The 112,949-nt window shown below is 39.6% G+C and overlaps 7 protein-coding genes across 11 annotated transcripts in view; 6 read left to right on the plus strand and 1 right to left on the minus strand.

Annotated features, from left to right (window-relative positions):
- ifnlr1 (interferon lambda receptor 1) overlaps positions 1 to 2,274 on the plus strand; it is a 9,035-nt gene extending 6,761 nt beyond the window's left edge. The window contains exon 7 of the mRNA XM_023269033.3: positions 1 to 2,274. This exon is cut by the window's left edge and continues 472 nt beyond it. Within this exon, the coding sequence (XP_023124801.2) occupies positions 1 to 536 (536 nt within the window). The 3' untranslated portion in view covers positions 537 to 2,274.
- An 8,498-nt stretch (positions 2,275 to 10,772) lies between these two features.
- Positions 10,773 to 73,812, plus strand: myom3 (myomesin 3). 3 transcript variants are annotated; one of them, XM_023269031.3, is made up of 37 exons: positions 10,775 to 10,987; positions 13,523 to 13,672; positions 19,304 to 19,408; positions 24,633 to 24,786; positions 25,289 to 25,446; positions 26,592 to 26,684; positions 27,166 to 27,254; positions 34,188 to 34,232; positions 37,704 to 37,841; positions 37,950 to 38,111; positions 41,411 to 41,552; positions 42,933 to 43,132; positions 46,099 to 46,152; positions 49,620 to 49,747; positions 52,855 to 53,038; positions 54,559 to 54,733; positions 54,962 to 55,083; positions 55,945 to 56,132; positions 59,131 to 59,257; positions 61,292 to 61,473; positions 61,677 to 61,791; positions 62,388 to 62,544; positions 63,074 to 63,180; positions 63,564 to 63,608; positions 63,827 to 63,963; positions 66,314 to 66,458; positions 67,870 to 67,929; positions 68,664 to 68,731; positions 69,228 to 69,338; positions 69,659 to 69,746; positions 69,934 to 69,972; positions 70,235 to 70,340; positions 71,942 to 72,105; positions 72,237 to 72,273; positions 72,496 to 72,518; positions 72,636 to 72,691; positions 72,797 to 73,812. In XM_023269031.3, exons 2-37 carry the CDS (start codon positions 13,542 to 13,544, stop codon positions 73,064 to 73,066), a joined length of 4,305 nt encoding a protein of 1,434 aa, XP_023124799.3. In that variant the 5' UTR covers positions 10,775 to 10,987; positions 13,523 to 13,541; the 3' UTR covers positions 73,067 to 73,812. The 3 variants fall into 3 exon arrangements, 2 of the variants coding, with proteins under 2 accessions (XP_023124799.3, XP_035803475.2); XM_035947582.2 differs by having other exon boundaries at positions 10,776 to 10,987; positions 13,523 to 13,648; XR_004847228.2 differs by lacking the exons at positions 69,934 to 69,972; positions 70,235 to 70,340; positions 71,942 to 72,105; ... (2 more) ...; positions 72,636 to 72,691; positions 72,797 to 73,812 and having other exon boundaries at positions 10,773 to 10,987; positions 69,203 to 69,338.
- A 608-nt stretch (positions 73,813 to 74,420) lies between these two features.
- Positions 74,421 to 75,663, plus strand: fabp10a (fatty acid binding protein 10a, liver basic). Its single transcript, XM_023269030.3, has 4 exons — positions 74,421 to 74,634; positions 74,801 to 74,973; positions 75,333 to 75,422; positions 75,555 to 75,663. The coding sequence occupies exons 1-4, from the start codon at positions 74,436 to 74,438 to the stop codon at positions 75,603 to 75,605; spliced, it is 513 nt and encodes a 170-aa protein (XP_023124798.2). The 5' UTR covers positions 74,421 to 74,435; the 3' UTR covers positions 75,606 to 75,663.
- A 452-nt stretch (positions 75,664 to 76,115) lies between these two features.
- srsf10a (serine and arginine rich splicing factor 10a) lies at positions 76,116 to 81,702 on the plus strand. Of its 2 annotated transcripts, none has more exons than XM_023269023.3 (6): positions 76,116 to 76,348; positions 77,821 to 77,925; positions 78,849 to 78,952; positions 79,069 to 79,237; positions 80,627 to 80,677; positions 80,771 to 81,702. In XM_023269023.3, the coding sequence occupies exons 1-6, from the start codon at positions 76,284 to 76,286 to the stop codon at positions 81,042 to 81,044; spliced, it is 768 nt and encodes a 255-aa protein (XP_023124791.1). In that variant the 5' UTR covers positions 76,116 to 76,283; the 3' UTR covers positions 81,045 to 81,702. The 2 variants fall into 2 exon arrangements, with proteins under 2 accessions (XP_023124791.1, XP_054869380.1); XM_055013405.1 differs by lacking the exon at positions 77,821 to 77,925 and adding an exon at positions 78,173 to 78,487 and having other exon boundaries at positions 76,189 to 76,348; positions 78,857 to 78,952.
- Positions 81,703 to 81,851: 149 nt separating this feature from the next.
- pnrc2 (proline-rich nuclear receptor coactivator 2) lies at positions 81,852 to 85,838 on the minus strand. Its single transcript, XM_023269024.2, has 3 exons — positions 85,650 to 85,838; positions 84,929 to 85,147; positions 81,852 to 84,686 (listed from the first exon to the last, which is right to left on the minus strand). The coding sequence occupies exon 3, from the start codon at positions 84,661 to 84,663 to the stop codon at positions 84,193 to 84,195; it is 471 nt and encodes a 156-aa protein (XP_023124792.1). The 5' UTR covers positions 84,664 to 84,686; positions 84,929 to 85,147; positions 85,650 to 85,838; the 3' UTR covers positions 81,852 to 84,192.
- A 5,431-nt stretch (positions 85,839 to 91,269) lies between these two features.
- cnr2 (cannabinoid receptor 2) lies at positions 91,270 to 95,719 on the plus strand. 2 transcript variants are annotated; one of them, XM_023269026.3, is made up of 4 exons: positions 91,270 to 91,379; positions 93,145 to 93,191; positions 93,355 to 93,450; positions 93,573 to 95,719. In XM_023269026.3, exons 3-4 carry the CDS (start codon positions 93,381 to 93,383, stop codon positions 94,661 to 94,663), a joined length of 1,161 nt encoding a protein of 386 aa, XP_023124794.1. In that variant the 5' UTR covers positions 91,270 to 91,379; positions 93,145 to 93,191; positions 93,355 to 93,380; the 3' UTR covers positions 94,664 to 95,719. The 2 variants fall into 2 exon arrangements, with proteins under 2 accessions (XP_023124794.1, XP_035803478.1); XM_035947585.2 differs by having other exon boundaries at positions 91,276 to 91,379; positions 93,145 to 93,185.
- Positions 95,720 to 97,091: 1,372 nt separating this feature from the next.
- On the plus strand, positions 97,092 to 107,197 carry akirin1 (akirin 1). Its single transcript, XM_023269028.3, has 5 exons — positions 97,092 to 97,454; positions 103,813 to 103,959; positions 105,469 to 105,597; positions 106,487 to 106,558; positions 106,673 to 107,197. Exons 1-5 carry the CDS (start codon positions 97,250 to 97,252, stop codon positions 106,681 to 106,683), a joined length of 564 nt encoding a protein of 187 aa, XP_023124796.1. The 5' UTR covers positions 97,092 to 97,249; the 3' UTR covers positions 106,684 to 107,197.
- The last annotated feature ends 5,752 nt before the right edge of the window (positions 107,198 to 112,949 follow it).

Consider the following 112,949-nt stretch of genomic DNA (forward strand, 5'->3'; position numbering starts at 1 on the left):
TGCTACTCCACACAGTTCGGGATTCCAATGGAAAACTCATGTTGCCTTTGCTCAGTTGTCAGTTACAGAGCAACACTAGTGACACAATATCACCAGTGAACCTGGAGAGAAAACCCCTTTTATCAGACCTCATAGACTCCACGGATGGGCCATCATTAGCATCCTTGCAGTGCTTAGACAGCTCAGAATGGTCCGACTCTGGGTGTGATGATAGCTCTGTAAACACACCAACCCACCCATACTGCAACAGCCATTACTCCCCATCTCAAGCAGTTGTTCCTTATTTTCACCAGGGATGTCAGGGCACGCCATGTAGTGATGCCATATTTGAATCAGGTTACAAACAAAACTGGATGCCTACAGTCCCTGGTGGACCTACAGCCACAGAGCATTGTGATTATAAAAGGACAAACTATGCTCAGAACTGGACTGGTATCAAAATGAATGGGGAAGGTGAGGAGAATGAAGGGGGAGGAGGAGTGGCGATATCAAGACAAATTCTCCTGGGAAATTGGAAGATACAAATTCAAGAATAATTCTTCATGAACTTTTGGGACTTACTTTTCCCCTGTACTGAATAACGATACAGATGACTCATCTCAGTACCCTTGTTTTGTTTGTTTTCTAAAGGACAAAATGGGGAAGAGGACTGGCAGGTTCTCTAGGTAACAATGCAGAACTCATGCAAATTAGTTGTGTTATTGTGATACCAGAAACAGATTCAAACTCTCCTGTTTCTCTTTTTTGAGAGGAAACAGTCAAGATTTGTCCAGAACTAGGATTTAACAATCACCTCTGGATCTTAAAGTACATTTCATTCCTAGATAATATATATATATTATGCTTGGATATATTTGATTTATTTATCAATCGTAAACTATTCAAAAATGAATAGCCTTAAGTGGTGGGCTTAAAGTTTGTATATATGTAATTTATAGAGTCCTTGTTTACTTTTTCAAGCCAATGTTTCACAGCATAAACACATTTTTACAAACAGATTGTGTATTGTACAAGATGGTGAATTGTTAAAAGCTGAATAGAAAGTTCACTTCATATTTAAATGATACAATCTGTAGCGCACTTAACCTTATTGTGTCGTGTGTGTCATAAGTGGTTGCCCTGTGTGAAACAAATGTGTACTTTTAGTCTCATATCATATTGTATTTTTTAATGTATTTATGCTAACTTTCTAGTGTTTTCATTTTTACAAGACTTAGACAGCAAAAACAACACCAAAAGCAGTTAAGCATACATAATCATCGTGGGTATTTATGTCATCACTATGACAACATATTGTTGCAACTTATTACACACACTAAACACACAAATCCGCGTGTGGTCACTTACATATTACAATGTGGACACTAAGCCTTAAAGATTAGATATGAAAACAAATCTGATTGCATTACAGCTGAAAAGCAGAACAGACAAAGTCCGACGCCTATTGTGATATTTTCAGCCTTTTGAAAAGGAGCAAGATGACTAAATATCTGATAGGACTACAGTCCTAGGTCTGTGCTCACCAGCATATTTCAGTATGATCAGTGATGTATGAAACTCACAGAATGATGTCATCTGTAAATAAAAAAGCAAATATTTTTTCTAATTTTCAAAGTTCATAAACGCACTTTGTTCTCAAAGTTTGCTGTTCTTTCAGAGAAAGAAAATACAGCATGATTTATATATTAAAAGGTGGGTTTGTGGTGCAACCTTAGTCACGCTGATAACAGCTAGGTTTTTATTAGCCTGAACACGTCTATGTACAGCTGTAAAGTAAATAATGTCAGGTGTGTTTTATAAGTGTGGTGTGAGTCACTTAGAGACATTTTGTACACCAAAATACAGATGTAGGTGTATATCCTCCGTGTGAATGTTATAAAAAGTAGCAGCTTTTCTTTATTCTGTATATACAGCTTGTGCATTTCTACTAAATGTGTTTTTTGTAAAGTTCATATTGGAAAATGTTCAACTGCATTGTGAGATAACATATTAAATCAAAAAATGACACATTGTAAACACTATTTTTTACAGCAACATTTGTGAAAGAGACACACTGTGTCAGTTTTCAGTTGCACAAAATCATAAGAATGTACACTGGAGAACCTCAAATCATTCTCTGCAATTGTAGCACAACCACAGTTTTGTGTTCTTTTATTTTGACTTCTGAAAAATATATTTACTCAATTGACAATTTGCTAAAACTGGCCCCTTGGAGTCCTGGTGAGATGAATAAATGTGGTAGAGTAATAAACCTGCACCTGTGTAACACTTAAAGTACTTGCTACATGCTGTACTCATTTACTGTGTCAGACCATAAAGAAGTGAGGTGGATTGCACAAAGAATCCAAAGTACAAGTTGACAGCCTGTTGCTAAGTAGTGGAAATTAACAGTCAAGGAACAGTTTGTCATTGTGGCTCTGCCTGTTTGGACATAATGTACAAATATGTTTTCTGTTTTTTGGAGGGGGGTATAGCCTTTAATCAACCAGGTCGGTCCTGTTGAGATACAATGACCTCTTTTTAAAGGGAAGCCTGGCCAAGACAGCAGCCTGAGAAACCGAATCAATTAGTATTTGAAATATTTAATGTTGCAACCTAAAATTGGTACTGATGCAGAAATAGGAGTTTAACAACAGACTGCACACCGAGAGTAAAAGAACACCATAAACCATTTTCTGTAAAGTATCCCTTCAGATTATGTTCTATAGAATTTCACTAGAAAGCTGTCTGTGAGACTGTATGACTCCTTTCTGGGCAGCTGGAAGAGGAAGTGATTTTCCCATTAACTGTCAAAAGGAAGAATAGAAAGGTGTTGCTTTCTGCATCCATGGGATACTTTTCAAGGGATTACATAAAACTTGAATGCATCTCAGGTTTAATCTCCATTGTAAGCTTGGTTATTCAATGGCTAAACGATACCCTAATGAGATATTTCCCATTGATATTAAGTCTGACCTATAAACAGGCAACAAGAAAACCAGTGGCAGATACAGTTTGCTTTAAAGGTTCTTAACTTTGAAGGAACTAGATAACATAACAGATTACCAGTCAATTTCAAGATCAGACAATCACTGAATTCAATGAGATTTACACGTTTACGTTGCATATTTATTCAAGACAAAGATCCAACTTTGGTGTCGCAAGTTAATCAATGGCAAAAGCAGAAAATGTAAAAAAAAAAAAACAGTCAACACGACAAAAAGAGCAGCTTCACACACTTCCATAAACTCCGAAGACCAGGCTAAGTACAACTAGAGTACAATTTGCAGGATAGGAGCAAAATACTTAAAACCTACACCATGAAAAATGTCCAAACAATTCAATCAATACATCCTGAAATATAATATCAATACAAAACATTATGAACATGTCAAAGCTTAGATTTATGGTCAGGTTACCTCACAGAAATTACTTCTTTCCAAGGCCACTGCACTTGATAACACAGTGGTGCAATACCTTGAAAGCTACATGAAAACAAACAAGTAATAATGTCTGACTTTTCCTGTTGGTTTTGTAAAAATTGTTATGGCATAAGTGAATGTTGTTGAGGGTTTCTAATGTGTGCAGTCTGTGCAAACTGGTATAAACTAAATGTTTTTAAGTTACATTTCATAACCCTTGGGCATTCTGTGGCCCTTTCTTCATCAAATGTTAAGCATTTCAATAAACCCAACGTGAAATCAAATTAGAGGTGTTGTCCTCAACATATGAGTGGGCTCTGTGCCTGCAGTGACAATAAATTTGATACACAAGTACCTGGTAAAGTAGGGATAATTTTACATGAATGGAGCGCTAGAGCTGAGAAAGCACAGCAAAGGTCACTGTTGCAAAATTTTTTTTAAAAAAGGGAAAAAAAAACACAACAGCTATGACATGAATATGTGAAATGGCTCTTGTAAGTAGAAGTAAGTGGAAATTTGAGAGACTAAGCTACTGGGTAAGATACAGTCAAGAAAAACTACATTCAAGAGAATCACGCATGATGTTGCAAAGAGGACTGAGCAAAAGATGCATGGGAGGATATTAAGTTGTGGCAAATCACTCTGAAATAACACCCTAACATGAAGTTAAGTGTGCACAGAGTGAGGAATTTCTCGTCTCTAGTGCGTTTAGGAAGGACATTGCACAGACCATGTTTTCAAGCTTTTCATCATGCTCTTTCCCTGCTATCTTCCCATTTGGCTCTTCTTTCGACAGATGTACAAAAACCAGTCATTGGTTGGCTAGCAGCACTCAGAGGTTCTATTCTTTTTGTCTGCCAAAAGGCTGTCTGTCTTTTCTTTCAACTCTACAAGTCCCGAGAAGATCGAACGGGAGATTGCACACCTAACCCTTGAATGCTACAACCATGATAGACCTTTGAATGGGGAATAGTACTTCTGCACAAATAGAATTTCAGTCACTGCCGAGAGTATCTGCCTGCCCTGGATCAATGAATATATTGATTGACTGAGAGTCTTTGCCACTTAAGTCGTTTCTACCACTGAAAGCGCATGGGAGGCAACCAGGTTTGACCCTTGCACAGCTAAATTCTTTCAGTAACTCCCCAAGTAGTTAAAGGTTGGCTGGATCTCCAGAAATGCCCATGTTGACTCTCCTTCTCTTCAAATTAAAAAGCTGCAATGTGTCCTTCAAATTCAATTCGTGTCCTTGAATTTTCTAGGTAATAGATTTATAGAGATTCTAATAAAAATTTAATGGCTCCTCTGAGGTATAAATTCCCAACCAGCTTTTCAGAAGGTTGTTTTGAAGTATACATTCATCAGACACTACATTAAAACCACCTGGCTAATCTCAAGTCCCACTAGTGCCGAAACAGCTCTGACCCATCAGGGAATGGACATGAGACCTGTGGTGTCAGACACTGGGACGCTGGCAATGGATCCGTTTGGTCTTGTGGGCTGCAAGTGGGGCCTTAATGGATCGAGCTATTTCTGGTGCATTCTGTGGCTCAGATCTTGGGAGCTTGGTATCTGGGTCAGTGCTCTTTGTGTTCCTGAGCAGTTTTTTGCGCTGTGGTAGGCCACATTGTTCTGCTGGGGGGTGGCCACTGCCATTGGGGAGTGTGCTTGGTCTGCAACAATGTTTAGGTAGGAGGTTTGTGTTAAAATACCATCCACATGAATGGCAGGACCCAAGGTTTTCCAGCCTTGTACTATAAGCTGATGATCAATGTTTATTTAGTTCACTTGTTAGTAGCTTCAATGTTGCGAATCTACAATGTAAACAGTTAGATTTGCTAATCAGTTATATTCTATCAATATTTAAGGCACAGTTCCAGTGTAGGAAGTGTAGCAAAGGAAAACAATACTCTCTGAAGAAATTATGTCTAAAGAGGTTGGAGAAAGTTGCCAGATCTTAGCAATGATATATTCAGTTGTCTTAGGTATAAAACAGTCATTCCCTCCTTTCTCAATTGAAGCTGCTTTTCTTAATGCATCCTTGCTAAAAACGTTAACTGGGTCTGTTGAGAAATCTAAATCTGGCATCTTTCATTGATACAACACTATGAAGTTCCTTTATGAATGCTTCATGTTAACACACATCCTTCAAAATAGCATAACTTGTGTGAGTTGCACACAAGTGATGTCATTAGCTTGAATAATAATAATTAGTTTGTTCAGGTACAGCTATCTAGAGAAAAATGAAAAAGTTTAACTAAAATGAGGCTCAGCATTATTGCTATGCTGCTTTATTACCGTTTTGTTGTCACTGTACGTTATAAATAGCTTGATGATCTGCCTGAACTGCCAGTTTGTGTAATATTGTGTTCATCTTGGCCCATATCTTTCTAGGAGGTGGGTTATTTTGTTTTGTTTTGCCCTGGCGTATATGGGGTAAGTTATGTAATAATCTTGGCCAATGTTATTTTCTATTACTACTGAAGATAACCGTGCAGCTTGTACGGCTTATTTTTCACATTAAATAAAGAAAAATGTCAATTTAAGAATTATTTCTGCACTGTTGACAGCTTCTGCAGCCGGGTCAATCTCTACCACTTTTCAGCAACTTTTTATGTTATTATTCTAGTGGAGTCGATTTTATTTACAAGGCCTGAAGTCAACAATTCGCTTCAAAAGGCTTTACTTCAATCTGTGCAGTATATTAACTAGCAGGTAGTGAGCAAACTACAAAAGGCAAGATTTTTGGCAGACAGCTTCATTTACACAACAAACATTTACTGTTAAAAGTTTAACTGGAAAAGTTGACAACAAAATTGTCCATGACAGATACATTTTCAGTCTTTGTAATAATACTGAAAACCGATAATAAATTATACTAGATATATCCAGTTTTCCACTTAGGTCCTTCATTGTAGTGAGTCTGTTAAACCAAATTCAACAGTTTATTCCTGTAACTTCAAAAAAACCTGATGTATAAACAATGATTTTAGGAGAGAAACAATTCCCTCCTAAATATTTTTCCAAATATGACTAAACACACTTAATTCCTATAAAATATTACTCCCTGTTTGTGCTACCACAGAAAAGAGCGTGTAAACTGCATATTAATAATATCTTTGTCCAAGAAGAAGCGCTAACTTGGATTCCCGTGGCATCAGTCAATGCGACCCAGCTCTTGCAGGTCAAGGGTGTCTGTTGAGAAAATATGCAGGTAAATGTCGTCCAATTATTAACCTAACCCACTAAGATCTTGTTTAGCTGCTTCTCCAATCGAAGTAGTACAATCTCAAAAAAAAAAAAGCTTTCAAAAAAAAGGACTAGTGTTCAGGCTTTAAGGAGCATCTAACAGATACACTTCATTTTGCTTTTTGGCTTTGACATGGCGTGAGTGAATGACAACCAGCAGACTTCTTCCAGCCATCCTGTTTCAAAAGGCACTTTCCTTTCTCCCGGACCAAATCACTTGATGAATTGAAGTCTGCATGTAATTGGAAGCAATCACTTCGCCCCCTCCCTTTCCACTCGTGCATTCTAATGATCTCCTAATGGGCCCTTGATTAGAAAAAGGCATGGAAACAGCTGTCAAGGCTGGCCAGGAAATGATGAATCATCCCGGAGACTTTGGTGTCCATTAAGATCTATTCTGGGCCCAATCACCAGCAGGTAAGAGGATAGGGAAAGAAAGTTTATTAATATTTAGTCTGAACCAAGACAATTCCTAGTGGAAAAATAATAATTTCAGTATTTAAACTGAAGGGTGGATTTTGAAAACTGAGAGGATACACCTCCCAACATTTTGTAAAAACTTACAATTTCTTTTCCTAAACCAAAAATGTTTTTTTACACATTAATATATAATGACAAAGGGCAGCATATGTGAAATTCTCACACTAAGAGCTGCAAAACTACTGTGTAAATTTGTTGAAGGGCACAAAAGGTAAAGACCCTGACACAATAATAAAGGACAGCTGAGAGTAATTCATTTGTCACAGGTTTACTTAATGGAAATTACTTGTATTATTAAACTATTAGTCGTATTTTTAGAATTCATCAAAAAAAAAGTGATATGATGTTATAGTATGTAACAGTGATATGACTTGTCAAAACATGAAGAACACCATATAAAAGTAAGTCATGCCATGTTCAAAATGATAAATGTCTGGTATCCTTTCATGTCCTGGCCTCTGGCTCAGGTCACGCTAGATCGCCTGTAAACATGGTGTTCAAACTGAGGGGGAAAAAACATCAAACTGGCCTCCAAGTTGTTATAAAAATATGGTATGTAGGGACTTTCTCTGATATGAGACTTACTGGCACAATTTGCACTCACAAACCTGAAAACTGAAGCACTGTATTAATCACACATACCTAAAACCATCACCTCTCAGTGTATGCCTTCATCTTTTAAGTTTTCATTCATGTTTGTTGAGACTTATAATACATGAAGATGTAGTAAAGGAGTAAATGGGTGTAGGTTCATTATGGTGAGTCAAAAGAGTCAAATCACTTGCACTTGTTTGCATGTTTGGCCAGTAAAGCTGATTCTGATAGAACACAAAGTTAAAACCATGACAGTAGACAATGTTCAAATATGGAATTTGTGGGGAAAAAAAGCTAAAAATTACAAAACGTGGATACTTCTCACACAAGCACACACCTCTTCAACCAACCTGCATTACCAATTCAGTATCTGACCAAATGTGAAATATGCTCACAAACTCCAAATCAAATCTAATCAGATCATGCTTGAGTGCTAATAAATTCTGTGTCAGATTTGAAGAAGTCCCTTGAGGCATTTCGGAGATTTGGCTTTCATGAGAATGGAAGGGACAGACAGATGGACACGCAACTTGAAAACATAATGGCTCCGGATGCCAGTGCAAAGCAGCTATATTAAAAGCAGTACAGTTAAGTAATTCATTCAACAACACCCCGTACAGTTCCTTTATGGCTGCTTTTTCTAATTCATAATTAAAATATTGTGCATATGAGTGCTCTAACAAGTTACATGTCAACTCCTCCAACATGTTCAGTTATCCTCCACTTCTGTCACTTGTTCGAAGCAAAGTGACCTGAATGTAGCATCTAGTACAGCTGGGACATCACCAAATTCACAGTCTGTTCTCTCCAAAGACATCCATGATATCCTCCGCATCTGTGACGTGCATCTGTGAGGCACAGATTAAATGGCAGAACATCCAACAAGGAATAAACATTTGTCACACAATCCCACTGATTCTAGCTTTTATTCATTATTTATGCAAGAAAAGTACAGAACAAGCATAAATTGTGAATAAGCATTAATGATTAAATATAACGTAAGGCATCTTGAAGGTGTAACAAATATATATTCCTTCTTGGCTTGCCCTACATGTATCACTAAGTGTATATGCAACTCCATTATATATTTTGTGTTTTAGGTGCTTTGGGAATGTGCAAGCAAAATGATTTGCATGAATGGTCTACATAAATAAGGCAATGCACCGAAAGGAGCTGCACAGGAGTTTGTAAGCAGTACTTTCGCAGCTTCTTATTTAAAGTGCTGAATCATTTCAGTGATTCGTGTGAAGAAATAAAAGACAGCACTGATATGATTTGTTCCTGCTGGACTGGGAAGCTGAGGAGTCTTTCAAAGAAAGAGGAACTAATAAAAGTGGCCCTCAACTGCTTTGTCCCAGCAAGTTATTCTTAGTCCGACAGTCACTGCTGATGTATGATGAGAAGAGAAGGTCTGGCAACCCGAGCTTGTATTGTGTGCTGATATTCCAAAGGCAGGTGTGGCTACTAAAAGCTTATAAATAACCCCTCATCCTTCCATACAACGCTGGTGGCCTTGAATGATGCCTTCTTTCCTTGCGGGACCCCCGTGCTTCTAACCTCTGTCAGTCAATTCACCACCAGACACAAATACATACATAAACAAAGAGATGCAACCATGACAACACAAACATTAATAATGCTGGCTTGTTTTACAGTATTTGAAGAGAGATAGAATAAAAATACAGATTTACTTTATATATAAAATCAGACAACCAGATGCAGCTCTAATGAACACTGTTAAAAAGCAAACTGCTCGATGAGACAGAACAGTGGACAAGTCCCAGGAACTATTTAAAAACAACAAGGAGATATGAAGCACCAACAACAAGAACATGCAAATGGGACGGCACAGTTCAAGTGAACTCAAGGATGATTAAATCTGCTACAACAATTAATGATTCTCTTAGTGAGAAACAACATACCAGTGTTTTGTAGTTAAGCTGCAATGCATATTACAGCTGAAAAATCTAAATATAACATACAAAATGCATCTAAACAGGACTGCTGTGTAGTGAGTTAACTGGTAACATCAGCATGATATAATGTACACAATGATATGCTGCATATTTTTATTATGCTCACAAACTTAATTTAGCCCTTTAGCATTCTGCACTACAAAACAAAATACAGGTCAGGCTTATGCTTTTAATTTTGTCATAAAGTATTAGACAAATTACATTTTGATCTGATGATGGTGATTGATAAAAAAAAATTCAGAAGCATTGAAGTTATTACATTTCATTCTTAGCGGGTCATGAATGTTTTGCCAACCAATCAAGCAGTTGTTTATATATCACTGGATATGTGAACATCGTTTGGTAGCGCTAGATATAGAGTCGCAGGAACACCACAATCACTGTGATCCTTCATCTGGGCGCTGTTCATTTCTGACTCAAAGTTCATGGCAATCCTTTCAAAAGCTGTTGGGATATTTTTTCACTGTGGGTAGCAGAAGAATAAGGTGTAAAGTCTCAGGTGTTACCTCCAAACTAAGTCATGGGTCAGATTTTTAATGAGGACGAACAGCATGGTTTGAATCACAGTCTACTTAACAGATGACGTGCTTCTCTCCCTTGGTTTTCCATTCTTCCCCTCTTTCACCTCCCTCCCCTCAGCTCTGCACCACCTCTGTTTTCCAGCTTGTCACTGGCCAAGCTTTAATTTTCAAGCATTTGTACCCAGGTGGAATAGAGGATTAAAATAAATATATATTTCTTTTGGTGGCAGTTTGTAGTTCTACCACTGCCAGTTGTTCTCTTGAGGCCATTCCAGCTGTTGCTTTCAGCTGCTCGGGTCTCATTGAACAGGGAGCTATTGTATCATCTCTTGGCTGCTTGTCCACAGAGATGTCTGTAAATTGATCGGGCTGATGGCAATAATCTGTGTGTGTGTATGTGTGTGTGTGCGTGTGTGTGTGTGTGTGTGTGTGTGTGTAGGTGTGCATGTGTGCGTGCACTGGGGAAGTGTCATTGGTCTATATTTACTACCTTAAGAATGAGAGAGCATTGTGCTGTCCACATACTTGGCACTGAAGGACACTTTGTGTTCAGGGTCACCCTCCTCGCTCCATCAAAAAAGACGTAGAGAGAGGAGACCGTGGTAGATGCAGACAGACAGTCAGAGGTAATAAAAAGAGGTGAGACGCCAAGATTGAACAAGCTCTTCAAGGAGAGAGACAGACAGGCGGACTAAAAAGGAAAAGGGATATATCCGTCCTACAGATCTCTGACACCCAGAGGACATCACCTGTCTTGAAAGAAAGCGTGAGTGGGATATCCGTTGACTCAGTTTTTGACTAGATCCACTACAAATAGCATGCAGAGATTTTTGCCTTTCAGAGTATATGAAACAGTAAGCCTGGGTAAAATGCACTCTGTGTCTTTACAGTACAACTGTGTAATGCTGTTAAGTGTTAGTCTATCTTTGCATTGTCAGAGGCTTCTTTTCTCTTGTTGTTTCTCTTGAGACTGTTTATTGTTTCTCCAGCAAGTTGAAATTCTTAATGGCCTCATCTTTTGATGGCCTTAGTGAATGTAGCTTTTAATTACTCTCTGGGGACAGCATAAAGTAAGCTCCCGCTGCGTTCAGACACTGCTTTCCCCTTCAGTGAGTAGAACAGTAAATCATTTGCCCCCTTTTGCCTCTGTTGATAGTTTTTTCGGTATGAGACCTGGAAACTGAGCCCTCAGTTCACTCCTGAGAATAAAAACTACACTGTGTGTAGAAACAGCACCACTTTGCTTTTTGCTCCTTTCCCTCCAGGGGCCCAGGATCCAGGCCTTCCCATGGAGATTGATCAATTTTAATGTGCCAGAGGTCGGCCTGCCATTAACAGTGCTCAAACAAACCTCTCCCTTTGCACAGCACAAAAGAGCAACGGGGGAATCAGCTGGCCCGCTAGCATATTAGTTGTGTTATCTAACTCAGCACAGTTTTCTACAATGTAATCGAAAGAGACGAGAAGAAATAACACATTATGTTTGTTTATGGTGCGAACACAGGTGGTTGCTTTTGGGAAAAGGTGAATGAAGCTATCACTCAGACGCGACCCGATTCTGTTTGTTGGTTGCGTTCTGCATTCACTTCCCCAGAGAAGCCACATGATTAATGATGGGTAGAGTGCGGGCAGCAGCATGGCGGACCTCAACTGATGAATTATTCGTGGCTCAGTGGTTCACAAAGGGGTGATTCATTTAACATGGGATTGCAACACACCTTTTCAACACACCAACACCTAAAACCTCACTTGACTGGACAATGAATAACAAAAAACATCACATTCCCAGTAGTTTATATTACTGGAACTATTTTACTTTGGGAAAAGCAGGGCTCTATTTTAACCTTTTTTTTTCTGAATGTGCAAGCTGAAATTTTATTTAGCGATTGATGGGAGTGACTTAATCTGGTGTTTGTTGTGAAGTTTAAAAACTGGTGGTGATCCATGAGGCTGTTGCTGTAGTAATAAAAATAATAGTAATAACAATACATAATATTTATATAGCACTTTCCAAGACACTCAAAGTGTTCCAAAAGTGAGCAAAGCAGATCATTTTTCAAAGAAAAATGAGGAGAGAAAGGAGGAGGCTGGTGGGGATTGAGGAAGCTGGTAGCTTTAGCTCCTAGTGGAAAGTTGTCTTGGGACACTGGGAAGAACAAACACCTTCTGTGCATGAAGCTGGCATTAAAGTCAATTACACTGCAGCACTGTTGAGAAATGAATCTGTTTAAAAAATTAGTCTGCAACAATAATTAAATGTCAAAGAAAAAATATTACTGATTGCAGCGTCTAAAATATCATTATTTGCTTCTATGATAGTAAAAAGCTTGGAGTTTGAAAGTGTTGGAACAAACAATACACAACAATGTTGTTAGGGTCTAGGAAAATGGAACTGTATGGTTCACGACTTTCTGTTTTCTATTTCACTCATTTATAGCCCAACTGAATAATTGATTACTTGAGAAGAGCCTCAGCAGAATAAGAAATAACCAGTTGCAGCCCTAGTTTGTATTCACTAAAGGTTTTACATTTATTAGATTTATTTTAGGGACTTAATCAGTTTAAATGTGTTGACTATTGGATTTCAGACACCATTTTTTTCTCTCTAAAGTGCAGAAATGACATTTTGGATCGAAACCACTTATGAGAGATGTATTTGGTGCTCCTTTGCAAAACGGAGGTCGACCTAAGTTTGCTCCACATTTTTACATTTTGTGTTTTATCCAGGATGTAATTACGATAAATACTGACTCAGAAACATTATGTCATGTATTGCCCCCTGCTCTATCTTCACATACACTTTGGTTGCTCGTCTGAAGACATTTTCACACTTTATAAGAGGAGTGGGCTTCTTTTAAATAGTTAGATTCCTATTTTGGATACACTTTACACTTTGGGCCGAGTTATAACTCACCAAGGATGAGGTCGCTGATAGATTTATAATTCTGCACCCCGATTATATAAAACAGTTATTACTCTGCCACCTTAACTTGGCAAAGAACAAATACTGTAACTGTAAGATTTCTTTCGAAAATAAAGCATAATACAAGTACTTGTTTCTATTGTAAAGCTAAAGGGTGCTAAGTATAAAGTGGCCATCAATTTTGCAATGACACTGAACTTCAATTTGAAACACACAGCTTAGGACTGCTGAATATAAAAGTATCTTACTGCGAGTGCTGTTATCCTCCTGGCTGAGACTATAGTGTCTTTACTGTCTGACTGACTCCCATTGATTCTGTATCACACTGCCTCCTACACACCTCTGCATATTCACTCCTAATTTCCCCTCCCCCCACAGGTGCCGGTTAGGGGTTGCCATGGAAACCAGGATGGTGATGCAGCGAGAGCGAGAGGAGCAGTCGTCCCAGATGTCTCACAGCATGCAACTGTCCTCCCAGATCAAGAAGAAGACCTTCACTTCCAGGTGCAAACAGCTTACTGACATACAGTAAGAGACAGGAATTGTAATGTTGTTTTATTTATTTTTTATGAGAATGCATGCTGTTTATGAAAGACTGAATTTAGTGGCGCTCTGTGTTGTTTGTTCCCAAAATGAACTTGTCCTTAATATATTGTCATTGCAGATGCAGACATAGTTTATGCCACTGAGCCAGAAACCGATTAATAATATCAAGTCAACAAGCCACACTGTTGCACTGGGTGACATATTCCTTCATTATGATAAATATGGCACTGAGGTTTATCTCAAATCAATTCCACATAGACTGTTCTGGTATTATAAATACTTTCTACTGCTCCGATTGTGCTGCTAGCCTCTAACGGATGCACTGTTTACTCCTGCTTGAGTAACATTTACTAAAAAACACAGTGTCTAGCTGTTTTTGTAAACTGCACACCCACATATATACATGGAGATTTACATCTTCAGTAGACAAGAAATGACCCTAGGGCTGAGTACCACAGACACACAAGTCAAAGTACTGAAAAATAGTCTAATGCATTACTGGTTTTGGTTTTTCAATAAAATCTGCTGACAAGAAGAAGATATTGTATCTCAGTAGCCATTTCATTTATACACCAGCATCACTTTCATAAAAAAAAAACAAAAACACAAACTGAAATAAGTTTGTAAGCTTTAAACGTATTGTCATCTGTGATCAAGTGTAACCATGAATAACATAAAACATGTTTGTTGAGGGAGGACAAAGCATTTGCTCATTTATTTTTACCACGTATACCCTACAGTACTTGTCTTGATATGGAAATTTAAACTGCACACACTCCTCTCACCTGTTGGACACCGCTGTGTTTCCTGGCTACAGAGACGCTGTATAATCTGTCTTATCCAGTAATAGCTTCAGAGATTCCAACTATAATATTACAACATTAAAAAACATTGTGTTCATCTTGACAGGTCATAAAGTCTCATATTGAGCCCTTAACCCAGATTTTAATTAAAACAAGAGGGAAAACTCTGCCATTGACATGAGATAATTCAGTTTTATATACAGTATCTCTTGTTTCAGGCATTTTCAGAAATTAGCATCTTGAAATTGAGACAAAATAAGGCAAATTCACCACACCATTATCAGGAAAGCAGTACTTGAGGCTTTAAAATTTATGAAACACAAATTCATGAAACGAATGGATTAATATTTGAACCAGGTGAAATTATCTCACGCCAAAGGCAGATTTTCTCATTTGCTTAAAAAAATCTGATATACTGTATAATTAATAGATTAAATTACTCGTTAAGACTAGGATTTAATAAGAGTAGAGAACATTTAAATGCATCAGCCTGTGCAGTGCAACAAATTTAGGCAAACTTGACTTGTATTATGCTGTGCAAAGCTGTCCTGATCAGTTACCTCTGATTTGTTTTTTCAGCTGACAAATGACATTAAGTATTTATCAAAGAGAAACATATGGCAGCCTGGTTATTCTGAGCACAACGAGACATTACATCCACTCAACTATACCCTGTGGGCCAATGGTGGTAGCTGCAAGCACAACACTTTCGCATAGTGTATTCACAAACACATGTCTCTGAGACACACTCCACCACAGAGAAGACTGTGTCTGATATTAAGGTACCTGTAGCTGGGATTAATGTACAAGCCCGGATTTTCATTGCATAGCCTCATGACAAAGAACGTGTCCAATCACTAACTAACCTCAAGCTTGCACACAATGTTAAAAATGTTTAAAACGAACTGACATTGTACTACATGGTTTTCTGGGGGCCGAAGATAAACCTGCTCTTGAACATATAGTATGACAGGTTTAGCGAGTCAATAAAGAAAGACACCTGTGTGGAAAATGACTCCGTTCAGCTACTTTGTGGTTATTAGTGTTATAAGCTTTTTGCAAGTGTGAAATGCAAAGTAATCCAGTCAACCAGCGACTTGCTAGACAACCATGAGCAGCAGCAGCAAATGAGACTTGACTACTGAAAACATTTTAAGCCACAGCAGATCTCAAAATAACCTATAAAACAATGAACAGTCAGATTATAATTAGGAACAGGCGGCAGCATTAGCTTACTGTCTAATGTCAGCATGACACATGAACTGGCTCCATTTATTCCTGAGAGTGAGGAAAGAGATACGATGGCGTGGTCAAACAGAAACAGACCAAACATTCTCAAGGTCAAGAGTTCAACAATAAAAAGAAATCCTTCGATTACTCAGGAAAAAGTCTAAATCTCAACATCTACAATTCCATAGCAACTGATAATCATCATGGGATAACTACTACAAAAAGAACCTTCAGGTGAGACTGTGTCAAATACATGAGCCATGTTTCTAATTCTAAATTAATATATTTTTTTATATTTACTGCAAACTGGCATATAGAAAATGCATATTACAGCATATTTCCATCCACAACTATTTGGTGAATTTTAGGACACCGATCAAATTGCTAAAAACAATGTGTAAAACACCATGAAAATATTGAATCTAGTAATCTGACAAACCTGTTGTTTGGTACACGAAATATGATGTTTTCATCTGTGTTTTATCTCGTTGGTGAAGCTTTGGTAGACAATTATGTTGCATGCTTCGTGCAAGTCATTATTAAGTTTTCTACTTTTTGTTTTCCAACATTTGATTTTCTCACACCACAAACTTAGCAGGTAGATGGAGGCACACACTTCTATTTTTATGGTTTAAAATGTCCCTATAAGTTGTAAGAAGAGCTTCATGACCTGCATACAGACTTTCACATATGGTAGGTCTGGCCACTTATACTGTGGCATAAGATAGGGAATATCATCACACAGCAGGCACACAGTAATCCCAGATGATTCCAGAGAGATCCAAAAGAAATCACTCCTGGCCTGCTTTAATAGTCTCAAGCCAAATTTGCCTTCATTTTCACAACCTACCCCCCCGCTGCAGTGAGTTATTAAATTAGTCTAACCTGTGGGTCCACAATCTCCATTGCAGAATTAAGTGTATTGGACCCATTTTTCTCCTTAGGGATCATGAAAATAAGCAATTATTCTATCAAGCTTAGTACAGGTGAACTTCGAGGTTATGTCTCTCTTTGTTAAAAAAGAAGCATTAGAGGAGGTACATTGTGAAATTCATACTTAGAACATAATCACTGGGAGTACACTCAAATTTATCTTAATGTTAGACTGAACAGAGTGGCCTCTGGGCACTTTTAGCAAACACCTCTAAAGAGGAGAACAGTTTTGTTTTTTTCATTTTCATATCTGAGCAGCACCTTATGTGGATAGTGCTAACTTTTGTACAACTCGTCCATATGTATAAACAACGAAAACAGACCATTCGGTGCAACTCAGCTTTTCCTCTTTTTTCAGTTTCCTCCTGTATATTAACTAGTAACCAGTAGTTTATATACACATGAACACACTGCGTCCATTCTCCTGCACATTGTACAATTATGAGCTCTATGGCTTGTGTGCATGCACATTTGTGTGCATGTTCCTGTTTATTCGCATGACCTGAGTGCTGGTGTCCCTGTGTGTACATATCTGTGGACTGTACTTCAGTCTCTGCAGTACATTATTCAACGGCAAGCCTCACGGCGCACACTCAAAGGGAACCTAAACAAAGGAAAAGAGAAAAATAAGACAGCAAAAGCAGAAGTTATCCTCTGAACACCGTGAAATGAGGAAATTTCCCAGCTTACAAACAAAAGATAAAGAGAAGTCATGCCAATTTGCATTGCCATTTGTAAGATGGCTTGTTGAAAGTAACGCCTGAGGCTAGATGTTAGCAGCAACGGTAGTTGGGGGTTGTGGAATACACACCTGGGTAAATATACAGTTCTGGCACACAAGCGTTAAGGTTTTTAATATTTAGTTCAGTGGAGCTGTGTTGTACTGTAATGCACTTTACTGAGGCAAAAGGATTCTCCATATATGGATCTAATTACAAAAGAAAAACAAGAAAAGCATTCAAACTTAAAATACCCACTCAGTGTAGTTTAATTAGCTTTCTTAAAAGAGAAACGCTCATCTGTGGGTAAGGGCAGAGCTAAAATGTACGCTTCTCCTGTTACAAATAAGCCTTTCAACTGCATTGCCACAAGTGACCTTGTTGCTAACAACAATTGTCCCTCTAGTGCTTATGGCGGTGCACATTGAAAAGGTCAGCTCAGTTTATTGTTGGTGTTTTACATGGAGGGTACATGCAGCAGTGCAGGCTCAAGACATGGTCTATTGTCTAAGTATGTGTGGCTGCATGATTGCACAAGTCATATATTCCCATGATGAAGAGATAATGTAAGGTCTCTCAAGGAACAGACAGTAACTGGCTGTGCTTCTGAGTAGCAATCACTTTACTGTATTTGTCTGGTGCCTGCTGTTGACGTTTGGTTCAAGATATTCATTTTGTGTTACAGCTTATCTGGTCTGGAACACACTAACAGCTCAACCACCAATTACACAAACACTATACAGAAATTGATAGTTGTTGATTAAAAGATACTATAATGCCACAAGCATTATAATTGCCACTGTGCCATAAACAATCTGTTGAACAGATCAACAACCCTTTGGCCCATTGACTGGTACCACTAGTGTTACTCACATCAGCAAACCCTATTCCTCTTCATTATATAAGCTCCCTAAAGACAATAGTATGTGTGAGGAAAACACTGACAGAGCAGGAGCAGCTGATTATCATTAGGATATTTCTCACACTTGAGTAAAAATGGGTCATATTCTGCACTGCTTGAGTCGCTAGATTGGGCTTTTCACACCTCACATGGGATGCAGCTAGTTGATTAATCAGATAACACGCAAGGTTACAGTTCAGCAAAGAGTGCAAAAACATAGCACAGTGCACACCTCATCCAAAACAACCTGAGAAGACTACTGTTTCAGCACTGCCATTGTAACTCATATCTGATTTTTTACTCGAATCTCCTTGCCAAGCAATGCAAGTTAAATAGAGTCACAAAACAGAATGTGTATGTCTTATTTGAATAGGAGCTGAATCTGAGTCAGCAAATTCCATTGTAATATTATAGACAACACTGGGTTTATCCTAAGCAGTGACAAGTCTGCTTTACCACACTTGAGCTTACCCCAGAGCTACAGACTGACAGAGGGTATTAGTGTGACAAACAATACCGACGTTGTATTTCAAAGGGGGTCTGTCTTTCATGGATTCCCATTTCTTTGCTGTCTATCTTTGACTTTTGATAGAAAAGAAGACAGAAAATATACATTACATGTTTTCTCCATTGAGATAGGAGTTTCCCGTTTTAAACCTAATCCCCTGAATAAATGAACCCTCTTGTACATTCCTTTTACCTACATTAACCGGACCTTTCTCTGATGTACGCCCTCCTCTGCTGTTCAGACAGAAAATAGGAGAGCCAGTGCTGCTTTCTAGTGGCAGATGAGAATAATGGTCTGATGAACTAGAGATTGGATAATGCCCCATAATCCATGACAAAATGAATAAGCATGCTAATATGAACACTCAATCCTTCTATAAACAGAGTAAATAACTGTGAAGGATGACAAGGGAAGATATCTATTTTGTAATCTTTCACCTGTGTCATTTGATGATGTGCAAGATATGTGTTAATCAGGCTGTTGTATTTTTTTCTCCCCAACATGCTCTGGGTGTCACAGTGATGAGGAAGCCTCCTACTCTAATTTTTACCCCATCATCCCCGCTGATCTGATGTCTGTTAAAGAGATCCTTGACATGGACATCTTTCCTCGCCACAGGACATGGTGAGACACAATAAAACAATGCTTCTGCACATTTTTGTTGTTGTTGACAATCAGCAAGCCTAAGAAATTAGTGGTATGGATAGAGATATAGACAGGTAGTGTACATAATATTTGATAACACAATACTCATACATATATATTTTGATATCGTACATACATTTTTGGGAAAATTCTTAATGAATAAAATACCAGGCAGACATGTCTATTTTGCATCACAGTAATGCAAACATCATAAATATTCAGCACTGTAAAAAGCAACACCTGCTCATTGAAATGCAACAGTGTCCACGGTGGTTTCACACACCTTATATTCTAGGGACAGCTACAGTGGAATAAATATAAAATGTGTAAAATCTCTCAGTATAATAAAGTCATATTGGCCTCCCCATAAAGAATATCATGCTATAAATGGGGCTAAAATTGAGAAAATTTATGCAATCAAATCCCCAAAATAAACTAAATTGCGGAGGTTTACAACAGCAAATAAATGTCAAGGGCAAATTCAAACTTCAATTGGCAGGTGTTGACCAAAAAGAGATTTTTTTTTGTTTCCCATGCTGAAAGATTTTTTTGTGGAGACAAAATGGCAAAAACTGTGGATGAGTCTCTTCTCATACAGAACTAAAGCAAGCCTCCACTGTTCTCCTAAAGACTTCCTTCCTGGATAATCTGTGCATGTCATAAAACTCTGCCTCTCCATCAGTAGTCACCACCACATCCTCTCTCTCCACTTTAGAGAAAGTAGAGTGGGTCAAGTTCCACTGATGCTTTGCCCTGCAAGCCAATACAGCACCAGAGCTTTCATGCCAATAGAGAATCTCAATAAACAATGGAAATCAGAGCTTTTTCTTCACTCTCGTCTGTCAGTAAAAGGCCAGCTGGGTCCCTTCATTTGCTGTCTTACGGATGTCATGAAGCCAATAAGCCATAACCATTCAACTGAGTCACACAGCGGAAGCTTCACATTTGTATTTCTGTACTGATGCACAAGACGAAGCATCCTCACATCCTACTGGCATCTCATACAGCCCGAAATATTGGTTGATTAGTATAGTAGTCAGTCTACATAAAACTAATACTGTATATGGTAATGTGTGGCTAGAATGTCACATATTTTCTTGCTCTTGGTTCCCACTAATGGCAAGTTTCTGCTAATATGTGGATATGGAAATGGATTTTGGACTGTTAAAAAGGTGTGCTACTGTGGTCTAATTAAATGGAGACTGCCCTAGTAAACACAAAAGCAGCAGTTAAAATATGTTCAAGTAACAATGTAGCAAAACACAGGTGATGCAGCAAAGTACAGGAGAAGGATGAAGAGGATGGAAGGATCAATTAAAAATTATTGAAAAAAACTTTTAACGTGAGATGGATGTGTGTTTAATTTTCAGGTAGTAGTCAAAACTGTAGTTTTAAAGCATGATCATGATTACTCACTCACTAACCTTATCCATGTGTTTTACTGCTGCAACCATGACAAAAAGGTCCTCATAGCACAGTAAGCCATTTTAACCCAAATCACAAGGTTTACCTAACCTTAAAGTAAACTATGGCCTTTTCGGTATTTACACTACGTTGTTTCTACACCTAAACCTAACAAAATCTTAAGGATTGTCACATCAGACCACAGATTTCTTTGATGAAATTTCATTCTGCCAAGAGGGGCGTGAGACCAAAAAACACTGTTATGAGTTGTTGTAGAGGGCCGTGACAAGCCACTGATGGCTTATTGTGATATATAGTTCTTCATTGTTTTCTGAAGTATTACAGACCAATTGATAAACTGATAAACCATAGTTATTTCATGCAAAAAAAAATAACTGATTTCAAAGACAATCAACTCAAACATAGGATTTCCTTAGGGCAGCTATCGCAAACTCATTTGTCATCTTGTTATTTTATTACCCATAGGAATAACTGAAAAATGTAGTGAACAACAACTGTCAGGATGTACATAGCAGCTGGAGTTAATTTGTTGCCAGACCAGAAAGTGTTTAAATTATTAGTCAATCTCAATCTGCAAGGATATTGTTGATGACATGTATGAGCAATCGCTTACTTTCTAAGCGTCTTCTGATCATGTTGCCAGGACAGGATTACTGCTCAGCTGTCATAAAGAGGATGTAAGTATATCTAAAAATAAGTCCCAGAATAGGGAGGTTTAGGTCAGAGAGAACGGACGCTTGGGGATTGTTGCCTCTAGTGACTTAATTTGCTTTACCAAAATCCCTCTTCTGCTAGGGGCACCTTGTCCTGTCAGGGTCACAAAGTGTCTGTGTTAAGATTCAATGGCACTCTCATATTTGGAGGCTTACAATCAGCCTCTGTCCTGTTCTCCAATCCATCCACAATACAATTACATTGTTATGTCAAAAAGGATTTAACAACTCTAGTGTATGCAGACATCCACATCAATGCTAAAAATAATGCATCCATTTTCGTCTTTGGGTCATGAAAGGAAGTACTGGCAGGCATGTGACTGCCAAAAGTAAATATATAGACATGCAAAGGTCACAAAAAGAAGAAGAAATCCAAGACGACAGAATGGCCAAGGATGGAAAATGAAAGGAGGGGAAGTCATTGAGAGTGAAATTGCACCCTCTTGAAAGATAAAAAAAACAACTGACAGTAATGAGCCTCAGCTGCAATGATGTGGCTCTGCCAAGTTAGCATCTTATTAGGTTCCTTTACCCATGCCACCACCCCAACTATCCTTCTCATCAGTGTCCACCAGCATGCTCAGCAGACTCATCAATTTTATCTCAGTCTTGAGATTTTTCCGCCCACTAAAGCCTTCTACCTCTTGAATTAGGAATGTCGATTGCCTTACCACAATGTCTCTACCAAACGTCAATTTTTCACAAGTCTTATAATTTTCACATGTGCTGAGATGAATATGGTCTGGATGGATATTTTAGGAAGAAAAACTGCCAATGCAGAAGCTGACTGACTCCTGTAGGGTAAGAACAAGAGGACTGTAGGGTAAAACTGAAAGCTCTTAAGGATTGGCACACTATTTCTAGACCTGGGCCCAAGCATTGCAAGATGCAGAAGCATGACATTTGTTTTGATTTGTGTGGAAACGAAAGCGCTAGATCTTTATGTGTTCGCAAGTGGGGCTTCAACTGCATGTTAGCATGTGACTCATAATGGTTTATTCACCATCTGCCCAACATGGCTAGGGATAAGATGTAAATTATGCGGCTGACTCATGCAAGCTCGGTTTGTCTTGGCAGGAAGATTTTGCTGTTCTTTGTACCAGCAAGCAATGTTAAAATATCCATTTGGACAAATAAGTAAGCCATAAACCCCCTCATATCCACAGACTTCATGTGATCCAGCTATTCATTCCCTCAAGGCATAAAATCTCAGAGACAAGAGATTTGAAAACACCAACATCACTTTAATAGACAAGCCCTTGGCAGCTCAAGTCAAAATGCTGTTTTGGGGCACGCAGGAGCTTCAGTGTGTGTGTGTGGGTATGCAGTTATCTGGTTATGCATCTATGCACACATATTCATACTGCATATTTATTTATGCTGTTTGTGCATTTCTCTGAATTATCATGACCATTTGTAGGGCCATTCATGCTGTAATGGCCATCAAAGCCTCAAGAAGTGTTTATGGGAATATTTAAGATTCTGTCTCTCCCTGTTGTGGCCCTGTGTGTGTGTGTGTGTGTGTGTGTGTGTGTGTGTGTGCGTGTGTGTGTGTGTGTGCGTGTCTGTGCGTGTGTGCGTGTGTGCGTGCGTGTCAAGCACGTGCACAAATAATTAAGCCCTGGGGACTACCAATCAAAGATGAAGAGAGAGAGAATAAAAATGCCACATTTAAAATATATGTATGTTGATTGTATGTGTTGGAGGCTGTATATGTCCATGCATATGGATGAACTGCATGTACACAGGAGATGTGTGATATTATGTACATAGGGATAGGTTTACAGCTACAGCATGCCATACACATGTGCATGTATTATAGACTGTAAGTGGGATTTACTGATGTCTTTAGGGGCTTCTTGTATTGTTTATACCAGCCTTTACAGGAAGCATAGAGAGCAGGTTTGGTAGCAGTAAAGCTGGCAAGGATTCACTATGCAACTTAACAACCACTACACAAAAAATGCAATCAAAAACAAGTCTTGAATCTCTGTCCCCAACTTACTGTGTCACTTTAGTTGCTCAGACAATGACAAAATTTGCTTCTTCTGAGTGAATGCACTATCACAACTGCCTGCCATCTCCATGACAACCAACTTGATGAAAGAGAAATCAAGGATGTCACACAGCTGGCAACACAGCATCGCTTTGAACTGTCCACACCTGAAGAGGTGCACATCATCATGTGGGAGATTTTAGGGTAACAGCACCGTACCTCTTCACAGTGATGTGAATCAGCAGTGGCAGCCATGCTTGATGTTTCACAGCTTCTCAAAACCTGTCAACGTGCGTGAGAACGGTGCTCATGCGAAATGACACAAAGGTACAAATGGCGCAGCAAAGCGCCGACCCCATCACTGAGCCTTTTAAAGGACAAACTGCCAAATCTCAAAACTAGCACTTGTCTGTAAATGGGCCAGGACAGAATGAACTGTTTGCATGCAAAGCATAAAAAAAAAGGCACAAAACACACACAGTATAAAATTGCTGCTTAGTTTCTGTCAGAGGTTGATCCCTGTTGTTCCAAATCATGTTCAAACCTTTGCCTGAATTGTCTCTTCTCTTGTCACTTTCTCTTATGGCGGTCGGAGATGTTTTGACACCAAACTCACAGTTTTCAAATGAAGATAATTATTATTACACTTTTCTGTTTGCCCCTGATTGAATATTTTGTTTATCTACAAAAACACTTTAACTATGCATGTTAACATAACTACTAAAAATCCCACTGTGTTTCTGAAAAGCTATGTTTTCAACACTGTGTTCCACATCAGTCTTTCTATAGTCCCCATCCTTTTTCAGTAAAACAAATAAACATAATAAATTGAAAGCAACACATTTTTTAAATTACTCATGCTTTATACTAACACTTAATACTTCATGTGCAATTCATTTGCGTATATATTGTTAAATTTGTGTTGTTAGAATCCTTGTGTTCTTCAGTTTTTCTTATTTATATTGCATAGACCTTATGTCTGTAATTCATAGTTGTGTTCACTTTGCTGCTGAGACACTGTAAATTTCTCCTTGTGGGACTAATAAAGGATATTCTATTCTACTAACAGGGAAATCCTGAAGGAAACTATAGCTGCCGATGAAGAGTACCAGAGAGAAAAATGGACCCGATTTGGGAATGAAGCTGAGAAGGTGGAGGTAGATGTGATCAGGAACCAGCATGTTTTACGCACTCGAGTTGACAAAATAGCACTTCGCAAACAGGTACAGTCACTTCAGTACAGTGTCTGGAATTACCTTAAATGTGTATTGACTAACACACACAGCAAAGTTGTGAAGTAGGTTTTTTAAATAAATGTACACTTTTTCATGCAGTATTTAAGAAAAATACTGCATGAAAAAGTGTACAATATATTTATAGTGTATAGTGTCTAGTTTATAGTGTATTTAAGCTAAAAAAAAAAATGTAAGGAATACATTTTTTGAAGTTAGTTGCTACCAACATGAATGTTGCTCAATTGTCTACTAGGATGATCTTCCAGTGAATAGTTATAATCAGATTATTCTGACAATTTTCACCATTTATTTTATATTCTCTGTTTCCTTTTTTGTTATTCTTATTCTTTTTTAATGACTTGCAAAGCACTTGGACACTTATCGTAGTTTCAAAAAAACAGATGAATATTTATCAGCATATTAATTTTCATCTTCTCTGCACAATCTATTATTTAAAAACTTGGCTTTCATCGGTCTGTCTTTGCTTCAGGCGGAGAAGAGGGCGTCTGCCCACTTGAAGTACCTTGAGCAACTTAGTCAGAAAGCCCCAGACTTTCCGATCCCTCTCAGGGCTCACACTGTCTGGGAGGGCATGGTGGTGAAACTTTCCTGCACTGTCCAGGGCTGTCCACCCCCAAAGGTCACATGGTGAGAACTGCTGTCGCTTCAGCACTCCATTCTTTTGGCCTTAACTAACCTACTATGATTATTTTCAAGGAAGTTTCTATTAAATTCTGTTGTCGGAGGCCATATACAGAATTGAGTCATTTTAATTTAGTTTCTCACTTGATTGGATGAGCAAAATTAAGTTTTCAAAGTTGTTACTTCCAGGGAACAACTGCACATGGTGTAAAATGATGCATACACAGATTCATCGATCAGTCAATCAACCATAAAAAATTAATCTGCAATGAGTTTAATACATAACTATCTCTGGCATTTTTCAGGCAAAGATACCAAACATTCTGGTTACAGTTTCATGAGTTTGATCATTTCCTGCTTTCTGTGTCTTATATTAACGTTAATGAAATACCTTTGGGTTCTGACGTGGAAGTGAAACAATCCTAAGACACCACCTCAGGCTAAAACTTTGATGAATATTTTCTGACAGTTACATAAAAAGATGTGACATTCTATCAAAAGACAAATTAAAATAGTTCAGCGTTCTAGCCCAGCATTGCATCGTTAATTAATTCATAACTCATCTATTAAACAAGGTTGTGATATTTGCCATGCAATCAATTAAACAATATATATGTGAGAGGTAAAAATCAGGGTTAGGTTATACGTCAGTATATGTTAACAAACTCATAACAATCGATTAAAAGTCCATGAGTTGCTTGCAAAATACAAGAATCATGACACAAAGGGTCGGAACCCTGTGCTGAATATCGCATGTGCTATTAATATGAAATTACCTGTGCTAATTCAGGCAATGTGCCAGACTGTCGACCTTGATACCTGAGCTGCTGTGAGACTACCAGATGAAAAGACCGTGTGCTCAGTATTCATGAACCTGCATTCAGATAACCTGTGGCTCATGGGTTTCACCATCCCATATGGGACCGATCAAGCCCAATGAGCTGCAAAGGGCAGTCCTCAACAATGCCAAGCACAAGACAGAATGAGAGATCAAAGGCCTCATCTGACTGTTACAGATTCAGTCAAACTAACATTTGATTATGAATGCTGTGCATAAGTAATCAGTAGGTAGGAACGTGGACCACCAAAGTGTAGCCCATTGTTCACTTGCTTTGAAATTCCAAAAGCAATGTTATTTGCTTTTTCCTCAGGTATAAGGATGGTGAGCCACTGATAATGTCTCATCAACCATGGAATTACAGCCTTCAACAAAAATATGGTCTTAACTCGTTGGAGATCAGAAGGTGGGTCACGATCTTAATACCTAATTAACACTTAAACTCTTCTAGCAACAAACTGTATGAATGTAATGCAGGGGTGTGAAATGAGGCAGACGTAGATCGCACGACCTTGTCATTGACAAAGTGAGAAATTTTTTTAAAAAATGAATAAAGCTTGTGAGTAAAGTTAAGAAATTATGTTGTTATAAAACATGGCTGTCAAACTGAGAAATAAATCCTGCTTCTGTTTTGTAAATTATCTCTATTAGCTAGAGTCAAAAATGAACGGTAAATTAAGTTAAATTGTCCAACAGTGAAGCACTACATCCATTTTTTCCCCTTTTATCTTGTATTTTGTGGACAGTCCAAGGAAAACAGCTAAGTGAGCTACAGCCAGACAAATAGGCAATATGGGACACAACCTTGTGCCATCTTTTGTCTCATCAAATACACTCACTTTCAACTTTCACAGACAGATAAATGACATTCTATATCCTCTACAAAGGTGCTCACCTTCTGATGCTGGAGAGTATAAAGTGGTTGCCCAGAGTCCCCTGGGTGAAGCTATGACCTTTGGAACCCTAGTAGTCAACTGTGAGTGGTTCTTCTTTCATATCAGCTTCGCTTTCCAAAAAAACCATTATGAACATTACAAAGACGAATTACAATGCTACTCCTTCCCTAAACTGAAGAGTCCAGTTTCAGGCTGAAGAGACAATGACACACTGAGGTACAGACAGCAGTAAAAGAAATGATCTGAGGAGCTGCAAGATTGGGACAAAATGACCAATCTAAAAAGAATTTTGTCTCTCCTCTCCTTAAAAAACATACACTGCTCAGCCACAACAACTGCTCCACTAAAACCATACACACACACACACACACACACACACACACACTTCTTCAATTACACTGATGACACTGCCTCCTACTGGCTTTGATGTATAAAATGAAAAAGTTCATAATAAACAGAATTTTAGCCCCACATTAATCTATCTTTCCTATTCATAAATTCATAAAATACAGCATGTCTTGCAGACTGGAGTTACTTTAAATGGATAAACTGCAAGAAAAGCATAACTGTTTTTACAGTAATGATTAGGAAGGAACTATAAACAGAATTTTAAAGTCCGCCAGATTCTACCTAATCAAGCTTTCACTTTCAGCTATATGTGATTAAATAGAAAAAACAGGTTTCTTCAGGGAGCTCCACTAAGTTGCATTAGGGTGTACAAGTATTCATTATAGACAAACATCTCTGGGAAATAAACATTTTGGGTTGAGATGTTGTACCTAATTGCATGTCAGATTCAATTAAGTGCACATAACATTATTTATAAAGAGCAATGAAATGCTTTAAAGTATCACACCATCAGCTAAAGGTTCAAATACACATAAAATAACCAAGAAATGCCAAATATTGAACACAAGCATGATAACACATTGCAGCAATGAAAACAAAACAGAAAACCAACAAGCACTGCCAACCACAAGTCAACACAAATAACAGCTACCATGCAGGGAAGACAACAATCCAACAGCAATTGGATGTACTAGTAAAACAGCGTTTTAAAGGGGAAAAAAACAGGACTTACTCACCATTATGATAAGTGTTGGAGGAGATTCTTCGGCCATTTTTTGCTCTTGCAGAGGTAAAGTCTAGACAAAAACAACCAGCAGCTACGGCGTTAGCTAGGACTTTGTGAAGCATGGAAATTCGTGACCAATGTACAACTAATGTGCTGCATCTGTCATGGCAGTATTGTTGTATAATATTGCCCTCATGGCATGAAAAGTGGGTGCTTTTACCTTTTGTTTAGTCAGGGAGACTCTACAAGTGTCCGAGGGCTAAATTAGTGCGCTAACGGACTGCGTCTGTCTTCTTCTGGGGCTGCAGGTCGGCTAACTTTCCTCACTATTTGCACTTTTTTTTGTCCAAATTGTCTCATCGTCTGCTTCAACATCGATTTTACGGACTCTAAGCGACGACAACAAATAGAATAATAGCAGTGACTCTAAAATGACTAAAGTTTTGGAAGCCAGCATAAACTTAAGCGAAGCCCCGCCCCCTTACCTTAGCAGGCGGTTTAGCATATGTTGCTGGCTAACTTAAAAAAAAATACATGCCCTCAAAAATGACGATTTTCTGTTGAACTAAAATGCCTTTCAGAATAAATCCACTTGAACTTGATCCAATTCAATGATGTAGAGACAGCTATCCATAAATTACTACTCTCCGCATCTACTGTACTCCATGATGTAAATGCTTTTTTGTGACTTGTAGGGGTTTTCTCATACATGTTTTTCTCCAGTCTATTCTTAGGACTAGCTATTCAACACTAATTAAATTTCAGCGCATTAATGCATCCAAGCTACTGCACTTTCTTGGCCAAACTTGATAATGTATTGTAGCGTCCGGCTGGACGGAAGAAGGAGGCAGGAGACGCTGTCAACGTTCCGATGCTTTAATAGCCCACCGAACACAGAACACGGTTACTGTCGGCCGTAACCACGCCAAAAACAAAACCAACACCGACAACCACAGGCTAGGCTCGTTCCTACTCTCAGCTCCATGCGCGCTCACGAACACCCGCTCCCTGGCACCACGCACGCTCACCTCGCTCACACGCTCGCTCCGTCCTCTACCTGTACCGTTCACATCCATGCACACACACATACATACACAGTAACAGCCTACTGAACATCCTGCCTAACAGTGATGAAACATAACTGCAGCGTTGCTACACTGCCCCCCCCCTCACCAAGCCCCTCGCCCCGAGGGGTCACATAAAAAGTCCCTGAGGTGGCCCGGAGGCCTTCTCTGTCTCTGCCGTTGCCTTGACGTGAACACCAGCGGGGGCGTTTGCCGAACAGTCTGTTGCTGAGCAGGGGGTGGGGGTGGGAAAGGGGGTGAACGTGGGGTGCTGGCAGGGGAAACAGTCCATGAGTCAGGGGGCGTGGCTGCCCTGTTTCTCCGGGGTGGTTTTGGGTGTTCAGGGCGCTGATGTGGGCGGGTGTTGCCCCTGCATGGGGCCAACCTGTCTCTGTGGAGAACCACACGTCTTCCTCTGGGGGGCAGCTGGACCCTGTACACCACCTCACCCAGCTTCTCCACTACCTCACAAGGCCCCACCCAGTCTTTTGGGGCTATACACCTACACCAAATCCCCAGCCTTGAAGTCCCTGCCCTTAGCTCTCGTGTCGTAGTTGTGTTTCTGTCTCACCCCCGCTTTCTGTAGCTGGTCGCGGGCAAAAGCGTGAGCTGACTCCATCCTGTCCTGGAGCCTGCAAGCGTATTCCGGCCCTGGTGGTACCGCTGGGGCATCTGGGGGTTTGCCAAAGACCATTTCTGCAGGCGTCCGCAGCTCTCGTCCCAACATGAGAAGGGCAGGTGTACACGAGGTGGAATCCTGTACAGCTGACCGGTAGGCCATCAGGACGAGGGGGAGGTGCACGTCCCAGTCACGCTGATGTTCTGCAGTGAGGATGGTGAGTTGCTTTCCCAGGGTTCTGTTGAACCGCTCAACGAGACCATCGCTCTGGGGGTGCAAAGGTGTGGTTCGGGTCTTTCGCATACCCAGTCGCTCACACATCGCTGCAAACACGCCCGACTCAAATTTCCTCCCCTGGTCACTGTGGATGGCCTCGGCGGCCCCAAACCTGGCAAGCATGCCTTCCACCAGAGCATCTGCAACAGTCTCTGCTTCCTGGTCAGGTATGGCGCATGCCTCCGGCCATTTTGTGAAATAGTCCATAGCAGCGAGGACATAACAGTTCCCTTTGTCAGTGCGGGGAAACGGGCCCATTATGTCCACTGCCACTCTTTCCATCGGGGCCCCCACTGCTGTCTGTTGCAGCTGGGCGCGGGATTGATCCAGGGGACCCTTGTGTGCAGCACAAAGATCACAGCGCCGGCAAAAGTCCTCCACGCCTCTCCTGAGCTGGCCCCAGTAGAAACTCTGCCGGAGACGCTCTCTGGAGCACTCCATCCTTCACCCGCAGCGCCTCAAAGTTTGCACACAGTCCTTTAGTGGCAGGGGAGTACCTGGTAACTTCCTCCCACTGGGGCTTCTGTCCTGACTCCACCCACTGCAGCACCGGTTGCAGGTCAGAGTCCTGTTCCTGCTGCGCCCTCCATTCAGGTGTGTCAACAACCTGTGTTTCTCTACAGGTCGGCTCCTCCCCATCGTGCCTGAGGCCTCGCTGCTCCTCCACCTGGAGCTCCTCCTCCCGGGCCTCCCGCCGTTCACAACACTGGCAGCCGTCGGTGGCGCAGGGACGGCGGGACATGGCGTCGGCATTAGCATGGCAAGTTCCAGCTCTGTACTCCACAGTGAAGGTGTACGGCGCTAGTTCTTCTAGCCAGCGTGCAATCTGTCCTTCCGGCTCTTTGAAGGACATCAACCACTGGAGAGCTGAGTGGTCTGTCCTGACAGTGAATGGTAAGCCGCAGAGGTAGTATCTGAAGTGACTCACTGCTCTCACAATCGCCAACAGCTCCCTGCGTGTCACACAGTAGCGTCATTCAGCTTTATTGAAGGTTTTGCCGAAGTATGACACCACTTTCTCCCCCTCCGGTCCCTTCTGGCTCAGCACCGCTCCCATTGCCACGTCGCTGGCGTCGGTGTCCAGAATGAACGGCAAATCGGGGACTGGGGGGGTGAGAACAGTGGACTCCGTCAAGGCCTTCTTCAAAGAGCTGAAGGCCTGCTCACACTCTGCTGTCCAAACGAAATCAGTGTCCTTCTGTTGCAGACGAAAGAGGGGTGCAGCTATACAAGAGAAGCCACGCACAAACCGCCTGTAGTAGGACGCCAGCCCAATGAAGCTCTTGAGCTCTCGCAGGTTGGTGGGGGCTGGCCAGTCTTTCACTACACGCACTGTTTCCTCCAGCGTGCTGATGCCCTCTCCTCCAATCCTGTGCCCCAGAAACTCCAACTCCCTCTTCATGAAGCAGCACTTGTCAGGGTGAAACTTCAGTCCTGCCGCTGCTATCCTCTGCAGAATCCGCCGCAAAGCTTCCAACGCCACTTTGAAGGCACTACCATGGACCAAGATGTCGTCCAGGTAGACCAGACACTCCTGTCTGGAGATGTCAGACAACACCTTTTCCATCAGCCATTCAAAAGTGGCGGGAGCATTGCACAGGCCAAAACAGAGGACCCGAAACTGCCACAATCCTCTGGGATCACATCTGGTCTCATCAGTGTTACAGTGGAACCCGTACCAACTAGGGCTATGCACTGGGTCTGTGGCAGGGTAACGGGGACGTGGCAAAAGTCGCCCGAGTGTGTCCAGCCCACCACTCTCGCAGACTCGGTGGTGTCATCTGCTTCTTGGGGGAGTGGAGCAAGGCTCCCCCGTCTGTGCCGCTGGGCTCTGGCAGCTGGATACGGAGCGGGGTGAGGCACGGGGACAAGGGTTTGCGTTGCCCCCTCTATGCAGACCCCTTGCCGTTTCCCTGGGCACCAGCCTGTTTAGGGCACTGTACGCTGATGTGGCCAGCCTGACCACAAACCCAGCACACTGGAGGACTGCGACAAGGACGGGTGTTGTTGCGTGGTGGTTGCAGCGACGCAGCCCGGACTAGTTCAGTCAACTCAGCAGCCCAAGCCGGCTTCTCTAGGCCGGGATCCACCTCAACTGCAGTTCTCACAGCGGGTCTGCCGTCGATGTTGTCGCCTTCTGCAGGACCTCCAATAATCTCCCTCTCCAGCGCGAGCTCCAGTGTCTCCTGCAGGGTGCGGGGATGCGCCAGTTGTGTCTGAATGCGCAGCTCTCTGGGTGTTATGGCACGGACGAACTGGTCCCGGGCTAGCTCACTCTGCACATCGGTGGGCATGTGGGCATATGCTCTCCTTGTCAGGGTCTCTGTCGTTAGCCAGTAAACAAAGTGGCTCACCTGGCTGTCTCTGTCGGTTAGACAGCTCTGAGCGCAAGACCCCAGGCTGATTACACTGTCCAAAACGCCGTTGAAGAGCCCCAACCAAAGCCCCATAGTCACCTCTTTTCACTTGGGCTAAGCAGCAGCAGGCATGAGAGGGCATCCTCTGTGAGGCAAAGGGCTAACTGGAGTGCTTTGTCTGTCTCTGACCAGCCCGTGGCACGTGCTAACAGTTCAAAATGGGCATGGAAGGCATCCCAGTCTGCCTTACCAGTGTATTTCGGCGTCTTCACTTGGAGCTGGCAACCACGGGCGCCGCCATCTTTGTTTACGTTCGGCGTAGCGTCACACGCGGACGATGCTCCCACGCCACTGCGCTTCTCCCCATCGGACGGGCTGAACCCAGCGTCAGCAGCTAGCCTCCTAGCCGTATGTCTCAGGCGGGCTATGTGCTCCGCCGAGTGTCCAAATTCAGTGTCACGCCGCCACACACCGTCATAAGCATTGTCCAATACCTCCTCTTTGAATTTCGGCCGAGCGTCGGTCTTTTCTCGCCGCGAAGCCATTCCGTCTGCAGGCGGGCTAGCGGCGGCTAGCGGCGCGGAAGCCTCGTTGTTTTACTTATGACACCAGTGTAGCGTCCGGCTGGACGGAAGAAGGAGGCAGGAGACGCTGTCAACGTTCCGACGCTTTAATAGCCCACCGAACACAGAACACGGTTACTGTCGGCCGTAATCACGCCAAAAACAAAACCAAAACCGACAACCACAGGCTAGGCTCGTTCCTACTCTCAGCTCCATGCGCGCTCACGAACGCCCGCTCCCAGGCACCACGCACGCTCACCTCGCTCACACGCTCGCTCCGTCCTCTATCTGTCCCGTTCACATCCATGCACACACACATACACACACATACACACACAGTAACAGCCTACTGAACATCCTGACTAACAGTGATGAAACATAACTGCAGGGTTGCTACAGTATTTCTATCTCCATCCTCCAAATACCTGCAGTTTTGTCATTGCTCAAGTTGGACAGCCTATATTTTCTCTTTTTTTAAGTTTGGATACGATTTTCTCTCGTTGTCTTTCATACACAGTGTAGTTCTTCATCTTCATTATCCAAGTCTCTATATAAATTTAGTATTTTTGAGAATCTGACTAAACCAGACTAAAAAAAAACAGAAAAACAGATCCCATTGTAGCACTCATGTATACTGAACTAAAATTAGACAGTTGCTGTGGTGGTGGGTATATTACTGAGGGTAATATTGCCTCACAGCACATTTGCAGAAATTGTTTTCTTTTTTTCATCACCTTTCAAATGACCCTCCCATGCATGAAAGAGCTCGACACCTGGCAAAGTTTCCCAACGCTGTAGATAAATCAGATGATCTGGGCTTTAATCAAGCATTTCAAGGCTTCTCCTTGCCATCTATATTTCACAGCTTTCTTCAGTTTTTAAAATAGCCGAGGTTAAAGGGAATATTAGATGTGACTTGCATAAATGTAGCATTGCCAGGTTTTATTTGTCTGCTGTGTCTTTGCATTGCTTTCACCATATCGCTCTCTGTTTCTGTCTCCATCTCTGACCTTCCCTGCCTTTCTCCAATCTGTCCTGCTCTGCTACTCTGCGATTCAGCATATCAAGGAGCCGTGGCTGGTTCAGAGCACTCGCAGACCGCCGGTAAGTTTCACGCCTGGGCCTAATTAAAAGTGTCCCCTTTCATTTTCTCTGCCACCCTTTGAAGTTCGTCCCTTCACCAGTAAACGAGGGAGGCCTGGATGACTTAGAAGACAGTGACACAACGCTTGGCGCTACCGTACGTGCTGCACCTCTTAAAAGAGAGATATGGGTGGATTGAAAGGAAGCAGTGCATTGATGGTGTTTGTTTATCACGGGAATTTATGTTTCTCTTTGGGTGTCCTGTGGATGTAAGGGTGTAAGTAAGACTATTTGTGGGAGAGCTGCTGTAGGGGATAAAACAACTTGTTTTAACTCCAAATGAGCAGAAACGACAGTCATGTATATTTTATCCGGGGACAGCAGGAGATTTATCCCATTTTGCTCCAAGCTACAGAGGATCTTATATTGGCTGTCGCACTGACCTAGATTAGCCTTCACCATGTGTGGGGATCAAGATTATTTAGCCCAAACTTGCATACATGCTCAGTATCTAATCAGGTTACGTATGTGTCCATTGGGACAAAGGAACAGCACGGCTATTCTTCCTGGAGGTTGTTTTATCAGTAAACAAACACAATGGTCACTTGCTCAAACACCTTAAACAAATTATGTTTAGGCTTATCTGACAAGGAGCTCTTGTGGCTGTGCAAAGAAGAAAAAGCAGAAGTGCAGTGAGTTGATTAATAGGTCAACAAAGTAGGTGACCCTGACATGGAAAACTGCAGTTTATTTTCGTTTTCCTACCGACTATGTTTTGGTTTGTTTTTGAAACACAGTAATCCAAAATTGCTATCTTCACCCATTTTTTTCCAAGAAGTTTTGCTGAGTATGTTTACCTTCACCTTAGGGTTACTCACACTAGATCGTCCTGCTCAAGCACAACCAGTCAAAGAGCGAGATATCCTATAAAATTAGCTATATTTCTTGTTATTGTCCACAGGTTTCGACACACAATTTTAACAGTCACATCGTTTTAGGCAACTTGAAAAGGCTTCAGAGCTCCTCTGTTAGAGCTGCAGCCAGCAATGAGTTTTGAATTTCTCAATAATCTGTTGATTAATTCATCAGTAGTTTATTTAGTCGATCGTATGTCATAAAATGGTACAACAGCAAAAAAAAACATCACAAAAAGCTGACGTCTTCACTATCCAGAACAAACAAATGACCCTACAGAGGATAAAGCAGTGTATAGAAAATGGATGGATGGATGGTTCATTTTCAAGTAATCACTTAATCAACTATAGACAAGAGACAAATTATTAGAAAAAACAACATAAAGTGTTTAATTATAGTGCGGGGCCATCATATGCTGCCAGAACAGCTTCAGTGCAATCTGCATTTATTCATCAAATCTCTTGAACTCCACTGAAGGGAAAGACCACAATTTTTCTAAAAGCTATTACCATATTTGTTTTTTGTTGTTGTTGTTGTTGTTGTTGTTTTGATGGTGGTGGTTGGTTCAAAGTCTCTCTTCTGGTGACTGCAAAAGAGACCACTTGTTTTAGGATTGAAATGTTTGTCGGTGATCTCTCAGAAGAAGTCTGTGTTACTTTGCGGTGACCTTTCCCTCTAAAATGACAAGTAGATCTGAACAAATGCCCCCCCCCATAGCCACGTGATTGTTCCCCAATTGTAGGGCTTTATTTGTCACCCCACTGTAGCTTCTCTGCCTGTGTGATTATGATTGTGATTATGATCACTGACCTCACCAACTTTGTTGCTAGATGCTGCGAAGTAAGGGTTCAGCTGTAAACTACCTTTCAACTGGGAAAACACATGAGCAATTAGACTTTAAGTTCACTGTTTAACTATAGAATCTAAAGGACTTCATTGTATTTGGAAATGATAATGAAGATTAATCTTCTCTCATTTTCTTATGCTGGAGAGATATATTCTAATTCATCTTTGATACACAGCTTTAATTTACAGCCTGGCTGTGGAAATATGCAAATTTATAAACAAGTGTTTAAGATGGGTGCATTTTGGGTGAATTCGCCCTCATTTTCACATTATAAATGTTGAAATAAAATTTTATTTGCTCATTGATTTGGCCTTGAATCATGCCTTGACTGTAAATCAGCATTTAAAATCTTGGTCAAACAGTAATGACCTCTCTGTGCCAATTTATTCCACTTTGAAATGGTTTCTAAGAGCAGGCTAAACTGCCAAGTAAAGCACACACATCTAATTAGGAGAAATGTGCAGATCATCTTTCCTTATGCAGCATACACCATTCCTTCTGTGGAAGATCTGTGCAGGAGCAATACAATGCAATACATTTCCCACACTCAGAAATGAAGTGGCAATCATTTTGAATGAAGCTTTATTAGTGTGTAATGGCATCAGGGATGCTTGCTGCGAAAATGTGCTGAAGAATCACATGCTACCGTTTTTATGCAACTGATACTTGATTATCTCATACAGAGCAGATCATATTTTTCAACACAAATTCCTCAATAAACAAAACCCCAACTGTGATAGATTGACTGTTGCCATCACTGCAATGAGGAAAGTACAGGGTTTGAATGATAGGAAGCAAATATCTAAGCAGTGTGCTTCAATAATGCCACACACATGTCTGAGGAAGCCTGGACTACTAGGCAGAACAAGATCATTAAAAGAAGCATGTCACCATCTCTCAGATTCATCCCTTAGAATAGGAGCTGACAAGACCTCGTGGCACACATACAGTATCTCTCACTTCCAGATTATATTTCTTTGGTGCTTTGACAAGTGAGGGAATGAATGGTTGCTGAAGGAATAAACTGTCAGAAATTGTTCACTTTCAAAAACCTGTCACATCTTTAGCTTTTCCACTGTCCTCCCTAGGGCACACATCTTGCAGCTGTCCTTTGTGTCAGCGCTCTCTTGGAAGAAGAACGGGATCTTTTTATATTACGGCCATGCCAGTCTCCATAAGATGGCTATTTTAGCTAGCTAAGAACATCTGGTTTGCTTTAGTTTCCCTTCCAGCTACTATTGAAAGAAAATGAGATTGGAAGAGCTTGTTACTGCTAGGTTGCAGGGGATAATAAGAAGCTGATCTCGTTGCACAAACTTGCTTGGTATTGCAGAGGCATCAGAACTTTTTTTGGCCAGATGTTTTGGCAGAACTCAGATAATGATGGAGAGAATTTTCACTTCTCATCATCAGGATTCAGCGTACTTCTTCTTGCCTGCTACTTACATCCTGCACAACCCGTGCTTTTTCCTCTCCTGATTCTTCGTCTTTTTATCTGTCGTGCTTCTTTTCGTTGTCGTGATCCAAAGGAGCACAGTTTTTACAGTAGCACCCATCCAAAATTAGCATTACTTTTTGTCAATTGTTTGTTTCCCAATGTCTTCCTGTTTACCACTAATTTCTTTATTTTGTTTCTCTACATCATCTCTCATCTGTCCCTTTTTCGTTTTATCCTCTTATCCTCACCCTTATGATGTTACCCTTCTACCTCCTCCTCCTGCCTTTCTTAGCCTTGGAGCAACAAGAAGCCCAATTTGACACTTCATTCTCACCAACCTGGGTGGAGGAGGGTGACAGCCTCAACCTGCAGTGTGCCTTCACCTCAGCTCTGCTGCCGTTCCAGCAGGATGTCAGCTGGTTCAGAGATGGTAAGTATTGTAAAGAAGAAGTCGCATGAACCTCTTTTTTTTTTTTTTTTTTTTTTTAAAAGAATCATGTTGTGGGTTTGTCAGCTTATTTTTTTCTTGATTTTCCAGGCAAACAGCTGCATCAGTCTAGCAATGTGGACATTAAAACATTTGACGACAAGGCAACCATCACTTTGAGGGCTGCACACAAGGAGCATGAAGGCGTTTACACTGCCAGACTGAGAACCTGGGATGGAATCCAGGAACACAACGCTTATGTCTACGTAAAAGGTGAAAACCAAAATGAAAAGTTCTTCTGAAGATTTTCCCAACACATTATAATCCACAGAATAATGGATCTCATATAAATGCTATCACCATATTTGAAGTTTTACTAATTGTTTAGCAAATTTAAAATACTAGATAGTTTCTGAAACATCAGGTTGTTTAGTATAGCAATGTATAATAGTAATCATTGCGTTCTACAAAAATCTGTTGAGCACACAGGTTCAAGACATTTCACAAAGTGTACTTACCAGTGTTTTGCATAGCTTACTGGGCCTGGTTCAGCAGATTGAAATTGTCCAGTTGTCATGTAGACCAAAGCTTCATTATAACAACAGATCAAATCCTGTCTCCTGCTAAAGATATGGTGGCATGGTTGAAAACCCTAAGAAAATCTTGTGTATGGTCCTTAAGAGTTGAATGAATAGTTTGACATCTAGAGATATTATGTATATTATATATATTTACCCACAGTCTTGCCACTCTTATGTCCATATGCTAAATACATCCAACATCCAATTAACTTAGCTTCAAATAAAAACTTGGAAAAGAGGGAAACAGCTTCAGTAGCTCTGATCAAAGTTAACAAAATCTACAAATCAGCATGTTTAAACCTCAATTATTAACATTATAAACAAAATAGTACCTCATTTGTTTAGTCCATACAAAAACCAACATGTAAAACTGACAAGCTGTAGTTTTACTAGGGCAATGTGACAATTTGTTGCTTTGCTTTGTGGGTCTTCGTATTTCCTAAAATAACGCACTATTCCTTTTTAGATGCAGTGTGTGGGATTTAGTGGCACCTAGTGGTGAGTTTGTGGATCACGACCAACTGGATACACTTCTGCTCACCCTCCCCTTACAAGCTTAAAACACAAAAATAACTAAACACCCTCTTTAGACTCAAAGTTTGTCCATTCTGGGCTACTGTGGAAATATGGCGGTTCAACATGGCAAGCTCTGTGGAAGAGGATCCACTCACTCTGTAGGTGTAAAGAGACCTGTTAAGGTGGCAAAAAAGACTTATTTTCAGGTGATTATACCCTGATGAAAATAAAATTAGGAATATTATACTTCTCTTTAGCCTATAGATCCCCCTAAATCCTAGACACTGGACTTGAACACAGCAATTATTTTTAATAAACAAAAATATATAGAAATATTGAGTGACTGCTTGATATTATTTACATGTTAATTGCAGTGCTTGTGTTTCAGTACTGCTGACTGTATTACTAATATTACAAACGATTTTTGACATAGCTAAATGCAAATTATGTATGTGCATTATTTATGTATATCTATTTAATTGTACATTCAACATTTACCTTTGATGATGTTCCCTAGCAACAGAGACTGCTTGTAGGTTCCGCCCACAAGCAGCCAAAAGCCTCATGAGGGACCTGTTGCAAAAGAGCAACAGAAAACAAATTTTAGCAAAGAGATAACTGTAAAAATGGACACCACTCACCCAAATCACTTCGATTACTACTCAAGACTATACTTCCTGGTGTTTCCAACAATACATTCACAAAGTGTGACATAGAATAGTTGTCTAGAAAAGTGAAGAACAGACACGCATATGGGAACTCTTTGATTTATTGGTGGGTTAATCACATGAAATTGTTAGCGTAATTTTTTTCTGGGGACAACAGAAAAAGCAGCTAATGGACATCCAAATAAATTACATTCTACCATAACTCCATTTTATGTAGGTGCAGCAATTTTCTTTACAAGTAGTTATTTGTTTTGAAATAATTATTTTCTGCCACAAATGGGCACTATGTCACATTTGCGCCCCCGCTAAAAACTATTTGTATTCCCCAGTTTTTGAATCTGCTTTCATTTCCTGTCAGCATACTACACTGATTCATACAGGTAAATTGTTCCATCAATCAAGCTGTGACGTAGAGGACTTTCTAATTTTGTTCAGTGAAGGTATTTATATTTTATAGACTGCATTCTTTCATACATTGTTTGCAGTATGCAAATTGGCCAGAGAATAGCTGACACTTGACTCATGAAACATTTAAAATCAGGGCAGCTCTGAAAGAAGGCCTAGCACGTGTACAGTACATGTTTCAATGCAACACTAGTGCTCAGTCATGTGTATTTGGCAACTTAACTGCCGTAGTGACTGTATATTACATTCTGAATTATTTATGAATTTGATATGCATGTACACCAAAAACACATTTCAGTCCGAACACACACGTGTATACCAACACTTTAATGCTAAATAAATCTCATTGCAAAACTTTCTGTAAAATTATGAATCAGGTCTCTCTCTCTCTCTCTCTCTTATTAAGGAGTTTGTGCTTTATCAGAGCTGGAGGTACTAATTAGTGAATCAGGGAACTCCTTTGCATTCGTGTTTTCTCCTTCATTTAGTCGTCATATTTGCATTAAAAATACAGGAGACAGTACAGGAGAGCAAAAACAAGTGAGAGAAGAATGAGGGTGGGTGAGGATGCAAATTTAACAAAGGACAGAGATGTGCTTGATGTTGATTTAAGTCTTTTGTGAAAAAAACATGTATTGCTAATGTCAGGAAACGGTTTTATAACATGTCACTTCTAATCACTATAATACATTTAGCATAGTGTCCTCATTTCTTTTTCTTTCTTCTCATTACATCCACTGGTTGTTGTGATCACAAGATGAATTACCTATCATGTAGGGCTGTGATTTCTCTTCTTTTTCCTTGCTGACTAAAATTGATTGGTCTATAAAATGTCAGAATATATCCATTACCTATTCACCACTTAATCCTCTCTAGCGTCGCAGGAATGCTGGAGTCTTTCCCAGCTGATTTAGGGTGAAGACAGGGGACTCACATTCACACCTACAGACATTTCAGAATTATCAGTTAATCTAAGCATGTTTTTGGACTGTGGGAGGAAACCCACGCATGTACAGGGAGAACTCCACACACAAAGATCCCAGGCCCAGGCTGGGATGCGAACCAGGGATCTTCTAGCTGTAAGGCAACAGTGCTAACCACCGAGCTACTGTGCAGCCTTGTCAAAATAGAGACAAAAAGAATTCCTATTACATTCCTATCAGCCAAGTTTGGGTAATTATTTCTTTCAACTCCAATAGCATGTATTACCTTTCACTCCAAGGCCCGAGTAATATTATCATCAAATTTTCTCATGTTTCGACAACTCATTCTCCAATTGTCTTCTGGCTTTCCAGTCGTCTCGTTAATTTTCCCTTCAGTCTGTTTCTACGCCGAGTCAGAGTTTTCATCTCAATCTTCAACTTCCCTTGTCTCTAACTGACTCATTACTCTGCGTCTGTAGATGCTTCATCTGCAGTGCTGGGAGGTCCTGCCTCTCCTCTTGCACTGCAGGTCTCCGATGTCAACAAGGACTACGTCTTCCTGACTTGGCAGCCGCCCAGCGCTGATGGAGCTTCACCCGTGGAGGGTTATTATGTGGAAAGGTGAGATTCAGTCACATCTCACATTTGTTCAGCAATTTAAATATTTCATTTGGTTCAAATGAATAACATGAAGCAAAATGGAAATTGATATTCAAAGGTTCTTCTTGACCTTGGAAAAATTACCTGGCAAAGCAATCTCAGCAGTAAGTCCATTTATTGGTTGCTCTGGAACCACTGATTCATATTTTAAATGATCTTCTTTACCAGATGATACATTTACCCTGTTATCCTGCAGCTGTAGTTAAAATTTCCTTTTTCCCCCTGAAAATTGAAAGAACTTTTCATCCTTTTTTTTTAACTTCTCCTGCAGTTTTATTGTTGAAGTGGGCGATACGAATATGTATCAAAAAACCCATTTTGTCCATTCATTTAACAAAGTCAGTGTGACTCCAGTGTTTCGAAAAAAAAAAGTGGATAATTTATCTGGTGATTTAATCTTCGCGAAAAGGTTTATTTTACATTTGGACTTGTCAGATGTTGTCAGATGTTGCAAGTCAACAATAAACCCACAGCAAGACTGTGCCGCTGGACCTCGTCTTGCTGTGTGTGTAGCTAGTGAGGAAACTGGATAGGATTGGATATTGAAATATCCATTTGGCAGAGTTCACATGAGATGGATGGTATACATGGTAATTATCGGCCCTCAACGTTATGTTAACAGCCAAGTCAAAGACTCCCAGAGGAGAACAGGTGCTGCACTTATCACCAGCACCAATCATTCAGGTTTGTTCTGTACATCTGTGTTCACATGTGTGCGTTTGAGTGTCACTATATGTGTGTATTAAGTGTGTGGAAAGAAAAAGAGGAAGTATGTTTACATTCTTGCATTTATATTCATTTGTGCATTATTGAGTGTATTTTTGTGAGAGTTTTTTTTGCCTTTTTTGTGTGTGTTCTTGCATATCTTGTTTAGTCGCTGTGGAAAGTACAACTCTTGAATGTTATTGGTTTCTGGGCCAGGAAAGGAAAATGTAAGACCTCGCAGTTCCCTAGCAACCCCCTTCTGGTTAGAAAACTCAGCTCTTTTCTGTTTTTGTTTGCTGCAAGTGGCAACAGTTTGTTGTTGATGTTGTGTAATCAGAGCTTGGGTTCTACTTTTTTTTAGGTTTTGCTCTGTGTTTGGAGGCTTATTATTTTCTCATGATGGTCTCTGGTCACAGTTCTAGGCCTTTGTATGGTACATACTAATTGTTTGTGTTGTGAAACTTAAAACGCTGTACAGACGGTTTTATATTGTTCCTCCCTGCAGACTAGTCTCACTGTGGTTCAAACATCATGTGATGGATCCTGTTTGCCTCATATTCAAATGTCTTTCTTTTTTTTATTATTACATAAATGCTGTATCTGCAGGACTCAATTATCTCTCTGTCTCTCTCTCAGATGTGACCTCGGTCAGGGTGAGTGGGTGCGCTGCAATGTGCATATTCAGAAAATGTGCCATTACCCTGTGTTTGGGCTTAAGGAAGGAACGATGTACCAGTTCAGAGTCCGTGCTGTGAACAAGGCCGGAGCAGGACGCCCCTCTAAAGCCACGGAGCCCATCCTCACCACAGACCCCCTGGAACCCACCAGGACAATGGGTACCACATTAAACACACTTTAACCAAACTTGTTAACCAAAAAGCTGTGAAATGTTACATCACATGCTTTGAGATACTCAAATAGGAGACAAATTTATAGAAAATCTACCAAACTGACTTTGGTGAATTAGCATGTTTCATCATATAATTTGTGTACAAGCAAAAACAGACCAACAGGATATTGTTATACAGTGTTGTCCAAATGGATTGGCACCACTGGACTCCTTTTACTGGTGTGGTGCTTCACTACTGATCTGATGTGCCTCAGTAAAATCTCACACCACTAACAAGTTCCTGTATTTGTCAGTGAATTAATTTAGAGTGATCATAACAGCAAATTAATAGATTCTTTTTTAATCCACAATGTCAAAGCAATGTAGCTTAACCCAAAATACAAACTGAAGTACACACTTTGCAATGCAGGTCTGTATATGCAGCACACATGTGTGGCACGCATGTAACAATCCATGTATCAGTGAGCCACACTTAACAGGAATAGGTATATTTATCTATGTTAAATACATGTCTATGTTATAATAATGTGTGTTATCTAGGAATATTACTTGATAAAGCCATGTTCGTTCTTGCAGAGGTCGTTCAGATCTCTTTGGCAATCCAAGTTCACATCTGCAGCTGTAAACGGTCATTCAGTGTGCGGAGACAGCTCCAGACTTGGCTGAGATACCCAATGGGGCAATGTTGGTTGAGAGGTTGAGTCACAGTCAAGTCTTTGCCAAAATGAAAAACAGATGGTACACTTAGTGGTCAAAAATTAACCAACTCAATCCGGACTTGATGCTGGACATTAAAAAATGTTCGTAATCTAGGAGGATTTTTACCTCCACAGTTTTGCCTTTACCTGTAGTTTTAGCAGTTTCCACAGCAGCGGTATGGCAGTGGCAGTAATAAAGGGCTGAGCAAGAAAATTTCCTGTTGCACATTGTACAGCACATTTCACACACGCAGCAGGCTTTCAAGAAAAAATATGTATGATTCAAGTAATGGGGCCTGGTGCAGCTGTTAACACCTAAGAGTGAAGCAAATACTAAAGTGGAGACAGGCTTTAGCACATTTCACTGCAATGTACTGTATATTATCCCAAACACTAACTTGCTTATTAACGCACATGCTGACAGTACATGACCACAGAGACTTCCCTGATAAATAAATCAGAAAGTGAAAAAGCAGTTTTCAAAGAAAAGTGCAAAAGATGAGTCTTGTGCCTCATTTTAGTAGTTTACAAATTAAAATGAGTGAGAGAGATGTCCACACAATACCTATTCTCTTGCATTATGATATAACACTATAAGATACATTTGGAGTTTATTCCATTAATTCTCATAATAAATCATTTCTTTGTGAGAATAGATATAGAGAATTTTTTTTTAATGTGTGGTGCAGTAAACTGCATCATAACCTGCGTTGTCCATAATAATAATGATGAAGATGTATGATCACAGTTACCAGGACTGTCCAATAAATGAACTACCTGCCTGTTTACAGCCCATTGTTGATTTGTAAATCTCAAGAAGTAGGGAAAGTCAGCTTCACACTTAAACATGTGTTTTTCTTGGGGATTATTACTGCTTGTGTGAAAAGTTGTATGAAGCCTTTTGTGGGTCCAGAGGGAGCTGTATGAAGTCTGCTTATTTGCCTCATGTTCCAAAATTTAAAAAAAGAATTAGTAAGGAGTAACTTCGTTTTGTTCCCTATTTCTCATCTCTGCTTGAGGTTAGCAGTGGGAGGCAACTCTTAGCCACCACCAGCATAGTTCCCATGTGTTTCATTAACCTTGGAAGTCAGATATCATAGCTGGGAGTGAAGTCACACCAAAGTTTACCACTTTTCAGTGGTCAGTTTATTACTGCATCTGTTTGGGGTTTTTTTGTGCTTTGTGGTTGGCGTTGATGGGATTTTTTCGACTTTCTGAGTCGAAACTCAGGGAACGCTAAAGTTAAAATTTCTGAATTTCCAGCTGAAATTGAAGACACCACCAAAACTGTTGGGGGTGAAGTTGCATGGTTGGTAGTGTAGGCACCTGGACCAGCACTACAAGGTATCAGTGTTGCATTTGTTTCCACAATCCAGACTAAAGGTCACTATGAGGTGCTTCACTGCTTCTTGGCAATGATTCTTTGAACTCTATTAGAGGGAATAACAGCCATCTTCCAAAAGATACTCCCATGTTTAGTGATTTGACAGTAGTGGTGTCACCACATATCTCCCATAGTTGTTCAGCTCAACGGAGATATGGTGATTGTGAAGGTCACAGTGTGTGATTTACATCATTTTCTTACTCATCAACCCACTAAGTGATCCCTGGTGCCTTGCATTGATACTTTTCCTTTCATTTGTTGCTCATGTTTGTTTTCACTTTAAAGAGCATTAGCACATTGTTGGTGACTCATTCCATCTGTATATTCACTTCATCTGCCTGAGTTGCCATGCTACACCTGCGAACCAGTCAGCACTAACAAAGAAAACAGATGTAGCTGTGCAGATTTAGGTGTAATTTTCAACAGCTGCAGGGTTTGCAGTCGTTTCTGTACCATGGATTGGGAGACTTTGTTTCTTTGCGTTTCATTACTTTCGACTTTTTTTCAGTTTAGTTTGAAACTTGTGAAGGGGTGCAAACGATAAAGGAGACATAATGTGGATAATGAAGTGTGTGTGCCTGTGTGTACCAGGGAGGACAGATGGACTCTGGTCAGGTGCTGTGGATCATTAAACACAGATGAAGGACAGACAGAAGGTTGACTTGCCTCCGGCCTGCTCTCCATCCTTCCACGTCACTCTCTCACCTCTTTGCGTGTCTTTGTGTCTGGCTCTCTAACCAGTAGCTGTTCCTCTAACATTAACAGTAATAGTGTTATCATGGGCTCTCATATAACTTCATTGCCCTGATGTCTCCTCCTTTCTTTATTCCTTCTGAATCCAATCTATCTCTTTCTATCTTCCTTTTTCAGTGGTCAAAGTGGATCAAGGAAGGACCATCACCATCACAAAAGATGAACTAGAAGGTGAGAGTGCGTTGTTATTTTTCAGTGTATGATTTTGCCATGGAAAAGAAAAACATAAAAAAGCCCATTTGAACATTTTCACCCTTTATTTCAAATAGCGTCTATGTTTTACTTGCACACATGGTGCTTCCTCCTCGCCTGTAGGTTGCCTCGGGCTTGTGGCTTAATGCATCTTCATATTATATTTAACAATGAGCTGCAGTAATTGTATGGCTGAGGCAATGAGCATTTGCTCCATTTACAGAAGTGAAAAGAATGAGCGGTCCCTGATGGTGTCCTGGTAAATGCACATAATGGCCTGAGGTAGTGTGAATGCCTGTGAATAGGGCTGATAACCTTGGTGATGTAACTCACAGACAGAGGGATATAAAAGGACAAGAGGAATTTGTGGTAGCCAGAAAATAAATGTTGCAAAGAGAGTGCATTCCTATTATCTTTATTCTCGTCTTTAATGGAGATTTTATAGAAGAAAACATGTATACATGTGTGAAAAAGAAGCATGATTGTGTGTATGTGTGCTTTTGTAGTAATCCAATGACAAAGAGTGCAACATAGAGTTACACTGAAGAAACTTCCATCAAAAACTGACTTTTGTTGCAATACTCATTACACACTGTTTACAATTCCAATATACACAATAATAAGTATCAGTGTTCAACTTTAATTTCAGCTTCATTTACATAGACCAAAATATACAGGACTAATTAAAATACTTTGTCACTGAAGTGTGTGACTCATAGACATTAGTAGACCCTTTGTAGCTTCCCAAATGAGGGCCTCATAGTTCTTCCTCAAAGCAATAGTTCAACACTAGCTTGGCTACAATTAAATTAAACTGATACCAGTGGATTAAGTATGGAGCTGGAACTAAGAGACAGTTAGCACAAACAGCTAGCCTAACTGAAAGCAAAAATTATGTTCGTCTAAAGCTCACTCTTTAGCAATTTGTATAGTTTTTGTTTATTCCTTGCAAAAGTAAAACTGTAAAAATAGTAAAGGGTTATTTCTAAAATCCTTCTCTGGCTGTTGGTTTAACTTCTAAAAACACGTCTGTCAAAATTACACTGACATGTAACTCGAGTAGCTCTAAAGTAACTCTTAGTAACTGTACCCCAATGCATCCTAAAGTGTGCAAAACCATGAAGTCCTTTTCCACTTATCCCTCGCCACTCACAGCACCCAGAGATGACAGGTGTGGGTCCTTAGATTTGCTACCTATAGAATCCTGGAAGTCTGAAGGCATGTTTTTCACACTGACGTTGCTACACTGCAAGATCTAGATGGTCAACTATGACACTGACTGCATATATCTTTAATTATATTTCTTGACGCATATTAAAAAAATAAAAAGCATCATATGGAAATGTTAAGAAGGTAGACAACTGGATTTTCACAGGATGGGGTCTTCAAGCACAGCAGTACAATTGCACTTAAGGGTTTAAATGAAGGTTAATTGATCAACTGGTTAGAAAGAGGGATTACAAGCAGTGAAAATTTTGAAAGGGATAAAAAGGCAGAGAGAGTGGTAAAAGAGAAATAAAAGAGAACTTTACTGGAAGGCAAATCTATAAAAGTGGGTTTTAAGAAGTGATTTAAAACAATATTATATAGATATACAAATAATATTCTAATATTTTTGTGTCTTCACTCAAAAAATACAAAACATTTTCATCTGTAGTCCAACTTTTTTAGAAGAATTTTGGTGTTGTTCTGTTCCTGTTTATTGTTTATTTGTTTTTCCATTAGGGTGTAGTTGGTGACATGACTATTTAAACTGAGGTCAGGTGACTGCCTTGACCAATCAGTTGCATTCCACTCGCTAGCCCGAAAATGGGTGTCATGGTCACGATAGTTGTTTTACTCAAACACCCTTAATGTTGACTGTCAGCACTTTAACATCATGGTTACAGCTCATAACTGGATTACAGAGCCACAAACTCAAATCCTTTATTCATGCCTCACTGGACAAGTCAACAATCCAACATCCAATAAATACTGGACATGCTAAGCTCCAAATGAGTTAATAAGCAGCTCAGAGAAAAAAAAAAAGAAAATTAGATGACAGAGTGTTTTGCATCTCTTGAATTACACTAATTAATAATATGATTGCCCCTGGAATCGCTTCAAGCCTTTCTAACCTGAGTTTTAAAGCATACTTTTTGTAACTTGTTCTTGTCTTTAAGGCAAAAGGATGTAAACTGAAATAAAATGTTAGAATGCTTTCACTAAAAGAGATAAAAATATGATACAAGTATCCCCCCTTTTAACTGAGGTAGAGTTTAGTTACACAACCACTCATGAGCCTCCTTGCTATGTGTCAGTTCAAAAGCAGGACACAAGAAGCAGCGTTGCAAAAAAAATGAAAAACAGGCTTTTACTTGAAGCTGGTTCAAAAATACGAAGTCCCAGGCAGGCAACAGAGAACACAAGGATCAGGCTGAGGTTACAAAATACAACAAACGGGTGTAAAAATTAAAGTGAAAATTGAGAATACTGGAAGGCATGGCATGAAGGACATAGGGGAAGGTGTGTGAAATACAGGTAAAGTATTCCGGCAATATACAGTGACAAAAGACCAAGGGGAAAACCACAGGCTAAATACACAGGGGACAGAGCATCACAGAGGCAGGAAAGCACAAAGACAGGATGCACAGGTAACAGAGACACACATTAATTAATACAGTTCAATAAGAAGGAAGTAAAAAGAGTGACAGTGAACACACAAAGGCAAAGGAAAGTACAGGAGATGCACTAAGAAGAGAAAGTTAAAAGACACAGCAATGACCATGAAGCTAAACAATAACATCTGTGCTCTCAATAAACCTTAAATTCTTGCCACATAGATAAATATGCCTCATTAAAAGGGCATTTTGTGGAGATATCATCACCGTTGTCCTAAGTTAGTTATATGACACTGTTATCATGATATGGCCTCTTTCATAGTCATCTGTACACAAATTCCCAACCACTGCTGCTTATAGACTGAACTGTACACACACAGAGACTTGCTGGCTCCAACATCAACAGCTCTAATTTCACTGCACTCTCTTTGCTGTGGAGTTCTTCTCTGATCCACACTGCAGCTCCACTAACTCCTCAGGGGATACAATAGAGACTCTCAGAGAGACAGACAAAACCGAACACTTCTGGCTAAATCTCAACACTTTCATTGTCCTTGAATCACTTGGAGTGTGATTGAACGTGTGCTGACTCAATCCATTTGGCTATATGTTGTCTGCTGTACTTAGGTATTAGGATTGGAGGTGAAACCGGGGCAGGAAAGTGGTGTACGTCTCACCTAACCTGCATGAGTCAGTGCCAGCAGACAGAGCATTAAACAGTTTAACAAAAAGAATAGAAAAAGCTTCATCTCTGCCAGCACTTTATGCACTTCACTTGCATTCTCGCTGACCTTATTCTAACTTACATGTTCATCTGCATCCTTCTCCTCCTCATCGCTCCTTCAGGTCAGGTCAAAGCTCCTTTCCCTCCCACAAACGTCCACACCTGCGAGGTGAGCGACACCTACGTGGTGCTGAGTTGGGCCGAGCCTGAACCCAGAGGCAGGGAGCCGCTCACCTTCTACGTGGAGCGGGTCAGTCTTTCCTCCCACACAACTACCCAGACAAACAAATATTCGTGTTACAGCCACTCTGTGGACCTTGATTTGCTGCAGTTATCCCCAAGCCTTTTACCTAGACCATAACTTGTTTCCTCCTAAGGGACCTTAAGTGAAGTTTGAGCTCATTAATCACATTATGTCACGGCGTGAGGGGTGAACCCAAGCTGAGAGCACACAAGCGAGGAAACGAGGCTGAAGTAAAAGGTGGATTTATTGTACTGAAGGAGTGAGGTAGAGAACTAATAAGTGCAGAGTGAGCTAACGTAACTAACACAACAGGGAGTGACGGTACTGGGAGCCAGCGGTCCTGGGCGACATCCTGAGCGGTGTGGGCAGGCGGTGGAGAGCGGGCAGGAGAATCCAGTTCCGGGAGGGGGGAGGACGGTCAGAGCAGGCAGGGGATCCGGAAGATGCAGGTGGTGCAGCAGGACTGGGAAAACCGGGCAGCCGGGTGGGCGATCTGGATAGGAGAAACAGGATTAGTTCACGAAGTATTACTAGTAACAAGACGTGCAAAAAAGGCAAGAGCGAACGAACTGCGTCAGCAGAGTTTACGATCTGGCAGGGAGTGGACTGTGTGACCGGCTTTTATTGTGGGGATGATAATCAGGTGTAACTCACTGCAGCTGCCCGGAGTTCTGTGGATGACAATGATTATGAATGAACGGCAGCTGTGAAGGGCAGCTCCACCCGGCGAGAGAGAGGGAGAGAGAGAAGGAGGAGAGGGAGAGAGGGAAGGAGGAGAGGGAGAGAGGGAAGGAGGAGAGGGAGAGAGGGAAGGAGGAGAGGGAGAGAGGGAAGGAGGAGAGGGAGAGAGAGAAGGAGGAGAAGGAGAGAGAGAAGGAGGAGAAGGAGAGAGAGAAGGAGGAGAGGGAAGGAGGAGAGGGAGAGAGAAGGAGGAGCGGGAGAGAGGGAAGGAGGAGAGGGAAGGAGGAGAGGGAGAGAGGGAAGGAGGAGAGGGAAGGAGGAGAGGGAGAGAGGGAAGGAGGAGAGGGAGAGAGGGAAGGAGGAGAGGGAGAGAGGGAAAGAGAGAGAAATACGCAAATAATTTATGGCTTCTTTTAGAAATGTTGTGTCATTGGCTGCTCCAATCAATAATTTTACATTGATAACAATTACGTGTAATGTGAAAAGTCGATGGAATTGTTTTAATAACCTGCATTTCCTCTCAGCTTTATTAAATGTTGTAGCATCTGTAAGCTCATTGTTTTTGGTTTAACAGCAGCTTTGGCGCTTTGGTCCAGTCCCCACTCTTATAGAGCCATTTTTAGCTGCAGCAGGCAGCTGTTTTTAGTGAAAATAACCTCTTAAAAACCCAATTACCTGCTCAGCACCAAATAGTATACAAAGGTAGTGATGAGCTGGTAAACAAACACAGTGGAGCTATTAGCAGCTTAAGAGTCAGATATTTCCCTCAGCAGTTGGCAAGTGCAAGCCAAAGGTAGAACAGGAGGGAATATTAGATTTGTTTCCATTAGGTATTTTAATGTTGCTTTGTAGGCTGGATGTAAAAATATGCAACTCTTTGGTAACTATTTGCACTCAGTAACACCTTATAGAAGTGATAATCAGGAAAATGCCATCACTGTTGAGCTTTTTCGTCTTCGTTTGTACCAAAAAGAGAAAACACACTCATGTAACAAGACACATTCACGATACATACATAATCAAATCAATGCATGCCCTCTCTGATACACAAACATATGCACGCATAAATATATTGAAACACAGACCACAAATGTAATTAGTAATACCTTCACATCCACTGAATACAAGATTCAGTGTTTCTGTATCATCACCTCTCCCAGTCTCTTGTTGGGCGGAACGTGAGTCAAATTAACAGCAGCCCTCTGACAATAGCACTAATTAAAGAGACAAGAAGAAGAAGAAATTGCACAACTCATATCACTGTGGTGTCAATTTAACTGAGAATTTGTGTACTCATTAAAAGCACGCAGACCTTGATGTTCCTCCCTGGTGTCATGTGCTTTGGCATCAGGGCTTTGATTGCTTGCATGCATGACAGAGATTTTTTATCTGCTTGGTAACTGGTGATTTAACACTACCTGAATATTTGTGATTTGTTGGCTTTGTGTGGTTTAAGGTTGATATTTGAACAATGTATTCAGTTAATATCTGGAAAGAGACTGCAGCTACTAGTTTTCATGTCTTTTTCCAGCTCGAGAGGGAAATTTCAAAATGATGCCAGAGAAGTTTCCTTCCAACATATCAAAGTGTGGTGTGGTGACTGACCTGTTCTTTACAAAAATGAAGGGCTTCGGCTCTCCAATATCAGCTCACACACTCAACAGCTCCTAGCTCCAATAATCCGAAAACTGCCACAGGAAATAGATTTTCATTGAAGCTTTATAAGTTACTGGGTAATAAAACTGTCAAATCTGTCAAAGGCATCTGAAATTACTAAAGTCTGCTGCTTTACTTCTGCTTGTATAATGAAGGGAACATTCAAATATCCTTTTCACCCTTGAGCAAGCACTTTATAATCACTGATCTCTTTGACACATTCTGTTCTTTTGTTAGGTTTTCTACCTAAAAGAAAGACTTAGAAAATTAAGTAATGGAAATGCAGACCAAATAACAGAAAAATAATGCAGACAATGCAACAGAGAAAGATAGTGTGATATGAAGCCACTAGAAAGTGGCTAATTGACAAAAATTAAGAGAAGATGTCACTGGTTGTCTGCAGTTTGCCGACATATTCATGGGCCTTTTGGGCTTTGGTATGGCTATTTTATTTCACATTTTTCTGTTTCTCTCAATCTAAGAATTTGCTTGCAAATCTGTCACTAAACCGCCACCTTTATTCGTCTTTGCCCTTGTCTGTGCATTAAGCAGTTTGCTCTAAAACTACACAATCACCAGTTAACTACAGAGTAAGTGATGGTACAAAATTAGAATGAATTATGGGATGTTGTAAAGCTTATTTGGCAACCTGGGCTCTTCACTCCAGTGCAGATCGAATCCTCTGGAATATTTGAAGGATACTAATGAAGATGTCCTTGAGATAGACTGTGCTTTTAAAGTAAACTTTGTGTTTTCTAATGCTGTGCTTGAAACAGTCCCTGGCAGGGAAGAGCAGCTGGGAGCTGGCCAGTCTGGACATGGAGGTAAACTCTCCCAGGTTCCCAGTGTTTGACTTGGTCAAGGGCAGGCAGTACTGCTTCAGAGTGCGCTCTATCAACAAGTACGGTGTCAGTGACCCCTCCGAGCCGAGCGCACTGATCTCCCTCGGAAAGCCACAAGGTGAGAGAGAACGTGTTATGTACTGGTAGCCATTTATTACTCTGCTTGTTGTAAAGGTCAGTTCGATTTTGAAAAGCGACTTCTTGGTTCAGCATTTTCCTGTCGTACCGCACTGCACCCACTTAAGCTGTCCACACACAATTTTGCAATGCAAAGGATGATCATAACAGACATTATGGATGTTTTCACATTAGTTTTCTGGGAGTTTGTTCATAGCCTATCAGATTAGCTGCATTTTTTCATTACTGTCCACAGATTTCCGAGCACAATTTGAACAGCCCAATTGTAAGTGGCTCGAAAAGGCTTCAGAGCTCCTCTATTACAGGATTTTTTGAATTACTGAATAATCTGCTATTTAATGAATCAGTAATTGTTTCATCTATAATATGTCCCAAAAAATTACCCATCACAAAAAATGACATATTCATTATCCTGGACAGTTCAGTATCTTGCACAAAAAGAAAATCAGCGAATCATTATAAATGAGAAGCTTGATAAAAGACAGAGAGAACTAATCGTGATTTTTTTCCAATTCATTTTTGACTATTCACTTACCGAGAAATGTTTCATGGTTGGATAGAAATGATCACTGAGAACAACTTTGTATTGATATGGGAGGCAAGTGGACCCAAATCAGGGCAGCAAAGGGCTCCTCACAGCACAACAGATCCACACAACCCCCACAAGGGATCAGGTTTCCCTTTAATTTGTTAGCCACCATCTATAGGCTAATTGTTTTAAGACCAGAGCTAATAAATTACGGTTTGTTCGAGGGTACATTTCCTTCCTCTTAAAACAATTGCAAAGCTAATTTTTCTGCTTCCTTGCTGGCCCATTGCTTTGTATCTTGGTGCATTTCTGCCACCTGTAGATCAGGTGTGTGTGTGCTGTAGGTAAAAACTCCACAGTGTCTCATTCAAGTATAATACACTGCAATATTGTAATGCAAAATCACTGCCTGCCTCACTGAGCAGATAACTTTAGGAACATTATTTAAAGACATCACAGTTCAGTTGCTTTTAGAAATCTTTCATTTTAAGGTTCTCATCCAGTGTAAATCAAGTTATTTTTTGCTTTGTTAACATGTCAGTATGGTGTGACTGAGCATTTCCATCTTGAAACAAAAGTGTATCAGTGACAGTCTCAAAAACACAAATTTAGACTTGTGGGGAGTATTTTTACAGAGTCTGTGCAAAGTCATAGGTGAGCTGGTGTGCTCCAGCTGCTGTGAGTGGGGACAAGTGCACGGAAAGTGAGGCAGGGTCTTTATAGAGCTGCACATTCTGGACTTAATGTTGTAGAGTTTCATCATTCTTAGCAATTTTAAGGCATGATGGAATGGATTTTATGGAATAAAGTTCTAATTTTGATACATGCAGATGACTTTTTAGGGGTTTAATCAATGACCAGAGAGGGAATACTAAATGAATTGAATGAGTTCCATCTTGCAGTCACCTTTCATTCCACTATTTCAGGTTTTCTTAGTTGTAGCTGATGAATTTCCATCTGATTCCCATCAGCTGTGCCACCTCCACCTCACGCTGTCATGGCCATTAGAGACACAGACACCTCAGTGCTGCTCCAGTGGCGAGAATCCAAAGATAAAGACGACATCCTGGGATATTACCTGTACTACAGTGAAGCTGGCACACAGGACTGGAAGACTGTTAACAACAAGCCTGTTACCAAAACCAGGTAAATATTGAAGATATTTAAACATTGTGATACTTTATGTTATAGGTCAAAATATTTTAATTCTGGTTGGAAGAGTAAATGGCAACTTCTCAGTTAACGTAGGCTGAATAAAAGTAAGCAACATCTGCAGTTAAATTATAGATTTCCACAAAACATTTCCAGGCAATTATGTTTTACTAAAGGTGAAATGACTGATAATTGTTCTCTCTGAGTGTCAATTCTTTTCAGGTTTACGGTCCATGGCCTCAAGACTCGCAAGGAATATGTGTTTAGAGTAAAGTCTGTGAGTCGAGCAGGAAATAGCGACTATTCAGATGAGTCTCAGCCCATCATGGTCAAATCAGCCATTTGTAAGTGTATCTGCCATAACTGACACACAATGTTGGACACTAAATCTAAACTTCAAGTCAAGAATCAAGGACTTACTAACACAAGTTCACTGTGGAAATATATTCTAGAGCACTTCATCTGTTGAATGTAATATGTAATGCTGAACCTATGTAACAGCATTTAAATTAAAAGTACAGGTATATTAATGCACTATGTAACATCTGATAGATTTTCTGGGTACGTTCAGGTTACATTTAGAACATGACACATCTTTTCTTGGCACAGGAGATAAAGATTTTAAACATTTTGCTAATTATATTTCAGTTTTGACTTGACCTTAAAGCACAAAACAGATTTGCTCATTTTTGCAGTTTTCTTTCACAGCCTCATGAGGTCTATCTCTCAATGCAAGTGTATGATAATACAACATAATAAAACATTTTTAACATTCACCTTAAGGAAACATTTGTCATAGAGTGTCCTCCACATATTTGCGGCTGTTCAGGTAACAGTCTCCGATAATGTGCTTTCTGTAGCCTGCAGCAGAGTACAGTGATGAGTCATTTCACTTGCCATTCACTGCCAGAATAATCTCACATCTATTCTGCCACTCTGCCATTACCTGGGGGATAATGGCTTGAGTCCAATTCTTTCTGAGGAATACATTTTCATCAAACAGAATATGAGCTGAATATTTCTTTCACTCATACCTAAGAATGCTTAATGAGGGTTTAGTCATGAATTTGCCAATCTAGACTCAAGTTAAAGTCAGTCGGGCAGTTATTGGCATTTTTTGATCTATTTAGCACAAATGGATGCCTGCTGAGGTCATCATCTATGATTTCTTTCTTTTTTTTTTTTAATTCTCTCTGTTTGTCCAGATGTTCCTTCTGCTCCCTCTGCCATCGCCCTGCTGCTGTGCACTGGATCAGAGATGGTGTTGGGCTGGAGGGCCCCCTCCTGTAACGGGGGAGACCCTGTACGTGGCTACTACCTGGACAAGAGAGAAAAGGGCATGAAAGTGTGGAGAGAGGTCAACATTAAGCCTGTCAAAGAGAGACAGTTTAAGGTCAGTGACTGTATAACTGTTGGATGGATTCCTTGAAATTTTTGACAGACATTCATGTTGCCCAAATGATAAAGGCTAATGATTTTATTGACTTTTTATCCTGCAAGTGTTTTGACAACTATCAGTTGGATGAGCAGAAATTCCAGACAGTCCTTTTGTATTTTTTTGTGAAATGCCCCAACATTTATTGGATTGCCACAAAATGCTTGAAAAACTGTTGACATTCCCTCCAGAAATCAGCTGTCCATTGTGTTTTTTTACTAAAATACAAACCTTAACTGCTCAACTCAGGTGGTTAGTTGGGGAACAGTAAGTCTGGATGGCAAGCATTACACCTCTTTAATATAAGTATTGTTAGCATTTATACAAAGCACTGCAAAGTACACCCTCCCTCACAGAACTGCTTGTGTTTCCACGTATAGATATTTTTCTTCTCTCATCATTTGCATGAAACACTCTTATGAAAGGCTTTCCATAATACACATGAACCTGCAGAACCCTGTAAAGTTGAATGACAACAGCATGACAACAAAGGAGAAAACAATATGCATGAATCTCTCAATCCACACTCTGAAGACATTTCTAGTCACTTACTATCACCAAGGACATTTCATAAAATTATACTAATACAAGTTATCTCTCCATTTTGCACTTGGCTCAAAATAATAACGATATTGGCTAAAGCTCCTTCATCCGCATTGGCTGTGTCACTAGGCAACAAGCAGTGTCCATGGAGACCCAGATGAAAGTTAAATCTTTAACCTGATTACAGGTGCTCCGTAATTAGACTTCGTTCAAATATGTCATGTGTGAGTGGTTGTTTTTAGCCCTTGGGAAAAAACAAAGACAAAGCCAATTAGAACGAAAATGACTGTGCCACTCTATATCAAGATTAGCCTTACATGTTGTGGAGCGCAGAGTCTTGAGGATTACAGACCCCTTTGCAAGAAGGAACCCTCTGATGAGAACATGCAGCGCCCCCTTTTGGGCTAAATGAGGACCTCTGAGCGCCGTCCCTATTTCCAACATAACCTGTAATTTGAATCAAGCTGCTGGGCTCCTGGATCATAATTAGAGTCAATAGAACTTTCATTGTGCTGTTCTTTTGTGCTCAAGGCTGCTTTTCTTTTGTACTTGTGTACATAATGTTTGGCCTTAAAGCTGCTGTATTTTAGCTGTCAGGACTAGATATCACTGATCCTGCTTTATTAGAGCACAAATAGATGTGAGCCTGCTGTATTTCACTCTTCTTCTATTGAAGGTAGAATTACGATTGTTTTTCTTAAGTGAAAGTACCAATAAAACCCTGTTAAAGGAAGTAAAAATCCTCCATCTACTTATCAATTAGCAAAAGTTACAGTTGTTTGTTCTGCTGAAAAATGACTACTTGACATTATGCATTTATTTAATAGTAATGATGCATTACTACTGATGCATAAATGTAAAATAATTGCTGTTATGCTGTAGTTGATTGAGGTTGAGCTATAATAACGTAAATACTTCATGTCTAATCTCTGCATTTGTGGAATAATGTGTAATATTACCCCTTTAAGCCTCCAAGTCATTTAAACAAAACCATCTAAGATGTTGAGAGGTAACATATCTTTTTTTTAATGCCATCATCTCATCAGAAATATGACAATCCTGTTATTCCATAACGTAATGTATCTCCTAACCTGCAATGTAATTAGTATTCATTGCTGTCAACTAAATATAGTGGTATGAAAGTGAAGTATTTTATTCTGAGAGGAGAACTAGAAGTATAAAATAGTGAAAATGGATGTAGTCAAGCAAAGGCAAAATTGCACTTAATTCCCAGAGGCGTTTAATTATAAGGTTGTCTTGATGAAGCACAGGTCCAGTGTTTGGTCTTTCAACAGTCAAATTTGCTTATGCCTCCCTGATAAGACGCTGTAGAACAAGGTGACCCGCTGGAGGATGAAAAATATTTGTCAGATAATGAATGCAGCCTGTTTGCCATCTAGTGGAGAAAAGTTGTACTTTCTGGCACTTATTTTATAGACAACCTCTGCATTTTGTGGACTGTATATTGATCTGATACGAAGCTTGTCGTTCACCTAAATGTGGTTAGACCAGGATCTATAGATAATGAAGGAGGTGGCAGGTGTGGGGGGGGCATTTTTAGATAGTGATTGCTATTGCTGTGAAATAAGCTCCCTATGCTTGTGTCAATTAGTTGCCAGAGAGAGACTAAAAGCAGCAGCCAAGGTTCACAACTGTTCACGGATGCGATAAGGGCCTTAAAGTCTAAGTGGCTCTGAATAGGAAGATCAAAGACCAGATCAATAAGCTGAATCCCTTCTTGCCCCCAAGCAAAAGTGTCTCAGGGGCTCAGGAAAGTGCTGTGGCAGCAGCAGCAGATCTAATACCTTGTAAAATGCATTCTTGAGTCAAGAGGACTCTAACTGTACAAGCAGGGAACTTTTGCTCCTGTATGATTTGGCAACTACTGTGTTTTTCTTATAGGCAGCCAGAATGCCAGTGAGACATGATTCATTTTTATGGAAATGAGAAGTTTTTATAATTGCCCGAGCCAGATACAGAGCGCTGCATTTATATTTTTGAACAGCTTCAGAAAATCTAAGAAGAGCATAGTATGAAAAAGCAATTTAAGTCAGACTAATGCTTCATATATCACTGACAAAACTAGATGATACTGGAGAAATCACAACAAATACTAACTATGTAGTCCACTTATAATACATCCAAACTGAGCAAATATTCCAAATATTTTAGTTAGTTTTTTTTGTCAGGTACTGCACAAAAAAGGGAAAACCTGTATTATCTGTTTGTTCTAAATCACACAAGTTTTTTTTTTGATATGAATGTTTGTCCTTGATTTTGCTTTAAACAAAAAAAAAATTCAAACCATTTGTCTTCAACTTGCATAAAATCTTATATACTGTAAACTTCATTTCCACCTGTTTGCAACCACTATTCCTGCTGGAGCCTATCAGTGTTTTTATGCATTCTGTAGGTTTGCAACCTGACAAATGGAGATTTCTACCAGTTCCGGGTATTTGCTGCCAACATGGTTGGCATTGGGAAGCCTTCCGAGGCCAGTGAAGCTTTCCTGTGTGAAAAATGGACAATGCCAGAGCCAGGTGACAGTGAATCTTCTTTACAATTCAAATACTTTGCTAAAAACAAAACAAAGCAGAAAAAATTCTTCTCACCTGAATGTGTAACAGTGGGTTAAGACAAAGATGAAAAACTTTGTCTTGCTTACTGTATTTATCCGAACATCCCTTACAGACATTTTCGAGGACATGTAAAAATATTCTGAATATTTTCCAAAAAAATCTGTTGAATAATTGAATATCTACCAACATACAAATATTTTATAATCCACACTCACTGTAAGCACACTGGAGGTGTCATGTTTCCAAGACACGCTTGTATGAGTTGCATATTGCAGAACAACTGACTTTCACTACCACAAAATTCAACACACACAACCTTTCCCAGACTAATGTGAAAAATCTTTACATCCATCCTTCTGTATAGTAAAAATGCAAATGAGTAACATATGTTTGAGTTGAGTCTCTTATTTTGAAGTTATTCAGTTATTTAATAGCATTGGGAGTCTGAGCTCCCTTCAATACCCTCCTGACCTGCAATTTCTACTATCTGTTTATTGACCCTGGCCTGGGAATGGAGGTGAGATGGATAAAAACACCATCCATCAAGTGCAGGGGCAATTACCACTCACTGCCATTTTTTTAAAAATTTAAATTGCCCTATTAACAATGTATATGGTCATCTCACAACAAAATAAACAGGTCAGTATAAAGTACCAGAAAAAAGTGGTTGTTTGCTTAATGTGCTATTAAAGTGCAAAATAATAGTGGAAGTTAGCAGCAGTCAAGGGGGTAATAAAGAAGATGAAATAGTTTCTAAAATACCAGCATCAAGTTAGAAAGAGTTAGAGGAATTCATTATATGTTGCTTATGTATGACTTGTCCCCTGATGTTGTCCTGAATGGTGGCTAGTACCCCTTAGCAAAACACCGAATCTGCCATAACTAAAGAAAACAAAACTGATTTTACCAGTGGGAATCAGGAAGCTACATGAGCAATACGTTGATAAAAAGATATAAGTAAATATAAAAAATCTGTGTTAAATTTTGTTCAGACCAATCAAGCATTTAAGCAAATAAAATGAATTGGTTGTGTTTGAAATGATAAAAAAAAATGCTCCTGCAATAGAAATGATCATTAGTGTTGCATAATAACATTTAATTGATATTTTATTTAAATATTATTGTTGGAGAATATTCGTTGTAAATACAAGTATTAATTATTTTTTACTTGAAAACCACAGGCAAGGGACGTGAAATTGCTTTTTTCTTAGTAGTGTCTGCAGGCATTCTTCTCAGGATAAATGCTTCCCGAACAACTTCCTGCCACATGTAAAGATAGCCTGCATGTATCTTAATAAGCAAGCAAGTCCTAGAAGCCTTTTGCTGCTGCTTGTTAAGCAAATAATAACTGCCGAAGACTTAAAGAAAACATTAGCTTTTTTAATATCTCCTCGCTTATCTCATTTGGGAGAGTAAGATGACAATGTCTAAAGAGATTTAAACAATAGAAGTGTGAGTCTCAGTATATCAAAGAGCATATGATAAAATTTTGAAAACACACACACTCGCATTCACACGCAAAGTGGTACCCTAGTAGCCGGCCCACCAGTTCTAGCCCTGCTCATATCAGCTTCTTGTGCCATTAATATTGAAAATGGAGAGAGGCTCTCTCAAATGTGCCACTTTGAAAGCGCAGCTCGTTAATCTTGGCAAATGGGCTTTCCTCTGTGTCATTAATAATTTAAAAGTGACCGAAAATCATTAGGCAAATTAACTACCATGTGCCGGCATGAAGTCAGTCGGGGTAGATTAAGGAAAGTCACTGCACTCATTTTGACTTTACGGTTATTTCTGGTTTGTTTTGGAATGACTTTCCATTGTGATAAAAACGTGTTGTTTGGTTTAAATATGGGAACTGTCTTTCTTGTAGTTTATTTCAGTGGGAAATCCAATTATGCTTTTTCTTCTGCAGTTCCTCTGCAGTTATTTGTCCTCTGCACAAAAACACTGACACTAATATACAGTATAGCCGTGACCTTTTTTTCTTTCTCTAAGGTTGCCCCTCTGACCTGGAGTTCAGGGAAGTGAGAAATAACTCCCTGAAACTCTTATGGGCGACTCCACTCTATGAAGGACGGAGCCCCGTCACCGGTTATCTGCTTGAAGTCAGTCAAGGCGACCAATCAGACGACTGGACTGCTTTAAATGACAGTCCAATCTGTGATACACGCTACAAGGTGAGTGAAACTCTAAACATGTTCAGGATTTGTTCATTATCTGATACAACAGGACAAATAATTCACATTATATCAAGATAATTATTCTAAAAAAACACCTACCTGAAACTTGCACCCCAGAATTCAATTTTTTTGTGTCTCTCTGGGTCCGAATGTTTAAATAATCGCTGATAAATATTTGATGTGCTTCTTGTGGCATCTAGGTGTCGGATCTTCAGACAGGTCAGACCTACCGTTTTCGTGTATCGGCTATCAATGAGGCTGGAGTGGGTTGTGCCTCTTTACCAACTGAGCCAGTCACAGCTGAGACCCAACCAGGTCAGCCATCCTGACTTTAGATTCATAGTACGAATACTGCAAATAAAAATCATCCCTAGTATGTAATGATAAGAAAAACTGCACATTCATTCATTCCTCATCTAACATTTTTGATTCAATATGATACTGGAGCCAAGAGATGTTTAGCTTAGCTTAATATAAAGACAAGAAACAGGGTTAAATAGTTAGCCTAGCGCTGACCCAATGCTGCGAGCTCCAGCTTGATATCACATAAGAGTGCTATCAGTCTTTTCATCCAACTCTAGAGAGCAATTAAATTAATTTCCCTTAGAATTTCTTTATAAATGTTCTTTAATTCCTACTTAAACACTGACAACATCAGTTCAGTGAGGTGGTGAATCGTCATACAGCGCAGTCAGCATTTTAACCAAAATACAGCCATCCAGTGAAACACATTAACAGCATATGCAGGGTGTCAAGTTTTACAGGATATAACCAAGAATTGAAAAAGGATACTATTAGAGATTAAATAAAGTAAAGGACAGTAAATGATAGTAAAAATTGTTTCCTCGGGATGGAATTACCGCAGGGAAATTGCTAAATTTGAACTTTCTAACTGGCTCTTTTTTTTCCAGGCACCAAAAACATTGAGGTTGGTGTGGACGATGACGGCTTCATATTTTTGGGCTACGAGGCAACAGATATGAACGACGAGAGCAAATTCCTCTGGAACAAAAATTACACAGACCCCATTGGTGCTGACAGAGTGAGAGCAGAAACCAAGAAGAATAGGTGGGTTGTTCATGTGTAACATCTAGGGTAGGCACTTTCTAACTGTGAAGAAATCAGATTGTTTATGAACATGAATTTAAGTTGTTAAAAAACGTGGATATGTCATGAATATGTTTGGTTCGTACCATGCGGAGACATCAAACTCCTCCATTTCTACCTGTCAATCCCAATCACACCTAAAAAAAAATCAAAAAATCCTGTCTTTTCTGTTTATTCCAGCAACTATGAAAAGGTTTCAAACTAATCAAAATTTTGGCCTGGAAAAAACATCATAAGACAGGTTAATTCTAGGATTCACACCGACTGTTTACTTGCCAGGTCTCGCACTAACACCGTTCTTCTAATTTATAGCATGTAAAATAGTAATTTCTTACAATAATGCTCTGTTGGCAGAAAGGTATGACTGCATACATATTAAGTACTGACAGCACAAAACAGCACCTGCAGCACTCTGCACTGCACTGCAGGATGGGAAGATAAACAAGAAACTCTGTAAATGCATCTGTCTGTTTTTCAATTTGCCCATCAGGTCAGTCCTCACCTTCACAGACCCCTCTGAGGAGGATCTGGGTCTCTACACAGTGGAAATGAGCGACAAACCCAACCTGTCATCCAGCTATGACTTCACGGCTGAAGGTAAACTGAATCACTGGCTGTGAAAGAAGGTCCGTCTTAGGAGACTGTTTTGTCCAATCCTAACCTTCATATGAGCCAGAATGAAAAACAAAGCAGTTCAGCTCCATTGTTTCGAGGAAGCTGACAGCAGCATGAATATACAGCGCTTTTAATTTTAAGGGTTATCAGGCTTTTCTCTCAAGCAAGTAATTGTAACCCTTACAGCAGCTTCTTCAAGGTCACTTGTTTAACTCAGCATATGGTCTCAATTAAGTTTCCTGCTTAAAAATCAAACTTCGTGAGCCATTGTTCTACTCGCTGGGACTTTTGCAATGTCATTGTATTACAGAATGTGTGTTCTAATCAACGTATAATTAACCTTCTTCTGCTTTGCTTATTTGCAGACCTGGACCGGCTCAAAGAACTCAGCTGGCAAGTCAGAAATCCCCGTATGTACCCCTAAGATCTTGTAATGAAACGCTCAGATGAGATTTCACATACTGCTATCAGCTTAATGACTGGAATTATTTTTACATTTATACAATACATATTGTTTTCTGCAATACATTCTGATGCATATTGTACTTGAACAGTGGTGTTTTATGCTGGTGGAGATATTTCTACATGGATTGTGACCCAGTCTCTGTGTTTGATTTCCCATTGGCAGTTATAGCATTGAAGTCCGGCTGGCAGATAGAGGTTTCTGAGACAGGCAGCGTGCGACTTTGGCTTCAGACCGAGAGTCTGAGCAATGCTGCTGAGCTCCGTCTCATCTTCAATGACCGGGAAATTTCCAGCACTCCGGTAAGAACTCACTGAGCTCGTTGTCCTGTATAACTGCAGTTTAGAAAACAGAGAAGGTCATGCAGTCTGTGAGGGTTAGAGGATTTTACAACCACTATTGCTCACCTTCTTATGGTAAAATGGTTTTAGAGAAAAAGATCCACCAACAGGTCACTTCTTGAAGTGCTGACTTCAAGGCTCTTCTATTGAGGGCTGAGAAACTATTTATATCATCTGCACAAAGTAGAATTGTTGGGCAAGTCATCATCAGGTTAATTAGTGCATGAAAAATTCAGTTTTGCACTCCGCAGAAATGTGTAAACAGAGTGTCCTTGTGACCCTGTAAAATAAAGCTACATGGGAGTTATGGCTGTGGTGCCATCATAAATCAGGAACAATGGTTTTCATGACTTTGTGCCAAAATTTTAGAGGACATTAGAGTTAAAACAAATCTGTATTTTCCCTTTTTTGAGAAAATGTTCACCCTGTCACAGGCCCGAAGAAGAAATATTCACATATAAGACTTTTTCTTCATCCTGTCGTTTATCCTGTGACCCCCTCAGGGCTTTTAGAGATTCCAGCAGGTCCTGTACCCAACCTCTGCTATACATTTTTAATTAGAAATCAATTAAGAAACCGGTATTTTAGTCCAAACATTCTTGTTCACACTGTAAAATCTTCCAAATGGTGACAAATCTGATTCATAGTTTCCATTCTTGTTCTGTGTATTATCAAATCACATTTAAATTTCAAAATAGTAACATCAGATTCAGCAGGATTTTTCCTTCTTTCATGCTCACAATATGGGAAACTTATAGTTCTCATGGTTTACATAACATCCATGTGTAAAGGCATTCTTCTCTGTTTATGACACGTCGCCATGAATCCAAAACAGCAATTAGTGGTTTAATGAACATCTTTGAAGGCAGGAAATTGAGGCTGCTGCCAGAAAAGATGAAAAGCCAGGTGTTCAAGGTCGCAGAAAGGTCTGGCAACTGAGCTAATTTTACAACATCTGGAAGACAGGAAGAGCAACTGAGGTGAAGGTGGAGAAGGAGCTCACATCTGGTAAATGGGTCACTTTTGGTTAGATGCCAAAGAAAACCACAAGTGAAGCAAGTAAGCAATTTGGGCATCTTTATTCAAGCAGTAATAATAATAATAATACATTTAATTTATAATGCACTTTACATTTGAAAACAAATCTCAAAGTGCTACAGATAAAAACATAGCACACGTTATTCAGAGTGGTAAATCAACAGTAGGTCGTTACCTTCTATTAGCGCCAGTACTGGGTGAAATGTCTTCTTCAGACTGAAAGCTGTAGATGTGTTAAATATGTTGAGACATACTCATAACAAAAATTTATGGCACCATTTGCATACGCTCTGCTGAAATTTCTGTCCTCACATTTAATATGCAGGTTCACACATTTCAAAAATAACCTCTCACAAAAGCAATATCTATTTGCAAAAAAAAACCAAAGCAAAAACAATGTCATAAACATTCTTACTCTATAACAGGCAAAATAATGGAACGCTATGGCAACAAGGAATATGGAAAATAGATGCGTAGTGATTTCATCAGCCGTTTTAAAGTGCAATTTCAACTCAGATGACCTAAAATAAAGACACAGAAATCATCAAGGAACATTACCTGAATGTGGACAAACTTCCTTATCACTGATATATGTTGCGACACCGAGCTCAAAATAATGTGTACTGCCGTCAAGGTTATTGAACCATGCATCAGTGTGTCCACAGAGAGAAATACAAGTACACCACTCAGTATTTATTGTCGTTTCGCAAAGCTGTCGATTGCATTTTGTGTGTCTGGGTTTGCCTGTGTTTGGGTGAGGCACGTATCTGCTTTATATTCAGCAGCTTCCATTCATCGCTTGTGTTTCGTTTTTATTTATTCCATTATTTCCTGATATCAGAGTTCCATCTGAACAGTACTGATTACACATAATTTCTAAATGATCACAGCTGAGGTTTGCGAATTCAAAAGCCATTTAGCTGATTAGCACCCTTAGGCTTGCCATACATCAGAAATCAAATCCACCACTGAGGCCTATCAACATGCAAGGAATACACTTATCTTGATGAACATAAAAGCCATGAAAAGTAGCTCAAAGGCTGTTTCCTCTGTGTGTCTGTTTGTTTGTGCTTGCAAGTGTCAAGAAAGGAATATTTAATCTACAGTGCAATCAGACACTTCATGCACTAGTTCATGATATATTCTCCGTGCACGAGGAACAGTCTATACACTAGATTGCAAGTAGTGCATCCACCTGCCTTCTGGGATCATTTGTCTGCACACAAAGTGATGTGAACTGTTTGTGTGGCAACATTTGTTTGCTCTTCTGCAGCACCGTAAGATCAACTTCGACAAGGCCAAAGGTCTGGTGGAGATACTGTTTGATCAGCTCTCACCGGAGGACAAGGGCTCGTACACAGCTCAGCTAAGAGACGGCCGTGCCAAGAACCAGTTCACTTTGGTCTTTGTGGATCAAAGTAAGTATTTCATTCACCTGCCACAACGTTGTCATATTATCTGCATGATATATAGAGAAAGACAAACACTAATTTAGAGGAACAATGAAAACACCCACCAACAACGGTTACCTTCAGAGAAAATTATACATGTCACTAAAGATTCTTCATAAATAAATGACAAAAAAACATTTAGCCTATTCTAAAATACACTGCCCTACTCAAGGAACAGCACACCTTGCAAATACATATCACATAACAGTGAGAACAACACAGCATAAAAGCAAATCAATAATGCAATAATGCTTTGAATTTTAAAAATGTCCAATATCATTGTCATGTTATTAAAAACTCATCATTCTCCTCATTTTCTACTGTTGAAAGAGAATCTCTTGCACTCACATTTCACATGTTTTTTGGTGAAAATGATGAATGTTGTGCACAAATCAAAAATCCAAAATAGGATATTGATAATAAAGACAGATACTTTTTAGGATCAGAAAATGTGGCATTAATCTCTTCAAATTTATAATATTTTCTTTACAAAAACTAAACTGAAAGCTGCAAAATACTTTGTTCATTGGACTCATCATAAAAAGAGTGTGCATCACATAGTGATTCATCGAGTATGTGTCCTTATGGATGACAGATTAGGTAAGAAACTAGTGTTTGGTCATGCATGCACTCTTGTTATAAGGCTTATTATAAGAAACTGTTGTTGTGGTACTGAAATCTTAAAATTGCTCTTTTCCATTGTGAGGCTTTGTGCTTTCAAACTATAGTTTGTCAGATTTGTTTGAGAATGGCCAGATGCCTTTCAAAATAAACAGCAGAATTTTCACTCGCCTTTGTATAAATATGTTTTTTGTGATGTTAAAGTCTGCATTTCATAGAGCCATTATTTTTGCATGTCAAAATCTTCTTGATTTAAACTGAGTCGCTCCTTCTACAGTGTAGAGAGGATCTTATTTTTATATTTATGTAACTTGTTTTATCTATTTTTACCTTTAATTCAAGTTTTCTGTTGCCTAGATGCATGTTTTGGATGTCCATTGGGAGTGGCTTAAAGCTAGAGAAAATTCATTACCAATATGTTCATGGTTAAATACAAATATGTGTATCTTGAATGTTGAATCTGGAAGGTTTGCATTCGATTAAGACTACATGTTTGAGTTTGCCTCGGCTAGTAGTAAATGTTCTACCAATAATATTAAATATTATTATATTGCAATGAAGGTTAGGCTTGCTATATAAATGTGACTTCAGCAACCTCTGCTGACCCTTCTTGTGTCTTCAGGTGTTAAATTGTTTCTGAAATAACAATTTTTTCAGACAGCAGATTAAAATTGGTTCTCACCTGATAACCTGTGGGCTTTGGTTGTTTTTTGGGGTTATTTTGCACTCAGTCTGACATTGTGTGTGTCTCTGTCAGAGTTCCGGCAGACACTGGCCTTGGCTGATGCAAAACGGCGTGACCATCAGAGAAAGATGGGTGAGAAATCTTCAAACATCAAAAACGTATTGTTAATGGAACCAAAGCACATAATCAAAGCCCGGCAGAATCCTCTAGTAGATATTCTTAGAGTGTTTACCTACTGCTGTAAGAAAACCTGTGGTGCATTACTGTAGTATATAGTGAGTGAGTGGTACTTTACTGCTTAAAAAGACTCTTTTATCTCATTTCAAGGTGAAGGGTTTACATTGAACAGTTGAAAAAGCTTTTGATAATTTTGCATAATAATGTTTTGTCTCATTTAAAATCTTGAAACTAAAGAGTCACATAAAGAAAGGACTGAATCTTCCTGTGCTACTGAACTCTGTGTTGTCATTACCTGAGCTCAGACATATGATAACATGAAGCTATACAACATGTTGGAGTCCCAGTGCTCGCTGGTCCACCTAGACTGTCTCCTACCAGGTTCACTATTTAAACAGTCCATGTGAGACGCCAAGTTCATGGAACACATTCTGTACATTACCATGATGCAAAAGAGGCCGTACACAGCCAAGTGTGGCAATGTATTCTACCCTTGTGTTGATTTAAAACATCCCACAACTCATTTTTCAGACAGCTGTCACTCTCAGTACTCTGGTTCATCACTCTGCCTGAATTTGACTTGATAATTTTTGCCATAAATATGCACATTATTCTGCTTCGTTTGTTCTGAATAAATAACTGTCTTATGGCTCAGAACAAAATGATAATCACTTGTTTTGTCTTCCAAGGACCTTATTTCCAGGAATTCTTGTCGTGGAGTATAAACGAAGATTGTGAATTAATTATAAAATGCAAGGTATTTTTCCATCTTACATAATAAATTTCCTAATGGCAGTAGGACGACTAACCTACCATCACATCAGAAGACGAGAAAATGTTACTGTTATGAACAAAATAAAATAATTTATTAGAGTGATATAGGTTTGCTAGTAGAAATAATAGAACTAACTGAGAATATTTCAGGAAATGCGATGCTTTTGTTATTACCTTTTCAGTCATTTCTGTTATGTCTTCGTATACACTGTAAAAACAGGCATAGCAATCATTTACAAACAACATAAGACATAGAACACAAAATATACCTCAAAGTAAACTGTCATGTGACTTCTAAACACAATCATGTAAAACTTTAACCCCACAAACTACCACAAACTAAGTGTCACCTTGACATAAACCAAGATCTGAAATCATAAAAATGCCCAACTAAGACAAACCTAAACAACAAAGGAAACTACTCTTTTAGAGAATACTCTGTACTGTTTTACAGGTGGTGCATATCTCTTCCCACACAGGTGACAAATACAAACAAGGACACATCTCTCAAGTGGTTTAAGGAAGGTACAGAGGTGACACATGTTGTTTATGATCAGTCATCAGGGGTCAGTACGCTCACCATCCCACAGGTATGCATAATAGTCCAACCCTGTTCTATTTTCAGATAAGAGTTCAGGCATGTGTGAATCAGCATTCATAAGTTGTAGCTGGTGTAGAGAGCAAAAAGTGAGATAAACCCACTGACAGACAGTTGATGTTTATAGGATTAAGTCTAGACAAGTCTTACTTTGAGATTCTCCCAGCTTCACCTTGAAATGTGCTTGAAGGTTACGTTTGGCCAGGAAATAAAAGGTCATATTAACTACTTGGGTGTTCTCCATATCAAAGAATTCATTTGAAGCGTTATGAATGTGTTTAATTTTAATACAGTAAATAATTTTTTCCTCAGGTTACAAAGAAAGAGGTAGGTTCGTACAGAGCTGTCGTGTCGGATGGGAGAGGAGAGGATGTCAGCACCTTGGAGCTACTGGATGAAGGTGAGACGCAACCTTCTATCCACAAACAATACCTCTTTGTTGCTCTGTGCATTACAGTGGCAGCACATTTTGCACTTCTGCGATAAATGTGTGTATTTTTTTCCTTCCTAGTCTTGCTTTTATCAAGTTCTACAAGAAAAAAAAACATAGACTATACAGTTACTTTATTTTTATTTTTTTTCAACAGAGTATGACAACCTTCTCCAGCAGCTGAGTAGACGGTGTGGTAAGTCGTAGAAATTCAAAAACTACAACCTTTTCGAAATGTCCCAGTGACTTGTTTTTTTTTTTTTTTTTTTACATCTGGTATGCTATGTTGGGATGTCGATGAAATACCTGAAAGTCATGTTGATTAACGACGGTGTGTTTTACCTCAGAATATTAATCTTTTAAGCTCCCCAGATCAGAAATACTGTTTTAAAACGCTAAAAAACTGAAATATATGCAGAGTGTGGCATTAAATAATCAAGGACCCGTCCTCTCTGCAGCATTGTCAGCCAGCCCACTGAGGATTCAGAGCACTGCAGAAGGTTTCAAGCTTTACTGCTCACTCAAATACTACATAAGCTTCCTGAAGACCAGCTGGCACTTCAAGTGAGTCCACACCTCTCTGTCCTAACATTATATGTGGAGCTGCTGCCAAGGAGGAAGTATATGAATCTCACTTAATTTCCATGAGAGAAATATCCAGCAAGAGGCCTTTGTTTTCATCTGTAACTAGTGGTGTGATCACATAGTTTACTACGAGTCAAAGAGGTACAACATTGTAAATGTCACCAAAAAAAGACAGGAGGATGTACATCATTGAGCCTCCATAACTCACCAGCACAAACACTGTCTGACAGATGAGGACACACTCTAAAGCACATGCACACAGCACTGACCATGAAAAGAAGCTACACCTACTGCACATATACACACACACACACAAATCCCAGTAATGGACAGTGATGGATTGTAACTGAGCAAATTTACTCTGTTTTGGTTTGGATTGTTAGTTGAACAAAATAGGTGTCACTTCAGGCTGTGGGCAACAGTGACAGTATTTCTCACTATTTTCTCAATTTTCACAAACCAAACAGTCAATCAATTAACCAATTAGTAGATTAATTAGTAATAAAAACAAATGATGGGTTGCAGCCCTGTGTAGGATTGCTGAAATTAGCTCCACACATTCAGCTTCCACAGGAATACATGAGGGACAGCAGGGTAATGGCATATATTAGTAAAAACAGTCACAGGGAACAGCTTTCTGTGTGGGTTACAATTAATACTTTAAAGCATTTATTGAAGTGGCATTTTCAGTGCAGGACTTGTAATGGAGTGTTTTTACAGTGTGGTATTAGTACTTTTACTTAAGTAGCTGACTATGCCCTCCACCACTGTATATTAATTTACTGCATTTTTCTCTTCACTGTGGCATGAGAGTGAGGCTCCTTTAGTAGTTGTCCAGTCTCTGATATACTTCTACTACTACAAACTGCTTAAAAAGAACTTTAGATGTCACAGTAGAGTTTTGAAGTCTTTATTTACATTTGGAAATTGAAACACCTAATTTATCCTACATGTGTATTATAGTTAAATAATATATTGCACATTATGCTTTGCAACCAGCACCGGTGAAACCCACAGAGCTTAAATTCTAAAAGAGAACTGGAGGTCTTCAAGGACACCAAATATTAGTGTAAAATAATAAACAAGACATGTAAAATTATTAAAAACCTGATTGAGTTGGAACAGGGAGCAGATTGTTTCTGAAATTAAGCTTATAGCACCGCCTTCTGGAGCATTTAGGAATAAACACTGCAAAAGAGAACTGAGATTAATCTATGAGATGCAGACTGACAATGTTTCAAAACTCTGGATTAAAATTAATGTGAGTCCAGTTTTCTGTGTTCATTTTCTTTATCTTAATAACATTCTTTTATTGTTGGACAACAGAGCACTTTATTTTATAAATCACTCGACCTTCCCTCTTTGCATTTGACCAATATAAAGTACTGGGAGCAATTTAACTCTAGCTCCCAGTTTACCATCTATAGGACAAAGGCCACTACACTGATCAATGACAAAAAGTAAACTGTGACCCACACATGCAGGATTTTGTTAAGGATCTGCCACACGGAAATAGGGTAAGGGTAATTGTTTATCTGAATCATACAAAACAGTATAAAACAGTATATCTGCGCTCCTAGGGAGAAGAGGATTGACCAGGAAGGCAGAGCAAGGCCTGGCAGCAGCATGCAGAATGTCTGGATTGAAATCTTAAACCCAACGGAGAGCGATAAAGGCAAATACACCTTGGAAATGTTTGACGGCAAGGAGACACACAAACGATTTCTTGACCTGTCAGAAAAAGGTGTGTTTAAAAAGCGTTTTGGTTTAAAGGATCTAGCCTGAAACAACATCTCTGATTTGTGAGAAAACAGAGCTAAGGTGATGAGAAGTTGTTTCCTCAGTGTTTATTGTCATTATTACTATGACTTTCAGTCTTTGCTGACATCATGGTGGAGCACCAGAGGTTGAAGTAAGTGCAGCACCACATACATTAGATGAGGCATCCAGCATGGTTTGCTGTGTCACTAACAGAAAACACTGAAGAGTCAGAGGTAACAGACTGTTTTGGAAGACCTACACGGGGGTTGTTGTTTTACTTGAAAACTACTCCCTGAAAAACATCTCAGCATATTTTCGATGCCCGACACTGTACAATGTCATATTGATTTGACCCTTTGTTTACATCCCTCAGGCAACTGGCCATTGCTGAGAAAAGTGAGTCGCAGGTTATGTGTTAATCGTAAAACATATTTTTCTGTGGCAAAGATTAAAAGATTCAGCTGTGGATGTTGGCAGAGTTATTGTTGGTTTTTGTATTTTGTTTTGCTTCAGAGCGGGCCAAAGTGACAAAGGGTCTTCCTGATGTGGTAGCCATCATGGAGGGCAAGGTAACTATTGTCGGGAAATCTGCTGAAGTTATAGCTGGTTAATTCTAGCAGATTTGAATCTCTCTGTAATCTATCATTATATATCTTCTTGCCTTCTCTCCTCAGTCTCTTTGCCTGACATGCTTCATCGACGGCGAACCAGCCCCAGAGATCTTCTGGCTTCGTAATGACAGGGAGATTGTTGACCAGAATCATTTTACCATCACTAAAGAGCCAAAGTGCAGCACAATCACTATCCACAACGTTTACATGGATGATTCTGGAATGTATAGCATCTATGTCTGCAACCAATATGGATCTGAAACTGTGGATGTGACAGTGAGTGTTTACAAGCATGGGGAGCAGCCTCCAACTAACGCCGTGCAGATGGGTTAAAGAGCAACTTCTGTCAGAAATTAATTTTCTGCAGTAATGTTATGTTATAGCTTAGAGATTCTACAAGTATAGATACTTCTTAAAACAAGACTATGTAACCTGAAAGGAGAACAATGCTCCTGTCACACGAGAGCCCTACAGCCTTACTGAGTATGTACAGTTGCTTTACCTTTACACTAGCTAATTTGTTAGCTGATAAGCCTACACCATTAAATATTAGCTACTGCTATAGCTAACCATACACAGCTCAGTGTTGGCCCACATTAGCTTATGTCACCCTAGCAAGGCCTGTCATAGTAGCCAGTGTTGGCTAACAAGATCAACCAGGTGTAAACTATCATGCTAGCATTAGCTAGAAACAAATTAATTAGATATTACTCAGAAATGACTTTATAACTGGCATTACACAGGCAATTTGTTGACTCAAACTCTTCTCTTTTGAATCATCTTTGCCTGTGCTACTGTTCAGTTCAAATGATTTATATTTATATGGTATTAAACACAACATAAGTCACCCCAGGACTCTTTACATGTTAAGGTCAAAGCCCTAGAGTATGTTGCACTGCACCTTATCGTTAAGTCGCTTGTGGATACAGTGTCATTGTTTAGCAATAGCTACATAGTCTCACCTTAAGTGTTTCTGTGTGTGCACAAACTGCATAACCCTCTGCTGCTAGAATGAGCTTTCAGTGAAGCAGACGTGTCATTTGTTTGTGCGTGTGCTAAATAAAGCAATTTCAAGTTTTCTCTGGTGCATTATTCTTGTGAGAACTATTCTCGTTTATATTTGCATTCTTATTCAGTAAAGTTTATGATCACGTATTAAAGAAAATCTGGACAACTGCTTACTTTGTGGAAGATTTTGCAATGAGTAGTTACGTCTTTCACTTTAAAAGGAAACAGTCCGCAGTGTCATTAACCCTACTGGTGGCCTGCACTCTGTGAGGTAAATTCACATTTGTAGGTTGAAAGTTACAGGAAAGGCTGCAGACATGCATAAAATTCAGTTAAGATCCCATCAGTCTGCAATTGAAATACAATAACATCTCAATTTAGCATTTTCTAATGTTAATCCTGCATCCTCAAACTCCTCTGTGGAATATGAACCTAATAGTAAAAGAAGATTTATCTGTTTCTGCTGCCTCTGCATCCAGTCATATACCACAAATAACAATGGAAAAGGTTACATGTAAACACACATTTTACTCATGAAATACAAAATTTCTGTATATATTTTACTAAACGTACCAAAATTTTCCATTCAAATCCATCTTTGGTGGAAGCTGAGGTTTGACAAAGCAGGTGTAAATGAACTCCAGGTTGTTCAAACAGCAGTTATTACTTCAGAGGAGTTTGTTACTCATTACACATGGTGCTGAGACCCTTCACGTATAAAAAGGTGTGGGGGCACACTGACGTTCTCCACATTGTGTTGAGCTTCACACAGCTGTCTCAGCTTCCAGCCACCTTGGTAAAGGAGAACCCAGACCCTCTAGAAAACATGGCATTCAGTGGAACATGGCAAGTCTACGCCCAGGAGAACTACGAGCAGTTCCTCAAAGCCATGGGTGAGAAATGAGTTGGCATGTAAAGGAAAACTAATTTGATTGATTGATTGACAACATTTTGACTTGGTTAACCACACGATACAGCATATCTTTGCAATCCAGAGAGTCATCTGTCCTTACTTGTCAGCTTTACTGTGCATAAGAAACATATGTGTTTTTGTCTCAGAACTCCCAGACGATGTCATCAAGATGGCCAAGGACATCAAGCCAATTACTGAGATCAAGCAGACTGGTAATGATTTTGTTATCACCACCAAAACCCCTGGAAAGTCTGTGACCAACTCCTTTACCATCGGCAAAGAGGCTGATATCACCACCTTGGATGGCAAGAAGCTAAAGGTCAGTAATTCTGATTTGCCTTTTATTTTGCAAGAAACACTAGCTGCAAAACTGTTTTAAAGCACAACTATGTAACTTCTGTGATATATATAGCCCTGTAATGCTGAGTCGTGTTCATGAACAACAGTCTCATTCACTGTGGTATTACCAGAGCAAGTGCTACTGGTAATAGTAATTGTGACTTGTAGCTGCAGCTGCTTCTGTTTAACAAAAGTTACTTAATCGCACTTAAATTCCATATCTGTGTTTTAGTATGCTCTTCTTACATATGTCAGTGTTTTCTTCAGTCTCTAAAAGACTGGTGCCTGTTTTGAGGGAATCATTAAATTGACTGTTTTGTCCTCCTCTGACCCGCACAGTGCATTGTCAATATGGAAGGTGGCAAACTGGTCTGCAACACTGGCAAGTTCAACCACATCCAGGAGCTCAAGGGAGGAGAGATGATTGAGGTACAGTGCATCTTACCAGAACTCAATTTTGCACAAGCAGACATATCTATAACCAAACAAATTAAGCCTTAAAGGCCTACTTTACGTCATGCATGCAGATAGAAATGTTTTATTTCTCTTATCCCTTTTCAGACTCTGTCCATGGGCTCAACAACTCTCATCAGGAAGAGCAAGAAGATGTAAACTTGGCAGTGAAGAAACCAATGTCTATTTAAATAAAAGTGTTGCTTAAAAAGTACAATTTGTGTCATCTTACTAAATATGAAATGAAAAATATGCACCGTTCTCTTTGTGACGGCTCTCACTGTACACAACATTTAGGATTAAAGATATACACTATGAATCACTGAAAACAGGTCTGTGCAAAGAAAGATTAAGGAAACTTATTGTAACTGTTAGGTATGTTGTAAAACCTTCATGGTGGTGTATGTATTAACTTAAAGATATATTTATTTACTAATGTGGGGACATTCCATAGTCAGACTGGAGATCCACCTCCCTTTTGGGCATAAAAAAGCAAATCCCCATAACAATAATTCTAAACTTCCAGAAGAAAACTTGGTTTAAGTTTTGGATCGGGTTAGATTAAGGCTAGGTTGAGGGTTAGGGTTGGGGTTAAGGTAAATCTCCAGGAAATTATTCAATGCAACGTCCTCTGAAGTCGCGAAGATGGGACTGTGTGCGTGCATGTGAACGAGACGGTGAGTCTTCGTGGCTGTGCAGCTCTGAGCATGCGCAGAGCGAACATAATACTCCGACCACGTAGTTGGTGTCAGCTGCAGTGAAGCATAAAGGTTTGTAGAAAAATAGCCGCAATAGGCGAATTCACGGCCTCCAAACTGTAGCAACGGGCCGCTGAAAATGGCGAGATACCTGAGGCCTCCTAATACGTCTCTTTTCGTTCGAAACATCGCCGACGAGTCCAGGTATGTTTTCATTTTTAACCCTGCTGGCGTGTATGCGAGCATGGTGACGCTAATGCTAGTTAATTAGCAAACATTAGTTTTTACCAAAATAGCGAGCTGACGTCACCGTTACTAGTGACTCCAGTTAGGCTTTGAGTTATTTAAAAACCAAACGTAGCTTCAGTTAACCGTTAACATTTATCACTGGACACGTTTCCCTGTCCGGGGTTTGCTAACACCTTCCAAACAAGTAGCTGAAAAGGCTGTAGCAGAAGGTAACGTTACTCCTTCAAAAAGCAGTAGTGCCTTAATGTTTTAGACATAAACTGTAGTGTTCTCTCCTTACTGCTTTATGTGAAGTACGTGTATGCAAAACTGTGGACAGCAGGGTCGTTTTTTTACCAGTCTATTTCATTAAGTCACTAGTTAATTAATAATTCACTAGTTACCATTTTTAAAAGTTGCCACATCATATCTCCAAACACTGTATAAGTATAGCTAGAATATATGTACTTACAGCTGCTGTACAGGTAAGTTAGCAGCAGGTTAGTAGTATGTGATAACACATTACTGCATCTAACAGTTAGTGATCTCTAGATTTATTTATTGAGCACTTTTCAAAACCCAATTAAGTAAGAGATCAGACCAAGTAACATAAAATATGTATACAAACCAAATACAATATTGGAAAAGGTAGAAATGTTTGGAATCATTGTTGTTTTGAGCGGGTGTTGCGATGTTGAAATGGACCCAGTTCACACTTTCATAAATGAATCTGCAGTGTTATTAAAGTTCACCCTCATCACACATTATTTTTCTCATTTATTCCACCTGTGTATTTAGCCATGCAGATATGTTTCAAAGTCCAGTGTTTGGAGTGTGGTATTTGAAGCTTATGCTACCACTGAAGTACGGTGAATGTGAATGATTTTTTTTATTTATTTATTTTGCGCTGCTCAAAGTATTAAAAACTCAATCTTGGCTCTCAAAATGTTTTTCCCTGATTATGTTTGGTAATCCAAAGCCTTTTATGTAAATAGCTAATTCACAGTTCCATACGTAATGCTTTTAAATTTCACTGCTATAGTATCCAATAGCCAGAATACCACCAACAGGTGAGAGTGAGTCCTTTGATACGTTCTTCACTGACCTTTAGGGTCTAATTTTTGATTAATAACCAAGTGTTATAGTAATAAATTTACATTACAGGGATCTTTTTTACTTTCCTGCTTTTATAAACAGACAATGCATGCCGTTTCTGGCTTTTATGGCCGCAATGAATGAGTGAAGCTGACGGTGGCTGGCTGGGTTTTTACTTCCACAATTTCACCTTAAATCTTAAGATGAGGAAACCTCCTTTGAAGTGGGAGGATAATAAGATGGGTCTGCTTTTGTTATATGCAGTGCTGGCGTTGTGTATACCCTGCACACTGGACTCCAGCCAAATTCATGATAGCCAGTAGAATAAATGTGCTTATTTCATGACACTTTAGGCCAGAGGATTTGCGACGTGAGTTTGGTCGTTATGGGCCTATTGTAGATGTCTACATTCCACTTGACTTCTATACACGGCGGCCAAGAGGATTTGCATACATTCAATATCCTTTATTCTTTTAATTTTGATTTGAAAATGCTGTGTTCACTTTGGGATTGTAAGGCATTAAATCTGAACTTTTGGTTGCTGTGGGTTCAGTGACACTTGGCCTGACATTTATGCATTCGGAGAAATACCTTCTGTTGTGTCCCTTTGCATGGGAATGTTTATGTAATTGTGTTTTTCATGTTTATTGATATCTCAAGCAATATATCTATTCCTAACCAATATTTCTTCTGTTGTTGCCTCAGAATGTTAAAGATACAGTTCTGGAGACCCCACACCAAAGAAAGTTGAAAGGCGGTTGTAGAGTAGATTCAAGCCAAAGACACCCAGGCGACAAGCAGTAGTGGAATTTGGAAAATAAAGAGAGAGCGAAAGCATGAAGATACAAAGAGGACAAAAAAGAGAGCACCCAGGCTTCCATTTGTCTGCCAAAGGGAGGAAAAGCAAAGTGTTTATTGGGCAAAGACAAGCAGGAAACCTGAAGTTCTTCTGCCAAGACAGTAAAGATCAAGCTGAAGGTCAAAGGTCAAGCATGTTAAAGGTAACAAGAGAAACTTTTTGTATCCTACCAAATTTGATCACCATCAATATTGTCTTGTCTTCACAATCTGAAATCGCCAATAGGACTATTTATTCAGATTTATGTTTCATAATTGCAGTTGCTATTACTGAAGACAATCCGCTATAAATTGCTACAATATGCCAAACCAATCATATATTGCAAATTTTTCAGTTTTAAATTGTTACCTGAAATAACATAATAATAATAATTTCTCACCTCACTGATCCAGTAGCTGTGTGTGCGAGGATTTGGAGCTTTGAACCTGTGTTGCAGGCTTTTTTATTGCTTGTTGTGCATGTGTGCAGCCGTTTGTCCCACTTTCTAAATTTCAAAGTAAAGTGCCTTAACAAATACAGCATGTTTGAAGATGTCCGAGATGCAGAAGACGCTCTTCACAACCTGGACCGTAAATGGGTTTGTGGGCGCCAGATCGAGATCCAGTTTGCCCAGGGAGACCGAAAGAGTATGAAGAACTGACACCTTACCTTTAAGCATAACTACCATATAACCTCATACAGCATTATCTGAGAAATGTGGTAGATTTTTACCTAATATTTTGATCTACATTTATTCCTTAAGCCCCTAACCAGATGAAGGCCAAGGAGCGCCATTCCCCTCGCAGTTTCTCCCGCTACGATGATGACCGGGATAGCCGCAGAAGACGCTCCCGGAGCCGCAGCTATGACCGCCGCAGGTCCCGAAGCCCCTCTTTTGAGCGTCGCCCTCGGAGGTCTGAGAGCCCCAGAGAGTGAGTATTTAACAGCTTTTACACTTTACGTTTTGAGAGCTCAATCATCAGTTTATCAACAAATTAATCGCAAAACGTCCTGAGTGACTGGTTGTCAAACCAGTATAAAGTTGATGTGAAATGCTTTGTCAGAATGTAGAAATTATTTGATCAATGAAAAAAGGAAATACAGTGAGAAGCAAAATTAGCAAACTAGTTTTAGACTATCTTTAAGTAAAAAAAAATTTTAAAAATGTGTATTGAAAACTAGGTGCGTTGAGTTTAATAAAATGTAAAAAACAACACTATTTTCCTCAAAAACAAAGCAACAGATGAGGGATTATTTCAGTATTAGTACTGAAACAATGAATTGTATACACCAATCAGGCATAACATTATGACCACCTCCCTAATATTGTGTTGGTCCCCTTTTTGCTGCTAAAACTCCTCTGACCCAGTGGGGCATGGACACAGGACCTCTGGGGATGTCCTGTAGCATCGTGATGGTGGCAGTGAATTCTGTGGGTTGCAGGGTGGGACCTACCTAGATGAGGCCTATCCTGGCACATCCCACAGATACTCAGTAAGAGCAGTTTTTGCTGTGTGTCTGAGTGCATTCTCCTCCTGAGGGTCGCAACTGGCATCAAGGACTGCTGTTGCCATGGGGGGTGGGAGGGTTGAGGGGGTGCTCGACCTGCAACGTTTAGGTGGGTGGTACACATCAAACATCCACATGAAAGCCAGGACTCAAGGTTTCCCAGTAGAGCATTGCATTATAACAAGGTTTTTTGTTCAATTGCAGTCTGTAAACAGTAAATTGTACTCTTCTTCTCATCTTCAGCAGTATATACTATAGCTGATAGAGCTGGTAGGGGGTCACTCACTACAATATGTTTGCAGGATTTATATGCCATAATATAATGTTGGAAAAATCGTGCATGTTTTGTTTCAGGTGTGATCCTTCTTCTTATGTATTACGCCACACAATGAAAAGAAAGCTTGAGAATACAATCATAGTAGGTTAATACTTAAAAGGATTTTGTCATATCGTGTTAGTTATTTATTCTATTTGGAATAATCAGGGAGTTAATGTGCTGCTGGATTACGACACACAAAAATGACTTTGCATTTTTTTGTGTTTTTGTGGTTCTTAGTATTTAGTCATTGTTATTATAACTTATGTATGGAAGTGTGTGGTGTTATGACTGTTATGAAACTGCGGATGCTGTAATTTCCTGCAAAGGATTATTAAAGGATCTATCTATCTATCTATCTATCTATCTATCTGTCTATCTGTCTGTCTGTCTGTCTATGAGAGCAACAGCACTTATTGTATTATTATTGTATTATTATCTTGGTGCGTCCAGTTATACTGCAACTGAGTTAATTTGCTGCTTGTTCCTTCTACAGCTCCCGATCCTACAGTCGGCATAGACGTAGCAGAAGCCATGAAAATGACAAGTAGGCTAAATTGCTGAATATCTTACAGTATTTCAGTGATTACTACTGTTTCACTGTAACCACTTTGAACATTCATAATGTTCATCTCACCAGGTACAAAGGTCCTACTCGTGACCACCACAGGACACACCATGAACCAGGTTCACGTAGTCATTCCACTTCCCGTTCCCCTTCACCATCCAGATCAAGACCCAAGGGCAAAAGGAGCCAGTCCGGGTCCCACAGCCCGGCAGAAGACTTCCACCCAACCGCCAGCTCTCAGAAACAGTCTGTGGGGAGATCTCCATCGCGGTCCTACTCTAGATCCATGTCTCGGTCACGCTCTCGCTCCAGGTCCTGGGCTGGACGCAAGTCTGGGGGCCACTGACTCACTGCTCCTCCCAAGCGCTCTGTTTGTGTGTGTCTGAGGATGTTTCTGTATAATGTTCGACTATAACTACAGTGTATTGCTCACTGCTTGCATTTATCACCTCATTAAGGAGGAATCTGTTGCCAAGGGAATGAGAGCAGCAGGAGCTAAGAATTTCTTTTTAAAAACATGGTGTAAATGTTTTTTCTGACATGAATCGTTGAAGCACAGTTGATACCAGATGATTTTTTTCTTTTGTACATCTGCAATGTTGGGTACTGAAAGAAAATAGTAGTAGCTTTGGCTTTACCAATGATATTTTTGTATTTTGAGTTAGCAGAACTTACATTCATGTCATCTGTCTGTTTGGTTCTAGTGTATTATGTAAACATATCTAAAAATTAAGCTTAAGTCCCTAGCTTACCAGTATTTACTAAATGGCCTGGCCTTACATGCTTGTTTTCAGCAGGCAAACGGTATACTATAATAGCTGCAATTACTGTGACAATGGATGATGTACTGAATGTAGTTAGTTGGTACCCAGTATTTTGTTTGTGACAGTATGTTTCGGAGGAGTCATTTTTCATGTATTTTGTCAAGTGACTGAAACCAGTAACATTACCTTTGTTTCACTGTTTTACCTGGTATCCTTTGTCAATAAAGAAATACGTTCTCACTCTGTTCTTACTTTTAAACACCTACACTTACACCTAAACCGTACTGTGACTAAACCTGCACTTAGGTATAATAGCAATGAATGATTATAAGTGCTATACATTACACAGACCCTAATCGGCAACACATATTGAAGCACAGACAAAAAAATAGAGGGGGAAGGGGAAGGGTTTTATTTTTCTTTTTTTTGGTAAAACTTTGTCATCAATTTATAGAATGCATTCTTTTACATATTTTTTTTAAAATACCAATTCATACCAATCTTATACAGGGCACATTTCTTTATATTCGGTGACATATCAGAGGGACAAATTCATAGCCAATTCATAAAATTTAGAACAAGGAGACATTGCCATGCATGATTCAATCTGGGTGAGAAAGAAAAGGTTTACATGAAAAACCAATAGAAGGCAGTACTTAAACAGCACAGAGCCAAAATCAGCTCTCAGTTGGCGGAAGAACAACTGAGAAATGAGAGTGGCTCTGATGAATACATTTGGTCAAATTTGTTTTTGCAAAAATTGCCATCCGGTGAAAACAGTCAGTTTCAGCATGAGTTTTAACTTAGGCACAATGTCAACTTAAGATTAAAAGCATCACGCTTACATACTGTAAGCACATTCATAAACCCTTACATATGCAAGTCTCCTAAAATCAGATTGATATTTGTTGCAGTTTTACTTTGTTTGCACTCAGCATCTTTCACCCTACACTGCATAATACAAAACAATAAAAAACATGTGCAAGATCTCTGGAAAGATAACAGTGCAGGGGTACTCACAAATGCTATAGGCAGATTTTTTTTAACAAAAATATTCTTCAGTATTGAAGTTAAGACATGTCCTTAGCATATCTTATACATTCAGTGTTATTACTAAAAATACTTTTGTCAGACAGGCCTCAAATGTGGCCTGCAAATGTACATATGCTACAAGTACTTTATACATTTCAGTATTTACATGGCTCTTTAACATACTAACAAGCGCTCATAGTTTGTTTTGTCATCTTTACGCTGGCCACTAACAGCTCCAATTCTGCAGAGAGAAAGCAAAAAGAGCCTCAATAGAGGACTGAATCATAAAAATAGAGAATCCATAGGAAGATAGTCAAATGCGCCTCCATCATTTCAATAGCATCCTGGCCTATAACTTACAAAATAAAGTCTGATTGCAGTGCAAGAGGGTAAACAATAGGCAGAGGCAAGGCGCAGCAAGTGCTTGTTGATTATGGGATGGTCAGCCATTGAGACCTATTTTGTAAACACAAACACCAGCCTCCTGCCTCCTGTTGAGCCCCTTGGGCTACTTCACTTCAGAAAGGTTCCTCAGCCCTGTCTCACCTTATGCGAGAATGCATACAGCCAACAGGACCATGTCATATGACTTAGAAAGTGAAACTCCACAATCCCACACCTATGTCAGGCCCTCTTCCGCATGTTGAAGCTGCTGCACTGCCCTGAAGAGGCAGAGGCTGAGGAATAATAACAGTACTGAGTGGAACAGATGAACACTTAAACAACCCGGGGGACATCAACCCATTTACCACTTGGGCTGGCAAGGTGTAAGTGGCAGTGGCAACAGTGCCAACCACACAGATGTCCAGAATAAAAAAAGGAAATACAGCAAAACATTGCTTTGGTTACACACAGCACTTCATACATCTTTCAACCACAACAAAAAAGGACTTGTACAAAATAATGCTATGATAGAGTGTTGCGGACCTTAGACACACCCAACTCCTATAGTGCATGTGCGCACAGCGCAATAAAAAAGGGTACAGGAGTTGGAGGTCCAAGGCCCGTGTGCCACGGTCTCTCGCTAGCCTTTGTTTGAGGTTATACTTTCGACCTGTACTTATCCACTACAGCTCAACTCCAGTAAAGTAGCTTTTTTTTCCCTGCAGAATTGCAATTGAGTGCATTTTCCTTCTCAAACAAGGAATGTGATACATATAAGAAAAGAAAATTGGGCCCTTGAAAAGAAATGCTACAAATGCGAATTTGCTTTAGCACCTGAAAGTTTAGAGGTGACTCCAAAAGTTTGTTACAAATCCTACATAAATGAAAAGGCATGTCTGTCCACAGAAATGGACTGTAAAAGTGATGGGAATTAACCTGACCTATACTACTCCCTTGTTTGAGCAAAAAGCACACTCAATCTGCCTTGACAGCCAACATTAAAAAGAACAAAACAAAAAATAAGTACAAAGGATATCCAGTTTGTCATTAGTCAGAAACTAACTCTACTAAAGGCATAACCGACCAGCAAGGCTGCAAGGCTGTAATATTTTAAAACACTGGTTTTTAAAATGGATGTTAAACATTACCAGCAAAACATTGCTGTAAATACTCACTCACCCTCAAAGGGGTCAGTCTAAAAACAGCTAAAAGTATTACAGCACTGAGGCGTTCCTGGTGGGTGGGTGCCCCAACAGAGTCCCAGTCCATGCATTGGCTTTTTTTTTTTTAAATGATCAAGTGCGAGTATCCCTCTCAGGCCTGCACCTTAAGAAGGCTCTTGAGCTGGAAGGCCATCATCTCCCTGTTGTCACAGGAGCCTATTGGGAAAGACACCCAGTGGCTGGGGGGTTTGGGCAACACGCTGGGCGAGGGTGGCTCGCTAAACTTAGGCCCTGCATAGCTCGGGCTGCCCTGGGTAGCCAGGAGCGTGTTGAGGTGACACACTGCACCCTCCCAGTTCTGATCATAGGTTGTGGCAAAACGGACAGAAGCATTCTTTTCAGCGGACGCGGCCTGCCGCGCCTCTGGAGACCTGTGGTAAGCAGCGCCTTTGTCACTCCGACGGTGGCCATGATGGTGAAGGCCGCCTGCCCCTCCTGCAGATGCTGCTGCTCCGGTCTGGTCACGGCTTCTCTGCTTAGCCCTGCCAAGGTGATGGTTCTTCTTGGGCAAAGGGCGCTCAGGGTGGGAAACTGGAATGTTGTACCTCTCTCCACCTCCCATATTGCTTCTGCACTACGTGTCACCTGTAAGACCAGAATACATCATCTCTTAAGTACACTGCAAATCTGGGACTGTATTGTGATCTGCTTGGGAGGTTTTCTATTTATTGGCTGGGTAAACTGCTTACCGCCCACTGCGCGCGCGCACACACACACACGCGCGCACTACGTCTCAATAAAAACAAGGACAGGGGCTACGTGCAGGAACACCAGACAGGCAGTCGCCCCTCCCCCACACAATCCAGAGCAAAACAGCCCCAGCTCACCTCTTTGTTGTGAGAAAATCGACGAAGCAGAGATCTCTCTTCAATCTGCCACCTCCAATCGGGTCCCAGGTCCTCGAAGTAGTTTTCTGTCTACTTCTCGCTGCACTTTTATGTCCAGCAAGGTCTGAGGTTTTCATGTGCCAATGAGCGTTGTTTTCTCGTGGAGCCGAGCTGAACATCAATTCACCTCGGCACACGATGCTCCAAGAAGTCGACTGTCTTTGGGAGCATGAAAAATGTCAATTAGACGTGCAAAACAGACCTAGCCCACATATTAGCAGTGTTCAAATGCAACAAAGCAGTAATACACTATTCCGGGAGCGCGTTTCAGAGTGCGTCATCACACATCAATAATCGGCAAGCTATCAGCTATTCGCCCATTCATTTCATTGTGATAATAACGTTGCGTACAAACTGAACACTGGCGAAAATAACAACATAATGTTACATAACAAAACTGCGACATGTTATCCCACTTTTGTTTGTGCAGCTCGGGCTCGGCTTCACCGCAGCTGCTTTGCCCTGGCTTTGTGCAGGAAGCATTCGATACGGAAGCAAGAATAACAAACAATATCGAACCAAGTGATTTTAATAAACGACCCCCACTACCAACTGAAAAATATAACCCCTCCATAATCTGGGTCACTCTACTTTGGCAACGAACCAAAACAAAGAAACTGAACTCAATATGGCGACGAGGCACAAAAACTGCGTCTCTTACCGACTTCTTCAGGCTTGGTAATCGAAGCCCTTCGTCCGAATAGTATATGGCTAGCCTGTGAAATCCCTCGGCGGACTTTGTAGGAAGCACAGGAAGCTATATTTCCTACAAATCCGTCACTGTCGATGTTTATGCGGTGTTAAAACTGGTTATAACACCCTCCACTTCTCCCTCCCGACTCTGAATTGCAACAAAATGGAATCTACAGCACCGATATGTAGTCCGTTCTCAGCCAGATCTGACCAATCACGTACCGAGTATGATCTGAACCACCAATCAGAGAGGACCCAGAGAGACGCATATACGCCTGTTGCCAGACGAGTGACGTCAATCGCTGACCCTCCTCTCCTATCCTTTGTTGGAACTCGGGTATTTCCTGAGAGAAGTGAGAAAATAACACGGAACGTCCACTTTCGATCATTAAAACCAACACGTTTTCTAGTCATATCACAGAGGAACTTACTCGACTGATACATAAAACATCGTATGACGGCTGATCGCGACAATACATGCAGCTAAATGTTATGTAATGTCAATCTCTCGTAAACAAGACCACCAAACACTCCTGATGTATTGGCGTGCTTCATGGTTTTTCTGCAGCAAGAAATAACAGCTTTTCTTCTCATTTCCTGTTGACGTCGATCAAACCTGTTGTGCTGCAGTGAAACAGCTGCAACAGGCTGTAATAACACAGCAGCTCGTCTGTGAGCTCAACTGCCCACCCCCCATCTTATCTGTCCCAGTGACACAACAACAGTAGTTTTACTGAAACCCACATTTAACCCTCTTATAATTTGCCAACCGGTGGAAGAATTCAGAAATTGTATCTTATGATCCGTCCACGTTATAAAATTGACATGATGGGCTATTCGTTGAATTCACAGGGTTGTTGTCTTTATGCCCTAATGAAGTGATTTATTACAAAGGCCTAATTCAGAATTGATGACGCAAACAAGTAGCCAACCGAATAAATGCGGTATTGTCGTAAATCTGTAGCAGCAAGTCATTTACAGTTGTTCAGTGGGAATCCTTCCTTTCCCCGATGTTTTGTTAAATTTGCCAAGAGACCAAATGTTTTTGAGTATAATGTCATAAAGAATTCATTACAAAAAGCGCTGCATGACGCACACATCTACTACATTTCAAAATTAAAAATCATTAGTGCAATTTTAGAAAACCGATTAAAGGGATAATGGCCAAACCTGGAGATTACATAATTTCTAAAAATGCGTAAAAATGTCCAATTAAGATCTGATTTATTTTGATGTCTTGCCTTATCATTGGAATAATTTCCCCCCTGTTATCAGTTTGGAAGCTGACAGTCAAGTGAAAATGTTTTTACCTGTTTAGAAATTTAAATCCAAGATCATAACACAACAGTGGATTTAAATTTCACCGTATTCCTAAAACACTTCTGTAAAATGACCAATTAGTTCCAACACTTCCCTGTTTACTTATCTCCCAGAGGCTTTTGAAAGACACTGACCGTTATTCTTCCACTGGGCTTTATGGGAGTGTTCAGTTCTAAGTCTAAAGCCTACAAAACAACCAGAGTGATAGATTAACCATTATCTAAGTCCATGGTCACCACAACTTTCCTTGTTTAAGGCATCTGGATTTTAAAAGAGTTGCACAACACAGTGTGTGTCAGCTGGTGCTCGTAGCAGAACGCTGTGGATGGACACTCCCTGAAGTTAACCAACCTTTGAAGGGGGCTGTGCCCTTCTATGTATGGAAAGTAGGTCATCGAGAGGCTTCTGTAGGTCGCACAGGACATAGGAGGCGGTTGAATCTCCATATTTGACTTGTCGCGAAGCAGACAGTGTAAACATGTCACAGGGTGAATATACAGCAGTGTCTGAAAGTGTAATGGAAAATACAAAAGCTGCCAGGTTCATTCTTTTTCTCAAGCAGACCTGATCACACATAGACCCTCTATGTCTCTCAGTATTGATCATTTATGGCAGTTCTTGGGTGTAAGTGGTAAGTAGGAGTTTTCACATGATTTGGAGTAGTGTGAAATGTGCAAAGAACGCCCACACAAAGCAAAGTGGGAAAGAACAGAAGCAGTTTCACACAACTCAGCAATAACTGGGAACCATATCAAAGAACATATGTCACACGAACACATTCAAATGAAACAGCCCTGTTGCAGAATACTTCTTCCTTTCCCATCTAGTCCCATACTGTCCCATGTAGTATGTGGGGTGCTCTATACAATAAAATTGAGAGAGTTGTCAGTTATTATGCATTTCAAACATGAAATAATAGAGTTTGTTTCTCACGATGAATGACTAGATTAATACAGGAGCACACCCAGCTGATAAGGTAATTGGAACATTTTGTTTTTGAGATGTCTGACCTTGAGTTGCCTTTTGATCAAGGTGCATATAAAGCACATTTTTTAACCACTATAATATGAAAACGTTGAATACATTTCCTGTGTGAGCCCTGCAACCGAGGACCTTGAGGTCAGGCTTGCTGTGCTTTATTACGAGAATCTGAGGCTTTTAGCACCTAACTTGGAGGAAGTACACTTTGTGCTGTTAAAATGTCACATATTGCAAACAGTTTGTAAGTCAGTTATAGCATTTCTAGACACAATATGTTTGACTTTTTTGTGAGTTTTTCTTTTTTCAGTTCAAGAGTCTAGGCAGAGGGTGCCAAATGCATATTTGTGACTTGTGCTAAACCAGACCTTAACAATATCTGTGTAATTTAAATGGCAAATGTAAGGTATTTTTCCAGTATGATTACAGTGTTTTAAATGGAAAGCTATTTGACTGTGTTTTCATTTGCCCCATTTAATTTCCGTATTTAGAATTGAAGCCTTTCATTTAACAAGAACCAGAGTAAATAATTAAGGATTGTTAAAGCAATAAGCATGGAGTAATTAGATTTTTGTCCGATCTGTTCATTTATTCTTGTGTTTTTCACATCAGTGATCTGATACTGCTCTCTGAAGGTCTGGCAATCTGGAAATGAGGAGAGGAAATTTGATTAATGGATTCAGGTGGAATCAGTCTGAAGCAGCAAAGCCAGCCCTGATGGTTGTGTCCAAGGTGATTTCTAAAAAGGGACTGTGTAACAGGATGATGTAATTGAACAGTTCAGCCCTCAACATGTCCTGTTGTCTGTTGTGTTCCTGCTGCACCTGGACAGACTGAGTAGAAATCTTATTGAAGCTGCACTGTCTGTTCCTAATCACATTTCCTGCCTTCATGGCCTGCTCCATCTATTAGGTCAGAGGAGGAAAAGACTGGGACATTACATGCGAGAGCAGCATATTTTTCTAAGTGTGGCTGTTTTATTCTTTTGTTTTTTTCTTTAAAGTAATCCTGTAGTTGAATTCTGTTTAAATAAAACCTGTTTCAAACTACCTATATTTGACCTTTTTTTTTTGGTCGTGTAATTTGAAACATTTTTTTGTCCTAGTTAGTGATGCTGCTTTATTGAGCTTACGTTCCTCTAAATTGAGATTGTTACGTTTCCCAAGCGGGACCCCAGGAAAATACCCAGAACCCCAAACTTTATTAAAGTATCAAAAGGAAAACCGTAACAAAACAAAGAACCCCAACACAAATAAACCAAACAAAAGGTCACAAAATGGGTTCGGAAAGGTGATAGAGGTAGATTGCCTCTATCACCCACTAAGCCAGCCAAAATGGCTGGAAGAATTATAATAAACAAGACCAAACAAAAGGAGGGGAGGGTGAAATAAATGTGCTTAGGGTATAAACACAATTCAAAGGGGCTTTATTTCTCACAAGAGAGCTATTTGACACCCGCTCTCAAACGAACAGAGAAATATGATGTGCAGTTCTCTGAAGTCGGAGCCCATCTGAACAGCTCAAGAGTCTGTCTTTTAAAGGAGTGTCACCAATCACTGCAGCAGGTGCGTCGGATGCAGCAGCTGTAGCCACTCAGCCTAATCAACCAGTGTCCCAACAGTGATCACATAGACACATATGGAAAAATAGCAAAACAACACAAATTTGCAGTCACAAAGCCACAAAACAAGTTTGAAATGGCCAAAACTACAAGACACAAAACTCAAGTGAACTGATCAATGTGTTTTAAGCATTATTTTCTTCACTGTGGTCACTCATGAATTAAAAAGTCCCCTCACAAACATATGGCCACCAAAATTGGGCAAGACACCACACAAACTCATAACAAGATGCTAAAATGGGATGTCATTTATTTCTGAGTGCCTCAGGTATATGATTTTGCAGCCTGATTAAATTGTTATTGAACTTTTTATTTTTTTTTACCAGAGGGACTTTATCTAAATTAAATGACCTCAATTTCCGAGCAGACGACTTGGTTACTTTGAGTTTGTGCCTGTTTAGAATAATAAACCCTACTAACTTTAAACCCAACAGAATGTTGTTCACTGTCAAAACCACTCATACTGTCCTCTAAATCAAGGTTGCCTAGCATTGCCCCCTGTTGTACTGCCAGCAGTATTACACTCTGACATGCCCACTGGATGTGGTGCTTCAGTGAGCATTTATCAGTATTGGAAGGTGCAAAAAATAAAACACTAAAATGCTTTCAGATTTGGAGTCAAGGCTGGTTTACGCACCTCAGTACTCCCTTTGGATTACATGTTTGACTATTTCAGCTCCAAAATCCTGCACGAAGGATTTGAAATGGATGAGAATGCACTGCTTAAACAGATGGATTCACTTTAGGAGAAACCTGTTGATGGGTCTATAAAAGTACAATAACATATAAAATATAGAACAATAAAATAATGAAGCTGCAGCAGTCAAATTTATTATTATTTACTATTACTAATATAATTGCCTGTCTTTTCTAATACAATCTGACAAAGACGTAATTAAAACCACCTATTTTTTTATCTTGCCTGTCGCTCCCGTCTACAAAAGACAAGCAAATTAGGTGTTCTTTCAATCCTTCAAGCAATGTGTTATAAAAATAGCATAATCCAAGTGATCCTACGAGGAGGAGATGTGTGCTGCACATTGTGCGATGGTAGATATTGTCTGTCAGATGAAGATGAGTGGAAAGTAATCAGCAAAAGCAGGGGAAGGAAAACCTGTTGCTGCTCCGATAGGAATAATCCAATGGCAAGATGTATTTACCTTGACTAAAAGTTCATTTCTGACCTTTAGAAACACAGTTTTGCAAAATGATCCTGATTAAATGTTAACTTTGGTTGCAATGATAAATTCATAGTCTTTCTGTGGTAGCTTATGTGTTTTCCCACCTTTTTTATCGACATGTTTTTCACACCTTACCGTCACACTTTTCAGATTTTACACCCTATAACCCTGCTGAAGTCCTCTCTTCCCCAGAGTCTACCGTCACTCTGTCTGCTTGAAACATTTTAATATCATCAAGGACACAACACAACTTAATCTCTATTTCAAACATATGAACATTTGTGATTTACATCAGCTCAGCGTGGATTTGTGATGGATAGTGGATAACCTAAAGAAAAAGTGGACTTCAGTTCAGTTCACTGATCCCAGCTGTAGTCATAACTCTTCAAAAGACCATCTTTTGGTGTCTCTCATCACTCTGTTTCTCTCCCTCCCTCTCTTTCCCAATCCTGTCATCACAGCCTCCCTCCTTATCTTCTCCCCTCACTTGCGCACTTTGCCACCAGTCAGGTTTGTGCGGTCATGTTGCAGTTGTTCAGCAGCTGAGAGGGAGACAGTAGATCAGATCATCAAAGCCTCCGTCAAACAGGAGCATAAGGTAAGCTCTTAAAAGGTTATTTCGTTATAGGAGTAAAATCCACTGACATATAGTGATGAATTGATAATTTTAGCTTTGAACTGGTACTGTGATATTACATCTGTTATTAGAAGTTGGAAGAAAAAATCTGCTGTCTGGAAGTTTTCTTGTATAGAAGATGTGTTTAAACTTTCAATTTGTTACTTTTGACCCATTTATTAATGAGTCCATTTTTGGCTGTTATTACAAAAAGATTTCAAGTCATGATTTTCGTTATTCTACTTATGCCAGAAGCTCTCGTGATATTTTGAAACAAGGTAGCAGGGTACAACAGTGACTCAAGGGGTTATTACCACATCACATTTCCGTGTGCATGTCACCAACAATGTGGCTAAAATGGATGGTTGTATGTTTTCTTTATTATTGTTATTATCATAAATGAAGTCTCAAGTACGCACCACTGCTGCTGCACTCATTTTTGTAAAGATGACTGGTTCTTAAGAGTCAAAACAGAGTACTCTGTCAGTCAAGATTTTTGCCACAAGAGACGACAGCCTGGGGTGGTGTAATATCCACAGTACGCGCTCCCATATGGCTCAGAGTTGAATTGAGAAATATTGTCCTTCAACCGAATAAGGGGTTATGTGGAAAGTAATTGACTTTCACCTCTGCTACCCATATATTTTTTCTATGCTTTTCATAAGACGGTGTCACATTTGTGATGGAAAAACAGAAATAATGATCACTGGAAACAGAGAAGTGGAAAAACAACAGAATGAAGAGCATAGTGATCTGGTTAAATGAAAATATTCCCTATTACATAAGCCTATGGCTTTCCATGAACCATTTGGAAGTATTTTTATATACTTTCTCAGCTGCTCTGAAAATATTTTTCTTTAAGATTCTTTTAGATTTATTATAGTCTGTATATTTCATGTTTCTCATGTTAAAGGTACTCTGTGCGCACAATTACAGGTAGCCACTCCGGTTTATCACAGCATTATTTACTTTAATCTAATCCTCTCACATCAGCTTCCCACATTTAGTTTAATCTATTGATGGCAAACAGGCGATGCACTCTACAGGAGGATTGTTCAACTCAATGTTGACCTTCACCCACCGACTAACTGTTAAAATACAATCCCCTCTAATTCCAAAAGGGGGCAGTGTTTATCCTGTTAAATATGATAATTGGCCGACAACATGAGTTTCCTGTTGTGTTCATCTCTGGTTAACAAATCGATAAAATCACAGCCAAAGTCGGCTGGAAAACTAAATCGCATAATAAGCTTATATATTGGCTGAGATGTTAATGTGATACTACAGAAAGTTTAGGACATTCTTGTAAAAAAGATAGCAATATGTTTTTACACAGTTTGGGCTGCAGACTATAACTCTAAATGCTTTGACAGTTATGGGATGTCTGTATATAAACATGCATGACATGCATATGAAAGTACTATGTTTCAGAATATAGTTTAACTGTAAGTGAATCACAATGATCAAAGTGTTTGCAGTCATTCTTTCTGCTCTTTGGATTTATAAACTAAATTTAGTCTTTGTTTCCTGAGTTAGAAGTGGTTCATGGTTTAAATCATGATCCACCAGGTGACTATCTCTCCATATCTTCATCTGCTGATACTGTAATGATCATTGTCTGTTTGCGCTGACCCCTATCTGACTTTCTGCCTTGACTCACAAATGTTAATGTTCCTTTTAAGCTTCAGGATCAATATTGACAAAGAGAAAAGTAATCAGATTTTCTACTTTATTTGTTTTTCCACAGGAAGTTGGCTGCCTCTTTCACTTAATGTGAAAAACATCAAGGTGAAGGTTTGTTACCCAATAATAATGTGAAAATATTTCGCTTTTCTTCTTATCTGATAATCAAATATGGTAAAGTAGGTACATTTATTCTTTTGTTCCAAGTATACTCAATATGTTCATTGATATGAAAACAATAAAACATTTAAATTGTTTACTTTATTAAACCTAGCATCAGCCCAGAAAGTGACTGCTGAAATGGAGGAATGGGAAGTTCCCACTTCTTTAGAGCCTGCAGAAGTCAAAGAGAACGCCTCATCACCCATCGGTTTGCAATCTTTGATAAATTTATTTATTAGATGATAATTCAGTTCAAATTCAGTACCTATGTTGTATTTAACAGTAGCAGTTTCAGTTCACTCTATTATGATTACTGTGTTTTTCTCACAGTTAACAAGTCTTGCGAGAGTCTGGAATGCTTCATGGTCCTCATTAAAGCAGAGAAGACAGCCATCGGCTCCATCTGTTTCCTGGCAGGTCCTGTCACACTGCTGGAAAATGCTCTTGTGCTGGGGGTGATCGCTGCCACAGCCACATTACGACAGCGCCCCTCCTATCTGTTCATTGGCAGCCTCGCTCTGGCTGATGTCTTCGCCAGCTGCTTCTTCACCACCAGCTTCCTGGACTTTCACCTCTTTCGCCGCAGTGACGGCCCCACTGCCTACCTCTTCAAGTTAGGTGGTGTCACCATGGCCTTCACTAGCTCAGTGGGGAGTCTGCTGCTGACTGCTCTGGACCGCTACCTCTGCATCCACCAAGCCTCCAGCTATAAGCTGCTGCTAACCCGCCGCAGGGCCTTGCTGAGCCTTCTGCTTCTCTGGAGTGCCACCACCTTCATCTCCTTCTTACCTCTGATGGGCTGGAGGTGTCCCACAGGCCTCACTCCACCCTGCTCACGCTTGTTTCCCTACATCAACAAGGGTTATCTGGCATGCTGGACCAGCTTCATCCTGGTGCTTCTAGCCCTTATTTTAGGAGCTTATGTGCTCATCCTCTGGAAGGCCCACCGCCATGAATCCTCCATGACCAGCCTCCAGGGAGCAGTGGGGTCAGGTCAGGCCCGCATGAGGATGGACATCCGGCTTGCTCGTACATTTGGACTCATTCTGCTCATACTGGTGAGCTGCTGGCTTCCTGCCCTCTCCTTCATGCTTGCTGATGTCTCCGTATACCTGACCCGTAACCAACAGAGAGCCTTTGCCTTTTGCAGCACCCTCTGCCTGGTCAACTCTGCAGTGAACCCGCTGCTTTATGCCCTGCGCTGTCGAGAGCTAAGAGTCGCTCTGCTGCAGTTTCTACAAAAGCTTTGCGAGACTGGGAAGTGTAAAAAATCTACTGTGGACCCAATCCCCGGATTACATTCTGTAGAAACTAACAAATGTACTGTCTTCACTGAGGATGAGATGCCTCGAGCCAGAACCACCCGACTTAACTCCATTTCGGAAATGGTAAAAAATCAACAATTGAACACTAGCAAATAAAAGAGGCGGAGAGGTGAAATGAAGTATAAGCAATACAGACAGTAAACATGTCGCTTCTATGTAAGTGTGTTGGTGGTGAAAAGAACAATGTAATGTATATACAGTTATCAGTAAGATCATCCCAATCACTGTAGATTAAGAATGAAATGTACTTATCTAAGAGTAGGATTTATTGCCATCGAACAATCACTGCTGGAAGCTTTTAAGTTGCTTTTTTGAATAAGACTAACGTGGTAAATGCTATTAAATAGTAAATTTTGAGTGTTGTTCATAAAAGTCTGAACACATTGAGTTGTACTTGCATTGATAATACTAAAAAGCAAATAGTGCTCATACAATTATGACAGAGGAGATTATTCAGAATACAGTTAAATGTTAACTTTTATCTTTAATACCAATTCATTTCATTATTACTTTTGATTCTGAAATATACTGAAACTAGGCCACAAGAACTTTCATTAATCATTTTTGTGACAATAGCTCGGGCTGAAAATGTTTAGTGTATGTGCTGCCATTTTTTTTTTTTAATTGAGATGATGCAGTCGTTTTACCCTTAACCTTTGACCTCTCTGCCTCCTATGTCGATGCTGTAACACTCTCACACCTACGAAAATTTGCACTCTGTGCACTGAACTGCTGACTTTTTAGGTTGACCAAACAGTAGAAAGGCGGGTTGGTTGTTAGCGTGCTTCTTTACTTTTGAGTGTGTGACCCCGAGCATGCAGGGACAGAGGATCCTGTGGGCTGCCTAGCCATGGAAGCCAGAACCTCACAAAAGCCCCATGCACCGGAGAATTTCACACAATGTTCACCATATGAATCCAAGCAGTGTGCCGAGGTGAATGGGGCACAGGCTATGAAGAGAACGAGCACAGACACTAGAACAGTCTTTGTGATTGTAACAGTTGGCAGCTGCAGTCGAGCACATACTGACATGCATTTGCGCTCAGAAAATAGAAAGCACAAAAGTATTAAAACACTTGCTAATCTTAGGTTGTTTGTGAACACCTGTTTCAACCATCATATGAACTGATTAAAGATTATATCTGGTCTCTGTTTCGGCTCTTTTTGTGTTTCCTTACTCATAATTGAGTGACAAAACAGGTTTGTGATCTGATATTTGTGGTGATTTTTATTTAATTTGTGTGTCAGTCATTGTATCAATTTTCAGGGTGGATCTTTGAGGCCATTTTCAAAAAAATCTAAAATGAGTGGAAAGATGTATAACGGTAGGCATATGGGGAATAGAAAGAGTCTATGGCATATTTGCACATAGTACAAGGCGATTTAAGTGTCAGTTTAGATGCTACGGATTAATACTTCTGAGATGGACACAGAAATATAGATATAAGCTACAATAAACTATCTAATGCTATTTTCTGTTCAGTTTTTCCCAATTGGGTATCGAATAAAAGTAATGGCAACATTATATTTTATTTTTGCTGGGATTTACTTGCAGTCATTTATTGTGTATTAATAAGGCAGCAATTACATTTTTGATCACAATAACATATATTTTCCAGTAAGGGGTCAGCAGAGCTTATGTCATCCTTACTATTTATTTGCAGAGAAACTCCTTGCATATGAAGTAAATGTCATAGCCAGATGAGCCAGTTTCGATCGATTTAGTAAAGACAGTAGTGTGTCAAAATCTAGAGAACCTTAAAAATGGTTATTGATGCATGTAATACAACAGGAGTGGCGTGGAGCTTGTAGACAAAGAAACCATAGCAAGATCGGATCAGAAAGCAGACTATCTCAGGACACAGTACAATGTTTTCGTGCAGTGCATGCAAAACAATCCCATTCCTCTTTTCGGTCCGTGTGAGCTCGTTCCCTAACAATCATCTGCTACTCGGCGACTCGATTCCAGGTCATCGTGACCGTACAGCCGCTCAGGGACATTACCTGTTATAGAGGGTTATTTATCCACTTGGTAACATCGGTGTCACAAGCTATTAGCAGATTTTAGGTTCTGTTTGCAGAAGAAATGGAGCCGTTTAATGTGGCGCCTACTAGTTGTTGACAGACGGCAAATAAATGATAAAATCTGCTTTCTGCTAAAGAAGATTAAAGTGCAGCATCACTTTGAAGTCCAGTTTTAATCTACCTGGTTTACCTGATCACCGCCACCAGACGTCTCGTGAACCTTCAATTTGAGTTCAACGAAAAGCAATCAACGACAATAATAGGGTTGGACGACCGGAAATCGTAGCGTAAGAATAATGAAAGCGAGGACAAAATCATAATTTATTCACGTAATACTAAAACATCTCAATTAAAAAATGAGTGTGGTTACAATCAAGTGAAATTCAGTGGATAATACAAAATAATCTCACGGAAATATTTGAGAACCCCCCCTCTTTTCCGCAATGGTAGGCTCCACCATTGTGACGTTTTAAAAATTCAGCAGGCACGGTCGGCAGTTGGCTTACTACTCAGAGAAGAAAATCCGTTGTTGTGGAGAGGAAGAAAGGCGAAGAAGAAATTCGAGAGACGTTTAACGTACAAACAACGAACGTTAACCCCCATTTTTTTGCGGGTTGTTTTTGTCCCACTTGTTTTTTTCCGTTTTGTTTAGCTAACATGGCTTGTGGAGCTACGTTAAAGCGGTCGATGGAGTTTGAGGCCCTCCTCAGTCCCCAGTCTCCCAAGCGGAGAAGGTGCAATCCACTACCGGGGACTCCTAGCACTCCGTCCCCGCAAAGATGCAACCTCCGTCCCCCAGTCGACAGCCCGGCGCATTCGATGTCTCCTCCTGCCATTGGAGGCGAACACAGGCTCACCCCAGGTATAAAATTAAAGCAAATTTGACGTCTTTTTCTGCGTTTCGGGGTGGGTGTCATGGGGGAGGGGGTTTGGGTGGAGTGGAATGGATAGCTAGCTACTTGAGAGAATCAGGATGGGGGTTGGAGGCTAAACGTTAGCCTACCTAAGCTAACGTCAGGAAGGGGAATGTGGTCGCTAAGTTACCGTCAGAGATCATTTTACTGATCGTAATAAATCAGGACACACAGAAAAGTAGAAGTGGATCAGTGAACTATTCGTTTGTGGCATCTAGCCAGCTCTATGTATTGTTTCCTATTTGGTCAGGCTAGCTTACATCAGCTAATGTTGATTTGATCATGAAAGTGTCAGATTCTTAGTCTTTTATATTGCTTATTCACATAACATTTCTAGCACCGGGGAAGCTAAATAAACACTGCCTTTATCAGCTTTGCTTAATCAGTCTTCAGCTATGGCACCACATGGATCCAATTATTTAATGTGTTTAATTTATGTTGGATTTGCACACTGATAAGGATCAATAAAAGATCCTGCTTATTTTTTTTATCACCTGGGTAACAGTCTAGCCTGTTGGCTCTCCAGTAGACAAATGGCATCACAGTAGCAGCCAGATCATTGCAGGCTGTTAATTAGGAGCTGCCAGGGTAATGTTCCTTGGCTTTAGTGCCACGATTGTCTTTCACTGAAGTGGGGGTTACCATTATGCGCCACAACCATTTCGTTTCCTTCTCAGGCCTGGAAGGCATTGTTCACTTCCTTTATACTTGAACTCTACTCTCCCATTGACTTGAAAATGCAGCTCTGGACAGTTGTGGGGCACACAAGTAGACACAAGAGAATTACCCAGATATCCCCTCTGCAATCCAGTGGCTTATTGTATGTGCCAGTCGGTGACATTTGGCAGCATGACAGCTATATGGCCTAATCCTTGTGCTCTTTGAATTTAAATTAAAAGCTGCTGGATGTCCTTGAAATTCTAAGATTACTTCACCCCTGCAAAAACTGATGATTACAAGATAGAGGTAGCTCTGTTTATACAATGCTACACTGATAATTCCCAGATTGTCATTAAGTGTACCAATTAGAAATTCATTCCAGTTACATTTGGTGCCAGCTAGCCCTCCTGGTATCATGTATTGTCTTCCATTTTGCCACTGAGTAGTGACTATTCCAGTGACAGTGAAGGAATCCTCAATGCACGGATGCATTCTTAGTAATTAGTGTAATTGGTAAGGAACTGCCTGGAGAATAAGTGTTTTTATTTATCAGTGAACCATCCTTCATATTTACCCAGTGGTTGTTTTTTGACCACTTGTCTCCTCCAATAAACTAAATCTAAACAGGCTTAAATGTTACATCTTCCCTTTTGAATGTCTCGGATTATGAAATGTCTGTAAATATTATAATCTGCAAAAAACAAATCCTGTATTAGTGTTTTGTTAGAGAACATAGTTTTCATGAAAACAATAAGCTAGCAAGATTCACAATGTGCGCTGTGTGCTTGTTGCGTCATTTCTTAAGAAACAAAACTGGGTCTCGGTTGTTCCTGATTTGCACTGTAAGAAAAAACGTGCATATCAAGGTACACATCATTGCATGATGAAGCTTGGGCATGCTCATAGTGAGCGGCAGCGAAGCTTTGCTGAGAGCATTGAGACACATAGTTGTAGGTGTTGATGGAGATGTCATCACAGTTGGCTTCTTGTAAAACATTCTTGTTTATGCTTCTTTGTAACTCTTATCACGATTAACCAAAGATTCACAATGATATAGGAGTGCTTTGTTTCTAGGAACATACAGGACAGCTCTGTGTAGTTGAGAAAACTTGGAGGTGAAGACAGTTTTATTGTTGTTTCTTTTTTGCCTGTGCTATTTATGGAATGACCAGCTATAGAGTGACATTCATAGTGTAGCTATGTAGTATATTGGGACACAAAATGGATCATTCCGATAAGTTTTCTTCAGGTTGTCTGATCTGGCATTGCTTATCTAGCTCAAACTTTATGTTAAGAGACCAGCAGGCCTCTTGTGTGTTCCATTTCTGCCTGCCTAGCAGAATTAGAGCACAGCAGCTGCAAGGTTGAAGTCATGTAGTTTTGTCTGCTTCAAACACGAGGTCCAGATACCTGGCATTATGCTCACCTTCACTGAAAGAGGCCCCCCACGGGAGTGGCACTGCAACCCTGCCTTTCTGATGTGGTTTGCCAAGTGAAAGCAGTTTTGTATTTAGCAAAAGGTCAGCTGTCATCCCTCCCACCCAGCTCTACCCATACATGCTTTCCAGCTAGTCAGGTTTGCTTATGGAATGCAAGTCTGTGTGTGCAGGCGAGACATAAGGAGCTGTCACTGCCAAGGTATCTCTGGGTAATTGTTTCATAATGTAGATAAGATCACCCCCTCCCTTCTCCTTTCCCTAATTCTTGTCCTGACAGTCAGGGCTTGTGCTTTCGTAAAATCCCCCCATATGACAGATGAGCCTTGTGTTTTCCTGAACACGATGTTGCCTACAAGGCTGAAAAGGCTCTCTCATGGCAGGTTTAGAGCTTGGCCAGAAAGTTTCACAGGCCATAGGACAGACCTGAACTTGGGTCACACAAAAGTGTTCAAGTATTGCAGTTCTGATTCACAGCCTGTTCTCTGGTCAGGATGCTCTTGGTGACAGAATAATGGATTTCATTTATGATTAAATTAAATAACTCACGTTATTCTTCACAACACACAATCAAGAGTATAGTAAGCACAGCTGGGCAGCTTTCTTTGAGAGGATATTTGTGTTAAATCTGGACTATTTGAACTTAATTACATTTAGCCTTTTTAGCTTGAATTGGGACACTGTTGGATGTTGAAATGTGGATCACTGAACGATACATGAGCCCCACCGCAGTTGATTAGACAAGTCTGGAAATCATTCGTTCTTCCTGATGGTTTAATGTTCAGTTGCTGTTACCCATTTTTGCTGTTTTCAAACCAATAGCGGTCAGTCTTAAATTCTTTACTGCACAAGGGCAACTTGAACTGACCAGTAATGCATCACAACCTACTTCCTTGCATTTGGGACATTCGAAACCCACCTCCCCCCTCAGTCCCTTAGCAGTGGAGGGTGAAATGAAATGAGTCAGCTTTGTTTTCTCCCCACTACCATATCCAATCTATCTGGCCGATCTCCTGTTGTATTCACTGTTTGGCCTGTGCCTAAGCCTTTTAGCCGGGGCTTTCTCCACTGTGTTCCCCTGGCTCCCGGAAGTCTCTGTGATTGATTGCTTGGCCTGGATGTGGCAGGGTCATTGTTGCCAAGCAACGCCCGCCGTTGAGCTGCTAGTAGTTGGCAGAGCTGAAAGTGACATGCAGTGGGAGACAGTTTTCATTTGTCATTCAGATAGATGGCCCCGCGAGTAGTGTTATCTTCTTTCAGTAATGATTGTCCAACTAATTTTCACTACCTTGAGTCAGAAATCTTGGCTCTCTACTTTCAGTTTTGATAAATGAATTGGTACATTCTCATACAGGAAATGCACATTCAGTCCATTAGACCCATTCTAATGGCGCACTGTCACATGTAAATCCTTTGTTGGTGGCTGTGAGAGACAGAAGTCTGCAACTGTACTTCATTTACATCAACTCAACTGGGACACCAAACAAAACTGGTTTTGGTTTTAGCTCTGTCTCGTTCCAGCATCCTGCTTTCTTTTTGCCAGGCATTCAAACAGGTTTCCTTTTAACAACAATCGCATTTAATTCACTTTTCTTAAGCAGGGTTTCCCCCAGAAAATCATTAAGCAGAGGTAGTACGACCTGCAGCCCCACAGAGATGAAAACAAAACACTCTGCCTGTTTCTGCTGCACACACAAAATTCCACATATTTGAAACTCTATGATTGGACTTAAATTGTGGGGAAAACTGATAAACCTAAAGACGACAATATTATGGGCTATAATAAGTGCTTTTCAGTTGGTGTGTTGGTGTGCTGGTGATTCTTATTAAGAAGATGTTTTTGAGTAGCTGAGAGAGTGACACAGCAGTGATACTGTGTAACACTTTCAACTGATCAGTCATTGATGCAGTTGACACGCATCTACTGGTAATAGAACATAAGTCTTATTCCTCAGTATCTCCCTTTAAGCTAACTTTAAGTTGGCGCAGTCTATTTCTAGTTATAATTCAACACCAGCTTGGAATTATCAAACTTGGAAAATTTCTGTTTGGTGTTTGGTCAGCATCAATGCGGGGTACTTCTTGTAGTACTTGTGTAATATCAGGATACACATGCCCATTACAGGTTCACAGAAATGAAGACGGCATCTTAAAATATAACAACATCAAGTTGTTACACTTGAGAGGCTAGAATCTGGGAATGTTAGATATTTTTCTTGAGAAATGGCTTCAACAATTTAATGACTCTCAGAATTATTGTAGATTTGTTGTCTGACTGTACTAAGCAGCTCCTATATTTTAGCCCTAGTTGTGGCCCCTGTGTGGCTTGTAGATGATGACGTTCTGTCTGCGCTGTCATGGTTTGTTAAGTAGTAGCTAAACAAACCGACTCAGGCGGATTACAGTCTTGTTAATGCTGGGATGTTTTCGGAGGCCGGGCCACATGCTGCAAGAAGAGTGGTCTCTGTTTCAGCGCCACTTCTAATGCATAACCATGTACTGTATAACATGGCTTCCTTAGAGTCCTCTGTGGGGAAAATTCTGCTTTATTCACCAGTCCAAACAAGCTTACTGTCAAGCAAGCTGAAGTAGCAGCATGGCTTCTCATTTTTTCCCCACCCAAGATAAATGAGGCACAGTTTCTCAGATAGAGGTGCAGCATGTGCAAAAATGTGACTCCCTGTTTACATTTAGTTAGATAAAGGCCTTCTTCTGAATTTGGTTATCAGCTCCAGTTGAGGCCGTGGGTCACTTATTTTTCCCAGGACTTTTTTTGTTAAACCTTTCAATTCATAATAAGATATGCGTGAGCAGGTTTTGGCCTGCCTTCAAGCTGTTTTGACAATGGATGGCAGGGACGCAAGTATGAGGTGCCAAAAACCTAGTTACGGTGCAAAGGCCTACGATAGCTTTACATCAGTGTTACTGCAGTGTTTGTGTACGTTTTTATTTTGAGTCTTCACCTGTGATTTTACAGGTTTGCTGACAAATTAGTAGTGTTATCGATTGACCTGTCCGTTCTAACCGTTATTGCAATAGGTGTACAATATACAATCATGCATGACCAAGAAACATTAAAAACCTTGACACATCAAGTGTTTACCATTTTTTCTAATAAACTCTTATAAATACTTGATTGTCAGAATAGTAGCTGATTATTATCTTTTGAAATAATTGCACCATACAGGTGACTTCTGCTTAAAGAGTTGATTATCATATGAACTGGCAAATTTTATAGGGTTGTTCTTTACAGTATGTTGCTGGCTAATAGCTGTAGTTAACATGTTTCAGTTCAGCAAGTAAGCACTGTTAATCAAGTTTTGTATATAGTGAAACAAGTAATGTCCTGTTTAACACCATGTTCATTACAGCTTAGTATAACACAGCTCTTCTGACAAAAATCAGTTCACTTTGTACATCCACAATAACACCTTAAATATCTATAGAAGTACTAAACAGGCCTTAAAGGAACAAGAGGCTTTTACTTGGCTGAAGTCAAGTAAAGAATGTGATTTATGTTGTAGCTTATCCTGGAGCCTTTTCAGCAGCTGTAGCTTAACATGATGCCAACGTCATGAAAGAGAAGTGAAAGTGATCGTCACAAGATGATAGAAGTGCTGCGTCAGTTGCTTCTAATGTCAGTCTTTAATGCTCATAACTCATACTTTGGAGCCCATTTTAGCTAAGGGAGAACACACAGGAAGAAATCATAGTTGTAGCTGGACTCAACAGACCTCGATGATTGTGCTTTCCCATGTTCCTTTTCATGCTGGAACACACTCAGCATTGAATGAATGTGGCTGTGGTTGGTGCAGAAATGAAAGGACACACATTACAGATCCCTGGAATGAATCACTGCTCGATTCAGTGAATAAATATACAATAATAAAAACTACAGTTATGATGCTTTAAGATACAAATCAAAGGCTGTTTTTCATTATCAATATAAAGAATTGAACAGAGCGCTACAGATCAGAATGCTGACATTTTGAACTTTGGAGGTTTTGTTTTAGGAATTAGAAGACAACAGCACACATGTTTCAATGTTGTACTTTATTGAGAGTCCTGGAATGCCTTTTCTCTGGTCGCCTCCAGTGGTCTTTATTGGGACCACTCTTCATATTGCCAAATTTCCCATTGGTTTCCACATGTGTGACCAAGTGTCCTCTCTGCCTTGTTTATTGACCTCATTCCTGTTTGCTCCCTGCAGAGCAAATCTTCCAGAACCTCCGTCAGGAGTACAGTCGGATCCAGAGGCGGCGGCAGCTGGAAGGGACCTTCAACCAGACGGAGGCCTGTAGCTCCAGTGATGTCCCCAGCCCCAGTTCCTCCCTCAATGCTCCCAGCTCCCCACCAGGTAAGAAGGTACCATAGACGGTGCACAGAACCTTGAACTGCTCTTTATGTCTGCTATGGCTCCCCTTTAAGGATGCTATTCACATTTAAACAACCAATACAAACATGCCTGATTTCCTAAGGTCAGTTGTTGGGCTGTTTTGGATTTTTTTTCTTTGCTTAAAAGACTATTGTGTCCTGAAATGTTGAGCTTTGTATGAATGAATGTAGGGATTCTGATCATTTTAGTTCTTTCTTGAGATGGAGTTTAGCAAATAACATTACTACTTGTGTAGTTCTGGTTGGGAAGTATTCAACACAAAGTGATGTCAAAACTGTCAAATAATACACAAAAATATCTGTGTAAGTCAGATTTCAGGGCTCAGTGTTATTCTAAAAAACATTTTCTCAAGTCAGCTGAAGTCTCAAGAGGCATGGTGCTGCTGCTCAACAAAACAATCAGAAGGGCAGACAAACCGTGATTCCAGATGTGTTTGTAAAAGATTTGTAGCTTTCAGTGCCACATCCAACCTACCGCTGTAATAAAGATGTTTTCTCATGTAATTTTAGTGTTCAGTTATAATTTATCCAAATAATATTTCATATAGTGAATGTTTCAGATGGAACATGAATTAAAAACAAAATACAAACTATACATCAGCATCTAAATGGGACAACAAATCCAGCAGATAAAGTATGATATTGTCATGAATGATTACTGTGTTAATATGAAAAGCTCAAGTAAACAAGGTGATAGAATATATTTTTTGTAAACCAGCCAATAAGTGTAGCTGTTATTCATGGAAATGCTTAAGACTAAATTTAGACAAACAATGAGTTACCCTCAGAGAGCAAACTGATATATATTTTTTATTTCATGGCTCTTTAAACTTTGTTAAAATCAAGTTATACCCAGGCACCTTAAATGTGTGTTGATTGTATTGGAATGTTTCAACCCATCTTGTATTATATTTGCTTTTTACATCTACTTCTCTTTCGTGCCAAAGTAACAGTGGGACATTCTGATGTATCAAGCACAATTTTGCAGTTAATATGTGAGATGTCATGAAAGCCCCAGGCTTTCAGGCTCCTGTGCTGTTTAATTCTCTGCAGGATGGTCTCATAGATCACAAAGACTGCACTGTTACTAACCCGGCCTCTTTCTGTCTCTGAGGCTGCCTTTAAACCTTCATCCTAGCTCTACCATCCTCCACTGTGATTTACGAACATTTTAGTCTATCCAGCTCATAGCGGACCTCAAAGACCGCTGGGTAATGAATCACCAAGCTAAGGCTGGCTCTGGTTGCAGTTACGGAGACACTGGGGAGACTGAGAAAGAGCCCACATTAGTGCTGCATGAGCCTGTTGGTCTTGCAGAGGTGAGAGAGGACAGAAAGCAAAGCAGTAAATTTGCACCTGGCCGAGGACCTATTACTGCAGAGAGGATGTTTCTGTCTCTGTGACTTATTACTGCACCGGGGGTATGAGTGAGTCAGCCTTTTTATAGCTGATCTGATTTTGTCTTTCTCAGGTGCCTCAAGGAAGGACCAGCCCTCGTTTACGCTGAAGCAGGTGAGCTACCTGTGCGAGCGCCTGCTGAAAGACCACGAGGAGAAGATCCGGGAGGAGTATGAACAGATCCTTAACACAAAACTTGCAGGTAAAGATCACCTTTTTTTCTGAAAATGACCTATAAAACCAGATCAATTCAATATCAACACTCACAGCTCTTGAAAACTGCACTTTTTACAAGTGTCACAGTGTAATGGAAACATCCTGCTCCATTCCTCATGTCATGCCATGTTGGCATTCGTTGTTTCCACAGAGTTTATATAGGTTTCTCAGTGCCAAGACTGTAAACTGGCACTGGATGGCTCTGTATGATAGCAGCTGTAGTGAAGAAGTGCAGTAAAAGGGTATAATACAGTTCACATTAAGATGTTACATTTTAGAAAGAAACATTTTAGCTCTGTCTCCACTAAGCTGCTGTTACAAGGCTTGAGCTTGTAGTGTACCGTAGAAAGACTAAGCTTTTGCAAGACAATCCAGTATGTGTACATGAAGTCTGTCAGTGTAGGTTAAAGTTAAAGGTATAAACGTTTGTCACCTCAACCTTTCGTAAAGGTCAGTATCAGCAGTCACACGGTACAGCTGTGTTCATTAAGCATCATGAAGGCTAATCTTGTCAGACAGCTTCCAGTTTGTAAAATAACAATTTGATCAGCAGTTTGAGATTGGCTGCTGGTTTATGAGTGGTATTTATGAGCAACAGTTGTTATTTTTCCTGACAACATCAATGGAACTGTGTAAATGGGAACAACTGCTGTACATCACATACAATACAAGTGAGGATCAGCTGTCTTCCTGTTGCCAGGTGTGAACAGATATCTTTATAAACGGATCCGTAAATGCTGCAAGTGTGGAAGTTGTTTTTTCACATTACCGAAAAATCTGAGAACAACTGCTGAGTTTAGCGATGATCCAGTCTTTTTTCCTCCAGCCTATCTTTTGTTTTCATCTGCATCACCACTACCTTCTTCTCTTTCCAGAACAATATGAATCTTTTGTGAAATTCACACAAGACCAGATCATGCGAAGATACGGAGCCCGGCCTGCAAGTTGTAAGTACAACTTTCTTCTTTCTCTGTCATAGTATAAATATCTGTATTTAGTCTGTGTTCTCAGTTGAAAAAGGATGATCTCATTTGTAATATCAATCGTCTCATGTGTTCCAGATGTCTCCTGAGCTCACATCAGCGACATCCCAGCTTCCCCCTCACAAGATGGCTGCTCTTCTACTGCCTCCTTCCAGTTGATTTACATTTTATTTCCCTAACACCCCCCTCCCCTCCCTTCTCAAACAGTTGGGTGCCATGGTTTATCCACTTTTTAATCAAAAAGTTGGTTTCTTATTTCAAAACTATTGCTGCTGGCCAAAAGTTAGAAGAATTTGAAAGATAAACTATGTATGAAGCCCGCCTTTTTTCACCCGTTTTTTTTTTCTCATCGATTTGCTCTATCCGGATCTCCTGACTAAAGCAGATGTGTGTCAAATCTCTTACCGGCGCTGTAGAAAAAGCTTATTGGCTCGTGATCATTCTGTTATAACCTTCCAGCAGCTGTATTTAATGGCTCCTGCTTATCACCTCGCCCCACTTTTCTTGCCTCTTCTCCCCCGCCTCTCCTCCCTCCTCACAACTCTTTACCTGAGAATGTGGATTTTTCTCCCTTTTGAAAAAAATAAAAGTTCCGTGACTAAAGTCTGTTGTCTTGGATGTTCATTTACAGCAAGATTTGTATTGTTAGTAATGTGTGTAATGGCCAAAACCATCACTATAAAAGGTCAGTGTAGTAGCTATTGTGGAGTGCTGTGATTTAGCCTGGCTGTAATGGATGGTAGATGCTCAAATTCAAAATTTTCTGTCCAGTTTAAGAACTTCTATTTTAATCTTAACCAATTTTGACCACAACAGAATTCGTCAACTAGCAGAACATTAGTTTTAAAATGATACATTTACTGTTTGTCATGCAAAAAATGCCTTTTCAATTAAATAGAGTGCAAGCTAAATATGTGTGGGTTTTGGATTTAACTTCAGACATTACAATACATTTGATGCTGTCACATTTTGGCTTTACATTTTTTGACATTTTGTACAAGTAATGTAATAAGTATAATTGTCAGATTTGGCATAATTCCACCAGGTGGTCCATAAAGTACCTGCTCCGGGTGTGTAGTGGTTGTGGATAATAGTTATTTTGGAGTATAATGGTTATTTAATTGAAAGGATTTCTGACCTGTGTTCTTTCGTGCATAGGTGTAGATTTCAGTGGAGCACCGGATACATTTTCCTCAATATTTACAACATGCTTCCATGTACAACCAATAAACCATGTGGAACAAGACTTTGTTTAAAAAAACAAAAAAAACAAAAAAACCCACTAAAGTTATTTGATGCAAATAAAAAGCTTTCTTTCATACAACCACTGAATGTTAAGTGACAAGTGTCTTTATCCCCACCATTTGATCAGTGTTTTAATAGGCTCTGTGTTGCACTCTTGTTTCACATGCTTTTAACAACACATTTGAAATGCTCAAGATTCCTACAAATCATCCCAAAACACAGATATGTGTGATGTGTTATCAATGTGTGGACAGTTTTTAAAATGAGCAGTAATCTTGCTGAAAGACACCCGAGCTATGGAAGCCAGTTGAAGTTATAATAAATAAAATAATAAAATAAATCAATCAGTTAAAAATAATTGTCCATTTATCTGAAAAGATGCCACAAGCCACATTTAAAGGGGTTATTTCTAGAAAACAAAAAGCACTAAAGACACACCATGGACATTTACTTTAAATAGGATTCTTATCATTATTTTCTTGCACATTTCAAGTTGTTGTTTACTCTCCACACCATGTAACCTTGAATATTGTCAGGTGACTAAAATGCATATTCCTCCACACTGGAAATATTTCTATTACTTTTTGTGTTTTGTAAACACTTTACACACTTACTACAACTTACTATTGACTTATAACAGTGCTTCTTATTTTCTTGTTACACTTTATACATACACCTGGCAACACCTTTTAATCTTTTAATCTTTATGTTACTGTTTATGGTATTTGCACTAAAACAAGTCAAACTTCTTGTATGTGAAAACCTACTTGGCAACAAATCCTTTGTGATTCTGAATGGACCACTGAGGCGCAGCACAGAGGACTGCAGGAAATATGTCAAATATTACCTCTGAACAATATTTATCAATTTGCAATGTTACTTTTCTCAAGAGTTTGTGTAATATCAATTTCAGAATCGTGTTAATATTCAATATTTCAATTTTATGTGCAATATTCCACTTTTATGTACAATATTTCATCTTCATGTGTAATATAACTTTACTATCTCAGAATCATTGCTATTATTACTTTTTGCGTTTCTATTCTATTCTTATTTTAGTTCCCTCATTTTTATATTCACTAATATCTCATATTTCCATCTTATAGCTTTTCCACCAGACACTGCATTTCTAATGTTGTGTAATTGTGTTTTTCTGGGTAACATCTGTTTTCTATATATGATAGATAGAACTAATGCATTTTTATCTCATCTTTTCTCATCCCTCCTATAGCATATATGTGCTGACTCAATTTAGCAGCGTCACTATTTGAATAAATATTTGAAAGCATTACAGAACGTCCCAATGCAATATGTTCCATTATATTTTAAATTGCTGCCTGGTGCCTGACTTTTTGTGTTGTCCTTGACATAAACAAAGCCACTTCCACCAGAAATTGATGCAGAAAAGGGACAAGCGACTGCATATAAACTCCCCAGGGTGCAGGAAATGAGTCCTATTGTTCTGTGTTGTGGACTCTAGTGCCCCCTTGTGGTAGATCTATGGAACTATGACATTATTATTGAAGCGGCACTGAGGGATCAGGTGTCTTTATTGAACTGAGAATGTAGCCTATAATCACTGTTCCCTCTAAACTGCGCGCGTGCGCAATTGCGCACTGCTGACACGGTCTCCGCGCACAGAAAATCTGCGCTGCGCACAAAAAAAATAAATAAACCTAAATTGAAAATAAAATAAACACGTAACAATTCATTCTGTGCTATTTTTCAGTGTGAGTCAGTGAGTGACCGGTGATTGGCTGCTGCAGCCAATGATGCGATTCACATACGTATTTACCATAGACTGTATATAATGGTATTTACGCAGCTAATCAACGTCAGGCGTCCTTTGTGTAGCCACCAGTTGTTGTCATAGATATGAAAGAGTAGATAGGACACGCCCCTTTGAGCTGCGTGCTACGGCGAGGCTAAGCTAGTGGGGGAAAAGTTTCAGTGCATTCCGTTGATGTAGATGGCGTGAAAACAGAAACAACAAGTATGCCGGCTCACTGTGCTGCATACAGTTACACACTGCGTCGTACGATTGAGACAGACAGTCTGAGGACTGAAATCTTCTAAGTTCCTGAGTAGTTCTCTGTTAGTTTGAACCTTCAGACAGTCTGAGGACTGAAGTTTTAAAAGTTTCTCAGTACTTCTCTGTTAGTTTGAACTTTCTGGTTAACAGAAGCCTTAAAACTTGTGACCATGAGTCTTGATTTCACATTTAGACCATCTATCTGAGTTCTTCTCAGACCTTCACCTGTGGGTTTTTTAGAAATCCTCAACAAACTTTGATTCTCTTCACTGAACAGTAAAGTTTGTGGAGATCAGAAGGTAACATTAGTTTGATCAATGCCTTCAACTACTAGTAGACTTTATCTGGAAAGCAGTTTTCTGAAATGAGTTCTTAGTAAATCTGTCCACAATCAAACCAAGAACATAGAAAGAGGAAATGTTTGAAGAAACAACTTTTAAGACTTTTATCTGTTTTTGCTCTTTTTCATCATTTTATTGTCTCTTCTGTTTAATTTGATCTTCTAAAGTTTAACTGGTGTCTTGAAATGTTTCGTCTTTAGTTTGATTCTTCTTTAACGTTTAGTTTTGCTCTTTTCTCACCTTTTATTCTTGTCTAATGTCTGATTTGATTTCCAAATGTTTTGTCTTTTTAATGTTTAATTGTTTTTTCAAATGTTTTATCGGCTTGTTTGAGTTTCTTTTTCTTTCCCAATATTTAATGTTTCGATTAAATCTTTAAGGTTTTTCTTTTTAAATGTTTTACCACCTTTTAATGTTTCATTTTCTTTTTAAATGCATTGTATTTTCTGTGTAATTCCTATTTGAAGTTTTATTGTCTTTAAGATGTAATTTTCTAATTAAACATTAAATTTTTTAATTAAATGTTTTGTCTTTTCTTTTTTGGCCTTTTCCAGCTTTTTATTGGATAGGCGTAGTGAGAGACAGACAGGAAACGGGGGAGAAGAGTCGTGGGAAGACATGCAGAAAAGTGCCACTAGCGGGACTCGAACCCGGTCCGTTGCGTCGGGGACCAGCACCTGTACATGGGTCACCCACTTAACCCGTTGAGCTATGCGGACAGCAATGTTTCGTCTTATTAAAGGTTTAATGATCTAATTAAATGTTTTGCTTTTTTTCAAACTGTTTAATGGTGTTCTTGTTTAATTGTATTTTTTTTAAATGTTTCATGATGGAAAGTATGTCATCTGTAATTTGTAATATTTGTATTTAAAAAATTTTGTTTAATATCATACTGACATGTATTGTATCGTGTCGAATTATCTCATTCGATATTTTGTCTGTTTAATATAATGTAATGTAATTTAATGTTTAACTCTATTAAACAGACAAAATATCGAATGAGATAATTCGACACGATACAATACATGTCAGTATGATATTAAACAAAATTTTTTAAATACAAATATTACAAATTACAGATGACATACTTTCCATCATGAAACATTTAAAAAAAATACAATTAAACAAGAACACCATTAAACAGTTTGAAAAAAAGCAAAACATTTAATTAGATCATTAAACCTTTAAAAAGAAAACATTTAATTACAAAATTAAATGTTTAATTAGAAAATTACATCTTACATTTCTTAATTAGATTATTAAACCTCTAAGAAGACAAACATTTAATTAAAAAATTAAATGTTTACATAGAAAATTACATGTTAAAGACAATAAAACTTCAAATAGGAATAAAACAGAAAATACAATGAAGCATTTAAAAAGAAAACTAAACATTAAAAGGTGGTATATGTATATATAATTTAATCGTAATTAATGTTTAACTCTATTAAACAGACAAAATATTGAATTAGATAATTCAACAAGATACAATGCATGTCATTATGAAATTAAACAAAATTTTTAAAATACAAATATTAAAAATTACAGATAAAATATTTTCCATCATTAAACATTTAAAAAATACAATTAAACAAGAAGAATATTAAACATTTTTTTTAAATGGAAAACATTTAATTAGATTATTAAACCTTTAAAAAGACAAACTATTTAATTAGATTATTAAACCTTTAAAAAGACAAAACTAATTAAAAAATTTAATGTTTAATTAGAAAATTACATATTAAATTTCTTAAATCTTTTTAATAATAAAACTTTTTAAAAGTTTTATTGTATTAATTTTTTTCCTTTGTTTTAATTGCTTTTTGTTATGTGGTTTATTTCTTTAATCTTCTTTTTCTGTCAAGACTTTAACCCCAACCTTAAAAATGAAATAAACCCTTAAATCACAATGAAAATACTTCTGTTGTCACAATCATGAGTTAGTCAGTTATTCAGTTTATCAATTCAACTTTATTTGTTTAGCACCTTTTACACAATGACAAAACTAAACAAGCAAAGAGAAAAAAAAACTGCTAAAACTATGATTAAAACTCAAAAACTTAAAGAAAAAAAAAAAAAATTTAACATGGTAATAAAATATGTTGTGTCCAGGGGATGGAGGGAGTTTATTGAAGTCTTCTTGGGCTCACATGGGAAATCATTTAAAATATAAACTTGATATTCAGTCTAAGGAAACTGGAAACTGCAGAGCGACAGAAGAACCAACAACATCTCCTGTTTTCTCCTTTAATGAGTCGACTCTTCTTGTGCTTTCAGACCAAAGAACTACAGACTCTTCACAACCTGCTCAAACTCTTGGTACAAGACCTCACCACACGGGTCAAGAAGGTTTCCATCTCATTTCTACTCTGAAGCTCACCTTCTCCTGCTCAAACTGCTGACAAATGTTTCTGCTGCTCTAAAGTCTGCTCTCCAGAACTTCCTAAAAACTCTCAAAGTCTCTTCTGCTGCAGGTTGCTTTGTAGAACTGTTGCAGAAAACCTCACTAAACCACATGGAGGGGCCTCAAGATAGTCGTCCAAATGAAACCATACAAAAACCAAACTAGCACAACCCAAACGCTAAAGTCTCCTACAGCCTACCAGAGAACCTCTGAGAACAGAGAATCAGGACAGGAACTCTTACCTTCTGGACAACCAACGTTGGTTCTCAAACAAGAATACAGAATGTGTCTGACCAAAAACCTCTAAAGACTCACTACAGCCAAGATAAAGAC

This window comes from Amphiprion ocellaris, chromosome 9, assembly GCF_022539595.1.
Source record: "Amphiprion ocellaris isolate individual 3 ecotype Okinawa chromosome 9, ASM2253959v1, whole genome shotgun sequence".
Classification (NCBI taxonomy): domain Eukaryota; kingdom Metazoa; phylum Chordata; class Actinopteri; family Pomacentridae; genus Amphiprion; species Amphiprion ocellaris.

Excerpts from the sequence above, each read along its gene's own strand:
- myom3 (XM_023269031.3), top strand. The coding sequence starts at position 13,542 with ATGGAAACCAGGATGGTGATGCAGCGAGAGCGAGAGGAGCAGTCGTCC. Across the intron at positions 56,133-59,130 it reads TCAAAGAGAGACAGTTTAAG|GTTTGCAACCTGACAAATGG; the intron begins GTCAGTGACTGT and ends TGCATTCTGTAG. Across the intron at positions 63,609-63,826 it reads CTGGCAAGTCAGAAATCCCC|TTATAGCATTGAAGTCCGGC; the intron begins GTATGTACCCCT and ends TCCCATTGGCAG.
- srsf10a (XM_055013405.1), top strand. The coding sequence starts at position 78,304 with ATGAAGATACAAAGAGGACAAAAAAGAGAGCACCCAGGCTTCCATTTG. Across the intron at positions 78,488-78,856 it reads GGTAACAAGAGAAACTTTTT|ATGTCCGAGATGCAGAAGAC; the intron begins GTATCCTACCAA and ends GCATGTTTGAAG. Across the intron at positions 80,678-80,770 it reads AGAAGCCATGAAAATGACAA|GTACAAAGGTCCTACTCGTG; the intron begins GTAGGCTAAATT and ends TCATCTCACCAG.
- fabp10a (XM_023269030.3), top strand. The coding sequence starts at position 74,436 with ATGGTGCTGAGACCCTTCACGTATAAAAAGGTGTGGGGGCACACTGAC. Across the intron at positions 74,974-75,332 it reads TGGATGGCAAGAAGCTAAAG|TGCATTGTCAATATGGAAGG; the intron begins GTCAGTAATTCT and ends TGACCCGCACAG. Across the intron at positions 75,423-75,554 it reads AGGGAGGAGAGATGATTGAG|ACTCTGTCCATGGGCTCAAC; the intron begins GTACAGTGCATC and ends ATCCCTTTTCAG.
- akirin1 (XM_023269028.3), top strand. The coding sequence starts at position 97,250 with ATGGCTTGTGGAGCTACGTTAAAGCGGTCGATGGAGTTTGAGGCCCTC. Across the intron at positions 97,455-103,812 it reads CGAACACAGGCTCACCCCAG|AGCAAATCTTCCAGAACCTC; the intron begins GTATAAAATTAA and ends TGCTCCCTGCAG. Across the intron at positions 103,960-105,468 it reads TGCTCCCAGCTCCCCACCAG|GTGCCTCAAGGAAGGACCAG; the intron begins GTAAGAAGGTAC and ends TGTCTTTCTCAG.
- cnr2 (XM_023269026.3), top strand. The coding sequence starts at position 93,381 with ATGGAGGAATGGGAAGTTCCCACTTCTTTAGAGCCTGCAGAAGTCAAA. Across the intron at positions 93,451-93,572 it reads GAACGCCTCATCACCCATCG|TTAACAAGTCTTGCGAGAGT; the intron begins GTTTGCAATCTT and ends TTTTTCTCACAG.
- pnrc2 (XM_023269024.2), bottom strand. The coding sequence starts at position 84,663 with ATGGGAGGTGGAGAGAGGTACAACATTCCAGTTTCCCACCCTGAGCGC.